Source organism: Sarcophilus harrisii, chromosome 6 (genome assembly GCF_902635505.1).
Source record: "Sarcophilus harrisii chromosome 6, mSarHar1.11, whole genome shotgun sequence".
NCBI classification, from domain to species: Eukaryota; Metazoa; Chordata; class Mammalia; order Dasyuromorphia; family Dasyuridae; genus Sarcophilus; species Sarcophilus harrisii.
In genome coordinates, this window is record NC_045431.1 from 206,715,049 (window position 1) to 206,839,178 (window position 124,130).

Here is a 124,130-nt window from a genome sequence, read left to right on the forward strand (position 1 = left end):
ATCACATGGAGAATATAAAGACTAACGTCTTTCTGCGTCCTTCCACAAGAATCATAATGATGTATAAAGCAACAGCTTTGAAGAAACAGACTGTGGAACATTTTAAAACTGGTTTTAGTCCATTAACCACATGTCTGAAGCACTTTACCTAGCTGAAGAGGTATTTAAAAGTTCCTATCAAGTTGAATTAATGTATTTTTGCCTCAGCACTAGTAGGGAAGACTGTCAATTAGGAAAAGGAATGGAGCCTGACTTGGTGAGTTCAAAAGGTCCAGAGAACTCCTGAGTATTCTGCTATTCAAGGTTTGATTTATAGCTGTTGCTACATAATTATGCCAAGATAAAAATGGAGTAGAGCCTCCTTCAGAGTCCTGGAATTCAGAGCTAGTGAAGCATTGATGTCATAAGGAACAAGGGAACAACTTTTAGAACCCCAATCCAAAGGTAGCTGAGAGGCAGACTCATTTGTCAGTCATGCCATATCTGGTTATGAAATCAGTGGGATTAATGCTTTGGTTTGATTGTTGCCCTTCATTATGGAAGAGGATCAAAATGACACCATTATATTAGAGTCGTTACAGTGTGTCCATCTCTGGTTGATCAGACCACAGCTTGTGCACAAATAGTCAACATGAGCATTTGGGGTGGATGCTCTAAATTTGTGTATCATTTCTGATGGATGTGACTCTTTCCAACAATGATATTATTGAGGCCAGTTCCGCCATCCACATCCAGGCAGAAGACTGGGGACTGAGTGTGGATCACAACATAGCATTTTCACTCTTTTTGTTGCTATTTGCTTTCATTTTGTTTTCTTTCTCATTATTTTTCCTTTTTGATCTGATTTTTCTTATAAGGCAAGATTATTATATAAATATGTATTCATATATTGGATTTAACATATATTTTAACATGTTTAACATATTTTGAATTACTTGCCATCTAGGGGAGAGAATGGAGGGAAGGGGGGAAATTTGGAACACAAGATTTTGTAAGGTTCAATGTTGAAAAATTATCCATGCATGTGTTTTGAAAATAAAAGACTTTAATAAATAAAATAAATTTGTGTATCATGTGATTCTTTTAAGCCACATCAATTCTGCTTTACTCCTAGAACACAGCGCCATCTTTGATGAAAACATGCCATGCTGGACAGTCCTGTGCCAACATCTCCCATGTCTCACAATCAGTATTAAAGTTCTCCAAAGACACCTTGACAGTGATGCTGTATCTCTTTTTCTGATTACCATGTGAGAGCTTACCCTGTGTGAGTTCTTTGTAAAACAGCCTTTTAAGAAAATATATGTTTAACATTCAAATAACATGGCCAGCCTGTTGGAATTGCTCTCTGCCTTGGTCTTTAGACTAATACTATGTAGGAACGAACTGTTGAACCTACTCCTTTAGAGATCAAGATAGCAGTAGGAAGAGAATATGCCTACAAGGTTTGGGGGCCAAACATATATATATGTCTTACTGTGTGGGACAATAGTGACCACTAAACAATTAAGAGACTCTCTAGGTAAGAAAAAGCAAAAGGGGATTTCTTAAGATCTCAAAAGAAAGCGCAACTCCCAACAGACAAGTTCTCAGTAGAGGAGTGCAAAGTACAAACTGCAAAACACAAGATGGAACAAACCCTGAATGCATAAGTCCCCACCACCCCACCCCAGCCTTTTCATCTATTGCCTGGGGAGAGTCCAGGCTTACATTCTAAATGTGGAAATCTATCCCCGAAACAAAAGAATGTTAATAAATAAAAACTCATAAATTTTCCCTTGAGAACTCTTATACAAGCAGATATTCTTGGATGAGAGAATTCTGTTACCTGAATTCCCAAAGCCATTATAGCTTTTAAAAGAAGCGCTTAAATGATAATTAAGAGGGGATGAGAAACAGGAGGGGAAATGTTCATCCAAGACAATCGAACACCTGCAGTTTTTTAGCTATAGAGCAACTTGTTATTACAAAGTTTCATGTCACAATTAGGGCATAGTTTAAAGCCACATTCCTATAAGAAGTCTTCACTCAGTTTATTTCATGCATTACTATATCTTTGAAGGAAATATCTTCTTATAAAAGCTAAATAATATTAAATGGTAAAATGGAACTGGGGTACCTGTCATTTTTTCCTAAAATGGATTCCATAGAGGGTAGAATCTTAAGCAATAGCAAAAGAGATACTCAGAGCCCTTCAGGATACCCTTAAACCCTCAGAGGATAGATGAATCTTGCCCGATTCTCATAAGAAGACACTCTAACAGGATAATAGATCTGGAAGTAGAAAGGACTTGGGGGGGGCATTTAACTAACCCTATTATTTTACAAATGATCAAATTAGGGCTTTAGGAAGGATGTATGACTTGCTTAAAGTCACATAACATGGTAATAAAAGTTGTGTCCCTCAAAAAACTAAGACATACTTTCCCACAAATGCAAGAGGGTTCCAAAGTTCTTCCTCACCTGTAGTGGGAAGAATAGGTAAGCACAGTAATTGTGCATGAGGGACACTACACATAGGGAACTTGGGTGGCCAGGTCACATATATAATGGGGCACTCCACATTTTTGATTCAGTAGGACCACTGATGTCTTCAAATGAGTCATCACTCTGGCCTAATTGAATCTGCTCCTAACAGAACATGTAATCTCCTGCTTATATTGCTCCCTTGGTTGCTTAGAGAGATCTAGGCATATAGTTTTAAATGAATGTGACTTCTTTTGTCTTATGGGGTCTCCACTAGTCACCAGTCTTTCTGCTGGTGCCTCTGATCCAAAGAAGCCTTGGCAAAAGATTGAAATCTGTGTTCCGCACACCCATCTTCTGACGCTTTGATGTTACCCACTGATCATTTCAATTTGAGTTGGCCGGAGCAGAAAGACCAGAACTTCTATTTGGTAAGGTAAGAGCAAATTGTCAGCTCTTTAGTAACAACTACAACTTCCAGCTAACAAAAGTCAGCACCCCCAGGCTAGGATTAAATCTTTTCTTTGAAAATCAAAAGTCTTCCCAACAGATAGTTATTTAATTTAGGATTAAGCACGCTCAAGATCCTCTCTAAATGATCAAAAGTAAACTAAGGAGGCTAAGTCTATACTCTCTTAGCCTACATTTCTTCTTTTAGAATGCGAATTTGTCAATAGGAAACTGTGCCAGAGCTTTGGTCCCCTTATTTTCATTGGTATAAAAATCTCTAGTCTCCATTCTATTAAAATTCAAGTCAGAAAGTGTTGAAATGCAAAGAAAAGTTCTTAATTTCTCAGAAAAGTTAAAGAAGCACTTCTAGCTAGGAAGATAACAAAAGGCTTCACAGAATAAGTGGCGCCCTAATTGAACCTTTAAAGGAAGGAAGAGATTTCAATTGGCTGTTATAAAAGGGGAGACAATTCCAAGTACTAAAGTAAGTCATTAGGGGAGAAGAAGTGGGAGAAGAGATGGGAAGACAGGAAAATAGGAAGAAATAGGTGAGAGCTATGTAGTACAACCTAGTTGAGATTTAAAGCTATAAAGGGCAAATAGTGTTAGAAAAGGTTGAAAAGGTAATATCATGAATGCTAGGGCAAGCAATTTGTAACTTATTTAACTGACAATGGGAAGCTATTGATAGAGAAATTATCGGGGCAGCAGATCATTTAAGGTGCCAGACTTTACACCTTAATCCTCACTTAACCTTCTCCCAGAATCGCCTGTTCACTTACTTAGGTCAGTTTTTGTCATTTTGACACTGGGCTCTATTTTGAGAAAGGTATCCATTAAGGGGGAAATGTTAGATTTCCTGATTATGTAAACCTCTAAAACCAGACTCCCAGTCAACTTTTTATGTTGATAGGATTTAGAGTATTATGATGGCCCAGTTAATTAACATTTCAAATCCTCTAGTTCTTCCTCTCTACCCTATCTCAACTATCCACAGAGGTGATCACATCCTAGAATGAGACATCACTCCGTAACTATATCAGGTTTGTAACTTTGAACACTAAAATCCCCTGATCACAATAGTTTAGTGGAAAGAGATCTAACTATGAAAGCAGGAAGGACTTGGAATTGCTTGACTCTACTTAACAGGAAATATTTTTGCTTTAACAAAAACACATATTTAACCTATATTGGATTGCTTGCTGTTTGGGGGAGAGGGAAAAAGAGGGAGAAAAACTTGGAACACAAGGTTTTACAAAGGTGAATGTTGAAAATTAACTTTGCATGTGTTTGGAAAAATAAGATACTATTTAAAAAACAAAAACAAAAAGAAGTGAAAACTAGAGGGCAACTTGATGGCATAGTGAATAGGGCATCTGCCTGGAGTCAGGAAGATTCATCTGGCCTTAGACACTTACTATCTATATGAATCCTGGAAAATTCACTTTACCCTGTTTGCCTCAGTTTTCTCATATATAAAATGAGCTGCAAAGGAAATGGGCAACTACTTCAGTATCTTTGCCAAGAAACCCCAAATGAGGTTACACAGAGGTGAATGTGACTGAAATGACTGAACAACAAGCAATAATTATGATTCTATGTATCTCAGCAGCCTGGTAGGTTTGATACAGTATATTTTTACAAGGGCAACCTTGACAGTGGAAGCAGCATGGCTTAATAGATAAAGGACTTGGCACTGTATCAAGAAAACTTCAGTTAAAATCTCAGTTTCCAATGTTATTCATAATGACCTTGGATGAGGCACTTCACCACTGAGTATCTCCAGTAAGTCTCTGGTACTTCTCTACTAAATCATAGACTGAAATCTATTTCAGTGGAGAGACTTGCCACAGATCCATCATCCTTTCTGTGTACCTAACCTCAAATTATGACCAACAGTCAAGTCACCTACTCTAGTTGCAGAGGGATACGACTGGTATCAAATCAGGTTGTTCTTGAGGGATTTATCAATGTATATTCTGATTCCAGGACTTTCATGAACAACTTATGTGATCTTTGACAAGTCACTTCAATACTAAATTTTCTCACCTCTAAACTAAGATAGTTGTACTAGATGTTATCTCAGGTTACCTTAAAACTGGCAAGCTCAAAGATCTTTTTTGTATTCTAAGATTCTTGCAGAGGAAGCTGAATCAGCAAAGTGCAAAGTAATTTAGCTGAGATCACAGAACAAGCCCAGAGGCACAATTCAGATCACAGTTGATGCTGTTGACACCCAATCCCTTTGGTATTCAGGTCACTAGGTGACATTGCTTCTCTGTTTTCATCTGTAACCCACCCAGCCCTTAGGACAGTGTACAATTCTATGTTAAGTCTTATACTCTAGGATGGGTGATTGGCCTCCTTGAGCCTCCTTGGGCACAGGCTGATTGATGTTTTATGATCTGTTTAGCAAATAGTTACCAGTCTTGCCTATATAGAACCAGGGGATCACTAGCTAGAAGAGACCTTACACACCAATGGGCTTATCTCTTCAATTTAGAGAACAGGAAACAAATTCAGCAAAAATCACATAGCTAGTAATTAATAGAGCTGAGGTTTCAATCCAGCTCCTTTGATTCCATAACAATTTTTTTTTTTAACATTTCACTAAATTTAGTGAATTGTTTTGCTTTGCTAAGCAGATGATGTAACCACTTGTGTTTTGGGATTTTCAGGGGAACCATAGGTTTTCTTAATCTCCAAATACATTAACTTTAGAATCAGAAGGGATCTCAGGGGGAAAAAAATGTATGAGATAATGAACTCCCCCTGAGTAGAAGTCAGTCTGAGGATAAATGAGCATCTGTGAGGGTGATGCTGTTTGAGTGGTCTAGATTAGTGGCTATAAGAGAGTTGTTAAGAATCCCCTTTAAATCAGCTGCAGGTTTTAGGAGTGAAAGAATTCACTCATTCCCAAATTATTAGTTGCAAAATGAAAGTTTATTCTTAGAAATCAGTTTACCAAGAGACTGACTTCTATAGTGACAGATCTACGGAAAATAGAGTTTTGCATTTAGAATGTAGTTCTCAGTGGACAGAAGGTCCTGGCAGCAAAGGGAGCTACCAAGATCCATCTGCAAAAGACCTTCCTTGAAGGAAGCCATTATATTAGATGGATTGATGGGGGCTGGGACAGCCCTAGCAGATCAGACCCAGTGGGGACCAGTGGGTGGAGTCCCAAGTTGGCTCATCTACAAACTGGGTTTCAGCTTGAGCAGGAATTTTAATAGAATTGAATAGAAGGAATAGGGCTGGAATTCTTTTGCTAAGGACTGAACCAACCCCACCTAGATAACAGAATGAAACTGTCTTGTTTTCTTCCAGTGGCGTTCAGTTGGACTAGATGATTTAGAAAGTCCTTTTCATTTATAAGTTTCTATGATTGACTCTAGAATCTAGAATCAATCTTGGGAGCCTGATCCAGAGAGTTCATTATTTCTCTTTTGATCATCTTCCCACGCAGATGATTTTCTCCAAAATAAAACTTAAGCCTGGCTCATGTCTATTTTTCCCCAAATGGGGGTAACAAGAGTCCAACTTCCACAAAATCAATGTACTATATGGCTATCATGTATAGTTCTATTTTACTTATAATAGAAATTGTAAATTAGTTAGGAACTTTCCTGATCCACCGTACTTCATTTTTCAAAAGAATGAAAGCAAAAACAAACAAACAAACAAAAATAGGCCCACAAAGAGTGAGTAGGAAATGAAGTATCAGGAACTCAACCTATGTCTCCTGAAACTTTAGCTTTGTAGTCTATGCTTATATAGTATCTTAAGCAGGAAGTGCTGAAGGAGCTAAAAGCATTGATAAAAAAAAAAAAAGTAATGCAGTGGAATACACAAGGAGGTTGGCCAGGATTCAAGTCTCAGCTCTGTCATTTGTTCACCTTTATGGCTTTGGCCAACTGACAATATCACATGGTTGTAATTTCTTTGTTTTTAAATTGAAGAGACAGAGAGGTCATGATTAGCAGAAAAAAATGGATTTTCATCTCCCAAAGTAGTTGCATTATTTGAATGCACATTGAATAGTCCCATGAGGCTGGGACCAATTTTCATTTTTTACATAATTAAAACTTTGAAGAGTTTTAAGTTGAATACATGTGGCCAAATCAAGACAAGCTATTTACACTAATCAGTACCTACCTGTACTCCCTATTTCATAAGATTGTATTGGGGAATGCCCTCCTTTAATCTTAAACTACCACATGGCTTGTTAACTCCTAAGATTTTCCTTTTACAATACAAATATTTTTTAACTAGTACATTATCTTTTTAGTTTGAAAACTAAACATGCCTTTCTTTTGTCTTAGATACTGTATTAAGCACATTGAAGACATACCTAGAAGACAAAAATCACAGTATCTGACCTCAAGAAGTTTATGTTCTACTGGTAGAAGCAATGTGTACTCATAAATAAAAACAAAGTTCAAAGTAAATACAAAGCCTTTCATTAGTACCTTCATTCTGTTGAGTATCCCCAATTTATCTGTATATCTCTTGTTTCTAAGTTGTCTGCATGTTTTATCCTCATTAGACCAGAAGCTTCTTGTCAAGAATTGACTTTTGTCTTTCTTTGTATCCTCAATGCTTTATTCTCAGTTTTATTTATATCTTCAGTGCCTGCCTGTTTAAAAAATACATGTTGACTAGGTGACTGGGGAAGGGAGAAGAACATTGGCAACTGGGTAGATCAGGAAAGATCTAGTTAGTTCCTAAGCTAATCTTTAAGGGAGAAAACTGGGGCAGAAACTATACTTTCTTCATTTTTTTCCTTCTTTTTACTTCAATACTAGCAAAACAAACTGGTACAAATCAACACAGAGATGTACACAAATCTCTGTAATTATTACATGTAAATATAATAGAACATCAGAACTATTAACCAAAAACGTAGGTGATACAGTGGATAGGGTGCTAGACCTGTTGACAAGACCACAGTTCAAATTTGGCCTCAGATATTTACTAAATGGGTGTAATAATAGCATTTCCAGAGTTGTTGCGAGAATAAAATGAGCTGATATTTGTAAAATGCTTTGCAAATCTTAAAATGCTATAGAAATAGAAATAATGATAATAATTAACTAATAAAAATATTATTAACTTCAGAGTACCAGATCATTTTCTTGTTCAATATATCTTAAACACAGATATACTTTGGGTTTTTCAGGCATATATGCGCATTAAAGAGAAACAAAGTGATAACCACCGTATTGCATTTGTACTCCAAAGAAAATAGTACTTGGCATTTTTTTTAAAACAACTGTATCCTTCCATGATTCAATTAAAAGAGTCCATGCTCTGGAGTAGGATGGAATAGGGACTGGAACTGTGATATAATTGGTAAGCTAATAAATGGAGAAAGTTCCTTTACCAAAGCAAGTTGGCACATTCTCTGCAATTATAGTGTTAGAGGATTGCTTAGAGCACTGAGAAATTAAGCAAATTATCCCTAATCACATAGCCAGTGCAATCAGAGAAAAGAAAACCAAAGTGTTAGAGAAGGCACATGATCTCAAGTTATTCTGGTTTGGGGGAGTAGCTCTATACTATGGATGCTTTGCTGCTCTCTCTAAGCTAAATGACCTGGATTCAAATCCCTTAATAGATGTTTATCACCTATATGATCTTGGGCAAATTAATTTCTCTAGACCTGTTTCCTCATTTTTGAAAGGTGGAAATGTGTGTAGGGGAGAAGGGTGGCAAGGATTTGAACTAGACTGCCCCTGCCTTAGGAGCCTTAAACCTCTAGACCTATGTTTTTCCTCTTTTGGTACTATGTGGTACCTATGGTGATTATGGTTATGACAGATTATGGACATCATATAATAATACCTCCCATTTATATAACATTTATGATTTGCACAGCACTTTCCTCCCAATAACTCTATGTAGTACAAGTTATTTTGCAGATGAGGACTAAGAAAACTGAGGCTTATTAAGGTTGAACCCACTTTCCCAGGATCATATAATAAATAGCCTCACTCTGGTGCTCAGACTTTCCACTATTACACACCAATTCTGAGCCAGTCAGGCAAAGCTGGAATGCAAAGGTACAGAAAAACAAGATTAAAGTAGACCCGATCCCCGGAGAGCCAGCAAATAGTTCTATGCGCCATACTTTGATATAACTAAAATAACTCCATGAACACATTAGTCCTTGGTCCACTCCTGCTAAGCCACTTCACAGAAGTTGGCTCACCTCTACAATCCTCTCATTTATCTCACAACTCCAGGCAGGGCAGGGCTACCATACAGGTTGAGACAGAGCAAGGTAGGGTGGGGATGGGAACATCTTAAGGGTTAAATCACAGTTCTTCTATATCCATTAGAATTCCAGTTGGCCCTAAGCAAGATTTTAAAGGAAGTCAAATTGTTCTTATTGTTTTCTTCCTTCCTTTTATAGATAAGAGTACTGGAAGGATCTCCCAGTACATCTAATCCAACCATCTCATTTTACTGATGAGGAAACTGAGATCTGGAGAAGTTGAATGATGTACAAGGTCACACAGAGTAAGTATCTGAACTGGGTTTTGACACAAGTCCTCTGACTCCAAATCACCATTTATTTCCCCTGTCTACAATCTTGCTTTTGTGTTCAGATTCTCTCCTACCTCATGATGGTTGTAATTCCACACCTTCTAAGTGTCCATTTCCCCAAAGCCAACTCTAGCCTTGAAGGCCAATAATTCTTCCCTAAAAATTTTCCATAGTCTATAGTCCAAAAGTACATCTCCACCAAGGGTCTCATCTCCTTGATGAGACACATTCTCAACCTCTCTTCACTCTTCATGCTTCTTAATGTATGGATTCCTATGATTGATTCTAGAATTACATAGACCAGGTTCAATCTTGGGAGCCTGATCCAGAGAGTTCATTATTTCTCTTTTGATCATCTTCCCACGCAGATGATTTTCTCCAAAATAAAACTTAAGCCTGGCTCATGTCTATTTTTCCCCAAATGGGGGTAACAAGAGTCCAACTTCCACAAAATTCATTATTTCCCTTTTGATCATCTTCCCACGCAGATGATTTTCTCCAAAATAAAACTTAAGCCTGGCTCATGTCTATTTTTCCCCAAATGGGGGTAACAAGAGTCCAACTTCCACAAAATCAATGTACTATATGGCTATCATGTATAGTTCTATTTTACTTATAATAGAAATTGTAAATTAGTTAGGAACTTTCCTGATCCATTGTACTTCATTTTTCAAAAGAATGAAAGCAAAAACAAACAAACAAAAAAAAAATAGGCCCACAAAGAGTGAGTAGGAAATGAAGTATCAGGAACTCAACCTGAAGGAAAATAACAGTTCTATAATGGTGAAGGAAGTGAGAATACTAGAATGTCTCAAAAAGAAAGTTGCCTTGTTGGAGAAGAGTAAGAAATAAAATTGGATAATGTGTACTCAGGTAGGGATAAATTTTGGAGAACCTTAATTGTATATAGAGCACTTCTCTGTGTGTGAGATGTGACCTGTTAGTCAATAAACATTTCTAAGTCCCTACTATGTGCCCAGCACTGTGCCAAACCCTGAGGTTGCAAAGAAGGGCAAAGAACAATCTCTGCTTTCAAGAAGCTGGTAGTCCAATCCGGAGGGGAGGGGGACAACAAATATGCAATTATGTACAAACAAGATATATCCAGGATAAATTGGAAGTGATGAATAGCAGGGAGGCACTGACATCAAAGGGGAATAGGATTCCCCTTCTTATAGAAGGTGCAATTTTAGCTGAAATTTGAAGGTAAATCATGGAACCCAGGAGGCAGAAATCAGAAGGGAACACCTAGTAAAATTGTCCCAAGTCTATATATGGAATTGCCACTGGATTTCAGAGTATATGGAAAGAGAAAGGTAAAGAAAAACTGGAGCTTTCAATCTAGCAGAAGGTTTGACACACACTCAAATAATTATGATATCCTGTCATACATGGTAACTACATAAGAGAAGTGGTAGATGCTAATGGAGGTCCAAGAGAAGTAAAGTCAACAGGTAGGTATCTCCACATAGAGTTCCCTGGAAAAAAAGTAGCATTTGAAGTAGCTTTTAATGAACCAGGATAAGATTTTCTAGATGTAGTCAGCACAAAAATAGGAACGTTCCCAGGCTTAAGCAAGTCAAGAGAGATTAATCCCATTTCCTTGGAATATTGAACATGGGAAAGAGATGGGGCCAAAAACATCTTAGAGACCAGGACCATTAAATGATTATGTTTATTGTCTTTGTAGCCTTGTCATGTAAAATCGTGGCCTGGCACATAGTAAAAATTCAATAGAAGTTTGCTGAATTGGACAAAGCCATGGGAGATCTTGTTTGTTCTTCAGATAAGGAACATTGTTTCCCCAATATGGATCCTGAAACACATTTAGAGGTCTGAGGTAAGAAGGACCCTTGGACGCCATCTTGTCCTACATTCTTATTTACAGAGGAGGAAACTGAGGTCTAGGGAGAATAAATGACTTGCTTTATTAGAGGCAGCAAGCATTAGACTACAGATCTGACCATTCTTCTGTCAACTCTTTCTATAGGTATTCCAAGTCTTCATTATACTAAGTGTGGTCGGGTACAATTGCCATCCTTAAAGATGCTTACTCCTCCTCGGTCTTATGCTACAGGTTAATTGTGTCAGATTTTGTAACATTACTTCACTGTAAGTCATTGTGGGTTTTACTTAGAAAGCAGAATTATTGTTAACTCATCCAGTTTCATTTGATTCTTCCTTTTTCTTTACAGTCTTTGCAATAGGAAGAGTTCCATATCGTGTACATGACCAGTGCCATAGTTAGAGAAGCAGCAGAGCCAACCTGGATCTCACCCTCCAGGGAAGGTAAAAATCAGGGGAATGCAGTTTCCCTCATTAAAATAACTAGTTTAATGTGCATGAGGGAAGCATAAATAAAAAGGAGAATTACTCATATTAAATGGATTTTTATTGAGGCCATGATAAGTAGTGTAAAGGGTTTATCTGCTTTGACATTTCTCCTGAGTCATTGGCAACATGGTTGCCACTATATTTGGTGATGGCTGCTAAGACTGTTTTCTCCAAGATCAAAATACTATTGAGCTTTTTAGAGTTTATCTAGGCCAATGCCCTTGTTTTATAGATGAAAAAAACAAAGGAGGTGAAGAATTTCAGGGACATGTCTAAGATTAGCATAACTAATAATAATAATAATAATATTTATATGGAATTTTAATGTTTACAAAGCACTTGTACATGTGTTGTCACATTTGATCTTTGCAATAGCCCTAAAAGGTACAGGGTTTTCATTATCCACAATTTATAGAAAAAATTGAATCTTTGAGAAGTTATTAACTTGTCCAGGGTCTCATTGCTAGTAAATAGCAGAAGTTGAATTTGAATCCATGTTTCCTGACTAGGAGTCCAGCATTCTTTTCACTGCACTAAATCCCTACTCTTGCTCTTGTTGTTTGTCCTTCATTCTTGAAGAGGATCACAACCTCAGAGATGGGATGCCATATCATGCAAGTGAGTTGGATTGAAGAGTGGACAGGTATTAGCTCAAATAAGCTTGTTCTTCCTCAGAAAGCAGTGAATTTTCATGGAAAGCATATGTATGGCCTGAGAATCAGGAAAATGGGCCCTCAGTCACCTTGACTCTCTTTTCAAAACTATAAAAATGGAAAGTTTATACAAGGTGCTTTTCAAGATCTCTTAAAGCTCAAATATCCTATTATTTTATTTAATCTATTACCCTAATTTCTCCAGTAGGCAGGTTTTATGGAATTGTGCAACAAAAGTTACAAAACTGTTCATACCCAGCTGTTTCACTACTAAGACTGTACCGCAGGGATATTATTAACAAGAGGGAAAGACCTGTCCATTTAAAAAATAAACAAATAGATAAATAGAGATTCTATCTGGGAGACTTTTTTTTTTTAATTTAATAGCCTTTTATTTACAGGATATATGCATGGGTAACTTTACAGCATTAACAATTGCCAAACCTCTTGTTCCAATTTTTCACCTCTTACCCCCCACCTCCTCCCCCAGATGGCAGGATGACCAGGTGATGTTAAGTACATTAAAATATAAATTAGATACACAATAAGTATACATGACCAAACCGTTATTTTGCTGTACAAAAAGAATCAGACTCTGAAATATTGTACAATTAGCTTGTGAAGGAAATCAAAAATGCAGGTGGGCATAAATATAGGGATTGGGAATTCAATGTAATGGTTTTTAGTCATCTCCCAGAGTTCTTTCTCTGGGCGTTGCTGGTTCATTTCATTACTGCTCCATTGGAAATGATTTGGTTGATCTCGTTGCTGAGGATGGCCAGGTCCATCAGAACTGGTCATCATATAGTATTGTTGTTGAAGTATATAATGATCTCCTGGTCCTGCTCATTTCACTCAGCATCAGTTCATGTAAGTCTCTGGGAGACTTGTTAAAGCAAAGAAACAGAAAATGAGCTGTGTCCAATGATTGCAGAATATCTAAAAGATTATGAATATATTCTTCAGTCTTTTATTGCTTCATATAAATTTTCTTTGTCTTTGAATTCTTCACATTCATCTTTTTTAATGCCACAATTTAACATTCATTCTTGACCTCAATAATAATTAAAAGAATAGGATTACAGGATTATATCTTTAAAACTAGAAGGAACATCAAAAGTCATATTGTCCAAACTTCTCATTTTACAGATAAGGAAACAGATCCAGAGATTGTAAATAAAATGTTAAGGGCTATATCATTGTTCTTTATGAAATGAAAACATGAAAAATTCAAAGCAAAATGGGAAGTGATAGAGAATTAAGAAAAGAGATACAAAAGGAATAGTTGATGGCATAATGTCTAGAGTCCTAATCTGGAAACAGGAACCTGCTAGTTGTGTGATAACCCTGAGCATGTCACTTTATCTGTATGCCTCAGTTTCCTCATCTGTACTATAGAAATAATAAGAGCCCCTACCTCCCAACATTGTTATGAGAATAAAATAATATCCATAAAGCATTTTGTAAACCTCAAAGCACTATTATAAATACTAAATTAAAAATATGTGCTCATGAGGCAGCTAGTTGGTACAGTGGATAGAGCACCAGCTCTGAAGTCAGGAGGACCTGAGTTCAAATTTGGCCCCAGACACTTAATACTTCCTAGCCGTGTAACCCTGGGCAAATCACTTAATCCCAATTGTCTCAGCAAAAAATCAAATCAAATAAAGTGTGCTCATTGACTATCACTATATAGTTAGAGAGCAATTGAGGGAACAGAGTTACATTCTATGCATGGGGAAAAAATATCAAAAGGGATTATAAAATCCAGTAAACTTTGGAAATAATTATTTAATAGTTTATAGACACATGTATACTTGTTTATACTTTCTTAGCTTTTTATCCTTTTTGTTCATTTTTCTGACTTCTTATATTGTTTTTGTAGTTGAATAACTTGAACTTGTTAGTAAAAGTCAAAATAAAATTTAGAGGAGGAGAGGAGCAGGAGAAGAAAAACAAGAACAAGAAGAAGAAAGAGGAAGGGAAGAAAGAGGAAAAGGAGAAAGAGGAGCAAGAGAGAAGGAGGAGGAGGAAGGCAGGCAGGTAGGAAGGAGCATGTGGTAATAAATGTTGAGCTTAAGAAATTTAAAAATAACCCAGTCCTTATCCTCAAGGAGCATACAGTTTAGTAGATGGGATACAAAGCAAAATATAATCAATTCAAAGGAGTAGCCTAAAGAGGCTTTCAGATAGGGAGTGATCTCTTCTAGTTGGACAAACTGGGAAACTTTAGAGGGGAGAGCCACGAAGAGAAAAATTTCAACAGATAGAGATATTCATAAAAAAAGAATCTTTGCTGGAAAGGATATTTACATACAGTATAGTGGTAAAGAGTATAAGCTCTGAGTTTGGAAAACTTAGGTACAAATCCTATCTCTGATGATTTAGCTGTGAATAAGTTATTTAGTCTCATCTTCCTCTTGAATAAAAAGGAGTTAGACTAGATAATATTGAAATATTTTCTACTTATTTCAAAGTAGAGTTTGGTCTTACTATCCCTAAGACAGAATGGGATCCTGTCTGGGTAAAACACAAAATACAAGAGAAAATTGTGTGTTAAAAATGAGGCTAAGAAGATAGGCTGTCTCTAGCTTGTGGTGGGCCTTGAATTCCAGCATTAGAAACTTATATTTTATTGCTCAGGGATTATGATCTACTAATATTTTTGAGTAACCCAATCAGATGTGGATATTAGGAAGATAACTTTGGCAACTATACCAAGGACTAACTGAAGAGGAGAGAGATTGATGGTTATTACAATAGGCCAGGAACAGAATAGATGATCTGAGCCTAAACAAAAGTAAAAAGATGGATTTCAAATATATTGTAGAGGGGAGATAGAGTGTGAGATTGACAACCGGTGAGAGAGAAGGAAAAGTCAGAGATAACAGGTTTAGTGATTGGATGAATAAAAAATAATGGTGCCATAAGAAGAAACAGGAAAGATAGAAAAATGGGAAGATTCAAATTAGTAGCAAAAGCAGTCTTTGGCCACATGATTCCACCAAGACCACAGCTGTTTCCAGTACGCTTCACTCATCAATTACTCTTTTGCCTCCTACCACATGTTCACACACACATGTATATAAGTAAATAAATACAATCTTTTATTCAATGAGATTTAATGGAAAGAACTTTGGATTTGGAGTCAGGGGATCTGTGTTAAAGATCAACCCTACTCCTTTCTACTTGCATGAGGCAGCAGAATTACTACCTGCCTGATGAAATCTTTCCCTTCTAGTCTGAGATCTTTCCTGACTTCCTTCTGCTTGCCAAGTCAAAAGAGATTGATTTAATTTTTCTTTAGGTAATCTATGATGTCCTTTACCTCCTTTGAGTAGCAGAATTCTCATTCCTAAAGTGGAGATATTAGACTGAATGATCCTTAAGGTCCCTTTCAGCTCTGAATTCTCTGATCCCATGATTATAATTGGAAAATTAAACTTAGGGAAAAATAGTAAAACAGTGTTTTTAGTTAAGACTTGAAAGTAGGAAAAGGTGGATGACTAAATCTTGATTATTTGAATATTGTGATTGGAACAAACATTTATCTTAATTTTCTTAACTTTAAAGAGTTCTAATATCTGAAAAATTCTAGTTTAAAGTTGCACAAGATAGACACACATGGTGAACACAAATACCATGTAGTCTATGATATATGTTCAGTGAAGACCACATCTAAGAAATAGGAGAGTCTCATTGAGGAGATGCATGATTAGATAAGGAGATGGATGGGCTGATGAGAGCAAAGGACAGCCCAATACTCCATTCTTACTCACAAAAATGTAAAAAAATACCTAGAAGAAGGTCTTTATAATTTTGGATGGATTTTTTTGTAAGTATCTAAAGAAGCACATGAATAAGGAATTATACAGAGTATCAAGGCATGAATGGGATGCAAACTACATCAAAGCAGTTTACAAATATTACCTCATTTCATTCTCTCAACAAATCTAGGAGGTAAATGCTATCATTATTCCCATTTTACAGATCGAGAAATTGAGGTATAAGAAGATCTGCAGGATCACTTAGCTGGTATGTGTCTGAGCCAAGCTTTGAATTCTGGTCCTAGCACTCTATCCACTGTACCATTAGCTATTCCAAGATCAACAAGATGGCATAGCCATTAAAATATTAGCCTGCTCAGCCCTTTTTGAAGTGGCAAGAAACTGGAAAATGAGTGGATGCCCATCAGTTGGAATATGGTTGAATAAGTTATGGTATATGAATGTTAAGGAATATTATTGTTCTGTAAGAAATGGATTTGGATGATTTCCAAGAGGTCTGGGGAGACTTACATGAACTGATGCTAAGTGAAATTAGTAGAATCAAGAGATCATTGTTCACAGCAACAGCAAGATTATATGATGATCGATTCTGATGGACGTGACTCTTCTCAGTAATGAGGTGATTCAGGCCAGTTGCAATGGCTTTGTGATGAAGAGAGCCATCTACACCCAGAGAGAGGACTGTGGGGACTGAGTGTGGATCACAACATAATATTTTCATCTTTTTTGTTGTTCTTTGCTTGCATTTTGTTTTCTTTCTCAATTTTTTCTTTTTGATATGATTTTTCTTGTGCAGCATGCTATTTGTGGAAATATGTATAGAAGAATTACACATTTAAAATCTATTGGATTACTTCCTGTCTAGGGGAAAGTGGAAGGGGAAGAAAGGGGAAAAATTTGGAACACAAGGTGTTGCAAGAGTGAATGCTGAAAATTATCTATGCATATGTTTTGAAAATAAAAATTTTTAATTATAAAGAAGATAAAAAAGAAAGAATTAACTTACTACAGTAAAGCAGTAGGCTGAAACATGCTTTGACTTCAAAGTATTGCCTCTTCCCTTAGAATGTAAGTTCCTTTAGAACAGGGAGCTCTTTCTTTTCTCATTGTATTCCACAGAATGAACACATTTTTTAATCTATTTACTAATTCATCCCAGATGGACTTAATTCTTCAGTCAAATCAAGCCAAAAAGCCTTTAAGAAATGCTTACTAAATGCAGTTCTGATGCAAAGAAAGGTAAAGGACAGTCTTCAATCTCAAGAAGTTCATAATCTAATGGGGTAGAGGATAAGCAAATAGCTGTGTATAAATAAGCTCTATCCAGGATAAATTGGAACTATTTTCAAAGGAAGGCACTAAGATAAAGGAATGATGGGAAAAGGCTTCCTGCACAAGGTAGGACTTTAGCTGAGACTTGAAAGAGGCCAGGAAAGCCATGAGGTTGAGTAAAGGGAGAATATTCTAGGAATAGGGGATAGTGGGTACAAAGACATGAAGGTGAGAAATGGAGTATCTTGTTTGAGGAACATCCAGAGGTGTCAAATATTCACCCTGTAAATCCACTGCAGCCCCCAAAACTACTTAATACAGGAAAACCAGATTAAAATACAAATGGAATATTTAACAAAATAAATACATGAAACATAAATATTACTTTTTTATGTATTTACTTAAAACTTAAATGCAAAATAAGAAAAAAAAAATAGAAAAAGAAAGACAGAAAAAAAAAAAACCACCACACAATATCTAGTAAAACATCAGGGAGGATTCAAAATTTTTAATAATAAAATTCCATTTCAAGAAAGCATATATAATCATAGAAGACATCGTATTCATGATTCTCCATCTTTGTTTCCATGTAGGCTTTCTTTTAATAACAAACATTACATTTTAAAACTAAGTCAATATGTTGCCCCTAAGGATCCTTCTATGCAGAAGGATCTATTTGAATTTCTACTTGAATTTGACTTTACTGATCAAGGCCATTGTTCTTTAAGTTCAGAAATGTAGCTTATTAGAAAGAATACTTGAATCAGGGATCCTGCAATCAAAACATTAGCTCTGAATCTTCTTAGTTTTATCACCTGAGAAAGATATATTACCTTTTTTTAAAAAATGAGTTTTTTCATTAGTAAATTGGCTGTAGGATTCTTGAACTTCATAAGAGTAGTCAAAAGAGAGAGTATTATAAACCTTATTGGGCTCTATAAATATAAACTATTTGTATTGTTATTGTTGTTCTGACAGGTCCTAGTTTTTCTAGTATGCCAGCATATAATCCAGGTGATGACTGTTCTAAATTCAACAGGAAGTAAATATTTTGGAATCACTCATCCTCTGAATGTAATTCAATAGATTCTGGATATTCCAGTAAATTCAGTTCAGGAAACACTCAATTTTCAGGTGTCACCAAAAATGAGGAAGGCAATAAGTTCAAGTCCATTCAACTCAAACAATATTTCTTATTACCAAAGGAATAGCTATGACAAATTTACTAACTGCCTACTCCCACAGCAGTTATTAGTCAACTGTGAATGAAATTTCTTTCTTTCGAAAGCAATCAGGACCCTGGTATCTGAGTCATTATCAGGGAAGGAGGCTATGAGATACATTTTAAATCCCCATAGTTCATCAGACTTCTTAGTGTAATCTTTGAAACGGAAATATTGTTGTGGGGTTTTTCCCATGAAAGTATTACAGAAATCATGTAACTCACAGATTAGGGGTGTGTGTGTGTGTGTGTGTGTGTGTGTGTGTTTCTCCTCTGACCACACATCACTATCTTATATATATATTTATTTTTTTTATATGCATTTTTTGGATGCATATGGATGGAGATGCAACTTTACTATGCATTTTATTTTATTTTATTTATTTAATAGCCTTTTATTTACAGGTTATATGCATGGGTAACTTTACAGCATTAACAATTGGCAAACCTCTTGTTCCAATTTTTCACCTCTTACCCCCCCCATCCCCTCCCCCAGATGGCAGGATGACCAGTAGATGTTAAATATATTAAAATATAATATATTTATTTTTTGATGTATAAAAAGCAAGCAACATTTCGGAAGACTGGAATTCCCCAGTTCCTCTTATCAGATCTTGGAAGCCCTTGATGAACATTAAGTGACTATCACAAAGAACATCAAATAAGTGTCGTTATGGTTCTTAAGTAGCTTATTGAGGGTTACCCAGTGAAAGAAACTAAAGAAAAGAATCAAGAAATCACTCATGTGGGGATTAGGCTACATTAACTCGTGTATTTTGCTTACTCTCTAGGGCATAAGACTTGCTGTGAATGAATTTCTAAAAAGAAAATAAAACTGAAAAGTTTATCATGCTTGGGATACTTTGGAAATGCTGTTAATTCTTAGAGAAAACTGGGAGAGATAGTTTAGTATTATTTGTAGGGCCCAGAAGTGAAGTATCTGGGGTGGGTGGATGAAAACTGCCTCCAGCTAGCCTGTGATCTCCCCTTCTTATTACTCCACCTCCACACACTTTGTCTTTGTGATGATTTTATATCCGAATCCCAGTCCCTTCAGATAAGCCCCTTTGACATACCTGCTACAAACCACACACGGAGCTTGCTGCTGGGAACACACAAAAACGAAACAATGATTCCCGTCCTCAGTCTACCGACAGGGACTCATATAGAATAAACAGAATAAACCTGTATTTTCATGGATATAGGACAGGGGTTCTTAAACTTTTTCTACTCCGAGGAGTTTTCACTCGACCCGGGGTATATAAGTATGTTAATAGGTATACACAAACATTTACTGATAATAAATCATAATTTCGTGACCCCCACATTCAGTCACGCATCCCTTCTCAACTCACTGTTTAAGAAACTTTGGTATAGGGAACTTCAGGTGAGAAACTTCCCTTATACTAATGCAACTTAATTGTCTTTGATCACAGAATCATAGATCATAAATCACAGAAATGTGCAATGATTTGCCTTGAATTATACAGCCAGTTTGTATCAAAGGCAGGATTTGAACCCAGGCTTAAGGTTCTAAGAGCTACTTGCTATCTCTAGGTTACGTTGCCTCTCTGCAACTTATTGCAAATCATTTCACTTGTCTGCCTCAGTTTCCTTCCATGCAAAATGAGAATACTGGGATCGATGCAAAGATAAAATGAGATAATATCCCTGTAAAGTGCCTTTCAAATCTTAAAGCTTTATATAAGTATCATCATCATCATCACCTGCTAGTTGTTATACGTAATCGATTTGGTCTAATCTGGAGGCTCTGCTCTTTTAAAGGCACAATGGGGTTGGCAACGGGGCCAGCTTCTCACCCGCAGATGAATTAGGGGCCGGACACTGCCACGCCAGCAGCTAGGAGACACTTAATGACAGACCAGACAGTCAATAAATACTTATTAAGCAGCTCCTACGGGCCAGGTATATAGGAGCTGGATCCAACAATCTCACTTTATAAAGCAAGGGGCAGATGATGGAGACGGCAAGCCGGGGCAGCGGATCTGGGTTCAGTCCCCAGGCGGGCCTCAGTTTCCCCCCATAGAAGGGGGAGTTGGAGCAGAGCAGACGAACGGCCAGCCCTAGAATCTGCGGCCGCAGCGCAGCGGGGAGGATGACGGCGAGGATGACACTGCGGGGCGGGGCCCGCGGGGCCCGGTGTGCTGGCTGCAAGCACCTGGCCTGCCCCGCGGGAGCGAGACCCCGCCCCTCGGAGCGGATTGGCCGGACCGCGCCGTGATTGGCGGGCGGCTGGGGGAGCAGGAAGCGGCCGCGGCGCTGACAGGGGCAGGAAGTGGGAGGCGGCGGCTCTCGGGGGCGGAGACGGCGGCGGTGGGACTGGGGCTGGGACTGAGACTGGGACTGGGACTGGGACTGAGACTGGGACTGGGACTGGGACTGGGACTGGGGCCGGGACTGGGACTGGGACTGGGGCTGGGACTGGGGCCGGGACTGGGACTGAGGCTGGGGCTGAAACCGGGGCTGGGGCTGAGACCGGGACTGGGGCTGGGACGGAGCCGGGCCGCCCTCTGAGTTTCCCGATGCTCGCGGCCCGCGTGGAGGAAGAGATGGACTGGTCCGGCCTGAACTCCCAGGTGAGAGCGGCGGCCGCGGAGCCCGGGGTCGGTGCCGCGATGCGCGGAGGTCCCTGGCGACCCCGCTTCTCCGCATCCCCCTCCCCCAGATTGCGGGCGAGGGGTCGGAGAGAACCCCGGGGCTGTCGCGGCGGGCCGGGGCTCGAATTCCGCCGTCCTCGTTACCAAGTCGCCTAACCCTTCTGGGCCTCAGTTTCCCCACCTGTAAAATGAGGGGGTCAGTTTAAGGGCCCAGCGAGGTCCCTTCCAGTTCTGCATCCGTAATCCTCTGCTCCTCTCTGTGAGTTCTTCAGAAAGCCACTTCTCTGGGTCTCCGTTTTCTCGTCTGTAAAATGAGCGAGCTGGTTTGGACCTCCAAAACCCCTCTGAGATCTAGATCTGGGGTTCTCTTTTTTTCTTTTTTTGCAAGAAAATGGGAGAGGCGGGGTGACTTGTCCTGAGTCACATAGTAGCAATGTCATATCGGGGGGGGGGGGACCGGGCGCTGCAGAAGTGAGGGGAGGTCGGAGAAGGGGATGCTGAGGAAGGGCAGTCTTGGGTCAGTAAGTGAAGAAGGGCTGCAGTGAAAGGAGAATGGGGCTGTGAGGGTGGGGAGAAAGACTAAAGGAGTTTCAGGGTAATCGGGGTGCCGATTTTAGGGCTGCATGAATAGAGGCATAACGTTCACCCTTAAGGAGGCAGATGATTGAATATAGGTTGTAAATATATAGATCTTGGACAGTGGTCATCTGATTTATTTTCCTCTTTTTACAGAAAAGTGAAATAACTTATTCAGGGTCACAGTAAAAGTGGTGCATCATGGGAGAAAAGGGGAAAGTGGAAATGGGGATATGTGGAAAAGAGAATGAAAGGGAAGTGGCTAAGTAGATGGTAGAGAAAGAAAGAGAAGGGGATATGGGGAAGAATGAAGAAGAAACAAAAAATAAAAGATAGGGCATCAGGGATGGGCTTTATTAAATATTAATTTATTAAATTAATCTTGGAAGAGTGTCTGTCCCCAGTCACAGATAAAAACCAGCAGAGCTGGTGGACTTTGACCCAAGTTGACTTGAACTGACTTCCTTCCATTGCACCTGTTTTATGCTTTGGTCAGACCACATCTGAAATATCAGGACAAGGGCTGTTTTTCACATTTGGGGGGAGGACATTGACCAAGTGGGACACTGCAGAATAATGCCCGCAGAGGATTTGTCACTATGCTGTACAATGATCGCTTCCAAAAACCAATAATGTTTCATCAGAAAACTTGAGAGGAAGGAATAGCCTTTTTTAAGTATTGAAATCGCTGTCAAATGGAAAAAGCTAGATTTCTTACTTGGACCCTGGAAGAACTAAATAAAATTAAAGTTGTAGAAAGGCAGATTCAGACTTGATAATAAAGAGGGTTTAGTTTAGTTTAGTTTAGTTTAGTTTTTGTTTTTATCACTTTGATTCTGCCCAAAAATGTAATGGGCTGTATTGGGAAATAATGAATTCCCCATTGCTGAAGACAGTCAAATAGACCCTGAATGACCCTTTTTTCTTTTTATTTTATTTTATTTTTTTTTATTTAATAGCCTTTTATTTACAGGTTATATGCATGGATAACTTTACAGCGTTAACAATTGCCAAACCTCTTGTTCCAATTTTTCACCTCTTACCCCCCACCCCCTCCCCTAGATGGCAGGATGACCAGTAGATGTTAAATACATTAAAATATAAATTAGATACACAATAAGTATACATGACCCAAAACATTATTTTGCTGTATAAAAAGAATCAGACTCTGAAATATTGTACAATTAGCTTGTGAAGGAAATCAAAAATGCAGGTGGGCATAAATATAGGGATTGGGAATTCAATGTAATGGTTTTTAGTCATCTCCCAGAGTTCTTTCTCTGGGCATAGCTGGTTCAGTTCATTACTGCTCCATTGGAAATGATTTGGTTGATCTCGTTGCTGAGGATGGCCAGGTCCATCAGAACTGTGAATGACCCTTTTTTCAAAGTTGTAAAAGGAATTTCTATTCAAGTAGAGGTGTGACTAGCGAGTCTCTGAGGTGCCTTGCAACAAGTTTCTATGATTCTGATCGATAAAATGAATGATATTAAAGAATGACTAAAAGCTAGATAATTCTGATATAAGGGGCTTGGAAAAGTCTAGAGAAGGGACAGTTAGAAAGCTTAGATAGGTAATTTAGTTAGGGAAGACAAAAAAATTTGGGGGATGGAGGCAGGTGAATGGGGAGGGAAGTAAAATGATGGGAAAGGGGAAGAATGTTGAAGCAGGGAATGATTGTGGGGAGGAGGGAGCTAAAGTGATAGGTAAGCATTGGTTGAGAAAATCTGAGGACCACAGTGTTCCTGGTTCTGCTCCCATGCACCAAGATGCCACTAAATAATACTTGTTTTTTTTTTTTTTCCTTTTCCTTTAGACCTTGTAGAAATGCTGACCCTTCCTTGGGGGTTGGGCTGAGTAGGAGGAAAAGATTAAAGGAGACAAGGCTTCCTTATAGGAGGTGTTCACGCTCTTAGTGAACCAATTCACCTTGACCTTGAATCTTTTGAAATAGCTCTAATTGATTCCACTCCCCTGGGAGAGGCTATTTTTTCCCTCTACTTTGCTTTGGTTTGTTTTTTCCCAATGCTGGTTTAGAGTCCTTTCAGCTCTGCTTGTTTATTTGTCCTGTGTCTCCTGTTTTCTTTTACCCTTTCTCAGGTAGTTATTTTGAAGATGGGTTCAGATGAGGAGAAAAAATACATGTAGGTAAATGTAAAGATGTGAATGTATCTACTATTTCAGTCAGAGGAAATCAACCAACTAGTCCAGATTTAGAGGCAGAGAAAGGGTTCTGCAAAGGAAATGTTCCACCTTCAAATGAAAGTTTGATGATAATGGTGATAACTATCTTCCTTTAGATCTCTAGGATGCTGAGGAAATGTTGTTCCTCTTTTTTTTTTTTTTCTGAAAAGGTGTGAAAAAATTATTTTCTTTTTGTAATTACTTGAGAACTGGGAAGGGAGGCATGGAAACTCAGGCATGTAACTGTAGTTGTTTTGATCAAAACAGCATTGAACCTTTTAATAGCCACTTGTTAGGGCCTTTGGGAGTTCTCTCAATCAAAGCAGATAGAAATGATGGTTCAGTGTTGAATTAATGCCCAGCATAACATAACCATTTTTATCTACCTCTTAGAAGAATGCAGTTTGTGTTTTGACCATGCCATCTTAGTGAGAGAGAAGTTGGGTAGGCTTACAACTCCAAGGTCCATTTAATTCTAAATTATTTTTGTTATTGTAGTATATTATACTTTTTTTTCTCTCCTTTGAAATATTATTCATTCAGTTTAATTTATAAGCATTAGGCATACTGTGCTAGTTTCTGGGATTACAATGACAGAAACAAAAGTTTTTATCTTCAAACTACTATATTCTATTGAGAGAAATATGTACATAGACAAGTATAGAATACCTGCTAAGTAATTTCTAGGGAAAACACTTGGGAAGAGCAAAATAGGCTTTTTGAAGGAGAGGCCATTTGAGGTGAGCTTTGTATGATATTAAGGATTCTAAGAGGCATAAGTCAGGAGGGAGTATATTCCAAACCTAGGGGACACAGCCTATCAAAAGCAGGAAGATGGCAGGAGGATAGAATGTCAGGTACAGCAAACAGTAAACAAGATAGCTTGTCCAGAATGTGGTGGGCTATCCACACAGGGACAGAGGCTCAGATCCATGAGGAAATGATCTGAGCCTGGAACAGTAGGCTAGAGTCATAGTGTAAAGAAGGGCTTTAGGAGTGTAACATTCTGGAGGCAAGAGGAAATCACGAGAGCTATTTGCTAGGGAGTGATAGGACCAGGACTGTACTTGGGGAGCATCACTTTGGCAGTTATGTGGAAGGTAATTTCTTTCTTGAGGTCCAGTACTGCATTACCAACTACCTCATGGAGATTTTTAATCTAGATGTTCCATGGACTTGGACATCCCTGCAAAATAGTCCAAAACAGAATACATAGCCTTTCTTTAAAACCTAATTATCTTTCTGTCAAGGGTGTATCCACAGCCTTGGCATTATCTTTGATGCTTCTATTTTCCTTCACCTCAAATATCCGTTCAATTAACACCTTTTTACTTGTCTATCTTCACATTTCTTGATCTGACCTCTCTTCTCTACTCACTAGTATAATAGCCTAGTTGCTCTCCCTGTTTTAAACTTCTCACTTTCTCCAATCCATCCTCCACACATTTACTCTAAAATACAGGTAAAACTATGTCTTTTCCCTGCTAAGTAAATTCCAGGAGCTATACATCATCTCTAAAATAAAATGTAAATTACAAATCTTCTGTTTGGCATTTAAAATTTTTTACAATTTGAATTGTTGAGTTGGATGGATACAACTTTCCAGTGTTATTACTAACTTTCTTACACTTTAAAAAACAGCCAAACTGTCCTTCTTTCCATTTCTCACATAGAATATTATATTATATCAGCTATCACTGTTGCTTTTTATTGGCTCACCCCCATGCTTAAAATGAATCTTTCTTTACTCTACCTCTCAGAAAATTTCTTTCCTTTGAGAATAAGCTCAGATATCCCAATCGATAAGAAGACTTCTTTGACTCCTTACTTCCTATTGTCAGACTCTGAAAATTACTTTGCATTTATTTTGTATGTATCCTGCATATGCTTATTTTTGTATATATTTATTATATATATTGTATATTTATGTATATTTTATATGTCATCTCCCCAGTAAAAATGTGTGGCCCTTGAGTTGAGGGACTGTTTTGATTTTGATTTTTGAATCTGTAGCCCCTGACACTTGGTAAGTAATTAATCGATATGCTGAAGAGAAAAAAAATTGAGTCAGACAATCCAATTAAGAGGTTATCTTTATTTATTTAAATATTTTCCAATTAGATGTAAATATTTTATTTAAATTTTTCATTTTAAAAAATAATTTTTAAAAAATTGAGTTTGAAATTCTTCCCTTCTGCCCCCCCCCTCCCTTTCTTGAGAAGGCAAGTGATTTGATATTGATTGTACATGTGAGGTCATGTAAAATATATTTCCATATTAGCCATGTTACAAAAACAAAATAAAAGAACATAAAGAAATTTTTTTAAAATTAGGTGTCAGTCATCATTGAGTGTTCATCACTTCTCTCTCTGGAGGTAGGTAGCATCTTTCATTTTGGGTCTTTTGGAATTATCTTGCATTATTGTCTTGATCAGAGTAGCCAAGGCTTTCCCAATTCATATTTGTTACAGTATTGCTATTATTATGTGCAGTCTTCTTCTGATTCTGCTCACTTCACTTTGTATTTGTTCATGTAAGTCTTCTCAGGTTTTTCTGAAACTTTCTTGCTCATCATTTCTTAAAACACAGTCGTGTGCTATTACAATCATATACTACAATTTGTTCAGCCATTTCCAAGACAGACATCCCCTCAATTTCCAATGCTTTAAAAATGTTTGTACAAATAGCTCTTTTTTTCTTTTCTTTGATCTCTTTGTGGGGTAGATACAGACCTACCTATGGTATTATTAGGTTAAAGGTAGGCATAGTTTTATAGTCCTTTGGGGATAGTTGTTCTCTAGAATGGTTAGACCAGTTTACAACTCTACCAGCAGTGTCTTTGTCCCTATTTTTCCTCATCCCTTCCAGCATTTGTTTTCCTTTTTGTCCTGTTAACCAATCTGAAGGGAGTAAGATAATATCTCAGAGTTTAAAATCATTTGAACCATGTCTAAATCATTTATCCATTTTGATCTTATCTTGGTGTACTTATGAGAAGTTGGTCTATGTCTAGTTTCTGCCAAACTGCTTTCCAATTTTCCTGGGAATTTTTGTTAAATGGTGAGTTCTAACCCCAAAGTTTGGATCTTTAGGTTTATCAAATGCTAGATTAGTGTGATCTTTACTTCTATATATTGAATGCCTAATTTATTCCACTGATTAACTACTCTATTTTTTAGGTAGTACCAGATTATTTTGATGTTTACCCCTTTGTAACATAGTTTGAAATGTGAAACTTTTAGACTCCCTTCTGTCACATTTTTTTTTCATTAAGTCCTTTGATGAATTTTGTTGCCAGTTTTTCTAGCATTATAAAATAATTCTTTGGTAGTTTGATTGGTATGGCACTGAATAAATAAATTAATGCTGGGAGAATTTTCATTATTATTGGCTCAGACTAAAGTATCCCCAAGTATTTAGATCTATCTTTACTTGTGTGAAGCATGTTTTATAATTGTGTTCATATAATCCCTGGTCTCAAATTGTTTATATGGTCTGCAGTTATTTTAAATGGAATTTCTCTATCTCCTCTTACTGTGTTTTGTTAGCATTTATATAGAAATGCTGATGCTTTATATTAGTTTATTTTGTATCCTACAACTTTGCTAAAATTGTTACTTGTTTCAATTAGTTTTTCAGTTGATTCTCTAACAATATCATCATATCTGCAGAGTGATAGTTTTGTTTACTCATTCCCTATTTTATTCCATTTCTTTTTTTTGATTGCTATAGATAGCATTTTTTAAAGAATATTGAATAATAGTGATAATGTGCATTCTTTTTTCATTCTTAATCCTTTGGGAATGCTTCACAAGTTTATCATTTTAAGAAAGCCTTCTTTGATTCCTATACTTTGTAATGTTTTTGTTTTTGTTTTGCTGAGGCAATTGGGATTAAGTGACTTGCCTAGGATCACACAGCTTTCTAGTATTTTTAAATAGGAATGGATATTGTACTTTGTCAAAAGCCTTTTCTTTATCAATTGGTATATGATTTTTGTAGTTTTTATCATTGATATGGTCAGTTATGCTAATGGTTTTCCTAATATTGAACCTGTCCTTTATTTCTGGTATAAATCTCACTTGGTCATAATGTGTGATCTTTATGACATATTGCTGTAAACTTTTTGCTAGTATTTTACTTAAAATTTATGTGTTGATATTCATTAGGGAATTTGGTCTATAGTTTTTTCTTTGTATTTGCTGTCTCTGGTTTAGGTATCAAAACTAAATTTTGTCATAAAAAGAAATTTATAAGACTTCCTTTCCTAGTTTTTCAAATAATTTGTATGATATTGGGATTGATTGTTCCTTAAATGTTTGATATAATTCACTTGAATTCATCTGGTCCTGAAGATTTTTTCTTAGAGTGTTCATTGATGAGTTGTTTAATTTCCTTTTTTTCTAAGATAGGGTTATTTAAGTATCCTAATTTCCCTTTATGCTAATCTGGACAACTTTTATTTTTGTAAATATTAATCCATTTCACCAAATTTATCAGTTTTGCTTGCATAAAATTAGCCAAATAGCTCCTAATAATTGCTTTAATTTCATTTTCATGGGTGGTATATTCACCTGCAAGACATTTGGTCTTTTTAAAAATAAACTCACTAATGGTTTATCTTTTATTGTGGGTTCCCCCCCCCCAACCAGCTCCTAGTTTCATTTATAAGTTAAGTTGTTTTTTTATTTTATTTTATTAATATCGTCTTTGATTTTTCTTTTTTTATTATTATTTATTTTTTAATAGCCTGTTATTTACAGGTTATATGTATGGGTAACTTTACTGCATTGACAATTGCCAAACCTCTTGTTCCAATTTTTCCTCTCCTTCCCCCCCAGCCCTCCCCCAGATTCGCCTTTGATTTTTCAAGAATTCCATTTTGATTTTTAATTGAAGATTTGAAATTTGTTCTTTTCTGTTTGTTTGTTTTTTTTTTTTTTTTTAGTTGCAAGATCAATTCATTGATCTTTTCTTGCTTTCTATTAATGTACTCATTTAGAGATAAACATTTTCCTCAACTACTACTTTGGTTACAATCCACAGTTTTTAGAATGTTGTCTCTTTGTTGCCATTCTCTTTAATGAAACTATTGATTATTTCTATGATTTGTTTCTTTACCCACTTATTCTTTAGGATTATATTTAGTTTCCAATTAGCTTTTAATCTGTTTTCTATAGCTCTTTATTAAATGTAATTTTTATTGCATTATCGTATAAGGAGGGTAGATATAATAGTTCTGCTTTTCTGCATTTGATTGTGTGTGAGACCTTTTACCCTAAACAAAGATGCCCTCACAGCTTTTTTTTTTTTTTTTTTTTAAGGCATACTCCTTTCCCTTCCCAGTCATTTTTCTACAGAGGTCTATCATATCTGACTTTTCTGCATTTCTATTCATCTCCTCCAACTCTTTATTTATTTTATAGTTCGATTCATATAGTTCTAAAAGGGAAAATTAAAATTCACCACTAACATAATTTTTCTCTTTCCTCTTGTAATTCATTTGTCTTTTCCTTTAAAAATTTGGATGCCTTGCCATTTGGTGCATATATGTTTAGTACTGATATTACTTTGTTGTCTATGATTCCATAGCCTTACCAACATTTGTTATTTCTCTTTTTTGCTATATTAGTCCATCCGAGAGGTATGAGGTAGTATCCCAGAATTTTAAAATTAATTTGCATTTCTTTAATCAATAGTGATTATTATATATAGCATTTTTTCATATAACTATAGTTAACTTTGATTTCTTTTTCTGAAAACTGCCTGTTTATATCCCTTGACCATTTATCAACTAGGAAATGACTCTTATTTTTTATAAATTTGGCTTAGTTCCTTATATATTTGAGAAATGAGGCATTTATCATATACCATTGGTGCAGTTCCCCTACCCCCACCCTGCCCTCAGTTTCCTGTTTTCCTTCTAAGTTTGGTTAGTTTTTTTATACAAAAACTTTAAAAATTCATGTAATCAAAATTGTCAGTTTTACTTCCTATAATCCCCTTTATCTCCTATTTAGATATAAACTCTTCCCTTGTCCATAGATCTGACAGGTATATTTTTCCATTTTCCCCTTAATTTACTTGTGATATCACCTTATATGTCTAGATCATTTTTCCATGTGACCTTATTTTTGTGAAATATTTTCATATTTCATATAGTATGAGATGTTGATCTATGTCTAGTTTCAACCAAGCTGCTTTCTAGTTTTCCCAGCAATTTTTGTCAGATAGTGATTTCCTGTCCCAAAATCTTGGATCTTTGGGTTTATTGAACACTAGTGTACCTTCCATTGATCTACCACCACTCTTTCTTAGCTAGTACATTGGTTTGCTGATTCCCACTTTGTAATACAGTTTTAGCTATGGTACTGCTAAGCCATCTTCCTTCATGTTTTCTCCCTCCTCTACTTTATCTTTTGGTTCTAGAATATTAGGGACTTTCTCTTGGTAATTTCTTGAAATTATCTTTGATCATGGTTTTCAGGTAATTGGATAATTCTTCAGATTTTTTTCAATTTGTTTTCTTCATATCTATGAGCTTATTTTCTTTATTTTTTGATAACTGTATATTAATAGAATTGGTTTCCTTTGTAATGCTTTATGTCTTATTGTAGCCATTTAAAAAACATTCTTCTGGAAAGGATGCATAGACTTCACCAGATTCTGCACAGGAGAACCATGATACAGAAAAGGTTAAGGATCCCTGTTCCAAACTCAGTCTTGCCAGCTTATTTCATAGTATTCTCTCCTCATGTTCCAGACAAATTGGTCAAATTTTTGTTCCATAAATAAGTTGTTCACTTTTCTTCCTTTTGCTTTTCTCATATTGTTTCCCAATCTTAGAATGTTCTCCTCCTTGTTTTGGCCTGTTAAATTTCTATTTTTCCTTTAAAGTTGTCTCCTTTGCAGCCTTTCTTGATTCTTCTTTGCCAATAAAAACTTTCCTACCCCTCCCCTTTGATTTGATATAAAACTTTTTATTATTAACTCTCTTAACTATATTTGTCTACAGTAAATTTTTTTCTTAGAATTCCCAAGTCATATGATCTCAGAATTGAAAAAGACTTTGAAATTTAGGGCAGTCTTTACCTGTACAATAGGTTGTCTTATACAGCATTCTGACCAGTATTCATCCACTCTCTTCTTATAGAGTTCCAGTAATGGGATCCTTACTGGCCTGTTTCATACTTGGCCTGAAACTCTGCCTAATGTTCTAGTATTATGAGAATTGACACTACCTAATCTGTGGAAATCATTCTACACTGCCTATCACTGACCATAGAATGTCCTCTTAAAGTTTTAAGCATTCTGGTGGAAAGAGTTTTGCAAATCTCTAACAGATTTTAGTTATCCTGCTACATTCAATTGTATTAAAGATACTCTTAAGAATGAAAAATGATAGAAGGTATTATGCTTATCCAGTAGCCCATCAGTTAGGAGAGGCAAGACAGGAATGTATGGAGAAACTGGAGAGTAATTGTAAAGCATTCATTAACAAGAGAGTGATTTGCAGGTAATATTCTGATATGGACTTGGGCTCATTTTTTTTCTATAGTGAGAACGAAAGATCATTTGTTTTCACCAAAGGCTTTTATATGACCATTCTTAGTCAAATGTTAACCTCATCAGAAGTTGTCTGTCTCCTTCCATACTTGCGATTAGGAATGAGGTTTTTGTGGCAAAAATATTTCTTATAAAGCCCAATAGAGACATATCTTTACCTAACAATTTTAAGTTTCATTTTCTCTGTGTTTCAGTGAGGATATGTCATGTGCAAATATAGTATAAATATTAACTAAGTCCAATAATTACAATGCATCATAAAGTGTGGTAAGGGCACGAGAAAAATGCAAAGTGTTGTTCAAGGTCCCTGGAAGGAAAAATTTATTTATGACTGAATCAGAGGATCAGAGAGGATCAGGCAAAGATTTCATCTAGACCTTGAAAGATGGAGAGAATAACTACAGGGGATATTTATGTAGTATTGTAAAGTTTGCAAAGCATTCCTCATAATATTTCATTTGATGCTCATGCCAGTCCTGTGAGGTAGGTGCTACAGTTGTTATTATCTCCATTTTACAGATGAGGTTCAGATAAGTTCAATGACTTGCCTATTGTCACAAAACTTTTGATCTTCAGGGACAAGGTATATACCCAGGTCTCTTATGACTCCCAAGTCCAGCACTCTTTCCACTGTACCACATTGCATTTGTCAAATTTCAGTGATAGAGGTCAGGGAATGCTGAAGGAGTGCTAGGTATGTTTGATCAAAGGATATCCTAGAATAAAGGATGATTAGAAGTCCAATGTAATGTATTTGGAAGGGAGTAGTATGAGATAAAGATGAAAAGGAAGGTGGGCAGCAAACTGATGGAACTTGAATACTAAACTAAGGAATTTTAATTTAATTTAGTAGTAAGGAATCATTGAAAGATTTTGAGCAGTGAAGTAATGACATCAGACTTACCCAATGAAACGGTCATTTTGACTGTGTGAAGAATGAATTGCATTAGAGATAGAAGGTGGGAAGATCATTTATGTGTTGTAATTGCCCAGATACACAGGCCTCTACCAGAATGGCAACAATGGTTTAAAAAAGGTAAAAGATTCAGATTTCCGGGGTAGAATTGATGAGATTTGGTAAATAATTGGGTATGGGAGGTAAGAAAAAGAGAAGATCCAAGGATAACATTGAAGCTTCAGTAAATAGAAGTACCATTCACTCAATCCTTGAAATTTGTTTTACCCGGATATGTCATCTTATCTCTACCTTTTAGCATTTATCTTCCAGTTCACAACTCATTCTTCCTTTCTCAAAGAGGTTGGTATCTGACTCTCAGCATTTCTTTCTACCTGAACTTGTTCACATATAATTATGGAGTATGATATACATTTTGATGTTTCCTTTCTTCTTAACTCCCATTTTCTATATCTTACCTCAAGCATACCCAGAAATGGTCACACCCTTGATCTCACCTTCATTTATAAGTTCCAGTTTCATGATAAAGAATTCTGAAATCCTGTATTTGACCACAACTTCTTATTCTTCCATCACTCTCTATTCCTCATTCTTTGTCCTTATTATAATCCCTTATCCCTCCATAACTCAATGCTCTCCCAAGTCTTCATTCCCAATTCTAACTTCGTTTAGTTCAGATGTTTCAGCTATACACTAACATTGCTCTTATATCCCTTATTCCATTTTATTATTGCTGTTCTTGCTTTGACAAATTCCTCTTGACAGTTGTCCTTACCATCTGCTTCCTCCATTTTAACTCAAGTAAATGCTCGTTACAGGGTATACCACAAATTGATTTTATCTAATCTCTTCCAGGCCCTCACTGTCATAAGGCAATCTTTTCATACTTCCTTAGTTGATTCAGTGTAGCACTAATCACAAAGATTATCCTAAACCTCTTGTTAACCCCTTTTACCTTTTCTTCTTTTCAGAAAACCCTGCTTCATATTTTACTGAGAAAATGAAGACTATCTGCCATAGCCTCACATTTCTCCTCTTTTGTACATCTCAAAGCTTTTTGACAGGATCTCACACTGTCTCTTTTACTAGAGTCTCTGGTGAAGATGTAGTTCTTATCCCCAAAACCAATCCCTAAACTTATATTTTTGATTTCATTCCCTTTCTATCTCATCCAACAATTTGCTCTAACATCCTTTTCACCAATCTACAAGATCTCATCTTATCTACTGACTTTTTCCTTGTTGTTTACAAACCTGCCTAGATCTTCCCCAGCCTTAAAATAACTTAACTTGACTAACCCTTTTATAGCCCAAATCCTATAAAAAGCCATTTTACTTATTGCTTCTGTCTCCTCTCCTTTCACTGCTTAACCTCTTGAAATTTTGCTTTTAGCCTCATCACTGATTTCAAACTGCTTTCATCAAAATTACTGATAAACTCTTAATTATCAAGTTCTATGTCTTTTTCTTACTTCTCATTTTCTTAACATATTCAGCTTTGACATAATTTATCACCCTATACTTCTGGATGTTCTTTCCCAGCTTTTTATGACATTTCTGTCTTTTGCTTTTCCAAGCACCTTTCTAGCTACTCTGCAAGTCTTTGCTGAAGCATGGTGCAAGAGAGAGTAATAGATTCAAAAAAGAGAACTCAGCAAAATGATCAGGGCAGGGTGAGGATGGAAGGCCAAATAGAAGTGACATCAGATATATGCATGGAAAAAATCTGGCAGACAGAGATGAAGGGGGGGAGAATATGCTAGGGATGGGAAACAGCTTGCATAAATGCATATATGTAGGAAGAGATATAATTTAAAATAATAGCTCTGAGATTCTCAAGGTCTTCATTAGAATGGTGCCCAAATCTTAAAGTCAGAGATTCAACATTAAAGACTTACAGATTCAATAAAAAGTAATGCCAGTTGTATGTTATCAAACTTGAGAACCTAAGTCTAGTAACCACTAGACTTTAAATTCATACCCAGTGGAACTATCTCTGAATATTTTATTGGTTATACTATTGAGAATTTCTTTGATATAGCTGAAAGGTTCAGATAATCAAAATAGAGTAGCATTTTAAAATCCTATGTAACCCTTTCTTTTCCTTTCTTCCCCCATCTTCTAGCACCACAGACTTTCCCTTTAGGATCTTAGGATGGTATCTGTTTGTAAGATATTATCTAGGTTTTATTTATATATACAGATTTGGATGCCCTATTTGAAAGAAGGAAACACTAAAGCATCCTAAACCTTCTTTACCTAACCTATAAAGGAAGACTCATTTTTCACATAATGTTCATCTTCTCCAGAGAATTGATCAACTCTAGTTTGAGATAATTGCATATTTCAACAATGGGGATTAAAAAGCGACATTTAAGTCCATAGTCCCAACTTTCTCTCCACCAGCTATTCTAATGGAATTATTGATGAGTAGCAAAAATTAACTGGCTTGATTATTCATCTTCTTTCCCTTATGCTATTGTATCAATGAACCTAAATGTCATACAGCAGAAAAGAAAAAGGACAACAAGGGACATAGATAATCTGTAAACTGGTTTAGAAAAAATTGGCTTCAATTGCCTTTTTCTTAATGAACAAACTAACCATTGTATATCATTAGAAGTCTCTGTAGTGTTGCTACCAAAGGCATTTAGGTCAGAAACTTTTTTTAGGTTAAATTCAACAAATCTAAGATAAGACTAGTCTACAGATTTTTTTAATTCAGAGCTGTTAGCATCATTTTGTAATGATTTACCAAATTATGGTTTTATAGTAATGAATGAAAAAGTATTTAGTTAACACTTATTGTGTGTCAGTCACTGGAGACTGTTGGCAGAATTAAGAAATATGAAGGGTACATTCCCCAGGACACATCTAATACTTCAAAATGCTAACTAGTTGAGTAACATAGTTGTGATGATCATGCTAACATCCAGGACATCTTAGAATCAGCCGGAGTCAGGATAAGCAAAAGTCCTTAGTCTTTATTCTTGGTATTTAGGGGTAGAAGTGAAGGGGATGGAAGTAGGATCTCCTCAACTGCCTTCTTCCTCGTCCACTGCCAAAAGTGACTCTGGCTAGTCTTACTCCATCCCCTAGTCCCTCCTACAATCATCTATATACACCAGTCATCGAGCCAGCCCAGGATAGTGGGAAGGACCATTTTCCAAGCATATGCCCATAGAGAATTGTCCAATCGGTAGTTAGCCTCAAGTGCTTGGCTGTCCTGACCTCAGCCCTCTACACATAGTTATCATGTTTGTTTGCTCAATTGATTATTGTTATTATTTGTGATTATATCACAAGGAAAATGATGATTTTATAACTTTTTGCATTGTAAATCTTCAGTGCAGGAATCACAGTCATGGCTCCCATTGGCCTTCAGGATTTGGCCATCGAAATATCTCTGTACAGGAAAACAGAGTACCAGCAAAGGAAAAAGAAGCTTTGCCTCTTATAGAGGACTCAAGTAACTGTGACATTGTGAAAGCTACTCAGTAAGTCCTCTATGATCATATGTTTTGGGGATAAATTTCATTGATATCCTACTATATATACTATGCTGTCTAGTACAATTCAAAACATTGTTTTGCTGCTTCCCCTTTATGAAGGATAACAATAACATTCAAGAAAATATAAAAGAAAGTTGCATTTAAAATAACAAAGAACATTTAGTATTTGGGAATACATTTATTTGGATATTCACCCAACCTTTAAAAAGTTGACCCTAATCTTAATAACAACGATACTAATTATACCAACAAATAGCTTTGCATGTTGTAAGTATTCAATCAATACTTGTTGATTGATCTAAAAAGTTTAAAGTATATTTAATGTTCATTTATAGGACAAATCAACGAATTGGAAATGATAGTACTAAATAAGTTAATTTGCATATTGAATGTGCTATCAAAGAAAGTACTAATGCATTTCTTTATATGAATGAATTAAAATGCTAATGGAAATTTATAAGGAAAAAAGATAAATTGGTGGAAGTGGTTATCAAAATTTTTTTTCTGGTATTGACCACAAATTAAAAATGAGTGAAATTAATATAGATTTTAGATGTGGAACCAAATAGGTCTGTGAAAATTGGAGAATAGTCTCAACCATAGAAGCCTGTCAGAGTCTCTCTGCAACATTATCCAATTGGTCTCTGTCAATCCTTGAGGGTTATAAATTTAATTCAATGCCAGGTGTCTCAGATAACAGTCAATAGGGCCTTTGAGCTTTCAGGAGGAAAGAATAGGCAGTAAAAAAGCACACTTAAAGTAAGAACACATAGAAGACTTGGCAAAATAATGTCAGGTAAAGGTTGACTGAGAAAAATTAATAAACAATTAAGGAAGAGAACTCCTTCAGTGAACTTGACTACAATGGAAATGGTGTAAAAATCTTCTGAAAATGGTGTTGGATAAAGATTTGGAAAAGCCACTAAGATGATAATATTATAACTCCAGAGTGGTTCAGAAGAACAGTCAAAGACTTAAGGAAAAATATCACAGAATCATAAAATTTGAGAATTATGAGGAATCTCAATGGTCATGTCCAATCCATATGTGAAAAGAAACTCTATTATTACATAATCAAAATCAGTTTTCTGGTCTCGACTGGAAGACTTCCAAGTTGGAAGAACCTATTACTTCTTTAGGCAATGCATAACATTTTTAGACAGCTTTAATTGTTGAAAAATTTTTTCTTGGTAGTGACTCTGAAATTGTTTCTTAACAGATTTGTGATAGGTAGTCTTCATGTATTGTTGTGGCCAAAAAATTGATTGCTTGATGACTAGCCTTTTGGTAATTGTCTTCCAGGCCTTGCATTCCACTAGCACAGCCTTTGATCACAGAATCACAATACTGGAAGAGACCTCAATTCCATCCAATTTAACTAGTACCTGATTAAGAATGTCTTCCACTATATTCCTGACAAGTGATCATCCAGCCGCTTTCCAAGCAGATCCCTCCCTCACTGCCTAAGGCATTCTATTCCACCCAGGAAAGCTTTAGTTGTTAGGCAATTTCTCCTTTCTGCAAGATGAAATTTGCAAGTCCCACCTGCTTCTTCTAACTGCTCTCTATGATTTAGCTAATACATTTTTTCCCTCTTCCACTTCACAATCTCCCAGGCACTCCAATAGGTATCTAGAGGTATTAAAGTAAAACTTTAATAAAATATTTAAAACTAACTAATTATAGGAAAAAGCATAAGTATTTCTTTTTTAGCAAAATTCATAGAGTTGTTTAAATGATGGAGAATGGAGTCTTCTTGTATACCACTATCCATTTTCTATTCTTCATTCTTATCCCCTAAAATCATAGACAATTTCTGGTTAACTCTGACCTAGAAGATTTGCTAACGTATTATTTGTTCTGAATCAGAATATGGAGTAAATCAACATAAACTTCATAATAGAACTCATCATCTTGTGCTGTTCAAAATTGTTATCTTACCTTGATTTATAATTGACAGATTATTCAGCTATAATATAGACTAATAAGAATACAAACCTTTTAAAAGGAGACATTTTAGTATTTGAATGTTTTAAAATAATGTTCAGTGGCATAGATTTGAATATTTCCTTATTTTAGATATGGGATTTTTGAGCGCTGCAAGGAATTGATAGAAGCTGGATATGATGTCAGACAACCAGACAAAGAAAATGTGTCTCTTTTACACTGGGCTGCTATAAACAACAGACTGGATCTTGTAAAGTAAGACTGGCCAACTGTGTTTCATAAATGACTCTGTTTCTTTATTGATGATTATTTTCCTTTTCCGTTTTCTGTTTTCCTTATGTGAATTTTTTCCTTTTTTTTGAAGCATAAATTTGAATGATAAGCCATTTTTAATTCTCTTTAAATGACTTTGTGTCTTAGAAATTCTCATGTCTTTACTATCATTTCTTTGAAAATGTGAATTCTAACAGATTGTTAAATCAATATGAGTATAAAGACAAAATTTGAGTACAAAAAATATTAAATCTTTAAAGAAGGGGGGAGGGATGCCTTTCATGATAAATTGAAAACTTTAATCTCATTTAGTTGTGATCTCACAATGTTTTACATTTGGGAGGTGTGATTAGAAGGTGATTGGAAGAATTTTGAGCTGCCCTTTAAATAAAATTTTTAAAATATACATACCCACAATCCTTTTTACTTCTTTAATGTACATATTTTCTATTCTGACATTCACCAATATAAGTTTAGGATAGGTTCTCATTAGAATAGGTACTCAATTAAAAGGATTAAGTAATTTTTTTTAAAAAAAATTATTTCTATCACATACACATCCTACTCTTCAGTAAGTATCTGAAAATGACTGTGCTTTTATTGTTTTTTAAAATTGATATTATTTATTATTACCCTCATCTTTTATATCCAAATAGTTGACAAGTCTTTTCTACCAGTATAATAACTTTTATAACCTTTTTTTCTACATTCACACCACATTTATCTATGTCAATTTTTTATCACCTTTCATCAAATTATTGCAATAGTAGCTTATTACTCTCTATGTTTCCATTCTTTTACTTTTCCAACCCATTCTTCACATGGTTTGTATTCTAAAATATAGTTCTGATTATCCTCCCATACTGAAAAAAGTCCAGTGCATCTTAAGGACTCTTTTGTTCCCCTGGGAACTGGCAATGACATTTAAAGCTCTTTACAATCTGATTCCAGCCAGATTCCAGGTTTACTGTACAGTACTCTCCTTTACCCATTTCTAATCACCACCAAACCTATTTCCTATTCTACACATCATATTCTGTCCATCTTCTATAACTGTGAGGTGTTATAACAAAGTAATATAAGTTGTTTCCTTGTGTTACATTAAAAATAAATCAATCTTACTTTAATAAACTATCATGTAAAGCATCAAATTTATTTCAGAAAGATTTATTTGATCTAATTTTAAGAAAAAAAATTTTTATAATTTGCTTCCAAATGAAAGCACTCAAAACTTCTCTGAAAGACTTTCCAGCTTTGTCCAACTTTAAAAGCAGAATAGCTGAGAAATTAAATTCACTATTAAAACTGATATGATCCTTTTTATTCTGTTACGATGTTAAATTGCATCATGTATGACCTCATACATATAATGAAATGTTTTAGGACGAAGGTCGATGTGGCTAGTGAGAATGTGCAGAAAACAGTATTCAAATATATAGGAGAAAAGTTATATCTGAAGATTACTTGTAACCAAGGTCATTAGTTTTTAGCCAAGAACATTTGATTAAGAGTAGGCATAAGATTCTAGGAAAAATCTTTTTCATACTTCCATAGAACTGAAAATGTGTTTTCTGGTTCATCATCTGTGAAGGCCACAGTATCTTCTCAACTCTTATATTTGCAGATCTTCTCCTGAATAAATAGTATCTATGTTTGCTAGTTTTTATTATAAATCTAACTAGTGTAATATTTCTTCTTATGAATTTTGGGTTTTAATAGTTTGTGTTTTCCTGCACAGGTTTTATATTTCAAAAGGTGCTGTTGTAGATCAGTTGGGTGGGGACTTAAATTCAACACCGCTTCACTGGGCCATCAGGTAAGAGTTTTCTAATGATGAGCTCAGACTTACATTGTTTTTTAAGCTTTGCAAGCTCTTTGCTCACAACAAATTTGTGAGTTGAGAATTGCAAATATTATCTTTATCTTATAGTTTAAGACCTTTAGTCTCAGAAAGGTGAAGCCCATCCCCAGGGTTACCCACTGAGATGTAATTGCTGAGATTTGAATCCAGGTTCCATGAAACCATGCTGCCTCAGTTACAAAGCTCTATCCAAGCATCTATTGATGATTTTTGTTCACATTATCCTTAAGTCTTTTGGAAGTACTGGTTCCTCTCTTATAATGTAGTGTTCAGTTATGATTCTGACTCAAATGCATATCATTAAACTTTATTTCCACAATTAAGATCAAAGTTTTGAAAAATTAATCATGAGAGATTGAATGAAATAGTGCACAGAAAGCCTGTGAGACCCAGGGTCAGTTCTTGCCTCAGATACATACTTTCTATGTCAGCCTGAGTTTGCCATTATCTTAAATGTCTTAATATGTTAAGCAATTATCTTAGACAGTCTTGCACTGGGGAAGCAAGTTTTCTCTTCAGAGTTTCCTATACCAGTGAAAGCCTTGACTAGCTCCTATCCTTATAATGAATCATATAGATGAACTGCTATGGACCTCAGTCAGAGTAGTCACAGAATGTATGTCCATTTGAAAACTTTAATCAGTGGATTCAAAAACACAGTTTGGTCTATAAGACTGAATTTGTCCCAAATGGTTCAACTGTGTTGATACTTATCAAAGAAAAAATAGGCCAATATAAAATGCCAGCAGTTAAAGTAGAGCCCACTGGGACCCACCCAGTACTATTTTATCATTTAAAAGTCACTCTTCTGCCCTTTTTGGTTTCCTTTTACTATTTCATTACCCATGAAAGATAACCTTTAAATGCAAATTCATTTGAAGCCAAAATAGTAGGAGGAATGTATTTTTTCCCATTTCAAAGAATTTGAAAACATTGGGTCAGATATATGTAGTATCTGCATATATGTTCAAGGAGCGGGCCAGTATTGGCAAATCTCAGCTCGTTTCTTTCTGCTGGGCTATTAAGCATCTGGTTCATCAAGTGTGAGGGCCACAATTCAGTAGTGTTACTTCTCAACTCTGTTATGTTAATAGATCTTCTGAAGTCCTTGTGTTTGCTTCATTGTGTCATGCAGATGATCCCAGATTCTCAAAGGCCACATGGGCAGAGCATAAGTTCTGACAGTTCTCTTTCTGTGTTTAAGAGTTTTTGAAGTATGAATGTGAGAAGGAGAAACTGTGTGTCTGCCACTTGTGAATTTGTTGCTGTTGTTATTCACTAGTTTTTGAGTCCCATCTAAATCTTTGTGCTCCTATTTGGGATTTTCTTGGCAAAGATACTGGAATGGTTTACCATTTCCCTTTCTAGCTCATTTTTACAGGTGAAGAAATAGAGACAGGATTAAGTGACTTGATTAGGGTCACAGCTAATAAGTGTCTGAGGCTAGATTTGAATTTAGGAAGATGTGTTGGGCCCAGCACTCTATCCACCGATTCCCCCCTCATGGGCTAAGTTTAGAGACCTTATCACCAGATTGGTTACAGGGTAATAAAGTTTTTGTCAATGACAACTCTTGAAGAAAATCTACTGAATCAAAGAGGAGTTGCAATTTATATGATTTGAAGGTATACTGACATAGGTCATTGAACGTAATGGCCATTGAGCCAATGAAGTACATCAACATTTACAACTACTTTCTTTTTAAGCTTTTCTTTTTTCTTACAAAATAGGATCATTTTAATCTAAAGAAACTCCAAGCTTAAAATAGAAAGAAGTTGGCAAAAAGACCGAGTCAGAAAAAAATCCTCATTCAGATACTTAATCTACACTGATAAAATGTGTACATATTCTTGAAAAAAATATGCCTTACAATATTGCTGTCTATTAAATTAAAACATCTATTCAACCAGTACTTAAATAATATTTTTCATTTGAAATAGGTATAATGAAGTATAAGAAATAATTTCAGTTATAGTTGTTGACATAAATCATTTTTCTGTGGAACTGGGGCTCCATGCTCCTTTAGGATGTAGAGGCCAGCATGTTAACTATATTAAATCATTGAATCACAGATTCTCAGAGTTAAAAGAGAATTCATAACATTTAGTATACTCTGTCCAAAATGGGATCTCTTCCCCTTCATCCTCCACTTAAAGATCTTTACTAATGGGGAGCTCACTGTCTTCTAAGGTGTAGTCCCTTATGTTCTCAGACAGCTCCAAAATTTTTCTGAATATCAAACCAAATTGTCTCTGGATCTTCTACCTGTTGGTGTTGCTTCTGCCCTCATGGGTCAGAAAAGGCAAGTTTTAATTAAACAGTGCTATTAAGCCATCTGGTTCATCAAGTGACAGCCATTTAAATACAAGTATGAAAACAATTTTTCATATGTGTCTAATATACCAGTTTATCTGTTATTCTGTTGATTTGTAAATCAAATTCATCATGGCTTAGATAAGGTGATTCAAATTAACTTCTGCTTTTTTTCTCCATATTATTAAATTTAACAGTATTTTTCTTGCTTTCTTTTTTAGACAAGGACATTTACCTATGGTAATATTGTTACTACAATGTGGTGCAGATCCCACTCTCATTGATGGAGAAGGATTTAGTGGTATCCACCTGGCAGTGTTATTTCAGCATATGTCTGTCATAGCATATCTTATCTCAAAGGGTCAGGTATGTTTTTGAAATCTTCCTTATGTTTCATCTGTTATAAATTGGAAAGATTCTAGTTTATTAATCAATAGAATTTAAGGCTCTACCAAAAAAGACCTAATCTCATGCCTCACCTGCATGTTGAGGTGACCCAGAGTTCTTAAAGTCATGAGAACAATCAAAATCCTGGCAGTTTCTAGAAAGGCAGGAAAGCCTTTGAAAAATGGTCTCTGTGACAGACTATATGTGTTCCCAGATGAGCAGTTTAGTCAAATATAAAAAGACTCCTTACTAGAAAGGTGGTTATTAATGTTTTGAACTTTATGGTCATGGTGATACATAAAACATAAAAATTCCAAATGGCCCAAATTCTGATTTCACAAAAATGAAGCAAAATAGAAATTAAGCATTACACAATTCTTACAAAGGATTTTTGTCTACTGCATAATATATGGGTAGAATGCTAGAGAAATAAACCATATCTGTTTTAATATTCTCGCTATAAATGTAGTTGTTTAAATATAAAGTAGTTATAGCAGATGAAAGGACAGTTCACAGTTTCTCATCAGAGAAGTAAGTAATAGAGATGTTAGAACTGATTTTATCATATCCTTAGAGGCAATAGGAACCATTTTATAAGCACTTTGGTTATACTTCCAAGGAGGATAAGCAAATGGACTACTATGGAAATATATAGAGTTTATGGGCGCATACCTATTGCATAAGATAAAACAGAAAAATTCTATGAAGACTTTTTTGAAATCCTTCAAATCAAGTCCAATACTATCCAATGATTTTTGATAATATCAGAGTGAAGGTGGGCACAAGAGAGGAAAAATGAAAGGCCTGTAGTAAAAATGAAAAAGACAAAAGGTTTGTTATTTTACAGAGAGGTCCTTTGCCTGTTTAACATGAATATTTTTTTCAAGATAAGTGTTGGAAGGTGTTGGCTATAGTGAGCAGCGAACAATATCACAAAAATTGAAAAATATATCTTAATGTATAGAAAGTAACTAGTTAACATCATGAGAGTATCACTCTTGTGAGCATTCAGATCATTGGCAAGGAGCAAAAGTTGAAATCAAGACAAAAGTTAAAATAAAGGATGATAATGAGAAAATAATCATTCATACAATTGTAGCACTAATCTGACCTTTTAAATGAGTTTCTGACTGAAAAATGAAAGGTGAAAAGACGATTTAAAAGTCTGTGAGATTTCTTAGATGAGTTTAAGTGATATAAAATAATTGTCATCCCAAGAAGACTGAAAGACTTTTTAAAGACATTTTTTAAAAATGTGAACACTTAGCTAAGATCAACTCTAGATTAATGTAAAGGCTTATTTGTCCCAATGGAGAAAGATGATAAGTTGAGGAATAGTATCAACTCACAAAATAGAAAAGAGCAATTGAGAGGAAAATGGCCAACAGGAAACCTTGGTCTGGGACTGCAAGGCCACACTGTCTTGAGATTTTTGATAAATGAAACTAGGAGGACAATAAATAGACATGACATGACAGAAGTACCACATTTGGACTATACTATCTCAACAGCTGATTGAAAAAGTGGTAATGACACAAGATAAAGTTAGAAAAAATGAATGAACTTGACCTTGGTATGGAGAAGAGCTCTCTGTTGAATGTGGCACAAGTTCAAAGACATCTGGAATTTGATTTTTAGAATATCTCAAAGTTGATAATATTCCAAAAGAAAGGAATACCATGCCATATTGTAGTATTGATGATAGTGCTACTTTGTTTCATTGGTTTCTCTATGGATGGTGAAGTTCTCCAGATGTTCTTGTTTTCAGTGTGCTGATTTCATCAAACTTTAGAACATCGCAGGACCTCAGAAAGTTTTGTAATGAACAGTGTTTATTGTTCAGGCTTGAACGTACATGTGAATGGACATTATTTAGAGCTCTTCTATCAACGTGTCTATTTAGGACAGGCAATCCTGATAGACAATGAGTTTGGCCTAGTTGAATAGAAGGAAGAGAATGCATTAGATTGCTTTTTGGTAAACTGCAAAGCTCCTTTCCTCACCCCAAGCTTCCAATGAAAGTAGACATCCATATTTTTATACTAATATTTTCCCACTATTGCATTATTATGACAAGACATGGAATACAGCTACTTCTGAAGAATTAAAAATGGAAAGTAATGGAGAGATGCGTGGTAGTTATGCAAAAGAGAAAATATAACTAATGAGGAACTCTAAAGAAGCAGAAGACATTATCAAGAAAAAGAGAAGATGGATTGATTGATGGATTAGTCTTGTAGCAAGAACAAAGGATGATGGGTCTCTAGCACATAGAGTGATACCCTTGTTGTAAACTGATGGGATAACTTGGACAAAAATCATATAAATTGTAGCAGGCATGGATAGGTTGTAATCTGCTTCACTGAAAGGAGGTAAGGAGACCAATTGAGGATTATTATTAAAAACATATGACCAAATAGGACATCTGCATTTGTACTTATGGACTTACTTTCTAATTTTTATAAAATCCTTTTGAGAACAGTCAGTTTATACATCAAGTTTACACTTGATGAAAACATGAGAAGGCAGATTTTTTTCTGTAGCAGCCCTCATCTTTATAATCACATTACTTCCTGGGAGATTTAGGAGATAATAAGATCCTGCTATGCCTATTTGTTTGCTGATTACCAAAAAAAAAAAAAAAAAAGGCATTTAACTTGATGGAATACAATGCAACTTAAAAGGCTTTCTTTATAAAATATGCTTAAACATGGATGTTAAAATCATATATGTCTCTACAATGGATATAATCTCAGTGATTATTTTGTTCTATAATCTATTGAATACCATCATCAAGCAAGGCATAAAACTAGAATTTAGTATAGAATATATACTCACCAAGATGATCTAAATAGAAGAAAGATTTCCTTTCAATGGTGATGTTTTCCAAATATTCCTGTTTGCAGAACATAGTACTCTGGCTGCATCAAGTCCTTCAAGGCCATCTTAATGAGCTCCACTATCTTTCTAAAGATGTTGGTCATTCATACTGGAAAACTAAAGGGTATGAAAAACACAATGAAGAAATTGTCACATGCAGTTTAATTATCAATGGAGCTCATTTAATTAATTCATTATCATCATCATCATTATTAGATATAAAATCTTAGACTAGTGCTGCTAATGAACAATGAGCTGGTTTCACAGTTAAATAAGAGGTCAGGGTATATCATGTTTTTAGAAATTTTACAGCCTTTCCAAGATTACTTCCTCTTATGAAAGCCTTTCTTTTTTTTTTTTTTTTTTTAAAGACACCAATATTTTCTTACTGATACCTCTTGGCTGTGAATTATAGAGCACCAAACTCAGGAGAAACAGAAATTTTGGTCACCAAAATGGAGCAGGGCTTCTTAAACTTTCCATTCATGATCCCTTTTCTCCTGAAAAAATTTTATTCTCGGGTATATAGTTACATAAAATAGATTTATACCTCAAATTTAACTGATAATAAATAATTTTGTAGCTCCCACATTCAATTATGAGACCCTTTATGGCATCACAAACCACTCTTTAAGAATCTGGGAAATAGAGAAGGTATGAGATTGTGGATCTCTTGTGTAAGGAAGAAGGGATAACCTGTGAAAGGTCTGTGTACCTCAGTAGTATCCATGAAATGTTTAAACACCCACATGTGCATAACATAAGTACTCTTGTATGTAATATGTTGGGTAGCCACCTCAGAGAAGATTTACCAGGAATCATGAATGAGAACCTCTTATTGATGGATTGTGATCTAAATGATAGAAAAAGTATATGCTTCAATGAGGCATAAGAATCCATTGAAGTATGGAAGTTTTTGTTGAACCTTAAAATATCTATACTTAGCATAGATGTTGAGCACCCTATTTCTGTCTACTCTATTCAGGCATAAAGACAAGACTATTTGGCTCTGCAGCACTTAACTAGATGTAAGTTTATGATAGTTTCCCATGTGAACCCAATAATTTCTGTCATATCTTTAAAATATATCTTCAAAACCTGGGTTTTTCTTTCAATGACATTTAAAAAAAAATTTAGAATAGCTCATGAATTAACACATCACCTGTGTAGTAGATAAAAGACTTATTTGAATTCACATTTCTCACATATATTCAAAAATACTTCTGTAAAAACTGACTTGCCCAATGGGGCATCCATTTGTAGCTCAATATAATAGTTTAAATTATAGAGTACTGGAAGTAGCAGTTTCACTGTCAGCTATATATGCTCAAGATAGGCTTTTCTGGTGGGAAAACAATTTGCATACCAGTAGACCTAGACTGAAAGCATGTTTGCACAAATGCTATCAAAATGATTGCAGTTGATTTAAACATGTACTTTCCATCAGTCTGAGCTAATTGCAGTAGAATAATTATAACCTCTTGAGTCATAAATTAGAAAGAAGTAGGAGTAATAAATTCTTCCATATCCTTCCCTTTGGTTATCTTCATATAAGATGTCTTAGAAGGCTTAGTGCAATTTTAAGCTATTGAAGCTCAGAATTCTGGGGAGACCCTGTAGATCACAATACTTCAAAATACACACAGCCTTTATTAATTTAAGGCAGTATTTACTGACTGTTGCAAATAATTGAACATAGCATTTTTCAGAGTCACAGAATATCAGATTTGGAAGGAGTCCTCAAGAGGCCATCATATATAGCTTTGAAATATTGAAGTTTATTTGAAAAATTCCCTTCCTGAACAGGGACTTCATCTTTAACCACCTCATAATTAGTCCTTCTGCCTCTATCTGAAGATCTCACAAGAGGGGGAACCCAATGCATCTCCTATTAATAGATTTGGGCCATAGATGATGCTACCATTTGTAAAACTATAATCCAGTGTATGGAAAAAGAATTTTGTTGATTGCTATTTCTAGTTCTTATCTATTATAAACATAAAAATATATAAAAGTGCTGATTACCAAGAATGATCTCATTTCTCTCTTTTCCAGCCTTTTCTTATCTCATTTTCACAAAGGAGTGAATCAAAACACAATTTTCTTTCAGAATGTAGTATAAAAGCTATTTCTAGCCTATGGAATATAAAGCATAAGATTAATTGAAATGCTCTTTGAACTATCTTCACAACCATGGTGTTGATAGTGTAATACAAAATGTTTGTACTGACAGAAAGATATCAACATATTTGCATGTCATATTTGAAAAGTTTCACCACTAAAGTCTTCCTCTGATGCCTCATCATGACAAATAAGAGATCCTGGGTTCTTGAATATTAGACCCACAGAGGGTAAGCTTTGTCAGTTTATCAAACCAAGACTTTGTGATTAACTCTAGTGCTAGACTAGCAATAGTAAACAAACTATCCAGGGATGTCTCAGGAATCCCAAGAATGATTTTCTACCTTGAGACTCCCAAAAATGATTTTCTACCTTGAGACAGGGAAACAAAGGAATAAATAAAAGAATGCATTTTTATGTACCAGCCACTATGCTAAGAACTGAAGTTACAAATACAAAAACAAGGACCATTCCTGTCTCAAGGAGCATACATTCTAATACAGTAAGATGACATCTATAAGATAAGAGTAAGATGACACATATAAAGGAGGCTAGTCAGGGAGAGGTATTTGGTTTGAAAAATTACAGGACAAGTAATTATAGATATCCATAGGTGAAGGAAGTGAAGTGTAGATGTAGAAGAAGCCTAGAGATAGTAGGTGATTGAGGCAACCACCAGTCAGGACGCTGGAGCCCCAGGATGGGAGTTTCAGGCATTAAAGGGTTAAGTCTTCTAGGACTTGGTTTCTGGTACAAGCAACTTAGAGTCTAGTGGAGAGGTGACCTGTGTATGAAGTTGTCCACAGGATAATGGCTTAGTAATTTACAGAAATTCTTTGCTAAGACTTAAGGAGCTAGCCTCTGTATTCACGGTTGATGAGACCTGTGCAACCTTGAAATATTGGAGTATATTTAAAGAGTAATATTGAGCATCTCTTCTCTTCTTTTTGAAATAGAGCATAGACACAACAGACTTAAATGGGCAAACACCACTCATGCTATCAGTTCACAAAGTACTTGGGTAAGTTAAGAGCTTTACTGTGTTGTGCTCATTCTAATTCTCGATTCTTTCACATACACGCATTTTATTTGATCCGTGTAGCTTTAAAATTTGAAGATGAACTTCTAATAAAAGGATAACAGTAAAACTATGACTAGACTTTTTGATGTAGTTGCATTTTGGAATATCACTACAATGTTTTCTGAAAACATTAACTTGTTATGATGAAGAGTCTAATTTAATGATGATTAAAACATTCAAATAGGTTACATATTCAGTAGTGCAGGCTCATTAACTTGACTTGTGTTTCTTAATTTAGGGATGTGGGGGTGTTTTGTGTGTGTGTTTTTAATGGCTGCAGCCTGAAATCTAAATGATAAAATTCAGCTTTGCAAATAAAAGGTACAAAATCTATAAATATTTTCTTTGAGACCCTTCTGAATGTATTGTGCATACTGCATTAATATTAAGTATAATTTGATTTGGAGAAAATCCCTTTTCATATATACAATTTCACAAGCCACTTAAAATTTAAATTCTTCTATAAATTTGTCAACACAAATATGTAGGATTAAAAACCATGTGATGACTGATGAGAAAGCTCTGTGCAAAAGCTCCATTTCTTAATTGGTAATAGAGTTAGTGTTTCCACCAGTCTGTCCTTCCATGGATCATCTGTCAACTGTGACTGATGTTCTGGAAACCAAATTTGAGACAAAATGCCCAATTTTTCATATAATGCTAATCATTTTATTTTTTAAAAAATTATTGATGCCTTTTTAAAAATACCATCATGATATTGAGACTTCATCCTTTATTTGAGCTCTCTTTCATATCAAAGATAATCAAGCAAAGCTAAAGACCTGGTCTGACAATCATATTCCACATGTATCGTGCCTCCATTGGCTCCCAAGATAGGAGGAGTGTTTTATCATCTGTTCTTCAAGGCCAAAATTTTGTCATCATAATAATGCTATCCATTTCACTTTTTATATTTTAATTGATTTTTACATTACCTTTTATTTCCCCAAATATTCTTCCCCTTATTTTAAAGAGATATTTTTTGTGAAAAAGGATACAAATGAAAAAAAAATTGCCTATGTTAGCAATATACAGTGTAGCATATAGTACTCCACAATCAGTCTCTAAGCTTTATAAATAAAGGGAGTTATTTTTAATTAATTTTAAATATCAAACATTTGTTGTTCTTGTCTTCTCTTTGTTTTGTCAGGGTCCATGATGCATAGTTTAAAATGTCGTCATTTCCCTAAAAACTTTCTAGTTTTTTTTTCTAGTCTTTTCTAAGACTCAGTTATTCAGAACTGGGCTTTCTGGACCTTCCATAATAGAAAGGAACAAATTGATAATGATTGTATAAAAATATTTGGTTTTCTAATCTATTGAATTAGATGACTTATATGGTTCTCTCCAGTTTTGTACTTAATCCGTTGAATTCTGGCTCATTACTTTAATATATATTAGGATTAAGAGCTTTCAATAAAGATCTCTTCATTTGTTCTATTTTAAAGTAGGTTAAATGCAAGCTATTATATATACATCAACTTTAAGGGAAGTCATAGAAATTGCACTTTATTTACCACAAAGATAATTTTTTTTAACATTTGGTACAGGCTATAATTTCTGAAAAAGATACAATATTTGCCCTTCAGAGTTATAGTGTTTGAGTTCTGCCAAGTGACCTACAAAGATGAAATTTGGAAACATAGGATATATAACTCTATTTTCCTATAATCTTCAGAAAAATTCCTTGCCAATAATAAGTGTCTAAGAAATATTTCTGGATTTGAGTTTCACAAATTTCATTAGGTGAATTCATGAATTTGCACTAATGCACAGCTAGTCCATTTTATTCTTTCTTGTATTGTTCAGTCTTGATATCTTTTTTACCATTTTTTCTTTCCTCATTTCCCCAGCTAAACAGTCAACTCCTTAAAGACGCTGTCACATTTATGAATCAATTAAACAACTAATTAATTTACTAATTAGTATATTTTATTTTAAATAATATAAACTATATTTATAAGTAATTATAAGTATTGATCAATGTACAAGCAATAGGGCATAAAAGATACAGGAGACCGCTAGGTGGCACCATAGTGCAGAGAGCCTGAAGAGCCTGGGAAGACCTGAATTCAAATGCAGATTTAGACATTTACTGGCTTTGTGACCTCAGACAAGTCATTAAACTATGGTCTGCCTGAGTTCCCTCAACTGTAAAACGGGAATAATAATAGTTGCTACCTTTCAGGGGGGTCATAAGCATCAACTGAGATGATAACAATAAAGGGCTAAGCACAGTATCCAGGTATATCTGGTGCTCTATAGATGGTAGCAAGGATAATGGTGATGTTTTAGCGTTAGGAAGATCTGCTTTCACATCTCAGCACCTTAGGCAGCTCCCTAGGACCTTATGAATAAATTTAGATTGGTAGAGAGAGTTCCCTATATAGATGAAATCCTATCTCCTTCGTATATGTGTGTGTTTATTAAACAGATACCATTGGGGTATGTGTTCCACATCACTTTGCACAAGATGTTTTCGATGTCTGATAAATACTTCCCTGTGCATTGGTAGAAAAGATGTAAGTAATTCCCCAGTATAAATTATCTCCTGCTAAGGACATTGTTTTATTTTATTTTTTTTTTCATATGCAGACCAGAACCCACTGGATTTCTTTTGAAGTTTAATCCTTCCATCAATGTAGTAGATAAAGTTCACCAAAACACTCCACTCCATTGGGCAATTGCAGCAGGAAATGTTAGTGCCGTTGACAAACTTTTACAAGCTGGTTCAAGTCTGGATATTAGAAATATCAAGGTATGAATAAGTATTTGTTCTCCATTAATTGTATCTTTAGTTAGAAAAGTGATAAATCGGTAGGGATATGTAATGAGAGACTTCTGTCTCTCAGAATAAATAAGAATGGTGGACATTTCCTTTTGGGGAAAAAAAAAAGATTTTTTGATTGTGATGATTCAGAGAAATGCACAATATGCATGATGTTTAAAAATATAACTAGTTTTCCTGTTCTTTATTTTTTTTTCCCAGGGAGAAACACCACTTGATTTGGCTCAAAAAAACAGACATCGGCTGATTATCCACATGCTCACAGTAGAAGCTAAAATAAGAGCAAACAAAAACTTAAGACTTTGCAGGTGGCTACAGAAATGCGAGGTATTTCAGAGTCCATTTGTTGAATATAGTAATTGAAGTTTAAAGTTATTAGGGTAAAAAATCCAAGGAGAAATAGTGTCAAGTCATATTTGTCTTGGTAATTACAAGATGTTATAGTTTTCCTTGGGAAAATTACTGAGGACTAGCAATTGACATAAAAAACTCAAAGATTACCTGTCATTCAACTTCTGTTTTTTGTTTTGTTATAAATTTAAAATGAACTGTTGAGCCCTGAAAAAACTAAGATTTGACTCATTGATTTAAGAGCTACAGTTTCCCATTATCCTAACTGACTGACAAAAATCTAAATTATAGCAATCAAATTCAAATTATGCTTTCTGTTAAGAAAAGGTAAAGCAGAGAATAACAAATATCTCTTTTAAGCTAATATTTTCAAACAAAAGATTTCATCTTCAAAATATAGCTATCTAGTGTACAGATAATAATAATAATTGTCACTTTACATTTTCTAAGTGGTTTATAACTAGCAGATATGGAATTCTGCAAGAGGGCTTTAAAAATACTATTGTCTTACATTTAAATTAAACAGAGTCAAAGAAAATAAGAAGGCTCATCTTAGCCTTTGCTGTGTGAATAGTAGATTAGAATTAGAATTTAGAAACCTAGATTTTACCATTGTTCTCATGTTCAGACTATACTAATTATGAATTTTTAAGTACCCCCAAAGAACCTTTTTTTTCAGCCAGAGCTCATTTAATTTATATCATAACACTTATTACAATTGAAAGAGAAGAATCATGGTGGAGTGGTGCTGGTCTCCAAGTCAGGAGGGTCAGGATTTAAGGTCTAAGAACCAGAGTTTATATCTCTATATATCCTGCCAGTAACAGGACCTTGGTATAGTCACTTTACCTGTCAGACAATGCTCAAGGAGCTAAGCTACTCTTCAGGCACAGAGTAGGTGTTCTACTTTAGAAGGTGTTTCTTGAATTATTCTTAATACCAATGAAATCACAGGTTTGGGCTAAACAAAAAACTTATAGCCTTGGAAGGGACTTTAAAGATATAATCAGTGTGGCTGAGATTTCCCAATTCCAGGGCCCTGACTAGGCTGTTAGCCAAGGTGGGACAAAATGAGTCTCTCTCTTTTGGAGTTACAGAGGTTCCCTCTGCTTTATGGATTAGGGTCCAAAGTGGATTCTCAACATACAGGTGATATGCAGATTTGCTCAGCTCTGTTCCAGTCTGCCTCAGAATCCACAAAAATGATATTTCTCTGGCTTTGACTGAACTCAATGGACCTAGTTCCTAAGAAACATCAAGCAGGACCTAGGATTATCAGTCCATGGGAGTGATCAATTTAATTTTTATTGGAGTATTTTCTTAGACTGACCTTAATTTCTTGGAGAATCTGAACTAGAATGATTTTCCCATCTAATTTTATGTTTTGGGAAGTGTATTTTCTCTATTTATAATTGTGTGTATTATATATTTTTGTATATATCCGCTTGCATATATAAGTGAGAGTGTGTGTATGTGTATATTTATATGTGTGTGTACATATACACACCTATGTTTATTATCCTTATTGGTGTGTTTATGGAAAACTATACTTGCATAAAATGTTAGGTTGACTTTATATTTAGGTTTACAAGTTTTATACTTGAAGTTATTACCACTTGTCTTCAGTTAGACTATATTGCTGCCAGAAGAACAATGATAGCCCTACATGTCTGAAAAATCAGACTTAAATGTAGATGTAGCTAATGTAGGAAGGTAAGCATGCTTTTCTAGACAACCCTTTTAAAAATTAGTTTTATATTAAAACATCTGAATATAGGCATATTGCTAAATATTTAAATATTTTAAAAAGATGTTAGTTTTGCAAAGCGTGTTTCAAAGAAAGCAATGTTTAATAAGAACATAACTTACTAATCCTTAAATGTTGGGAAATTATTCCATTTTGTTTGATCCACTCATTCTTTAGGATTAGGTCATTTAGTTTTTTTGGTCTGTTTTTTAATGGCCCTTTATTACACATAATTTTTATTGTATCATGATCTGAAAAGAATGCATTTACTATTTCTATCTTTCTGCATTTGATTGTAAGGTTTTTACCCTGATCAGCTCATATTTTACAAACATTTTTTTGGGTTTAAAAAAAAGTCCCATTGTAACTCAACCTCTTTTATAATTACAAGTCCTTCCAGGGGAAAATCCATGCTACTCGGGGTTTCAGATTACTTTAACATTAGAAGTCTTATTGCTCTTCCCAGTTATGACTACAGATACATCCAAATTGACCTGCTTGTTCTTCAGTACCCTTAACAGTGCCTTTGTATGGGAGATTCTTTCTGGAATGCATTCCCTCCTCAAATCTGCCTCTTAGAACCGTTCTTCTAGGCTCTGCTCATGTTTAGTTTATGAGAAGTCTCTCTTTTTTTTTAATTTCCCTATTTAGTGAGGCTTTTTTTTTTCTTCAGATAACTATGTATGTGCTTTTCTGTTCACAAGTTTGTTTATGCCTAGGAGAAACAAGTTCCTTGAGGACAGGCACTGTTATTTTAAGTCTCCAGAACTGAATACAATATCCTGTACCTTTCTTGTTTTTCTGGATATGTGATTTCATAAATGTAGGAACTCCCTGCATGTAAACCTCTTTCAGTGATGTAGAAAGCAGCTCTTCTGTAACTTCTATCTTAAAGACTTCTCCCCCAGGCTCTGTGAAATTGAGTGACCTGCTCACAATCACATAACTCATCTCTTTCAGAGCCAGGGCCAAGCCCACATCTTCCTCACTCTTAGTTCACCACACTATAGGGCTCATTTGTCTTTCATGAAGTAAGTGCTTAATAAATGCTTACCCGATTGGATTTGACTTGTTCCTACTACTGCTGTCTCTAATAACTAATGCCTAAGTAATTCCCAGATTTCACATCCCTTATCCTTTTACTTTTTCCCCTTCATGTATATTGAAACAGAGAGATTAGAGCTGTATGATAGATCTCTGTATGAAATACTTAAATGAAAAATGAGTATTATATACACCATGACAGATCCCAAAACTTTTTTTCTCCCTACAAATAAAGGTTTTATTACTTAGTTATGTATCTGGTGAGAATTGTGAAAATGCTTTCCTTCATCTAACTTTTGATTTCCTTAGCTAGGTCTGGAGTAAATTGTGTTCCTCTTAGCAATCATCACTTTTATCTTACACTTTCTATCATAAACAATTATTTGAAAGAGTTTATAGTCACACAAAACTAACTTATCTTGAAGTGGTTTTCTAAAACATCTAATATTGCTTCCAGAAAAAAATACATTTTAAGCAGCATCTAAACAAACAAACAAAAAAATCCCCATCAGGATTTGACATAGTTACAGTGGTTGTACCATAACTCAGAAATTTCTCAGATATGTTTCTCTAAGTTCATGACTTAGCAATCAATCTACAGGAAATTTCTTGTATTACTGCTGTTGTAAAAGTAATTATTATTGACATGGGTCCTATAATAAGTATAATAATTAGAACATGTTTTACCTATAGTATTTTAATTATGCATGTTTTAATAGCTTTTCCTGCTGTTGGCACTTTCCACAATTACGATGTGGGCAATAGGATACATAATGGACCTTAATTCAGATTCATGGCTTTTAAAAGGAAGTCTTCTTGTTGCAGTATTTTTTGTTACATCTTTATTTCCAAGGTATGTCTACTTTTTCTTGAATTGCAATCAAAATGGCTGTGCATTCATTGCTTAGTTTGGATACAGACCAGCAGAGCTAGGGTGGGGCAGTAACAGCTTTGCTCCCCAGTGCTGATTGTTAGAGGACTCTGGCAACACTTGTATTCCTTTGGCAGACAGAAACAGCTAATTATACTTAGTTAGCAAAAATGCCATGCTTCTTCCCCCAGTGACCACATTGTGACTACCTTCCTCACTTTGCCCCTTCCCTCAGTATTTGCCTCCCCAGTGGTGTCCTGGAGTCTCTTGTCTCCTGGGGACCTTGTGTCCTGATGTCTTTCCTCACCTCCTTCAACTGAACTTATCTTAACAAAAAATGTTTTTTTTTTTAATTTTTAATTAATAGTTTATTTTTTCTTCATATCTGTCTATAGTCCTTCCTAGATCCCTTTCCCTTCTTCCCTACTTAAGAATTCCTGCACTGGCCATGATAGACAGACAGACAGAAAGAAAGAAAGAAAGAAAGAAAGAAAGAAAGAAAGAAAGAAAGAAAGAAAGAAAGAAAAAAAGTTTCATTCTTCATTCTGAATTTAAGGGATCACTTTGACGTGTATATGTGTATGTGTGTCGCTTGCTCCAGGTTCCAGAATCAGTAGTTATGGTTCTGCTGCTTGTCTGGCTTTTCCTATCTATATGAATGTTGATAATCAAGATAATTAAATCCTGGGGGCCAATGGAATGAGTGAACTTGTGTTGTATTTGTCATTGGGGAAGCAAGAGTGGCAAAATCAACTGACCTAGAACCTGCTGTTTTTCCAGGCAGTAAGCTACCCTTATTATTATTTAAAGAAAATGATGTGTTGCATGCACCTTTCTCTGCCTTCTTCTCCTCCCCTTTGCCAAAGCATGGTTGCTTTGTTGTTTTAAAGAAATCAAAGACTGTGTACAAAAGGCTTAAAGCTTTTTCTTTCAACGTGTGTGACTTACCCATTTGACAAAAATGAGTAAGAATCTTCATGTCACTTGGGAAATTTTCAACATATTAGGTTCATTCATAATTACTTATAGAGGCAACTGCAACATGAAAATGCTTAAAGTCTATTCCATGTATGGTCAGGGAAGTGAGAGAAATAGAAATAAAGAATGTTTGTTATGTACTTAAATATATATTTATGTAAGTATACTATTTTTATATAATATACATACTATGGAATTTAAATAGAGTAATTTTGTAAAAAAAAATTGACATTGTAAATAAAATACATGAAAATATTTAGACATTTGGATACATAAGAAATCACAGAACTGGAACAGACCCCGAAGATCATCAAGGCTAATTCCCTTATTTTATAGATTTAAAGAAATTAAGGCACAAAAAATTGAATTGTCATATATCTATATATACATATATAAGTCAGTGGACTTGTAACAGTGACAGAGACTCAAATGATTTGTTTTGTCAGTGAAATAGCAAGACAAGCCACTGGTTATGTCCTTTCATAGAAATTTAGAAATAGATGATTATACCTAAAACATTCCATATATTTTAGCTTTATAGTTCTTTAAAACAAAACAAATCTAGCCAACTTAGTAAAAATGTGTGAGAGTTTTAGGGTATGAGCTAAAAAATGATTTCTCTAAGAATTAAAAATATATTCCTTTGTGGAATGAGAGGCAGAAAATAGAAGTAAATATTGACACTTTATGGCATTTTCCATAACCAATTTTGCCTTTGTACTCACCACCTAAAACAATGTCTGGCATGTAGGGGGCATTTAATAAATATTTGTTGATTGGTTGATCATGCTCTCTAGAAATAGCTTTTCCTTTTTTTTTTTTCCCCAGGTTCCTGGTGGGGCACAAGAACCTCAAATATTTGCCAGGCATTATTTTGCTGAGCTCCATTTTTTGGATATCCCTAACGTGGTTCATCTTATTTTTACCTGATATCCTTTGTGTGAATTAAGTTACATTTCTTATTTTCATCCAGTGCCAGGTATTATAATGTCTTTGCCTTCAAAAAGAAGTAGTCTTTTTCTGAATTGAGTGTCAAATAAAACTCAGGGAAGGAAGTTGAAATTCATATCCCTTTAAAGCAGAAGTCCTTATCTGAATGCTTTGAAAAAAATATTTTGATAAGTGTATTTCCACAGAATTAGTTTCCTTTGTAATCCAAGGGATTTAATTTTATTCATTTAAAAATAGTATTATAATAAGGGATTTGTAGGCATCACCAGGCCACCAAAGTGACCCACAATACAAAAAAAATTAAGGATATCTGCTTTAAAGATTCTAACTGAAAGGGTTTTATGCATGAAAAATATGTTTTTACCTTTCAAAGAAGACTCACCAAATGCTATGAGAGCAGAAGGTACTCAATTACTATTATTTAGAAGCTGCATGAGATGTTACTTTAAGTTGCACATAAATATGGTTGATTTCTTTAATACATCCCTTGAGTAATTTGATCACTTCACTTGACCAGGAATTTTATAGAACAGGGATTCTTGAAAGAACAAATCCTCTGGGAGTAACAAAATCAATGTGGGGGTGGAAGGGTTTGGGAGATGTTCTTATCTTTTCATTTTTTTTAGCAGTGGCAAAAACAGCTAAAAAAAACCCAATAAGTCTTTCTTAGAAATAGAATTCTTGTGCAACTGAAAGACCAGACAGACCTGACTGAATACAGATGTCAGTTATGGAGGGAGAAGAAATGAAAAGGAAAAAGCATTTATTAGGTGACTGCTATGTGCTAGGTTCTATGCTGTGATTTACAGTTATTATCTCATTTGATCTTCACAACAACTTTAGATGGTAGATAGATAGGTAATTAGATACTGCAACTGCCATTTTTGCAGTTGAGGAAACTGAGGCAAACGAGTCTAGAATCACACAACTAGTAAGTGCCTGAAGCCAGATTTGAATTCAGTCCTTCCTGACAACTAGCTGTCTCTGTAGTTTGAAAGACCTAGTCATATAGGAAAGGGAAGGGCACCACTCAAGTGACAGCCAGATGCTACAACCACATGACAGGCAACTATCAGAAGAGAAATGAGAGTTTATCTCCATTTAAGCTGCAAAGACTTGAGGAATTGTACCTTCCAATGCTAGAGTGGAAGGGACAAAAACCGGATCTTGCTGGAACTCAGGGGAAGAGATTAGGGTCTTGAAATATATCCCTATGTTATTTCTAATTATAGTCATGAAATTTCTGACAATGGAGTATGTCCCTGGAGTGCATCCTCTTTGTTAACAAATAAAGGCATAACATTGCGTCTGCAAATGAGTTGAGTTTACTTAGACCAAAGATACTTAAACATTGTTAACTCTAAATATAATGCAAAATTGAGAAAATCTATCAGTGTATAGGCAGCCCTGGTAGGCGATCATAGCTGAAAAGATGGAACATTTCATTCTCTTGTCTAGAGTCCAACTTGGTCCACAGTTGTTCCTAAACATTAAAATGAAAAGCTTGCTATTTGTGAGAGGCTCTGGGTAAATCACTAGGTGGCACACTTCTTCTTCAAATAAATGGGATTTTTTTTTTTTTAAACAATGAAGCTGACCTGCATATTCCCTTTGGAAGTTTTCTTGGGTTGTGTATTCCATAATTGTATTATCCTGTTAGAGATGTCCAATATCTGTTCAAATTCCAATTCCTCATGTGGGTGTTATTTGTTTGAATTTTTACATATTTTTTCACTTACATATGAAACAATTTTTAACATTGTTTTAAATTTTGAGTTCCAAATTCTCTCTCTCCCCTTCACTATCCTCCCTTGAAAGGGCAGGCAATTTGATATAGAAATAAGTTTTACATGGTTGCACTTGTATAATCTATATTAGTCTTGTTGCAAAAGAAAACACTGGAATTCCTCCAAGAAGAACAAAAAACAAGAAGAAATTTTTAAAAATATATTTTGATCTGCATTTAGACTTCATCATTTCTTTCTCTAGAGTTAGATAGCATTTTTCATCATAAGTCCTTTGGAATTGTTTAAGATTATTATACTGCTGAGAATAGCTAATCCAATCATAGTTGATCATTATACAATATTGCTGTTGTTGTATATATTGTTTTAGTTCTGTTTACTTCACTTTGTATCAGTTCATATAAGTTTTTCCCAGGTTCTTATGAATACAGGGGATGTTCTTTTTAATGCATATTCAGACTCTGTGTGGAAAGTCACTTGTCAGAACAGTATTTTGTGGTGTATATCTGGGTAGTATCTTTTTTCATTAATTCAACAAACATTCATTAAGCTTTTAGTACATCAGAGTATGGTGACATTAATATTATGCTACCTGAAGTATGGCACAAAGGTGGTTCAGACATTTTTGCCCTTAAGCAGTTCATAATCTAGGCAATAAAATAGGGAACAATTAGGTGAAAGATGGAGGGTATTAAGATAAGTTCAATAGAGATAACAGTATAGAAACCTTCATGAAAGATATTAGACTTAAGCTGGCCTTGAAGAGTGATGCAGAATCCAGTTTGACAGTAACAGAGGATAAAAAGAAAGGTTCAGTCATCAGATGTTTCATCTCCCAAGCTATGCTACTTCAGTTTACCTTCAGTGATTCTTTTGTTAGGCTTTTGTGACTGACAGGAAAATTCAATTAATCTTGTTCTCACAGGATCATCTTAAAGTTACCCAAGTAGTAGAACGGGTATGTCCCAGGAAGTCACATATAGATGTATCTTATTTTAAGTTATACTTCGAAGTAAATCTGGTTTTACAGGGAAAAAATTGAGAGGTGACTCTGCTCTTCACAGTGACTCACCCTAGAGTTTCTTTAAATAGTGAGTGGTCTTATTTAAAATATGATTTAATTTGCAAAAAAAATCAGTTTATGCATAGTGTTTATCTTTTCCCCCTCCTCCGCTCCCCACACACCCATTTCAGCCAGGTAGATTAGATCTTATGTAAAGAATAGAACAAGATGAGTGAGTATTTGAAGGTCAGAAGCTGCAGCTCCTAATACCAATTTTTGCCAAGTCTAACTGTAGCGAGTTTATAAAAATTGAAGTATTTAAGCCTCCTGGGCATTGTTTTTAAATTGGCTTTTATTTTACAGCAGCAACTGAGCCCAGAAGCCAGCGACCTCCCCTTGCCCTTCCTTCTAATACCCTCATCTCTCTGGGAAGAGTGTGAAGATGCTGTACTCTATGAGGGCCTGAAAGAGCTCACATGTGGGTTACACGAAGACCTACACACATCATGGGGAGTGGTTAGTTGGTTCTGGGGACATTAGGAGCTGCTCCACTTAGACCTCTGGCCCAATGACTTTGATGCTGCCCTAGCCTGTCACAATTTCCACACCCATGTACTAGGGGCAGTGGGAGTAAACACACTTTGTAAGTCAGAATGAGTTAGTATTTAAAACACACCCCAAATTGCACATCTTTGGCCTGTATCAGATTGCCTATTGTCTTAGGGAGGGCAGGAGAGGAGACAGTAATTCCAGATGGCAGTGGATCTGTGATCTTGTCAGGGCACCTGTTCCTTCATTGGTGCCGCTCATGGCCCATCCATGTTTCATTTTGTATACATCTGGGTCCTGTCGATTTTTTTTAGAGGATCTGCCCAATGCGGGAGGCCTTCCCCTAAGTTTTCATTTAATTCTTTTCTTGAAACTGTATTTGTTTTGTTGCATTTTGTCAGCACAACACTTGCATCCAGGATTAAACAGGGCGTGGAGATGAGACTAAATGGCCTTTAGGGAACTGAGAAGTTATTTTAGTGACTTCAGAATTCTCCCTGAAATATAGCCCATCATTTTAATACCAATATACTTCTGTGCTTGTGTGGCTATGAGTCATGGAATGATTTATTTCTGAAGACATCAAAGGAATGTCACTCAGAGGGCAGTGGAGAAGCACTTTATGGGTGTATGTCGGCCAAAATGAGCTGGAGAGTATAACTCGTATAATCCTTAAAGACAACTACAGGCAAGCTACAGTGAAGGGTGCTAAACATTTCCTGTACCTATTGAGTTCAGCCGCAATTGTGGCTTCTGGGTTTTATGATGTGTTTTTCATAATTCAATTTCTAACCCTAGCCCCCTAGAATGACATTTCCAGTGCTTTGTCCGAAGATTAGAAACTCTAGAAAGACTGTGACAGTCATTTTTTATCAGAAAACTGACTTGTTAATCATATTCAAAATTAGTATTACAGTCACTGTCATTTTGTTATAATGATATAGAGCTTTGACCTAAAGAATGTGTGTCCTATTCCTAACAATCCCCATCATACCCCATTCAGACTTTACCTTACCCTTTGTGCTATTTGCCCATGCCCTTTAAATCCTCCCTACTTGGGTTCTCCAGCTAGTTGAGGGCCTTCCTCTTTATCTCTTAGCATTAAGAGGATACCAATGTAGTGTGGTAAAGCCTTCCTAGCTGTTATCCCTCCCTCAGCTCCCAAGGCAATTTATTCTCGTTAATGTACTATAGCCTATTTACACTCAGCTACTTAACTCTCCATTGTAATAGTATTACAAGGATTAGTAAATATGAATTGTACCATCATCTAACAAAAAATATATTTTTAAAGCTTGTCTAACATACATAGAAACTGATTGTATTTGAAATTTTTTGCAAACAATATGCTTCTTTAGATTAATTACAGAAGTTGTTTTTAAATAGTTTTAGTATAATTATCAATACAAATAGATTTTCCTTGCTTACTTCCTCTCCCATCTCTCTAACTTCTTCCCCTGTAGTGTCTAAATTAGAAATTTATTTCTTTTTTTTCCCTGAGGCAATTGGGATTAAGTGACTTGCCCAGGGTCACACAGCTAGAAAGTGCTAAGTGTCTGAGATCACATTTGAACTCAGGTCCTCCTGATTTTAGGACTGGTGCTCTATCCACTGTGCCATCTAGCTGCCCCATGTGTCTTCTTTTCTTTAGAGATTTTATAGTCTCTTGAAGGTTCCATGATAAAAATGCAGATATTTCTACATGAAATAATACCTTAAGCTATTCTTAGCTACACTTCCAATGTATATGTTGGGGAGGGGACTGTTAACTACTGGTTGTTTAGCTACTGAATCTGAATAGCTAGGTGATGGGATAGACCCTGGAGGTAGGAATATGATGTGGAAATGAGAAATGGGAGGGTGTTAACACCAAGCTCATCCCCATCACTTCCATTTGGCTGGATAAAATGTGGAATATTGTGTTCCTTGACCTGACTTTTACATTTAACTGGCATTCCTCTTCAGGTTTCTTTCTTTCTCAGTGTGACTGGTCTCCTCTATTTTTTCTACAAAACCTGGGTCACCGATCCTGGCTACTCCAAAATTTCAGAAGAAGAAAGGAAAATGGTAAAGTCTTTAAGTAGTTCCATTGATCTCTACTTTGGTTTGCAATTTAGCTGTAGAATTTCTCCACTTTGTTTCATTCTCTTTTTATTATCAATATCCAGACTTTTATTAATAGATTGTACCTGAGTTTTCCATTTATCTTCATAATATATTTGGTTTTTAAATTTTTCTTTCACTTTTGATCTGTTTCTAATTAGGTACACATCCAGTTCCACTAGGAAACAATTGTTCCCATAACTGAAGCAGCTAGATAGCATAGTTAATAGAAGTGCTTCATGGTTAATAGAGTATAGCACTTCAAGTCAGGGAGATCTGAGTTTGAATCCTTCCTCAGACATTTATTAACTATAGGACCTTAGGCAAGTCACTTAATTCTACTGGGCCTCAGTTTACTTGACTGTAAAAGGAGGGGATTGGATTTGATAAAGTTCTCTTCCAGCTCAAAATCAGTGATCAATGATTTTTTAATATTTTAAGACTTTTACTATGGTAGTATTTTCCTCTTCACTTAGGCAGGACTGCAAAGTAAATATACATAATTCCATAGAATCTTTCTTATTGGCTCTGAGAGAATAACAAATGTGAAATTGCCAGTGAAGTGCCCTTTTTATAATCTTACAAAAAGTATTCTTTTAGCAAGTTGGTGAAATTACTTCTGACTTTTGTTGGGAAGTCTAAACAAAGTCAAGAGCAGTTATGACTTATGGTACCACCTTCTCTCTTAAAATCTGACTTGTTCAATAGTCAGAGGGAATAAACTGTCATAGTATTGGTATTGCAAATCTATATGCTTTCAGATTTATGAAATACAATAGAAAATGTCTCAAAAAGTTATAAAATTTCCAATGTGTAATGATTTGGTAGCAACTCTTTCAAATTGTTTTCTGTCTACCTGTGGCCTGTGCAGAGGTTCTTAGCCATACATAATTAGATAAAAAAACCAAAGTAATAATGTCTTTTCTTCCTTTCTTCTTTCTTTCCTTCCTTCCTTCTTTTCTTTCTTTTTTTCTTTTTTCTTTTCTTTCTTTCTTTCTTTTTTTCTGCTTCTCAGAATATCATTGCCCTTGCAGAAGCTGGTTGCCTGGATTTCAGAACATTTTGCACAACCTGTCTTGTAAGTGAACCTCTTCTGTACCTTCTTTTTCTCAATAAAAGTAAATTACTGAGAAAGCATTACCAGGGTATAATGTCTGTCTTCCATTTGGAACATTTGTAATATTCCTATGTTTCTTTATTTTTACTGAATTCTGATTTTTAAGTAATGTCAAAAAGGATCATCTGCCATGGGAAAGTTTTATGAATAATGTGTAATCTATATACAGCCTACCTGTCCTAGGAAAAACACTAGGTTTGAAACCAAAAGGCCTGTCTTTCAGTCTTAATTCAGCTGTTTTAATACCTGGCTGACTGCGGTCATTTAACCTCTCTGGACCTTAGTTTCTTCATCTTCCAAATAAGTGGATTTGACTTAGTTGGTCTTTGAAATCTTTTCCAATGCTAAGTCCTATGAACTCTCAATTATCCACTTCAAAAATTATCAGTGATTTTGTTTGTCCCTGGTAAGTTTCCCTCTGCCATGTATCCTACTGTTCACTATGACTTGCTCAAGAAATAAAAGCTATTCTTAATATAACTTAATCGAAACAGAATCATGATAGTAAATCTACTGACCCAAATTCTAGGGGATTTTCTAGAGTCAAATTGAAATGATTTATTGATTATCTCCTCTTATATTATCCATACCAGTATATCTCTTCATTAAAAAATAATTGAATGAATATTCAGTGTCTTAATTTGAAAAGCATACTACTTCTTTTGAAGTCACTCAGGATGATAGAATATTAGATCTGGAAGACAACATTGAACCTCCTAGAGGAAAAGGAACTTGTCTCATGACAAGCAGAAAGACTGTGACAAATATTTACCAAACCTACAGAAGCTTTATCTAGGGCTTTTTCCACCACAAGAAGTTAACTATCCTTCAGTTAATGCACAGCATGAGTGCTTAAATTTCAGTTTTTCACTGAGGTCTCTTGCCCTCCCAATTAGGTGAAGAAACCGTTAAGGTCCCTCCATTGTCATCTCTGTAATTCCTGTGTGGCTCGGTATGACCAGCACTGTCTATGGACTGGACGCTGTATAGGTGAGATTGCATGTCCACATCTGTCCGGACACATGGGCACACATGTATATACATTTAATTAAAAACAGCAAACTAATCCTCTGTGATTGGCATGTGGAAGTTAAAGAGATCTGTTTTGTTAGTCCTTTCTTGTTAAAGGGGATTATCTCTTGGAAAGTAGGAATGGGGAGTCCACACAGCTTATAAAAGGGTCCAGCAGACTCAGCCAGCTTCTCTATTTGTTCTCTTCTTGTCCTGGAGATAGGAGAACCAGAGGCAGCTGGTAGACCAAGACTACTTTCCTTGAATGCCTGCTTGTGTATTTTAGTCCATCTATTGTTTCCCTGTGCGCAAAATTTTGCCACTAAGGGAAATGTCTCAGGAGAAGTACCTAGTTATTGCAGTCTGACAATTGACTCTTTTTTCCCCTCTTTTTTTATTATACATCTATCAACCCCTTTTCCTAAAGTTTATATTCTCCATTCTATTGGTCAGGGTTACTTTTGTTGTTCATTTTAAACATATTTAACGTGTATAAAAAGGTTATTAGAAGGAGGGGCAGAGGCAGCTAGGTGGTGAGAGAATCAGCCCTGAAGTCAGGAGGCCTATGAGTTCAAATTCAGCTTCAGAAACTTATGTGATCCTAAGCAAGTCACTTAACCCCAATTGCCTCACCACCCCAAAAAAGGGAGAGGGACAGAATAAGATTCCATACTTCCCTAGGAATAGCTAAGAGCAAGATGACATGATTGTGTTTTTGTTTTAATTATTGTTTAATGGGATGACCTTATTTGTATTTCACTTCATGAAAAGCTTTTGATAGTAAATTGTTAATTATCTTAAAATTGAAAAAAAATGAAGAATTATTCAGTATTTCTTTTTGTTTTTGAATTCAGGTTTTGGAAATCATCACTATTATATATTCTTCTTACTTTTCCTTGCCATAGTCTGTGACTGGATGCTATATGCAACTTTTCTCTGTAAGTATGCTTGGTTGGCTGGTTAGATTTTTACCCACACACATTGATTCATCCACCCATACCCATGATGCCATAGCCTCTCTGACTAGTTTTGTACCATTCAATTGCTGGCAAAGCATATAACTTCCCTCCAAAGCTAAAGTGAATATATAGTGCTTTGAATCAAATTTAAGGTACTATATAAATGTGAACTATATGTTATATAAATATGAGCTGTTACTATTGTTATTGTCATTCAAAAATGGTTGTCTGTGGAACTTCCTAAATTACAAAAGCCATATGAAATAAAGGTATTGTTTATCAGTTTTCATTCATAATCTAATGATTAAATGATGAATGTGCTTTTTGAATTGACTAAAGGCACCACGCTAAGAGATATTTGCCAGTAAACTTAGAAGAGATAAGAATATTAAATGTTCTTAATCAAATTGGAAAAATAATTTGAAATACAAGTTCAGGGCAGGCAAGCCAACTGAGAAAAGGAATTCCAGATGAGAAATAATCTTCTTGGTGCAAGTATATTGGTAAAAAGTGACAAAAAATCAGCTAAACCTAAACTAGCTGATAGTTTTTTTGGGGAAAAAAAATCTGATCCACACATAGAAATATAGATGTGGGAACTTAGGATAGGAAAAATCAGAAAATAGGAGCCTATGAAGAAAAAAAAAAAAGTGAACCATATAACCTGGAAGAAAGCTTTGAGAATTTAATGACATTTTGAAAGAACAGTGGCCTTTTACAAGTATTCTAAGCAGTTCTCTATTTCTCCTGGAGACTGATCAAAAGAAATTAGTTTAAATTAAATCAGGATGAATTTAGTTTATAGGTTTTCAAACAATTTCTTGACTATTTCTCATGGGTAAAAATTTCTGGGTTTTGTGTGAGTTATTTGCAGTCTTATAAGAAATTTGGTGATGAACACAGCTCTTAGTTCCTTATGACACTTCTAGTCCTAAAACTAATTCTTTGAATTAATTCTTCTTGTGACAACCCTGTAACTAAAAACAGTTGCCAACATAGTTAGCTGCCAAGCTTCCAAACACTTGTTCTTTTAAAACCTAGTGGGTTATACCTTGTCATTCAAGAAAGCAAATGCTTTTTCTAGTGTTCTAGCTCATTTAGAGAGTTTTCCTTTTTTAGACCTGATTGCAAAGAATATGACTGGAAAGACCTTTCTGTATTGGCCCTCAGAGAAGTGATTTCTACTTGTCACTTGGGCTTCAGTTTGATAGAGAGGAACCATATCACACTCATGTCTTTCCTCTTTATTCTCTTCACTAAAAATAATCATTATCTGATGACTGTGTCCAGCATAAGGATGTATTAATAGGAATTAGTAGGATTGTAAGCAACTTCCAGTTACTGTCACTTATTATTTTGCCAAGAGTACTGGATCTGCAACGAGAGGTCCTGGATTTGACTGCTATTTGACTACCCAGATGACTTTGGAGAAGTCATTTCTCTTGTCTGGAGATACAAAATAAGCAGATTGTAATGGGTCATCTCAAAGATTCCCTTGTAGCTCTAAATTCATTGAGCCAATAGTTTTTATACTCACTGGTTTTTTACTTTTTTCTTTATTCTTCTACTAGAAATTTTTTTTCTTGACTTTTTTTTTGTACTTTTGTACTCTGCTTTATTGTACTTCGTATTTTACATTGGACACATTTAAAAAGGCTACTACATAATAGCTATCTTCTGTTTCTTTTCTTAATACACTTGCACAATAAACAAGAGGATTTTTTTTAATTGTTTGATAGCTTGGAAAATAAAAATTCACGTTATTCAATTTTTGTAAGATAGATCCTGTTGCTTATTTCTTATGTTTAATATTCATTTTTTATTCAGCATTTACTTATTGCAACTGCTGTATATGCAGAAGGGTAGTATTGTAAATAGACTTTAAGATAAGAGAATAAGTAAACTGGGAGAATAAGAAGGTGATGAAATACTAGAGACCACCGTGAGGACCTCCAGAACAGGTATGAGAGAAATGAGAATATAATAGAAGTTTGGGGTGAAAGAAGACAATTGTAGAGTTCCAGATCTTAAAGATATAGCAATATCAGGTCATGGCAAGGTCTGGGTAGTCTCCATTGTGTTTGCTAGAGATGGAGGAGAAGTTTTTGAACTTGCATAAGCTCTCGGACATCAGGATTTAGAATAGTTATTGATATGGATGATAAAGTTGCTAAAGGTGAAAAAGAAAAAGCGTAAAGGAAGACCAAGCTATATGCAGAAAACACTGGAGAAGGAGGAAGGGTGTTGTGGAAGCTGGCAATTGACTTTAGAGATGTTACTTGTTCTGTTTTGTTTATATGAACCTCAAAAGAGAAGAAATTATTGAAAAAGTGAAAATGTTCTGGAAATGACAATACAAAAAAGAGTGATGCAAATTCCTTTGTCTGAACTAAGATTTGGGTAAGTGGAGGAACAAGGCAGGGATAATGAAGTTTCACTTGGTGCTCTGAGGTCAGGGGACCAGAGAATGAGAGTGGGAAGGGACCTCAGATGCCTGCTAATCCAACTCCCTCATTTTAGGAAGGAACAAATTGAGACCCAGAAAGAGTAAGGTCACACATGGAATAAACATAAGAGACAAGATTTGAACACAGGTTCTCTTAAGTCCAGAATGAGTGCTTTACTGCTATATCGTAGTACCAAAAGAAACAATTGATGAAATGTCAGCGATGTAGAGAATTCCCCCCCCCTCATAAAAAGCACAATGTAAGGGTTTGGGATGGGGGCAGAACTGAGCGTGATGAAGATGAAAATCTGATAGGAAGTAGCTGGTAGAGTTTTGAAAAGATGGTAGGTCCCCTCCCATGAGACTGTAAAACTCTGAGGGTAGGAGCTATGTTTCATTTTGCTGTTTTTTTCTTTTGTGCCAAGTACAGTTTCTTGGAAAGGGAATGTTTTCCATAGGAGGGAGAGGAAGTGACCCATCCCAGTGCTCCAGGTGTGTTCCCAGATGTTCGTGAAGCCCAGTTGATGAAAGGGGTCTGCCTGCACATAGGGGTCTGGCCCCTCAGGTGACCACAAATCTCTATTAATGGGGGAGGATGGGATAGACCCAGGATCAATATAGGATTGTGATGTTATGGGAAGAGCATTGATTTAGAGTCAGAACATTGGCAGCCTCTGTGATTTTAAGCAAATCACTGAGCTTCTCTGGGCTTCAGTTTACTCCTATTTAGAATGGGAGTTTGGACTGAATGACCTCTGGGTTCCCTTTCAACTCTAAATCCACTGCCCTGTGATCCTGCAGTTGAACTGATGATCTGCTCTCAGCCACAAGGCCTGACCAGCCCAAGGAAAAGCAGAAGGAAGGAGCCATTTGGGTCCAAAGGACCCTGAAAAGGCCTCTCAGCTCCCTCCATCTGTGATAGTTAAAGCTAAACTTATTCAGGCCCAGTGTAACTGGGAAGTTGGGAAGTAACAGTGTAAGTTGGGAAGCCAACTACTTGGGCTGAATATTACAGCAAAGGCCCAACATTAAGACCTAACGAGGGGCCAGTGACACACCACCTCCTTTCTTCCCCCCCCCCCCCCCCCTGGCATAAGGGCATAAGCATCTAACACACTTCAGGGGAGGAGAGCAGGCCAAAGCCCCTTAACGATTTACCTGCTATATCCCTGCCCCCCATCCCTGTGCTCTCTTCTCTAGTCCATCAGCTGGCTAGCCAGTGACTCACACTTCCTGTGGGTTAAATGGTCTTTGCTTAGATCATCGCTACTCCCAGAACTCACCTGTTGGAAATTATGTGATTTTATTTAAAAGACCTTCTAAAGGGAGCAGCCAGGTTTCAAAATAAGTGGATGCCCATTCTTGCTTGCTCAATGTCAGCTGTTCTCTCCACCTGCTGTTGGAAATTGTAGTAATTACTTGGTGACATCAGGTGCGTACCAAGTATCTTCCTTCACCATCCTAATGAGGAGCTTTATAGAGAGTATAAATTACTTTAACTTGTTACCTTGGTTGTCACTCTGTGATGATTACTCACAGAATGTTGCTGGCATGTATTCAAGAGAGGTGGATGGGAGTCTAAGAGTTTTAAAAGAAAAAAAAAAGCCTGGATTCAGGAAATTTACCTCAGGACTAAATTGAACAGATGGTTGATAGTAAAGACAGCACAGATTTGCTCAGCATCTTGGGAATTTATAAATGCTCCTTTGAGGAAAAAAATATCTAAAACTATCAAACTGTCAGAGACATTTATGAAACCCCATTGTGCAGCTCTGCAGAAGTCTAATTTTAAAAACCATTCACCCTTTCTCCGTGGTCGTGGTGATTGTAATAGTTATTTAATTTCTCTTCCCTTCTTCTTTTTCATCATCAATGGCCACTTCATTTCTCTCTCCATCTCCAGGTGATTCCCTTAGGTTTGGAGTCTCAGGAGTCAGGAGAGGCTATAGAAAGAGTCCCATTGACTTGCTATAAGAGTTCCAGAGAGAGTTTTCCTGATTTGGTGTTTCTGAGCCTTTCTGATAAGCATGGGAAGGATGAAGAGGCTCTGTTTTCATTGATTATCTGTCCTAAGGAGACAGGACACAGCTGGCAGATGAGTAATAGCATAGTCTCATTTGTGTTCACCACTTTGATGCTGCAGCTACTTTATACAGGGCAATACAGTATGATGGAAAGGATGGCCTATTTGCATTCAGAGAATCCTGGTTCTTCAGCTTAAATTTTCTGTAACTCAGACAAGTTCCTTTAACTCCATCCCCTTAGGTCCTTACCTGTGAAATAAGGGTAGGATTAGACCAGGCCTTCTAAACCTGGGATATACACAGCCTGGGGGGGGGGGAAGAGGGGGGCGGAGAAATCTCATTGAGGTGTCATTTTCTTTGTAAAAAACTAATGTCTTTTTTTCATGTAATCCACATAGTAAACTCTAGAATTGATTTCATATTTTATGTTGGTAAGTGCAAGAGGCTTATCGAAAACCAAAGTGCTGGGAGCTTTAGATCAGATGATCTCTAAGATCTCTTCCAGCTCTAAATGGATGCTCCTGAGTTGAGCCCTGCACAAGAAACCTCTTCATTTGTCTGTTGAAAGAATATACAATGTGCAACTTTTGGATTAACTGGAGCTTTTTGAAAAAAAAAGAATGGTTCTCCACCACAGACATTGTGTGTATATTTGTGTATGTGTGTGCACGTGACTGTGTGTTTGTGTGTGCATGCTTTATCAACAACAATACAGACTAAATGTTTTTTAGTATAATCATTTTCAGCTGGCAAGTCCTCAAGTGAATAACTTTCTCTCAGTGTATTTTATTCTAGCTGAATCTGCTAGAGTTTTGAATTTAACAGTACATTTTTTCTGCCATTTCTCTTCTGTCTTTTTGTTGTTGTTGTTGTTGTTGTTGTTGTTGTTGTTGTTGTTGTTGTTGTCAATCCACAGCCCATGGTAACCCTGAGAAAACATCTCATCTTTATGCCAGGTCTACTATTCATAACCACATATTTCTGTAGTTCTCTGACATGTACACATATGCTGCATCTTCTTCCAGAAGATCTGTAATGGTTTTATCCTTTTAGAGAGGAAACACTCATCCTCTTTGTTTGTTTCTTTTCTAATTAGTTCCTTTTTGTGAATCCACAGATTGGTCCAATCATTGCACAACAACGTACAGTCAAGATGGAGCATGGACCTACCTCAGTCAGATTGTGTCCTGTTCTCCTTGGGTTCTATACATCTTCATGCTGGTGTCTTTCCATGTATCATGGTCTACTTTTTTGTTATTAAATCAGTTCTATCAGGTATTTTTTTAACATCTTATAATGTTTGGGGATACCATTTTCTACCCAAGTTTTTATTCCCTCATTTCTCTTATTTATTTTCATAAAACATTGCTGCATTTCACATTCTCTAACTATGAAAAGTGTGTTGCTGTGTGATGGTTGGGGAAGAGGTGAAAGAGTGAAATAATAGCTAATGGACATAATGGAAATACCTCCAAAGATAATGGTGGCCATTGCAGACCTCAGGTGGCTAGGTACCCACTTTAATCCCAACCATGCTTCCCCCTGTTTCCTGTGAATCTGACGTCTGCCTATCACTTCTGGGAGCCCCTTGTTGAATGAGTATATGAGAGCTAAATGGGCCAGCTCAAAACCTTGATTATGTTCACTGGAACCTTCTTTAACTCACTGGGACTTTGTTCTTGTCTTCTGCTTTTAAAATAAGGGAGCAGATAAGAAGGAAAACTGATAAGAGATATTTAGTTGACAGGATCACTTCTGGGGACAGCGTGTGGTGGTTGTAGATCAGTCCAGTCTTTATACATTGCCTAGAGTAGGCAGTGAGAAGGTCCCTGCAGGAGCTGCAGGGGTTCTGAGCTCAGTTCTGTGTTTTTCTAGAACTTATACATAAGACATCATGTATATCATAAGAGATTGAGACTTCTCACTGCAGTTATGGTAGCAGAAAAGTTGGCTCATCTGCAGGAATTACACTGGTGATCCCCTTGTTTCTAATGTCCTCTGCTTGGTGCTAAGGATGGCCATGAAACAAGATACTTCTTGCCATCCAGGAGGTCTAGAGATTTTCAAGGACATAAGATTTGTTTTTTAAGGGTTTTCTATTTAATGTTTAACTAACTAGGAAATCATATTATCTTCTCTTCCTGGATTATTCAGGGTCTTAGACCTGACTTGGTAACATTTTTAACTATATGACTTTGAGCAACTCACACCCTTTCTGTGAACCTTGATATCTCTCAAACAAGGGTGCTAGATCATCTCAAAAAGACCTTCTACTTCTAATATTGTAGAATTCTATGCAATTCATCCTAGTAAATTGAGGTTTGACTATAATAAATCCAATGCCATAAGGTTAATTCAAGTTATACCATTTTATTTGTTGGTGTGATAATTATAAGTCTTTAAAATATAAACACTTTCCAGAAATTTAGTTTATAAATACCACCAAAAAAATAACTGACTTTGTTCATAAAGGCAGATCCTAAGATTTAAAATAATATATTTTAACATAGACCTTAAATAATTTTCTTAATATTCAAATGAAATGCTGATTTTATTGGTATTTCTTATTCATTTTATTTAGATTTTATTCATAATTAGAATTATTAATTTTATATTTGAACAAATGACTATTAAGGTCTTTTCCAACACTAAATTTATTTCTACCTTATAAGATAATAGAGCAGTTTAAAAGAGGCAAGTATGTCTTTTCATATTTGACTTTAAATTAAGTTTTAAATTTTTACTCCTATCTTTTGTTTTTAACCTTCACTTCAGAATATATTCCTCCTCTTTCCAGTTGGCCATTCTTCCTATTAAAGAATTTAAATAGAGAAGGAAAAGCTGAAGTTCAACAAGGTTAACCTATAGGTCAGCCAAGTGTGACAGTCCATGCCAGGTTGTACACCCATAACCCTCCACCTCTTCAAAGAATGGAGAAATGGGTTCCCTTGCCCTCCTCTTCCTGTGCTCCCTTCCCAGGTCTGGAGAGCCCAATAGGACTGGGTGCCTAAGGTGCATGCCCAGAGGGGAGATGGGAGCAGCTGCAGGCAGGATGTCAATGAGGAGTTCAACAAACAGCTGAGGCTCCAGCAGCTCCAAGAGGAGGCCAAGCTCGGGTCAGCAGCTGGCCAGAGGGCACTGCCCAGCAGATGGCACTGCCTCCCAGCAGGACCTGGACCAGAAAGCTTGGTTCCCTAAGAATATGGAGGACTTCCTTGCCTGTTATCAGGCTATTGATGGCTTCCCTGCTGATAGCTCCTCTTCTTCCTCTGAGCAAAAAGAGAAACAGGCTAATGTGGATGCAAAAGCTTCCCCCAAACCTATGGATTAAAAAGCCACACAGAACAAGGAAGAGAAACACAAAAGCGAAAAAAGGAAGCCTGAGTCGAGATGGTTTCCTGTCGGGGAAGGCAGAAATGCAAGTGTGCATGTGACTGACTTATAGCTCATGCCCACACATGGCATCATTGTGAGAGACTCACAGACAGGAGAATATAAAGTCAAGCTTTATAAAGATAAGCAAGGAGCTCTTAAAGGAGATGGACTCTGCTGTTATTTGAAGAGGGAATCTGTGGATCTCGCGTTAAGACTTCTGGATGATGATGAAATCAGAGGCTACAAATTGAATGTGGAAATGTCAACCTTTCAGCTAAAGGGAGGATACGATGCTAGCAAAAAGAAGAAATTCAAAGACTACAGAAAAAATCTGTCTCAGCAACAAAAACATCAGAAACACCTATGCAGAAAGCCAACACTCCTGGAAGGCAACATGAGCCGGTGGTTATCATCAAGAGCATGTTCCACCCGAAGGATTTCAAGACTGACCCACTGGTACCAAATGAGATCCAGGAAGACCTGCAAGCAGAGTGTGAAAATTTTGTGCAAGTCAAAAAGGCCCTTCTCTTTGACCGACCCAGATGGAGTAGCCTCCATGTCGTCCAAGGAACCCGAAGAAGATGATCTGTGTATACAAGCCCTCCTTGGGCATGGTTTAGTGGTTGTCAGTGAAACATGGCAATATTGGGTGGTATGACTGATTTTCAGGTGGAGGAGAAATAAAGAGAGAGGGAAGAAAAACTGAAAGGTTGGGAGTCTTTTTAGAGCATCATAACAAAGAAAGAAATGGATTCCTTTGATCCAAATTCTGCTTCCAGAACTGTAGGCCTGGGAAAAGGGAAACTATCCCTGGCATATATGACCTCACCTGGAGCAAAGGAGGAAGCTGACAATGGGGAAAGTAGTAGAGGAGGGATCCAGTCTAAGGACAGTAGCTTGGGCCATGGTGATAATCAAGACCAGGCATGCCATTAAACCCTTAAGCATGTTTTTGCAGGGCAATGTTTATAGATTTCTTTCTTTGTGCTTCAGGCTGATTATTGGTAGTATTTCTATGAATATATGCATATTAATCAGATGCCACCCATTTAGGGCTTTAAATGTTTCATTAAAAGCTGTATTTAGTGAGGAACTAAAATTACTGGGCTGACCTGGTGAAAAATCTCAAGTCCCTGGTGCCAGTAAACTGAATTTATTTATGTCAGATCCTGGCTTGTAGTCTCTAAAGTCTGTCTATGTGTGAAGTATGTTGTATTCTAACTTCAAAATTTGTGATCATAAAACTAAAGATATTTTGATAATATTTAAATTGAATTTAAGGTGTAGGTTGAATTTTAAATACAACTGTTAAATGTTTTTCTGTTTTTAAACAAAGAAATGATGAAATTGATGATTTTGGAGCAAGCTAGGAAGACTTGTATGAACCGATACAGAATGAAGTGAGCATAACCAGTAGAATAATTTATATGGGAAAAACAATATTGTAAAGACAAATGGCTGAAAGACTTATAAGAACTCTGATCTTCATAATTCCAACCATGATTCCAGAGAATCCACTATGAATCTACTCATCTCTTGAATAAGAGGTTGCAGAATGAGACGTATATTTTTTGGACATGACTTTTACAGGAATTTATTTTGCTTGACTGTGCATATTTTTTTTTATTTACAAGTTATATGCATGGGTAATTTTACAGCATTGACAATTGCCAAACCTTTTGTTCCAATTTTTCTCCTCCTTCCCCCCACCCCCTCCCCTAGATGGTAGGATGACCAGTACATGTTAAATATATTAAAGTATATATTGAATACAAAATAAGTTTACATGTCAAAACCATTATTTTGCTGCACAAAAAGAATCAGACTCTGATATTATACAATTAGCCTGTGAAGGAAATTTAAAAAATATATATGCAGGCAGTCAAAAATATAGGGATTGGGAATTCAATGTAATGCTTCTAAGTCATCTTCCAGAGTTCTTTCGCTGGGTGTATCTGGTTCAGTTCATTACTGCTCCCTTGGAACTGATTTGGTTCATCTCATTGCTGAAGATGGCCACGTCCATCAGAATTGATCATCATATAGTATTATTGTTGAAGTATATAATGATCTCCTGGTCCTGCTCATTTCACTCAGCATGAGTTCATGTAAGTCTCTCCAGGCCTTTCTGAAATCATCCTGTTGGTCATTTCTTACAGAACAGTAATATTCCATAATATTCATATACCACAATTTATTCCACCATTCTCCAATTGATGGGCAATTACTCAGTTTCCAGTTTCTGATCACTACAAAGAGGTCTGCCACAAACATTCTTGCATATACAGGTCCCTTTCCCTCCTTTAAGATCTCTTTGGGATATAAGCCCAGTAGTAACACTGCTGGATCAAAGGGTATGCAACTCTGCATATTTGTTATAAGGGTTTTGCTTTGTTTTGTTTTTAGTGGGAAAGGGGAAGTGGGAGGGAGAGAATAGATTTTTGTTAATTGGAAAAAAAAAAAAGAAAAATAGGCAGATCAGACAAATTATATACACAAGAAATCTGTACTGGATTTAATATATATTTTTCAAAATATTGAGGGTTTGAATTTTCAATATATTTTGAAGAAGTAAATTAAATGATTGGAAGAAATCATGGATGGTATTTCTTCAGCATTTCATCTTTTAATAGACTTTGAGCTTATCAGTGTGGGGATTCTCTTCAGTTTTGAAGATTACAACCTGACTTAATTTTCTTTCATATCCTCCCATAATCCCTCATCAAGGAACCCAGTGATAACACTGGGGTCTTTCTTATATATCTCTTGACACTAATTACCGTTCACTTTCTCTTTTGATAGGCCCCCTCTTTCTGGTAATATACCTCTCTGATAAGAGTCTTCATGCTTCTTCTGCAGAATTCTTCGTTGATAATGTGTAAAAGGGTATCATCACACAAAAATGGTGACTGAGAGGGCATTAGCAACAACTGATCTATATAGTTATGTGTTCATCTGTGTAAAATTATTGAGATTAACTTATGCACATACATAGAGTGTCCTTGATGAAAATATAAAAAGGAAAGACATAGGCTCTTGGAGACAGTTTTCTACAACAGACCACATCTCTGCAGTCACATAAGTGATTGAAAGTTATGGGGAATACATGACCCTACTGTATTTATTATTATTACCAAAAAAAAAAAAAAAAAGAGCAAAGAACAATAAAAAAAACCTTCAAAGAAAGTTTTATGGAAAGATGGTTTCTTAAAGTAGTATTAGTACTAGTTTAATAGATAATAGATCAAAAAAGAGAGGCTGCAATGTGTATAGGTTGTAGGCTTCATTTTCTGGTAGAACAGCTAAATTCCATCTCATTTGGGAAGTCTCTTGAAAAACTCTGGATATCCTTTAACATGTTGTCAGGAATAAATCATTTTCCATTAATTTTGCTACACTTTCAGATTGTGGTTTTGGGCTTGACGTCACATGAGAGAATCACCCTAGTGAAGCAGAGCAAGCACATGAAACAGAATTTTTCACTCAGGAAGACGCCATACAAGTAAGCAGGATCTTCTGTCTCAGGATTGACCCTGGCCAGCTGCCCCACTTGGAAGTGCTCCAGTCAGCTGCCCTGACTCCCACCTCCCCATATTGCCCCTCTCGAAGGGGCCCCATCTCCAAGCTCATTTAACTGCTTGTCAGAACACTGTAGTCAGAGATAGTCCTCAAATGGCTACTGTGGCCAGAGCTGCTCTCTACAGCCTTTGGATTGCCCTGCTTGACATAAGCCGTAAACTGCTTTTGAGATGATGCTCAAGCAGGCAGGGTTTCCCTACAGACCTCACAGTCACAAGGTTGTTTGCTGCTTGTGTGAGACATCAGGAGGTAGATTAGTATCCTGTGAGGAAGCCAGGCCATGAGGCCCTCTGTGGAAAAAGAGCAGTCACCGGCTTGCCAAGACTCTTAATCTGGCCACTCACCTCCATGTTCCTTTCTCTAGCTGCTTAATTACCCATCTGTGTCCAAAGGAAAATTGCACTTCGATTTTATGCTGCTTTTTTGTTTTGAAATCCAGAGCCATAAGCATACAAAAAATTCTGCAGTTTATTCCCAGATGGAGACAGGGGTATTTACAGAAAAGCCTTAAATCTTTGGTATGTGAAGCTCGGCCTCTGAAGCTTATCTGGGCCCCAGCTCCACACGTCAGCTCGAGGAATGCTGCTGAGCTGACCCGGAGCCCCTTCAGGCGAATGTTCCCAGCGTATCTCCACGAGAAGTCTATTTTAAAGCCCATCACAGTACAAGATAAAAGTATTAGGCCTTCTCCCAAGAAAGTCAAGAGCTAGGACTTTGACAGAGCATGCCCAGAGAGGAGGGAAAGATCGGCTTCTTGGGAGAAAGAGGGCTTTGAGAGGTGGTGGGGAAAATAACAAAGGGCAGTTTCAACAATGCCTCAGTTATTTGATGAGGAAAATAGCAAATACAATGTCACATTTTGGTAGCCAGAAGTAGGTAGCAGGGTAGGGCAAGAAGAGGCTCCTGCCTTCCTGCCAAGAATGACTCAGCCAGGGGTCACTTAAAATCAGCCACTCGTGTCTAACAGGGCTGCATGGGACACAGGTGGCCTGGCAGTAGTTTAGTGTCTGACTCTAAAGTCTTTACATTTTCTCTTATCAGTATTAGAAATAATAATCATAACAAGTACTAACATTTATATGGATCTTAAAGATCTGTAAAGGGCTTAACATATTTTGCTGTTCTTGGTTCTCACAACATCCCTGAGAAGTGGTGCCTTTAGTGTGTCTAGGATTGTGCTCTTCTATCCATTATATAGGGGGTGAAACTGAGGCAGGCTGATTAAAGGACTTGTCCATGGTTACCTAACTAATAATATTCTTCCCATTTTACATATAAGGAAACTGAGGCAGAGAGAAGTTAAGTGTTTTGCCAAGGGCCATATAGTAAGTTTCAAAGGCAGGATTTGAACTCAGGGCTTCCTTACTCTAGGTTCAGCACTCTAGGTCCAGAGCTGCCAAATACTCTGGAAGGAAAAGACTCTTAATGATAACAGTGCCAGATAGTTACTGAACAATTACTGTGTACAGGGGACTAGGCTGGAGACTTGGGATACAGAGAGAGCACACAATCCCCTCCTCACAGCCGGTTTATAAAACAGTGGTAGGACAGGACAATGTGGTTTTCTTAAAGAACAAGGCAGCTTATGCCAAGTGTGATGGAAGTATTGCATCCAATGGGGGCTAGAGATGAACAGGACTGCATGCCGTGATTAAATGCCTGCTCTGTGCCGAGCATCATGCGAGGTACCAGGGATTCAGAGATAAAGACTGCTGTCCTTTCTCCCCCCTCAAGGAGTTCTACTCTGGGGGACACCACAGATGCCCAAGTTGGCGCATACAAGAGTAGATGGGAGCTAGGGAAAGTACCAGCAGCGTATTTTCTCTAGGGGAAAGACTGAGGTAGGAGGCAGAGCTTTCCAGGCATAGGGCACAGCCATGAGGGCATGGGCCAGTGTGCAAGCTGCAGCCAACAGGATACAGAAGAGCTAATCACCGATGGCAGGAGTGCTTTGTAGAGATGGACTTGAACAGAGCCTTGAAGGAAAGGGAGGTTTTAGAAGGCTTTTCCAAGATGGAGTGAATAAATGGACAGGTGGGATAATGCTTAGAAAAGAATGAGTGGTACTGTCTTTCTGGGTGAGATATCTTTCAGTGGGGAAATGGTAGAAAAGTCAGGACCCAGTTATAGAGGACTATAAATAAAACCCATAGAAGGAGGTTAGACTTTTGGGCAATGAGGAGCCATGTTGACTGGAACAGTGATATATATAATCCAGTGGCTCATTTTATGGTAGAATGAATTAGAGAGAAGAGAGGAGCAAGGACTTCAGAAAGAATACTACAATTATAATAGTCCAAATGTGAGGTGGTTACTTGGACCAGCATAGTAGCATTTTAAATGGAAAAGAAGTGACATTTTGATGGTAGTGATAAACCCTTAGAGCAAGTGGAACTTAGAAACAATAAAAAGCCAGGGTAGCATAACTGGAGAAAACCAAGGAAAAGAATCAGACCAAAGATGGACCTGAGCCATCTATTAAGTAAGAGCTAGAACTGATCCAAGGCACTCACTAAATCCTGTTTCTCTCTTTTCTTGAGCAGCCATGGATTCACTCAGAACCTTGCCGACTTCTTTCAGTGTGGATGCTTTGGCCTGTTCAAGCCTAGTGCTGTGGATTGGACTTCTCAATACACTGTGGTATTTCATCCAGCCAAAGAGAAAGTTTTGCGCTCTGTATGAAGAAAAGCAACACTAAAGTCTGAATTATATATCTGACTTTTTGTTTGTTGGGCTGGGGCACAGAAACAAGTGAAATTCAGAAGTTTATCAAAGCTGAAGCTAACCCTCAAATGAAAACATTTTTTCCTAGGTCTTCACATATTAGACAAAATGGGGGCCTTTCAGACAGCTAACTTCATTGCACTTTGTAGTTTCAACAAGATAAACTTTTCCTGAATTATCTCAGCAAGTTACTTAAACTCTTTTGATACTTTTTTCACCAGAGAAATGCCACTGTTAATTTTTTTTTTATTTTGAAGATTATATTCATTGATTGTGGATAAAATAGATTATATTTTCACATTGTATTGGCTATTTTGAAATAGTTTTATTCTTAAAACTAGTCATTTTTGGTAAATTATTTTTCTTTATATTGCATCTATAAATCTGTATAAAAATATTTGAATGGATATATCTGTTTTGCTTTCACACTTAATAAATTGGGTCTTTTATACAGATAGGTTCATTCAGTGATTCTCCCAGCACCTCTAGAATTTATTTGAAAAAGGCATACATATTTTAAAGAAACAAGTTAGATTCACAATCCTAGAGGTAAACCAAAAGATTTCATGCTAGGCAGATTCACAGGATTCATTTCAGTTGCCTGTTAGAAAATACAAATAGAAACATGAGACAACCATGGAATATAGTTAACATGGAAATGTAGATTTGAAGCTAAAAGGAACCTTTGAGATCAACTCATTTTCCCTTTCATTTTACACATGATCAGCCACAGGCTCAAGGTAAATAGTTACTTGACCAAAATCTCACAAATAATAAGGAGCTGGAAGTTGAATCCAGGACTTTTGACCTCATGTGCATTCTTTTCTTTCTGCCTTGCTGTAAAATCAGTCAGATTCTAAGTCTCAGTTTCCCTTTTTGTGTAAGAAAACATTTCAGGTTAGGCAAAATGCATCTTCCTTTTTAAAAAAAATCTTTGTGGCTCCATAGAAGTATGACTGAATATTAGGTCTGGTCGTTCACTTTACAAAGGGATTTTTCATGACAAGATGTATCAGAGGGTACCTTTCAATACCACAGTTCTAAGAACATTTACCCAAAACTTCAGGAATACATCTGTTGCAAAAAAGTAAGTCTTGCTTGTAAACTGAATTGAAAAATTAACATGATTTCTGGGCTTGTTATTGGTCTGTATTGAAAGTGTTTATTGAAAGAAAAAGGCTCTTATGAATCCTTGCTAATTCCACCCTTGGAAGGAACTTTGGAGGTCATGTAGTATGTAGTTCCCGCTGCTCATTTTACAGTTGAGAAAACTGAGACACAGCCCACAGGAGTGACTTGCCCAACACCCCCCAGGTTGTAAGCGGCCATGCAAGAGTCAAGCTCCACACCCTAGATGCCAAATTCAGCACTCCATACTCTGCATTCTTTTGGCTGGGTAAGAACCAGCTCATAGCATCAGGCAGTTAATCCAGGCAAGAGTGGAGAGATGCAATTTCCATAATCCTTTCTCTTTGGGCTTGGGGAATCTAAGGCAATAACAAATGGGATAGAACCAGCCATCATTTCAAAATAAGGTGTTGCTGTTTTGTTTCAGAATTCCCAGCAGTATTTTAACTGCCTTTAAGAAAAACTTTAAAATGTTAAACTTAATTAAAGAAGGAGAAAGCATATGTACAACACTAAATTAATTTGGTTGATTTATTTTTATGGAAACCATGTTTCTGCCACATCTGTACTCGCCTTCATACAAATGTGTGGTTACAAGGGCAGCTGAATTTATGAAACCCCTCGAGCTCTTTTTGCATTTCTTTTCCAAAACATAATCAAAAAACAACCATGTTTCTAGTTTAGGATCAATGTGTTGTGCTCTCTTGTCCATGTCTGGATTAAAGAGAGACTTAGATTCAAATTTCTCTTCTGAATTAATCACCTGACCACTTCAAGCCTCAGTTTTCTCATCTGTAAAACTGAAATGTTGATACAGAAATACTAATTTGACAACCTTGTGAGGGTTAAATGAGGTAATAAATATTTATTGAGCTGAATTGGAATAATTATAACTAACATAGAGCTATAAAGTTTACAGAGTGCTTTACATATATTGTAATGTTTATAAAACTCTTGGTCCACTTTAAATGCCCTATATAAATGTCAGTTGTTAATATTACTATTTACTTTACACTTTGAAAACCACATTTCCAAGTCAAATTGTTTAAATCATAATAATAAAATAGCTAGCATTTATGTAGTGATTTAAGGTTAGCAAAGTACTTTAAAGTATGTGATTTTACCTTACAATATTCTTGGGTGGTAAATGCCATTGTTTTTTTCTGCTTTATAAGTGGGGAAACTGAGGCATTGAGCAGTTAACTGACTTGCCCAGGGTCACATAGCTAATAAATATCTGAAGCTAGTCAAGACTTCCAGACTTCATGTCCAGCAGCCTGTCTGCTGTGCCACCTTACCACTTTTCCACATATCTGTATGAGATTGTATACTGCCTAACATGAATTAGCCTACATGCATTGGAAGAGTTCTTTTAATCTTTTGTGGGTCCTCTCATAATGCCCTGTACACAGTACAATGCCCATTAAATGTTTGTCAGGTCAATAGGATACAGGAAAAAGGAAAAGTCATGGAGAGATGAATTCTTTTTCTTAAATCCATCAGGTTTTATGTGGTCATTGACAAAGATATGGTTTTTCAAAGTGGCTACAAGCTGTTCAGGATGGAAAGGTTGAGGAAGTTGAGATTATTATGGAACATATCATGATGAATATGGAGTCTGAGCTCTAAGTTTAGAGTCTTAAATCAATCTCTCTGGGTCTCAGTTTCCTCAGAAGTGATTTCCACCTCTAAATCCGATATTAGATGTATGATAGTGATCCAAGATTATACACTAACCAGGTTATGGTAAAGACAATCTATCATCAATCTATCATCGGAAAATGCTGGGGGAGCCAGGCCTGGATATTGCTAACCTATCTCCAGGTGAGGTTAGGCTACTCAGGCTACTGACCTGTGAACAATAGCATTTGCTATCCCAAAGGCCAGAGCAGCCCAGTATCTGATGTTGATGTTGGGGGGTGATATCCCAAACCTCAAACTTACACATGAATATCAAAGAGATCTATCTAGTCTAAGCCCTTTGTGTTCCAAATGAGAAAACAGGCCCAGAGAGGCCAAGTAATCACACAGGTAAGAAAGTAGCAGAGCTGGGACTGAAGCCAGGTTCTCTGACCCTATGAATATCACTCTATCCACTCTCTCCTGCTGCTTTGCTGACTAAACTTTCTATCCTGAACAGAAAGCTTGTTGCCACCAGCTAGAAACTGTAATATCCTTAATGTTCATGATACCAAATTTGAATCTCTTTATTGCACTCCTGCTTATCAGAATCCCTGGGGTAAAGGTTGGGATGAGATATTTACCTTGTGCCTTATTAGTATTCAGGTTTGGTTTTGCTGAAAGCCTACTGTATGCTGAGGGGGTTATAGTGAGTAGTAATAATAGATCCTAGTCCTCAAGCTTACTCTATAAAGAAGAAATAAGATGATTAATTCCAGTAGCTCATTATTGACTCTAACATCAAATAGTTTATCAGTTTTATGTCATAATTTTTAAATTTCTGTTTTTGTGTAATTTTTGTATATAAATAAATCTGTAGAAAGACTCAAAAATTTTTTGCTAAGTGGGATCAAAGGTGTCTACTAGAGTTGGAAGTGACCTTAAAGATCATAGAGTTCAACCCCTTCATTATACAAATAAACTGAGTCTGAGAAAGACTATGTGAATTACCTGAGGTTATATAACTAGTAAGTATTGGAGGACTTGAATACTTGGGTCTTCCTTACTCTATCTACTATACCTGAATGGTGCAACTTTCTTGCAGAGGTATTCAATCAAAAAAGTTTGGAGACTACTGGCCCATGCCATTACTCCCAAAGGCTCTTTTTACTTCCCCTTAAAAGTCCAGCCCTCTATATGTAGGTGGAGCCGGGCAGTTGCCTATATGATTATATATTATATATAATATATATATATATATATATATATATATATATATATAATTGAAATATATGCTCTTCCCACTGAAAATCTCCTCAGTGATCTCTGGAAGCTAGTATATTTTACAATTCTTGTTGAAACAAGAATTATCTAGCAGTGTAGCAATGTTATTAGCCATTACCACTTCGGCAAGAAAAGAGTTTAGCAGATAGTTATTAGCAGAGAGAAGGACTTAAAGTATGACATAGGATAGGGAAGTTATGATTTGAGAGGTAGGGAGACTTAGAATCTGGGGTACTTCTCAAGTGGACTAGATTGGTCAAGTAAGGCTTAGTGAATATAGGAGCTGAGATAAATCTAAAAGAGTGGGTGGGATTCAGATAAATGGAAAGAAGCAAGGAAGACCTTAGGTAAATGGAACAACATCAAACAGCTTCAATGACTGTTCCCCAAAGCAGACCCTTCCCTTCAAAATATTCAAGTCAGATTCAGGGTTGGAAGTGCAACCTGCTAAGGATGTTATGGCATATTTTATCACATAATTTCTACTATAGTATATCCAAAGTCTGTATAGAAACAAGATGTTGGGCAGTTAGATGGTGCAGGGGAGAGAGCACCAAGCTTGGAGTCAGGAGAATCTGGATTCAAATCCAGCCTCAAATTCTTAATACTTATTATCTGTGTGATCCTGGGCAAGTCATTTAACCCCAATTGCTTCTCAAAAGAAAAAGAAAGAAAGAAACAAGATGTTAGCCAATTTTTGTAAAGGTAGCACCTGGCTTCTTTTATAGAGATTTAACTGTAAATCCTGTAGACTTGGTCCACAGCATTGTGCCTTCCTGCTCTACAACTTGACTCTGTCCATTAATCATCTTCATATTCATCTTTTAGTCAATCAATATTTATTATCTACTCCATTGGTCACTCCCCACAATGGCTGCATCAGTGCTATTCTCCTTAGATCCTTAAATCTCTCCCTCTATCCATTTTTCACCTCCTATTTCACTTGAAAACTAAAAATAACAATGGTAGTTCTATCTGCAACCTTACCTCAACAAATCCCTTCCCCTATATTCTTCAAGGCCTAGGATAAGAAATGCCCCACTCCCTTCTACTTGTGCCCTATATCCCATTCCTTCCTAACTCAAGGAGGGTTTGATTCCATGTTCATCCTCCTTCTCCAGCATGTTTACTGTTTCCTTCTACACTAGATCCCTCTACTTTTAAACAAAATCTATTCTCTCCTATCTCGAAAAAATAAAAATAAAAGACCTTTTGCCTTGATCCAACTCCTATCCTACAGAAACATAAATCAACTCCTGGTTTCTATTCAGGATTCTGTCACTCACTCTATATATGTGGACTTGGCTGTTATTTCACTTCTCTGTCTACTTCCTCATTTGTAAAATGAGGAAAATGAGTAGGTTGGACAAATGACTTCTCTAATATCCCTACCAGTTCCAACATTTCATGATTTATTATCCATTTCTCTCCTTTTCCCTGCCAAACTCCAATTAAGCTACTCTCAACAGTCACCAGTATTCCTGACTCCTGGCAAAATCTAATAGCCTTTTCACCAATTCCTATTCTCTTGGAGAATTGATTCTTTTCCTTAATTTCTCCTACTTGCTCTCTGTGACACTACTTTCCTGGCCTTTTTCTTACTTTTCTAATCACCCTTCCATTGCCTCTTTAAATGTGAACGTATCCTGAAATTTAGTCATTAATCTTCTATTCCTCTGTGCTCTCATTTTAAACAACTTACATAAACTATGAGTTCTCAAGTGTATAGCTTCAGTCCTTTACTAGCTCCCTGGATTATATCCAGCTGTCCACAGAACAATATTCAGGATTTTAAATCTTTATTTTATTTTAATTTTTTATTTTCACTGTCACCACGTCTATTTTAAATCACTCAAATGGCTCCTCTTTTAGATCAGTGTAATACTAGCATTTCCCATCTCCCCCATCCTGGACTGAAAATTTGGGATTCTTATCTTTGATGTTTATTTTTTACTCCCACATCTAGTTTACTGTAACAACCTCTTAAGTGGCTAATATTATTCCACTCCATCTGTACACAAATGTTAAATTACTTTCCTTAAAACATCATTTTGTTCTGCCTAAGAATTTATAATCACCACTTATTGCTCAATAGATCATTTTGTAGCTCCTGAGCTTTATTCAGTAGGCCAGCTGGCTTCATCTTAGTACTGCTTCACTATGTAGCATCTCCATTCCAGAAAGGTCAGTCTTTATTCACAACACACTTTTACTTTTGCCTTTTCTATTCTTCCCATATGTAACCAATGGGGGAAAAAAAGTGAAGAACAGCCCAGCAGTACCAAATTTTAAGCTATGTTACAAAGCAAAAATCATCAAAACGATCTGTACTAAGAAATAATGGTGCATCAGTGTAGATTAGGTATACCCAGTAATAAATTACCATAGTAAGTCAGTATTTGATAAACCCCAAGAGTCAAGCTTTTGGGGCAAAAATTCACCATTTAACAAGAATTGATGAGAAAACCAGAAAGCAGTTTGGCTGCATTCCTTCACTTTTTTCCCATTGATTCTCTTGATATTCTTGATCTTTTGTTCTTCTTAATGAGTTTCATTATTATTTGTTATAGCTCTATAAAGTAATTCTTTGGTAAATTTGATTGGTATGACATCTTTCTGGCATTTAAAATCCCTCACAGCCTGGTCCTGACCTACTTTTCAGCCTTACTTATCAAATTCTTTTTTGCTGTTCCTCACACACAACAATAAATATCCATTCTCTGTATTTACACTGACTACAACCTATGCCTAGAATGTATTTCTTCCTTATCTCTACTTCTTAGAATCCCTTGTCTTCAAGATTCAGCTCAAATGCCACTTTCTACATGAACCCTTCCTTGATCACCCCACTTCCACCTTCCATGTATCCTATTTATATATTGTTTACTTCAAGAGAATGTACTCTTGAGAGCAGGAAGTTTTTCATTTGTCTTGGTGTCTCTAGCTCAGAGCATAATGCCTGATGTACAATGGCACTTGTTGTTCATTATTGTTGTTCATAGATTCCAATAGAATTTACATGTAAGAAGAATTATGAGATTTTATAGTGACCAAAACATGGCAAAAAACTGAGGAGTTTTGTTGCTGGCAGGTATATAAAATAGAAACAGAAATAGAGCTTGTTCCTGTTTTATGTAGTTTCATTTGCAGATCAATCTAGGAAAAACTTGGGAGTGAGGCTTCCATGAAGTAGAATTTTGAGAATAGAACCCACCAAATGTGTTTTGGAGACATAGGAAAACAATCAATAATTTAAAAAGAATTTTTAAGCCTAAGTCAAATTGTTGTCTGGGACCTAGGGTTGCAGGTTTGCCTAGGAGATTGGATGGATGCTCATCAGAAGAATAGTCTGGAGTATTCTGCTTATTTTTTTCCCTACTCATTATGGTTTTAACTACACACTAAAAGTCAGCCTGCCCTTATCAAGTAGATGCTTTCTAGCCTTCTCATCTTAATAGAAGTAACAGAACAGAATGGCCCTGAAGACCTCAAACCAGGTAAATAACATAAACTAGCTTGAAGACCATGAGACTTGTGGGAATATTCAGGGAAGACAAATCAACAATCGAATACTAAATGCCCAGCAGAGAACAGAGCAACATCACTGGAGGACTTTGGGAGCTCTATAGCATTAAAGGTGTGAGTTGTTCTGGCCACATTGGTTCCTAATGTGTGTGTATGTGTATGTATGTGTGTCCTCCATGTGTATACCCTAACTAAATGGGTTTCTACCATATGTCCTTTTATGTATGTTTCCTTGACACACACACATTCTTTCTGTATGTACATTTGCATGTGTGTGTGCCCTCTTATTGATGGTAACTTATGGAAGATTCCTGTCACTTGATTTGCTACTATCTCATAGATTTTCTTTTACTCTAATTAACTCAGAAACATAAACTGAAAATCAGAAAACAGTGGTAATCACTTTGATCTTTTCATTAAGAACATCATAATTTGGTTCAAATGAGGAATGCGTGAAGAAAAATGAAGTTTAATGAAAATGTAGAACCAAAAACTGTAGAATGAAAATGTAGGGTGTAAATAATTGGTGTTTAGCTCCAATTTATATTGTACTTTATAAAGCATTTTCCGTAGAACGTCACATGCAGCAGGTAGTTAAATATTATTGGCTCCATCAGTGAGGAAAATGAGTTTCAGGATAGTTAAATTATTTGCCCAGGTTTACTGAGTAAAGTACTCCAAAGACTTTAAGTGATGTTTAAATGCTAGTTATTATTCTTGTTCTCACAAAACTATGAAGTATGAGAACTTGGACTCACGTACAGATCTTTGGATCCTAAGTACTCTTTCCATTATAACATGCTGCCAATGGTATTAAAGCTAGAAAGAGCCTTAAAGATAACTTGGTCCAAAGCCTTCACTTTATAGACGAGTAAACTAAGAAGGGATATGGTCAAGGTCATATAATTACATGGTAATTGGGCCAGAACTATAATTCACATTTTTTTCTATTTTTTATCATTCCTCTCTCTCCCTTTTCCTCTCTTCTCCCTTTAACCTTCCCCCTTTCTGACTCTCTCTCTCCCTTCCTTTCCCTCATTTTCTCCTTCTCTCCCTTACTCTTCCTCCCTTCTTCTCCTTCCCTCTTCCCCCTTCTTTCTGTCTCTCTTTCTCTGTCTTCTCTTTCCTCTTTCTCTGTCTATCTTGCACTCTTTTTCTCTCTATTTCTTCACTTTTTTCATTGATTTTATTGATATTATTGAAATTTTGTTTTTCTGAATGAATTTTGTTATTTTTTCTAGCTCTATAATGTAGTTTTTATAAGTTTGATTAGTATAATTTCTCTCTCATACACATACATATCTTTGGGTAGTAGAAAAGAAGAAAGAATTTCACAATTCTATGGACATCAATTTGATTTCAGCTCCAATAATTTGAAATAAAAGAATTTAAATGAGAGAATAAGTTAAGGAATAAAGAGACAGCCTTTTAAAATAGTTTGTGAAGTAAACAGTATCTACAATTTATTATTATTTCACTTTTCAAGAAACATGCAGCATTAAAAAGCTAATAGATGAGATTAATATTTCCTTTCCACCAACAGCATGCCTTTAACTTTCTGCTTAAAAACGGAATCTGTATTTTCTTTCTTCCCTCTTCCCCTGATCTTCTCTTCATCCTTTTGTGAATTTTTCTCCAAGCTGGCAGGCTAGGAAAATGATCTGAATCTTCTACTGTTTTCCTTAGTTATCTGTTTTCTTCACTTACTCCATCTGTTTTTCTTTAATTTAATTCAGCAAGCATTTATTAAATGCCTACCACGTGCAAGGAAATCATTTTGTTAGCCCTGTAACTTCTAAACACCCCATTCACTTCCCATGGTTGTGATTGCCAGACAGCCGAGACTAACTATAAGGGAGATGTGGTACTACATTCTCTTGAAAAATAATTCCCCATTAAAAAGTCAATGCAAAAAATGTACCAGGACATCCTCTGGCACCAGTTAAACATTTATTTATCACTCCAAAGAACTGCTCAAGAATTAAGTTATTTGTAACATAATAGGCTGAAATCAATTTTCTTCCAAAGACTTTCCTAGCATCACTTAGTGCAACAGCTGCTTCTGAAAAGAAATCTTGTCCAGTTTCAAAAACTATTACTGGGAAAAGGTGTCATCTCTGTGTGATTGCTCATCAAAACTTTGTGCTAGGAAAAGTCGTCCCCAAATGCTCAGAATTCATCATCCTTCACTCTTTTCTCTCCACTTGTTTTGTGTGACCTCCAAACCCAATGCCTGTGGGGCCAAAGTTTTTGGCATAGCAAACTGAAAGAAAGGAGACGAAAATGTGGGGAAAAGAGAAAACATCCAAGTCAGTGAAATTATATTATTTCATTCTAATTCAATAAGCTCATTTTATCTGTTAGTTATAATACACTTTACATGATAAACATTTTTCTGAAAAAACTTTGTGAATACTGGTTAGTACTGTATAGTTTTATTCCCAGTAAATGCTAAGATTCCCAGATTCTATTCCTCATGAATGCTGATAGTCTTGGAATCTATAACTAAAAATTCCACAAATTCTGAGAACCCTGCTTACTTCTTTACACCTACTCGGGCAAGATAAAACCTCTAGGGGCTACAATAATGTGAATTGTCTCCCCCAATTAACTGGGTTTTTGGTCTTATTTGTTTCTTTTATGGGGGTTGGAGTACATTTTCTTAAAATTAACCCTACTTAATATATCTTTAAAATAAATGTTTTCTTGGAATTGGATCTATCTGTATATCCACTTAAAAGTTTAAGCTGAATGTGTAACTGGCAAGCTCTTGTCTACTTTGCAGCAAGAAAACTCAGTTTAGGTAGCTTGCCAAGAGCAAATCATGGTACCCAACCCCACCAGTAGCTATAACTTATTCAGTTGTGTGGACAAGCGTGGACAAGTGTGGACATTCAAAAAGCGAAACTACTGGCCTAAAGGCCTAAATTCTATGGGGTATTTCACTTTTGGAGTGAAACAAATTGGACCAGATCCAGCCCTGAGAGCAGTATTTTCTGAAAAAAACTATCAGTATCCCATGCTTTCAACTTGGAATTAGGTGTAGGTGGTACCCAAAGGGCAATGTAAATGGGCAGTACAGCCCATGTTGTCTGTAACTAGAAGACAACATTATCATGAATGATTTGTGCTGGGAAAATGATATAGGAAACATAAAAGACCATCTGTGAGCAAAAAGGAGATGGCCTGGCTAGGTAGTGAGAATTATACATAACAGTTAGCCCTAGTGATTCACTGATATTTATTAAATAATCAAAGAACCAGAGGAAGACTTCTCTGAAGAAAGTAACTTGGGTCGGTGTCTCTGAAAGCAGAGGATCTGGATTCAAATCCCGCCTTTAATGATTTCTAACTTGTATAGCCTATGGGATTACTTCACCTCTATAAGTCTCAGGTTCTTCTATAAAATGAGAGGAGCAGTAGATTAAGTGGTTTCTAAGATCCCTTTTGTCTCAAACGCTATGACTCTGTGAGGGTTTAGGGAAATATATGGATACTGATTGGGAAGAAATAGATGTACTGGAATCAAGGAAGGAGATGAGAAGGAGATTTCATTATAAACTGACCAAATTATATGTGAGCATTTCAGAGCATTTTTAATGCTAATTACTAGAATCTAAAAGCATATAATCTACTCTTCACTTGTGCTTTGACCTACTTAAGTCATGTCATCTCCATAACAATTAATCTCCCTCCTACCAACACTCATAAAGCATGGGCTTGGGACTTCACCCTAGGCTGAATTCTGGGTAAGGGATTAAATAGACTAAAACTATATTGAATTTGGCATGTCCTCGCCCCTTAACCTTCATCAAAGAACCCAAATTTTATGCTTGTTCAGAAGGTTTCCCTGATAGAATGGCAGAAAAAGTCCCTTAGTACAAAAATGGCCATGATACAATTTGGCATTCCTTTCCCTTCACTCACCTTTGCAATAAAGTTCTCCATCTTTGTCAGTGACATTCGTAGATTCTAAGCTTTTCCCACAGATGGCACAGCGGAAGCAAGTCTTGTGCCATGGCTGAGGGGTAGAAGGAAAATGCTTAGGTAAGTAATGCTTTCCAAACTGCAAGACAAGTGATCAAAGCCATATGAAAAGCTACAACTAATCCTTTGAATGTATAGATGACTATTGACTAGATAGGCTCAGAAGAAAAATCCAGTTGGATCCAGTTAAATTTAGAAATGAATGATGAATAAAAGTATTGCTTGGTTTTATCCAGGTGGATAACTTGGATTGGGTTTTAGAAAATCCAAGGAACAACTTAACAGTATATTGCAAGAATATGACACTGAGTTGGAATTTCAAATTAAGATTATATTGAAGATGAAAGAAAAAGAGCCAGTAATCCAAGTAATTCATTCCAATGAAGTATTTCTGCTTTAATTATTTGGATTTTTTCAGACAAAAATGATTTTGTTGATTTATCCAAAGTCTTCACAGCAATTTAAACAACACTTCATAGAGTCTCCCAGTTTCATTCTTGACTCTCTAGATTTTTTCATTTCAAACCAATAGCAGATTTCTTACTCTGAAGATGCCTTTTTTCAGCCCTCTCCTCTGATTGGTGACTCTCTGACTTGGACCATTATTTTATAAGGTACCAAAGACATGCTCATTTCACTCTCAGATCCATTCCTCCCTCACATATATTTCCTCTCCATCACCCTTAGCAGAAAGTCTCTAGCTTCATCTACCCACCCCTCTCTCCAGCTCCCTTTTATGTATTATTTTCCTCCAATTGGGAAATGACTAAACAAGCTATTGTATAAGATGATGTGGAATATTATTGGGCTAGAAGTAATGACCAGCAGAATAAGTTCAGAAAAACCTGGAAAGACATACATGAGCCTATGCAAAGTAAAGTGAATAGAACCAGGAGAACACTGGACATATTGACGGCAACATTGTATGATGAAGAACTATGTGTGACTTAGCCATTCTCAACAATTCAATGATCCAAGACAAAACCAAAGACTAATGTTGAAACATACTCTCCACCTCCAGAGAAAGAGCTAATATTAATTGAATACAGACTGAGGTATACTATTTTTTACTTTTTTTTAAATTTGACTTTTCTTGTACAAAATGACTACAATGAAAAGTTTTACATGATTGCATATGGATATGCTCTATCTGATTGTAGCTTTCCCAACAATAGCCTCTCCTAGGTCTCCACTAAGGGTAAAATATCAGGGGTTAAGGGAGAAGAGTCCCAGAATCTCAGTCTTCCACATCATATGGTACTGTACTCAAATCTGTCCCACCCTGCAAGATTTTATCTTGTGAGATCTGTTGCCCGGGCTGACAGACTTTGCTTGCCCCAAACACCAGAATTATTTGTTATAACTATTCTCCTGGGTATTTCTTTTCTCTTTTTGATGACTAACTCTAAAATTATATTAGAGGTAAGAATTACTATGTTATAAAAGCTTTTCTTCCCCTGCCACCAAATACAAAAACATGCTAACTCAATTTCATACTCCAGGGAATATCTCAGAATGGTAGTCACTGGCAATTGGTAATATGAATTTCTTTCATTGTCTCATGCTTTCTTCAATTCGATATGCAAACAAAAAATGGTTGCCACCAAAAAAAGAGAGAGAAAGTATTCCTTACTTTGCCACCACCCATTATTCTTTCAGCAGCATAGACTGATTTACCACAGCGAGGGCACTTCTCCACCTCACCAAACTTTGGGGTAAATTTGGAAGGGTTGCTGGTAGTTGACCGAGCTGTCTTGGGGGACCTAATGGAAAAAAAACTGGTTAGTGGTTTACATGACTTCATTTTACCAAGAACAGTTAATTTCCCGAGACAGATCTTATAGTAGAAAGAGTAGTGGCCTAGATCTTAGGGTTGGTTTGGTCACTTTCTCTCTTTCCCTATCTGGGCCTTAGGTACGTCTTGTAAAAAAAATGATGGAGATGAATGAAATGATTTTTAAGGTCCTTTCCAGCTCTAATATTCTTGGGACCCTAATGCTGTATATATAGTGATTTGAAGCATTCTCTCTTCCTTTCTAAAAAGATATTTGAAAACTTTATTATAGGGTGAGGATGGACTGATGACACATGTTCAGAAACAACAGTGTGGAACTTCTCTTTACAATTCAATCTACCATATTTTACACAAAAGATGGACCTTCGTGGGAGACCAGAAACAAAGCAAAGAAGTAATAAAACAATAACATTGTAAGATCAATCAACAAGCATTTGTTATTAAACTCATTTGATGTAGAGTTGGAAAGAACCTTCCCAACATTTGTGTACAGTTCTTTACAGCTAAGCAGGATATTTACAAATATTAACTTATTCCATCTTCACTACAACCTTATCAAGCAGGTAGAAGAAGGATTATAATTCCCATTTCACAGATAAAAAAAAACTGACATTCAAAGATTTCAAGTACCTAAGGACAAATCCCAGAACTAAGATTAGAGAGTAGGTATTCTGACTCATTCTATGACATCATCACAATAACAAAACTAAGAATACAATAGGAACCTTCTTAATGCAATCCTTTCCCCTCTAAGTAGATATCCCATTGGGAATTGAGTAATGAGATCAGTTAATAAAAAAAGACTTCTCTTAAATTTCAGGATTTCATATTTTTTTGTTATCATTACTGCTTTCCCTTCTTAAATTTTAGACCAGACTGTTGAAGGGCTATAGATTTTGACAGCTAGGTAGAAGAATGGTTAAAGCCTTAGAGACAAATAGACTTGAGTTTAAATTCTTCCTGGTATTCATTTAAACTCTGTTTGCCTTAATTTCCTAATTTATAAAATGGGGTCAAAGACTTGCTGTAAGAATCAAAATGGAGACACACACATTTTAAAAATATATATGTATATTTAAAATAAATATAAATATAAATATGTGTATGTATGTATACAGACATGTATGTGCATAGATATGTAAGTCTGTATATATGTGTGCGTATAATGCTTTGAAAACCTTAAAATACTATATAAACATTAGCTATTATTGTCATTGTTGTGGTTAATATATACAATATGTACAACATACAGTACACAATACAATATGTACAATATACAATAATATATAATATCTTCAAGTGATTTAAATATCAAATCACTTGTTTCATTTGTTCAAGTGCCATACACAGTGTCAAATTTTGAAGACAGTGCAAAGATAAATAATTTGGATTCCTACGAATCCAGAGCTTATGGCTTAGATATTATATGCCAATACATGACATTAACTATATTAATGTCATTGATGTTTAATATCTCAAAGATTAAAAAAGGGAGATGCTGTGAAGGTCTCTAAGCCTCCAAAACCCATGAAGTCCATGCATTTCATGTTCTTCATCAATATGCAAATCAGGAGTCCTTGTATAAGAATAATTGCCTGTTAGAATGGCAGATAATTTAAAGAGTCTTTAGAAAAATGGAACATTGTTAAGAAGAAAAAAAACTTGGTCATATTGACTATTTTCATTATAGGCCCGTCAACACTAGTCCATTCTTCCACTTCCAGAAAATGTCACTATGGAAACTAAATGAGGTCCTCTAATAATAATTGGCTATTAGAACATCAACAAACTAGAGAAAGAGGTGACAGGATTTCAACATACTGTTGGAATTGCAATCCAAGATGTTCACCCGTATCAGTACTAAGGCAGCCGGCACCTTGTCCAAATCCAATTCCTTTGGGGCCATATTTCCTCCCATAGCATGATTTACAATAGATCTCAGATTCATGAGCTGCTACTGTTGTACTGTCCAGAGATTTCCTGCAAGCCACTGAAAGAGGAAATTTGGTATTAGGAGTCTTACTCTTCTCAGAATAACATAATCCTCCTAAGCAGTCTCTTTCAAAATAAGTTCATCATCAAATTTGCATCAGTAATTGAGAGGTGGTACAATGTGAATGCTGGTTCTGAGGTTAGGAACATCTGAGTTCAAATATAGTTTCAAACATTTATTAGCTATGTGACCCTAAGCAAGTCACTGAATGTCTGTCTGCCTCAGTTTCCTCATCTATAAAATGGGGGAAATAATAGCACCTCTCTGGCAAGGTGATTATAAGGACCAAGTAACATATTTATAAAGTTCTTTGCTTAAAGCACTATATAAATGTTACCTATTATTTGTTTTCACAGATGAATAAAAAGCAGCATATTTTCCATTTGAAAATCATTTTAATTTGTATTTTTTACATTGTCATCATTTCCAGGTAGTTCCTTTTGTCCCCTAAAATTGAATCCTTCTTTGTAACAAAGGAAAACAGTTCAGCAAAACTACTGTATTGGGCAGTATTTGTTCCCTCCCTACTTCTCTGCAGAAAGAAGGGGATATGTTTCATTAACTATTCTCCAAGACTAAGATTTGTGATCCCATTTGACTTCCTTTTAGTGTCCTTTCTGTTTACATTATTATAATCATTGCACAGAGTATGCTACTGGTTGTGTCTCTTTTTAGGTAAATTCATTTAAGTCCTGTCATGTCTCTCATTTCTCCAAAGTTATTATTTCTTACAGCACAAACACATTCCATTGCATTTACATAACACGCATTTGGCCAAGTGACAGGTTGGCATTTTGGTTTTAGGTCTTTGCTACCACATAAGTGCAATTATGGATATTTCATTATATGTGGAATCTTTTATTCTGTCTTCTTTGAGGAAGGTGCTAGCATTGTGATTGCTTCATAAGAATTAAAGATTTAGTCATTTTTTCTTTCATGGTTACAGTTCGTCAGTCAGAACAGTTAGACCAATTTGCAACTCTAACTAAAGTGTGCCTGTTTTGCCATAACCCGTCCAACTGGGATTGCTTGTATTTTTGTCAGACTGAATTGAATCTTTCCCAATTTGTGTGGTTGAAAGTAAAATTTCAGAGTTACTTTAGTTTACATTTTTCTTATTAGTAGTCATTTAAAACCTTTTAATCATATCTTCATGGATAATTCACAGTTATTTTAAAAACTATATCTTTTAGCAGTTTAACTACTGGGGAATGGTTCTTGGTAATCAATGATAATGATGATGATCTTTGCCTGAGGCTTTAAGATTTGCAAGTGTTGTGCAAATATCTATACCCCCCCCCATATATATATATATCTCCTTACAACAACTAAGGGAAGTTGATACTATTATTATTATATCCATTTTATATGCCAGAGAAAATTGAGACAAATACAGATTTTGATTTGCCCATGGTCATACACTTACAAGTTAATTCTAGGCATTTTCTTTGACTGTATCCTGTGATTGGAATGCTCTTCCTCTTCCATTCCAGTCACTGACCATTCTCACTTCCTTTGAGTCCCAATTTAAATACCACTTTCTGTAGGAATTTTTCCCTAACCTTCTTAATTTTAGTGCTTTGTGTATATTTGTTTGCACTCTGTCCCTGCCATTAGATTGTAAATTTCTTGAGGGCAGAGTATATTTTGCCTCTTTTTTGTGTTCCCCTGTGCCTCAGCACAAGGCTTGATATATAATAGGCACTTAATAAATGTCTGTTGACTGATTGTCCAGATCTAAACTCATGTTTTCCTGTTCCTAGTCCATACATCTTTGACAACAGACTGATAGTGAAATCTGATACTAAAACTTTATTTTCATTATCTTTCAGATGTTCAATGAGTGATCTAAATTTTAATTCAAAATTCCTTTATTCTGCCAGTATTCATCTCTTGGACAACTCATACAGATGGACAATGACCTCAGTCTAAATTCGATTAGGAAGAGAAGGGTAGGCACGCTCGTGTTGGAGAAATTTCTCGAATTTTAAGGGATGCCAAGTGGCTTGCTTTGCTAAACAACTGCTAAAACCTTATCTTCAGCTCCAATCTCTGCAGGAGATACTTAGCTACCAAGGATTCTGTATCATTAATTAATAATAAACATTTATTAAGCGATTACTATGTGGCAAAGACATACTGCTTCTTAAAAGCCTTTTTTAAAAATCAGACTAAAAATAAATTTATGCCATTTTATACTGTTTTTGTAGAAAGATTTCTTGCATCAAGTGTTTTTTCCCACTTCTAAACTCAGGTTTTCCTGCCTCCTAGTCCATACACCTTTGATTTTTTGAGTGTGAATTTGCAAAATCTATCATCGTCTCATTAGAATTGTTGAAAGCTGGATTATCATCATACAACTGTTTCTGTGTAACATGAGATGATTTTTCACAATCTCATCACAAAACTAAAAGCATTGGTAATCTGCCATCACCTGGGAATGAACATTTATTCCCTAGTTTTATAATGGTAATTATATTTACTGAGAAAGGTAAAGGATAAGAGAAGCTATGGGAGGGGGAATACAATGCTCCTATTTCTGGCACCAAGCATCTTTCTTGCTAAAACAAATGGAACTAAAGCCCTTGAAGTGTTATTAAAATAGCTCCCAGATATGGCATAACTTAACAGCCCACGAGGAGCACAAAAATTTACTAGGAGCTGGCCTTCTAAATTTGAAATAAGGACTACCAAGGTGGGGAGACTCTGTAGCTAAGGAGCAATTTGGAAAACAGGGCTTCCTTCATCCCATTAGGGCTGGTTTATGACCAGCTTACACCGATGGGGCGAGTAAATGATAATATTTGCACAGGAAATATTCTGGCTTTCTCATTACTCTAAATTGGTTCCTGTGAGAATAACCTGATCAGCTAATAATACCAACAGAATCCTAGGGACCAGTGTCCAAAGTGGAATCATTTGCTGGATTAACAGATTACCCCAGCACTTGCTAACACCAGAGTAATTTAAATTAAAGATGAAAATCCTCATATAGGCAGAACTAATGAATGAGAATTTAAAACAGAACAAAATAAATTTTAAAAGACCTATTTTTAGTGGGTAGTGTAGATTTGCTAATGGCTTAAGTTTTAGGATAGTTAAGGATTTCCTAAAGTTATGTTATATGTCCCTTAGATCTATTACTTTCACAGAAATCCACATTTCAACAGCTCTTCAGAGATTGTGAGGAAATAGAGAGTGGGAAAGGACCTTAGAGAGTGTCTTGAAGGGCTTGGAAGCAGAAAGCCAATTGTCTACCAAATAAAGTTTACAAGACAGAGTGGTAGTTGGAAGCTATCTGTAAAATAACCTTCAGTATCTTCTCCATCTTACACTCTTAAAGTGTTGCCTAAAACACGGAAAAGTTAAGGGAATTATATCCAGGGTCATACATTCAGAAGAGGAACTTGAACCCAAGTGTTCCAGTCTCAAATGCCAACTCTCTTTTCACTGTAACAGGCTCATAAAGGTCTCAAGAGATGAAAAGACATTTGAGATTAGCTCCTTTAAATGCCTCATTTTTCAGATAAGAAAAATGAGGCCTGGGGAAAGAGGTAGGGGACTTGGTCCAAAATCGTAGAATTATTATGTACATAGGACATCCAGAATTTGAATTCAAGTTTTCTGACTTTAAAGACTGTGTTCATTCTTGGTCAGCTAGATGAGAGTGACTAGAACAACCTGATCTCAAGATACTTATTGGCGGTGTGACCTTAGACAAGCTACTTAATCACTATTTGCCTGTTTCCTCAACTGTAAAATGGGGATAGTAGCAACCCCCACCTTGCAGGGTTGTTGCAAAGATAAAATTGAGATCATATTTGTAAAGCACTTAGGACAGTACCTATCACATAGTAGGAGCTATATAAATGCTTAGTCCATTTTTCCCCTTCTTCTTTGCTACATTGGGCTATAGGGTTTAAATTGTTGAGCCTGCTGTCCAAGACCCTCTATAATCTAGCTAGGCAAAAAGAACTCTAAGCACCTTCCCCCCATTTAATATGTCAATGATAAAGACATATATAGTAAGCAGTTAATAAATGCTTTTTCAATGACTCCAATTCACTCATTCATTCACTCATTTATTCATTGTATCCAATGTGGATTTGGAAGCACCAGCTGAACCCAGAGGTCTACTACCCGACTTACTGCATTGGAAACAAGGCTTGTGGAAACTTCTCCCATTGCATTGGATTTCCTCTGCATGGTAGACTGTTTTTCCACAGGCCCCACAACTTGCTCCTCCACCCCAGTTTGGCATCTTCAAGGTTCTTAGTAGAGTCTAAAAGCAACCTACAAGAACACACCAAAAATTATTTTCAGGCAACATTAGGAGTGAAACAACACTTCTGTAAGATCACTTTTATCCATATGAGTCTATCTCACCAAATAAATCTCAACTCTTAACAAAAGATTGAATTCATAGTATCATAAATTTAAAGAAAGACAGTACTTCAGTAATAATTTATCTTTTTTTTTAGTAAGGCAACTAAGGCTCAGAGAATTTAGTTGATTTTCCTGCGGTCACATAGATAAAAAAAAATATCAGAAAAGGGGTTTGACCCCAGGTTCTGTTACTACAAAATCCAATGGTTTTTTCCCACCAACCCATTCAAGTCAAAAGTGTCATTATATGAAATGAGGCTATATCACTTCTGTTAATCTCAGAAGATGAGATTAAATAGACTGAGACCAAAGGGTTAACATTATTAGAGAAACCTATTTCAATTCAGCACATTGAAGAATTTTCTAACTAGAACTGTCCAACAATTCAGTTGTTGCAGTAGATATAGCATTGGGTCTGGATAAGACTTATTTCCTAAATTCTAATCTGGCTCTAGACACTTACTAGCAGCTATATGACTCTGTGAAAGTCACTTAATTCTGTTTGACTCAAGTTTCCTCACCTAAAAAACGAACTACAAAAGGAAATAGAAAACCATTCCATCATCTTCACTAAGAAAACTTTAAATGCAGTCACAAAAAGTTGGACACAACTGAACAACAACAATTTAATGAGCCCCTTTTAAAGATTTTCAAGCAAAGGCTAAAAGGTTCCTTGTCACTAACAGTCTTCAGGCTTCAGGTACAAGTTTAGCTAGATGACCTCAGACATTTCTTTCAAACTCAAGATTCTATGATTCAAAATAAACTACATCATAGTTATCTTTCCCCTCTAATTTATCTGGCTAAAATAATAATTTGAAGACAGGTAGATGGTACAGCAGATTGAGCACCAGCTCTTGAGTCAGGAGGTCCTGACTTCAAATCCAGCCTCAGACACTTATTTGGGGAAGGAAATTAAGCTTAAGTTCTCTTGCCAAAAAAAAAATTATTTTAAAAATTTCTAATGTAGTAAATCTGACATAGAAAAATGCCTTCCTTACTTCACAGTGATGGGGCTAGAGTGACATAGTGAATCCCCGCTCACCTGAGGCAAGTTTTTTCAATCTCCTCACCTGTTAAAGAGAAATGATCATCTCTGTCTTGCTTAACTCACAGGGTTGCTGTGAGAATGAAAGGAGACAGTGAAATGAAAGGGATAAAATGCTATTCAGCCGGGAAGGTTTTTGAAATATGACATGCGGGATCTGCTTATCTGGAGAGATTACCAAAGTGTTGTTGGAATACATACTGGAGTATTAGGTTTAGCAGATGACATTAGTTGAGGAGAGTGTTATTTAAAAAGTATTTTCTCTCTCTTAAACAATATATTACATCTTCCATTCTTTTAGACTAGAATGAAAAAAAAATAGATTCTTGATACAGACTCTGAAATAGTCCTTGTGAGGGAAAGATATTCTGGGCTCCTTTGCTTTGCCCAATATTGATTCTTGCTAGTTAGCATATAACATGATAGTATTCATAATAATATCCTTGAAATGAGAATTGGATCTGTGATTTCATTTATAAAGGCAGCACTCTAGTGAGGAAACTATCACCAAGGCTTCTCTTTAACTTGCATTCTTTTTTTTATTTTTGCTGAGGCAATTGGGGTTAAGTGACTTGCCCAGGATCACACAGCTAGGAAATGTCTGAGGTCAAATTTGAACTCAGGTCCTCCTGACTTCAGGGCTGGTGCTCTACCCACCGTGCTACCTAGATGCCCCTCTAAGTTGCATTCTTAGAGAACTGCTTAGAGCCATGAAAGGTTAAACACTAGTTCCTAGTGTTAAGGAACTAGTCAATATCAGAAAGGAGCCAGGAGATAGGTTTGCCTGGTTTTGACGCCAACTTTCTCTGCTGGCAATGGTGTCAAACTTAAAGAAAAGCAGATCCTCCTCAGCCATGTATTAACTTTAAAAACATCAAATAGACACTATCTGTGTTGCACTGTGGCTTTATTTAATCTGCTTAACTTTTCCCAATTCATTTTCATTTGGTTTCCTTGCACTTGGGGGTTTTGCCAGCACATTTTTGCACCACACTGTGCTGCTTTTTGATAATAATTCCATGGGTTCTATTTTTAATATTATGGTATTTTATATGCAAAATTTTATTCGGCACATATTAGGATTCTTTAAGGGAGCAAATATCAAAGTATATATCAAAGTGTATATGTAGGTAGGTAGATAGGTATATGTAAATTATATATGTATATGTACAAAATCTTTGATTTATGCAAATATTAAAGTCTTTCTATATATTTCTATATAGTATATAATTGACATTTGTACTGTCTGTGTGTGTGTGTGTGTGTGTGTGTGTGTCCCAGACAAAGAGAGACAGACAGACAGGCAGGCAGGCAGGAAGGCAGGTAGAGCCTGTGCCAGAGAGACAGAGACAGAGGTAGAGACAAAGATAAAGAGCCAGAGCCAGAGCCAGAGCCAGAGGGGAGAAGAGACAGAGAGATGGAAAAAGACAGAACCAAAGCCAGACAGAGCCAGAGCCAGAGAGAGAGAGAGAAATTAGAGACAGAGTCAAAGAGGAGAGAGAGAGAGAGAGAGAGAGAGAGAGAGAGAGAGAGAGAGAGAGAGAGAGAGAGAGAGAGAGAGAGAGAGAAACAGAGAGAGAGCCAGCTGGAGATGCAAAGTAACTTGCCTCAAGGTCATCCAGCTAATAAGCCACATTGCCAGAAGTCAATCCCAAGTCTTTTGATCCCTGAACTAGAGGGCTCTTTGCACTACACCAGGTTCCTGGAATGTCGGCTTGTCATTTGTATGGCATATTATCAAACCACTCTGAGCCTTTGGCTCTGAACTTTCCCTTCTTGGAAGGAAATCACTTGCCTAGAATAGTTAATGAGCATCATCGAACACTCCTAGGTCAACTTGTCCAGATCATATTGCACAAAGTCAGGGCATTGCCACAGCAGATGCTTAATAAATATTTCTTAAATTCAATTCAAAGCTGAAGTTGCTGTAGGTAAGAAAGAAATACAAGTCCCACCTAACCCTTCCTCACTGACCCAAACATAAGAAGGAAGTGATCTTCTAAAAATAATTCCAAAGACAGATGGATGACTTGGACACTTACAAAGTGTGAGGATCTCTATCTGTCTCAACCTTTTCAACAGGCAGAGGTAGTTTCGTTTCATAAAAACGTTTTTAAAATAATCTAAATGTCATCCTCAAAAGGGGAATAATACTGTTTCTACTGAAAATTGTCTATCCATGGCCAACTATTTCCCTCTTCCATGTATATTATTTATATGCATATTGCCACTTATTTATTTTGGATTCAGAGGAAATGATAAATTTAGAGATGGAAAGGGATTTAGGGCTTATCTGGTCCAATCTTCTCATATGAGAGATGAGAAACTGAGGCTCAGAGGGGATGAATTGATTTGCCCAAAGTCATATAAATAGCTAGAAACAGAGTCAATCTCTAAACGACCCGGCTTTCCCAAATCCCTTTAAAATGCCTGTTTTGCTATAACACCTTGCTTTCTAATTCATTTTGAGGATACATCTGTCAGCTTTCACCTTTATACCAAAGATTCAACCTTCTATCATGAAAGATGACAAACTACTCAGGAGAATAGAAAAAACAATATATTCTTGTTCATGCTTATTTTACCCGTAACTTTCGGCATAAGGTAAAATGAAGGAGAAATGAAATTGATTTCATCCGGGAATGACAGTGGAATTGATGAGATTAATGATGTGGAAATTTACAAACTGACCCTAGATAGGATTTCTTATTTCAGATCTACAGTATGAATTTCACTTCCACATCCTAGAAGATAATAGACTATGGATCTGCCTCTTGGGGACTATGATTGGCAACGTGCTTTTCAAAATAAGCAGGACGTTCCCCATCATGTAATGTATAATATCCAAAATTATTCCAAAAGGATGCCAATTTCTGATATCTATGCATGAGGAGTAGCAAAAATTGGGAGTCTTCAAACATTCTCCTGAACAGGTGTTAGCGTCCGTGTGGGCAGATGGGAATGTATCCACAGGGACTAAAAAGAGTCAGTAGCGATCATTTCTTATTCTGAAGCCAGAAAGTCTGAAGCACGTTAGTGTAGGGGGCAGAATACTCTGTTGGGAGTCAGGGAACTTGAGTTCTAGTTGTGTCTCTACCCCTGAGCCAGTATGTGACTTTAGGCAAGACTTTTAACCAGTTTGGATCCTTTTCTTCATATGTATACTCCCAAATAAAACCGTAATAAACTGCTCTGCCTACCTCATCCAGGATTATCATAAGGCTTCAAAGGGAAAATATTTCCAAGCAACTTGAAAGATATAATTGCTATATTAATGCAAGGAATTCATATGAGTATCATTTCAGGGATGAATTAAATAACTGTGATTTATTTAGAAGAGCATTTAGGGTCCTGGAATGCACACATGGACCTTTAGCCTGTTGCATTTTTAAAAAATTCCTGCATCTCAACATTCCCCCCACCTAGGCTCTGAATGTTAGAGTTTCCAGGCCAAGTTGACGGAAACGCCATTTGTTTATCAGTGAGGCACGGCTAACGTAGATCACCAAATATAGGTCAGTTTGCTGTTGAGTTCCATTTGTCACCCTTATCACCAACACCCTCACACCCTGAGGCCCCTCTGTGTTTGTTTTAGAGATGTCTGCATTGTCATTAACAGAGTCTTGGGTCATGATGAAAATAGGAATCTGAACAGGAGTATGGAGAACTGGAAAAAAAAAAAAAGTGAGATCTACTACATAGGGAAGGGACAGAATGTCCCCAAGATTCCTAGTTGAATTTGCTTTGGTGTCCTTGTTCAATTCTGGTCCAAATGAGATCAAACCTTTTCACAGGACCAATTTCTTAACCCATAGTTAGGCCATCAAGCATGTCATAGGTGGGGATTTTTTAGCTTTGGAATAATGCTGCATTGAATAATTTAGATTAGAATTTAAATGAGTGGGAAGTATTTAAATCTTAAATATTAAGATTCTTTGTTTCAGAAAATCAGAAAGAGTAAGTAAATCAGAAAGAGAAAGTAAAATATTCAGAGGCTTCCACTTGAAAACATTTAAAGAAAGCAAGTAAAACAGCTATTTAGTGATTATGTTTCTCCTGGATCAGGATTTAATAGGCAATCATTTATGTAATAGGTATAGCAGACTAAGGTAAAGCATAGTAGCCAGAGTTGTCCATGACAGTCAATGTTTATTCTCCCCTTGATCACCTTTGATCCAGTGTCATCTCTTCTACATGAACTCAGAGGAAGATTTTAAGCAATAGAAAAAATATTGACATCCCAAGAACATGCATCAGATTTAAGAAACACTGTGTTCAATCAACAGACAAGTAGGAAAGTCAAGGAGACTCATTTTACATGGATCCTTGAGTCAGTGGAAGAGGTAATGGAATGGAAAAGATCACTGGATTGTGAGTCAGAGTACCGAGTTTGAATACTGGCTCAGATTTCAGAGGATCAGAAAGTTCTGTTCCTCACTACCTCTGTCATTGTGGACAAGCCATTTCCCTTGATTTCCTCTTTTATAGAATTAGGTTTAGAAAATTTCAAAGCACTTGAAAAAAATATCATCCTTTGACCTCAGATTCAAGGGACTGAACTTTACTGCTCATTTCTCTGACTAACTTGCTATATGTAAAATACTAACCAAGTCATTTTTCTTCTCCAAGTCTGGAAAATGAGGGTGTCACTAGACATTTGTCTAAAGTCCACAAATTACTGAAACTATGGAATAGGAGATATTCCCATTAATGAAATTTCCCAAACTGTTGATTCATGGACTAGAAGGATAAATAAGTACAAGAGCCTCAAAAATGTCACACTCCTAACACTTTTACCTTGAAGCCTCATGTCAATTCTCTAAGAACAAACAAATGTTGCCTTTCTGCCAAGTATGGATATTCTAGTTTGGGACACCAGAACTGGTCCGATGTCACACACATATATTCCCTGATTCCTGTAAAGGTGGGCCTGATATCACCCTCTATAGAAGACAGAGAATCAAGTAGACATAGACTTGCTCCTACTTCTGTCAAACCCTGCTGGGATTGGACAAAGGATGCTGCTATGTAGCACCTCCTAAATTACCTTATATTTATGTGTAAATGGTGCAATGGAATCAGAAAGGCTCATATTCATGAGTTCAAATCTAACCTCAGACACTTAATAGTTATGTAATATCCCTGTTTGCCTTAATTGGACAACTAGTTTAGAGCACTAGACACAGAATCAGAAAGACTATCATCCTGAGTTCAAAACAGCCTCAGAGATTTATTCACTATGTGACCCTGGGCAAATCACTTAACTCTGTTTGCCTCAGTTTCCACATCTGTAAAATGATCTGCAGAAGGAAATGGCAAACTACTCCAGTATCTTTTCCAAGAAAACCACAAATGGGGTCATGAAGAGTTGGACACAACTCTATCAACAAAATATATTTTATATATAAATAAGGAATGTTGAATAGTAAACATAGGAACAGCCTTAAAGTCAAGAACACCTGAGTTTAAGTTCTATTATTTACACAACTAGCTGTGATCCTAAAAACAGCCATTTTATTTCTCAATACTCCAGACAACCTTTTAAAATCTGGAAGTTGCATAGAAGGTGTTGAAACGTACTGGTATTATTATATTATATTATATATATATATATTATATATATATTATATTATATTATATTGATGAAATCATAGAATTAGCCCAAATTGGTATGTGTGCATAAAATGAATTTATCTGGGAACTTGTTGCTTTGCTGAGAAGCACTCCCACTCTTTGAGGTCAAGAATTCAAATTTATCTGTATTTGTTTTCATCTTTCTATTCTTAGTATCTATTATATGGATGGTTCTTAATAAAGGTTTGTTGATTAGTTGGCTGGAAAAAATTTCTCTTTTTCACGAAAAGAAGCTCTAATTTCTAGCAACATTATTACTGAAACACTTTCCCTCTTTAGTAATATTTAATGTTTCAGTAAATTATCCCATATCTTCTGCTTTATCATTCCTTCCACATTTACTCCCGACTCCATAGATATGCCCTAAGGATTTACTTGAGCACAACAGGATTAAGTGACATGCCCAAAGTCAATCACCTAAAAATATACAAAGGTGATAATTGATTCTAAGGCTTCTTGATTCGGAGTGAAGCACTCACTCTATCCACTAAACCATTTTGATGCCTTCTCTCTCAGCTTATCAGATAAATTGAGAACTGTGATGTAGACCAGAGCAAGTATCATCTCCCTTTTACAGAGCTCTCTCTTCGTCTCTGTCTCTGTCTGTCTCTGTCTCTTTGTCTCTGTCTCTCTGTCTGTCTGTCTGTCTCTCTCTCTGTCTCTGTCTCTCTTTCTCTCTCTCTCTCTCTCTCTCTCTCTCTCTCTCTCTCTCTCTGTCTGTCTGTCTGTCTCTCTCTCTCCTCTCTCTCTTTGATAAAGTTGATAAAGGACTGGACCTGGAGTGAGGAAGAACTGAAGTCATTTTCAGTCTCAGACACTTACTAGCTATGTATTCTTGAATAAGTCATTTAACTTTTATTTTCCTAAAGTTTCTCAACTATAAATAGGGATAACAGCAGCACCCACCTCACAAAAATTTTGTGAGGATCGAATGAAATAATTGTTAAATGCTTAGCATAATGCATGACTCAAAGTAGGTGCTTTACAAATACTTATTCCCTTTCTCCTAGATATCTATGGACCATATGCTGAGATCCATGGACCACCTCTTCTTAGAATAATGTTTTTAAATGCACAATTTTTAAAAAGATTACAAAGGAACTCAATTAGGTTAAAATATTGCTATCAAATTAATTTTTAAAAAACCAAGTTTATGGTTCCAGGTTAAAAAATCCCTGGAAAGAATACTGTATTAAAGCTTGGATCATGTTCAAATTCTGACCCTGCTACTGAGCAGCTGTGAGGTCTTGGACAAATAAATCACTTAATGCCTGAAGAATTTCTTCTCTCTCTCTCTCAGAAATCTTTTTTTGTTTCTCCAAACCCAAAAGAGGAAGTTGAGTGGCACAGTTGATAGAAAGCTGGATCTGGAATTGAATCCCAAATCCTGGACTATTTATTTGCATGTACCTTATTGGCAGCATCCCCTTTGAAGGGCCACCTGAGAAAGTTAGTGACTTGACAAACTGGAGCAAAAAATAAAGTGACTGTATTCACTCAAGGTCAACAGCTAATAAGCAGTAGGGGTAAAATTTGTGACTTCTCCTTCCCTACTATTTGGGACATTTCACTCTATGGGGGTGCCTGTAGTAATTAGGAATTAGTTCCATTATGAAAACAAGTGGCAGAAACCAATCAGAGACCTTCTTCCATCCATGCATCTCTCTCTCTCTCTCTCTCTCTCTCTCTCTCTCTCTCTCTCTGTCTCTCATTAGCTGCTATGGAGGCCCCAAAGTCACTAGTTTTTAAGGGACTTTTGGAAAGCCCCACTGAAGTTCACAAGGCTTCTAAACCCCATTCCAAGACCTCTAACCACCACCACAACCCTCCCCCCAGACTGCTCTAAGCCTTGACTGTTTTGGAACTTGTGATTTGAAACAGCCCCATATTTCAAGAGCAGAACCATTTCCGTATACCCCCTGCTGATCACCTAATCACAATCCAATAGCCAAAACTTTTCGCCACACCCCCATGCTCCTCATTCATTACAAAAGAATGTAAATTCTGCTGTATGTCTACTCACCTCCCTGGGTGGTCTCTGTGTGTTCAACTAAGGCAGAGAATCCCAGGATCCTCTTTAAATACTCAAGGCACTCAATCACCAGCCTTGGCCCCCCATGCTGGGGAGTGGTGAGAGGGGAGGGAAGCACAGGAGTGAGGGGATGAACAAGCGATGAGTAACCCAACTGCTATCAGCTTGCTGAAAATAACTTGTGAGCAAAGCCCTGAATTTTGCTCCCCCCACCCCTACACCAGCTGTGGATCTAGGAAAGAACAATGTCATCCCTGAAGTTTTATACCACTTCTTGCTTTAGTACTCCAAATCCAGGTGATGAACATGGCAGTATCAGGGGTTTGTGAGGAGGGTGTTGAAGTAAGAATGATAACACAATATAATTTAATGATTCAATCCATATTTTTAAAAGTTTCCTCCCTTCTTCCCACCCCTCTGACCTTTCCAGAAAATCTACACAAACTACCTACAAATAAATCATGACCCATATCCAAGAGCACTCTGGAAATCTCAGACCCTGTCCTCATGTTAGGATTAAGAAGTGAGAGCTAAAAATAAGCACTATCGACGTCGACAGAGGTACTTTGATAATTTCAATGAAGTTCCCAAAATGTGGGTCAGCTAATCAGAGTCCTACAAGTCAGTGACTATATAGTTGTAGAATGTTACGCTTGAAAGGACCTTAAAGGTCACGTAGTCTAACTACCTCATTATATGCACATGGAGAAATCAGTCAAGAGAGGAAAAATGATTTATTCTTTGATTAGTGACAGAGAAAAGACTAGAACTCAGACCTTATTAATTCTTCTACTGCTCTTTCAACTTTATTCTATATGACCTTTCCAATGTATATATGCTATGTGTGCACATGCCCACATATATTTAATATATGTATAGTTATATATGTATATACACTTATATTCTAATATATGCACAAAAGCTTGGTGCACACTTTGATATTAATTTCCCCCTTAAAATTAACATGACAATATTGAAAATTCATAATGAATACATAATGATGTATAACATATGTTTAACACAAGATACATGCACCCATTCCAGAAGAATATAAATTCTTTGAGGGCAAGGAATGTTTTATTTTAATCTTTCTATCACCAGAACCTAGGTGAGTGCCTAGTATATAGTAGGTGATAGATAGATAGATAGATAGATTAATTGATAGATGATAGAAATATATATACACACATGTTTCATTGAATTGATATAGGGTTAGAGGCTAGAGGCTAATCCTAGATCTCCTTTAGGAAAAAAAAAACTAAAATGATAAATTTCTCTCTGGCCTTTGGCAATATGAAAGGATTTAAGCTTTATTTAAATATTTTACTTTTGTTCACCCTTTTTAAGATACTCCCAATTGTATCACCTGAGGTATATACCCTTAAGGTCCACAGGATAGTATAGTGCTTAGGTGACTTGGTTTAGAACCAAGAAATTCTTGGTCCAAATCCCACCTTTCACACTTCCTAGATCTGTGACCATGAGCAGACCACTTAAGCTGAGACTCAGTTATAAAATGGAAATGATATCAATGTTATATGACAATTAATTCTGATGAACATGACTCTTTCCAACAATGTCTCCCAATGCCCGGGAAGATAAGACTCTTTCATTGATCTAGTCTTAACTACAACAATCATGAGGTAAATTCCTTTCTTTCTAAAGCAAAAATCAATCTTTGTTTATATCTATGAGCCAATCCCCTTCCTATTTTCTGGGAGCTTATGCCATCTCTCCTCCCCTCCCCTTTCTTTGCATCTTCTCTTCTTTACTCTCTTCTTCTCTCCTCGTCTCTTCTCTGTAAAAGGTATTGTCACTGCAATTAAATATATTCTTCAACATTATGGAAGAGCTTTTGTTAAATTTTAGAATAGATGGAGATTTTAAATAGATTCATAGAAACAATTTATTCATTCATATTATTAAAAACAACTAAGGCGGTAAGTTTCCCTCTAGTCTTTGGCAATATGAAAGGATTTAAACTTTTATCTATTAGACTAATCAGAGTTGTTAAAGATAAGCAGGATTCTAGCTTTTTAAGAATAAGCAGGTAGGATAGCTAGTTGGTATAGTGGATAGAGCACCAGCTCTGAAGTCAGGAGGACCTGAATTCAAATCCAGCCTCAGATACTTAATACTTCCTAGTTGTGCGACCCTTAACCCCAATTGCTTCAGGGGAAAAAAAAAGAATAAATGGAAGAAAAATTATGTTAAATGCCAACTACATCCAAGTTTTTTTATTATTATTTTTTGTATCATGGATTTTTAACAGTCTAATTAAATTCCTTTTAATTATGTTTTTAAATAATTGAAGAAAATGCTGAATTTCAATCAATAAAAATAAAATTAGTAAAAATAATTTTTTTAAAAAGATCTAATTTGTTCCTATTCATATTCATAGACACCCTAAGATATATCTATGAACATAAGGCTTAAAATCCCTATTCTAAAGCTACCTCAAGAACAAAAAGGAATTAAGCCATATGAAACAAAAAAAATATATAAAATGGATGAATGAAAAGAATCTACAATAGAAGGAGAGGAAGAGATGAAGAAGAAGAGGAGGAGGAAAGGAAGAGAATTATACTGATTGTCGACATCCTTACTGGTCTCACTTTGAGCCAAGACTGGATGAGAAGTGAGATAACATCTGTCTCTTGGCTATGTTGGTCTACTCTTAGCCACTTGGTGGAATGTAAACAGTAGACAGTCACCAGCTCATAAACAATGAATGTCTTTGCTCTGAGCCATGGCTAAATAAGAAATATGGCAGATGTAACCACCCATCTTGGTACTTCTCCCCATATTCAAGCCTTTTGAGTCCATGATTAACAGGTTGTACATGATTGTTAAATTTTAGAATAGATGGAGATTTTAAATAGATTCGTAGAAACAATTTACTCATTCATATTATTAAGGGCAACTCAATACTTGCCCTAAGACTGCAGAGAGGTGGAAGGACTCAGAAGTTACTATCACCCAGACTTGATATCATACTCCAGGCTGAGGACTGAAAGCAATGCACAATTTGCTAAGCTCTTTCTATTCCCACCTACATCAAGAAGAAATAACCACAAGAGAATCTCATATTCTCTTCATCTTTCAGTGAATAATATAAAGAAGTGGTCTCTTCATAAAATATTTTCAAAAAAATATCTATTCTCTTCCAGGCCTTTTATAGAAAATATCTTAATGCATTTGTAGATTTTTTTTCATAAAATTACATATATAAATATATATCTTGTGTATATATATATGAATGTATATATATATATACATATATATGAGAAACTAGCCCATCTATTGGCACTTATTGATATTTTCTCAATTGTCTCTTTTTTGTCAACACTTTAATTTTCTTTTAACCTCACATACCTTAAAAACTAGTCCCTGAACTCCATCAGAACTGTTATCTCTAGTATACAATTTTTGTTTTTACTTAGTTTAGTCCAACAGCTTTTCCCATATATATTAAAAAATTTCTACTTCTTCCAGAAGCCCATCAAGCTTTGAGACGTTCAAGTTAAATGTGGCATATAAACTTTGACATAGACATATATTTGTAGATCTTTCCCACTTGTTTGTCTGTCAATTATTCTTTTTCCAATTTCTTCCTTATATATGTTCAGGATGACTTTGCTTACTCAGTTACCATCAAGTTTTATTTAAATTTGTTTTTTTCCAGAATGACTTCTTGCTCTTTATGAGATTATTCTACTTGTAATCTTCCATTATGCATTTCTCTCTTATTTTACAAATGAGCTTATATTCTATATTTGTTTCATCTATGGCTCTCATATGATAAGTTGAAAAGTTTGCAATTTATCCTAAAGTAAATAAAGAGCCATTGGAGATTTACAAGCAGGGAAAAAGTGTGGAGTGATGTGCTTTAAAAAAAATTTTTTTTGAAAAGGGAAAGGGGATCCACATTTGCAAAAATGTTTGCAGCAGTTCTATTTGTGATGGCAAAGAAACAGAAAAATAAGTAGATGCCCATCAATTGGGGAAAGGATGAATAAGTTGTGGTAAATGAAAATAATGGAATATTATTGTTCTACAAGAAATGATGAACAGGCTGATTTCAGAAAAGCCTGGAAAGAATTATATGAACTGATGCTGAGTGAAGCGAGTAGAACTAGGAAAACATCATACACAACACAGCAAGATTGTGTCATGTTCAACTATGATAGATTTAGCTCTTCTCAGCAATTGCATGATTGGATGGAAAATGCTATACTCATCTAGAAAGAGAAGTTCCATATTAATGCTAACTATTTATAGTTAGCTTATTTATTTATTTATTTGCTGGGACAATTGGAGTTAAGTGACTTGCCCAGGGTCACATAGTCAGGAAGTGTTAAGCGTCTGAAGTCACATTTGAACTCAGGTCCTCCTGATTTCAGGGTTGGTGCTCTATCCACTATGCCATCTAGCTGCCTCAGCTTAACTATTTATAAATGCTATTTATACATTTTTATAAACATAAGTATTAATGTAATCATTATTATCTTACTAGTCATTGCATAGAGATCTAATATTTAGGTTGCCAACCATGAAATTAATCCCTGTCACCATCACTACATAGGAAAAAAGGTTATTGCATAGGACCTCAGGAAGTTTTTAAAAAGTGAAAATTTCATGAATCACCACAGCTACAAGATCAGTAATCTAGAGTTAGAAAGGACCTTAAAAGCCATCATGGAACCTAAGATTTAGAAAAATGTCATGATTTGCCAAATTTTCTGCAGGTTGTCATTAGTAGAGCCAGACCTGGAAGTCAGATCCTGTGAATAAGAGTGGAACACTTTCTTGTGAATTGGTTCCCAATACTTACCTAGGCTTATGTTTTAATAAGTCATTGAATTTTGTCACTGGACCATAACTGAAGCCTTTCCTGCTTGGAAAAATTTTCCGATCTTGTGCTCTCAAGAACAGCCTCCAAGATCCAAATTCACTTTCAAAATCCACTGAGGCATCAGGGTAGGACTTTTGCCAAGGATTACTATGTTATAATAATGTCCCCAAACACCTTTTCCTTTGCTTAAATATCTTCCGTTCCTCCAGATAAATAATTGATAGTTAAAATACCAAACATTTCAAAATTGTATCCCTTCCATCCCAGACCCCTTTCTATATTACAGCTGTTTCCTTTTTTTTACTCCTATCAAAGAAAATAAATTGAATTACTCAGTACTATTTAGTGATCAGATTTATGACAATATTTTTATTAGTTATATCAAACAGCTATTTGATAAATAGTTGCTCAATACAAAGAACCTTATCTATCAACTATCCTCATTTTACACAAAAAGCCTGAGTCTTATATACTCTTGAAGAGATTCCACCAAAAAGTTCTGGGCATGACCTCATACTACACGATTTGCATTAAAGATACAAAGTAAAAAACAGAATGTTTTGTGAATGAAAAGGGAAAACAAGTCAACTATCCAATTTGTGATGTTTAATCATAGCAGCTTCAGGAACTTCTAAGTTGAGATAAGAAAATGCTCCAAATGACAAAAGTTCAAACAATTTTAAGTTTACGTGAACAGACTTAATTATGTTCAAGCACTGAAAAGTCAGCATTTTTTTGATAAACAATTGATACACGAGACTATTTTGTTTTGAACATTAAACAGTAGTTTTTAAATGCAGAGGTCTCATGAATTTTAGTTATGTCTTATGTATGGTTCAGCTAAATTATCTATGAGATACCAATATTTTCTTTCAACAGTGTTATTTCCACGTGCTACAGAAGCTCATTTGATACTGTGATGCTGGTATTTGAATGTGGTGGCTCCTTGATGGTGAAACAAATCTGTTATAACCATCTTTGTAGCTAGATGGCAAAATGGATTGAGCACAGAACACTGTATCAATAAGAGCTGAGTTGAAATCCAGCCTCAGATTCTAGCTATGTGACACTGGCTCATCTTATCAGCCTCAGTTTCTTTATCTGTAAAATGAAAATAATAATAGCACTTCTCTGCCAGTGTTGTTGTGAGGATAAAATGAGATGATGTTTGTAAAACATTTTGCAAACTTTAAAGCACAATATAAGTACTAGTTGTATTGTTATTGTTGTTATAGTTATTATTGTTACCTCACAGTTTTTTGTTTTTTGTTTTTTTGCCTTTGGTATCTTTACAATTTTTTCTTTAAATATTTTCCAAATGTCTATGTGTGTGTGAATCTCTTGTCAAATTTTTAAAAGTCATTTTCCCCCTTCCACTGCTTTTCTTAGAGAGAATAGTCCACATGCCATAGTGATATCCTCATTTGTGAAGAGACTATTGCAAAGAGAACCTCCACCAGGTATGGATAAATTGTGATCTGAATCATCAGATGGAACAGCCTCACTGGCGAGAGCAAAGATCCACTCACATTTTGAAGAATCAAAACGCCTTAAGATTATCTGGTTCTGATTATGTCATTTTGGGAATGGTTGTGAGGGGACAAGGATGATAGAAAAATATACTTTCTTGCCAGTTTCTGTGCTAATAAGAAAGGCTTGGCTTACAAAGCCAAGAAAGAAAATGTTCTGATTCCTGACAACTAAAGAGAAACACAGATTGATAGAAGCAAAGGAAAGGACTTCTAAAAAAGGGAAAGCCAATGTCTCCATAATGATGAGATCAATCTGATAAATGAGTTTAGTCAAAAGATTAGATCAAACAGGAAGCAGACTAGCAATCTTTAGATACAAAGTTTTAAACTCCCATCTCCATGAACCAAATGCAGGGTATGAAACAGGCTACAAAATAACATACACAAAGAAGATTTGAAATTCAAAGGTTTGTTCAACTTAACTGGTGTATGTTAAAATGTTATGAATTCAGAGGAAACAACAACCACTTTCTTAAATTGAAGCTATAAATATTCACACACCATGAAATAATTGTTTAGTTAGATTCATAAGCATAGTTTCTATTTATAAAATGCTTTGGCAGATATTTGATTTATCCACAAATGTTTCACCAAATTCTAAAGAAGGTCCATTTCCATTTCCTTAGCTTCGAAATTTGAGAAATCAGAGCAATCTCAATAATGTCACTGAAAATCAGTCTTTGAGTTTGAGTGGGACTCCTTTGTCCATTTCTCTCCAGCCTCCAAAGACCTACTGGAAATGAAAATGCTTTTAGAATACTAAGCATTGGAGATCTATCTTCAAGGAGCCTTAAAAATGTAAATTTATCCAACTTCCCTACCTTCTCCAAGTTCTTTTTCCCCATGAGTCAGTGTAGCTTTCTGGGCAGGGTATATCTAGGAGGATTTAAGTTAACTTCTTCTAAAAAATACTTTGTAATTTCCCTGTAGTAGAGATTATCTTGTATACTGTATATAAGCAGCCTGGTCTCTTCAGGCCAACACTTTACAGCTTCTATTGATGGGCAGCAAACTTCTTTGTAAGCTGCAACTTAAGCAGCTGCTAATAAGCAGAGATCATTAGCTCTTTAGCAACTGCTCTGGTCCATTAAGCAGCAGATGGATGAGGGGTAAACTGCACAGAGTGACCGTATTTTTTAATCCAAAACCAAGAATATGTGCTGTAACAAAAGATAGATTTCTTTTTAAGTCTTGTTAAAAGCACATTTTCTTTTTGTTGAAATCAGTACATCTCCCAGAAAATTTAGTATGCTTTGCATCATGCAGAACAGAATTCTGGGGTGCAATTTTCATTGTTATGAATTTTGAAAATGAATTTTACTCACCCTTTGATTTCATAATATGAGAGTTGGAGGAAACTTTAGAATCCGTGTAGTCCCATTTTATAGTTAAAAAAAATATATCCAGAGCTCAGGAGGTAAGCAATTTCTGCTAACTATTAGAGCTTCTATCTATCTCTATCCCCTTCTAACTACCAGAGGTAAGATTTGAATCAAGATCTGCCTCTTGAGTCTAATATCATGCCATTTATTCATACGTAAAAGTAACAAGAACAAAAACACTAACAACAATTAATATCCTACTTCCAAGATTTCATAAAATTTCAAGTGTTATAAATCAAGTTATTATGATTTCTTCTTGGATATCACTGGATGGCTCCCTAAGAATTCATAAGAACTTTCTTGATTCTTAGCTTAGAAAAACAGATACAGATTCATGAGGAATGAGTTTGGGGTTAGTTAGGGAAGTTAGGGAAGACAGAAAAATCTTTGATTTGAAGTTGTTGTGGTCTGTGAGTGACTGCAGGGAAGTAGCAGGCCATCAAGAGTTTCAACAGAACTGAATCTTGGGACTGGATTTATTGCAATCATTATTTATAGAACACTGGTTAAAAATTGTTGTGATGCATAATGTAGGTTCATTGATTATATAAATTTATGAAAAATTATTTCTATAAAAACAAAATATGCATGCCAACATTCCTTCTCCAAGATTCTGTAATCTCACCAATGTAGGTATTATTCCCCCAAATCGAGAATGCCAGAAAATTATATTAAGGTAAAATGTTGGAAAAGTGACAGCTAGATTTCTAAAAGACATCAATAAAATATTAATATTAAAATGATATTAAAATTTGGGTTTCAGAGAGAAAATTAGAGTCACTAAAAAAAACTATGTGATTTCCTAACACACCCTCTGCTCCTTCTGTTTAATTCTAGGTCCATCTCATCTGTCCAAAATATATTCATAAACTGATGGGCATTATGGCTTAGCCATTCCATATACTTTTGGAAGTTCCTTTAGTACTCTAGACATGGGGCCATCTTAACTTGGAATATCCTTTCATCCATGTAGCCTCCTTTCATTGACAAACTCCTCCATTTTGGGGAGGGACACAGGCCAGGCATGCTTCATTTCCCTTCTGGTTCAGCATCTGACTCTCAGAACTTTGCCACCAAACTTTAGCTGCCCTCTCACCTTGATATGTTCCCCCCCTTTCCCCAAGGCTTTTCAGGTTCCTTTTGAGTTACCCAACAAATATGCTTTCTACCCCTACATATAATGTAAGCTCCTTGAGAGTAGGAACTGTCTTTTTCCTTGCATTCAGTTCTTAGTTCTTAGCATAGCATGTGACACATAGTAAGTGCTTAATAAATGTTTCTTTCCTTGCCTCCAATTTCATGTCATAAACTGGACAAGAAGCTTTCTTCATTCACTTGATTTTTTCCGTTTATTTCCAGTTTATAAATATATATTTATACACATGGGACATTCTTATGTGTCTACACAGTCATGCATGCATGTGTGTATATTTTGCCAACCTTAAAGTGCCATGTAAATATATCATCAATTATTATCATCACCATCACATCAGCCACCAGGTGATAATGGGTTTTGGTCTCAGTGTTCACCATAACTATACTGAAGAGTTATTAGAATATTTATCAGTAATGTTAGTACCCAAAATGAAAAAAATAATTGATCCTTTAATTTTTTAGTAATAAATAGATATACAGATTGAAATAAAATCCATGGTTTCATCAATGTGATACTCTCTCTGTGAATATAGGCTGCAATGCTCTTTCTTAGTCTTTTTTTTTTGCTGAGGCAATTGGAGTTAAGTGACTTGCTCAGGGTCACACAGTGTTAAGTATCTGAGACCAGAGTTGAACTCAGGTCCTCCTGACTTCAGGGCTGGTGCTCTATCCACTGCATCACCTAGCTGTCCCTCTTTCTTAGGGGCAACTTTAAGAGTTGCCATGACTGAAAGTTCATCCAAACTTCAGTTACAACCTCATAATGTGATCTCTAAATTTAACCAGGCAGTAGTCAGACAAAAGACATGCAGTATACTGGAACTCTATAGATAACACTCACAACATGTGTGTATATATATATATATATATATATATATATGTATATTAGTACATACTAATTGGTTTGTTGATTATTATTTCAATGTTTTTTTCAACAAAATATTTATTAAGCATTTAAACAACTTACAAGAATTTATACTAAGTACTGGAGATACAAAGATTAAGAAATGACTAAGTCACTGCTTTCAAGGAGCATGAATGCTCTTAGAGAGAGGGTGAGGAGGAGAAGGAATGAAATATGATATTTGTACAGATAATAGAATGCAAAAGAGAATGAAAATGGGACAAGTGAGAGATCCAGATAAAGTACTGCAGAAAAATTGACAGAGAATTAGTTGTTGTCCTTTATTCTTGAAGGGAACCAAAATGACACCAATATGTTAGAGTCTAGGTAGAGTATGTCCAGACCAATATAAATTTAGAAGGCTCTACCACAGGGGGGACAAAATAATACTTTGAGTTGGGAAGGATAAAGGAAGGCTTAATGGAAGAAATGGCATTTAAGTTCAATTTTGAAGAAAAATAAAGGTTCCAAAAGGCATATGGAAGGAAGAAGTACATTCCAGGTCTATATGAATGTATTGGAGGTAAAAGAGCACATTTGAAATTTGTGTAATACAATGGGAAATGTGTGAAGTTTGGAATAAAGCTGGAAAAACAGACTGATGACAGATTATATAGGGCTCTGAATGCCAGGCTAAGTAAGAAATTTGCCTTTCAGTCTGCAAGTGCTGGATAGCACCTAGTTATGTTGGTGGTTATGTCAAGAATGGACTGAAATAGGAGTGAATATTCACATATTGCATTTCTGATATGTAAGTGCACATATACAATTGTGTAGTATGAGAGGGAAAAAATGTATAATCTCCTAGCAAAGATGGCAATATGGAATGTTTCATCCTAAAGCAGTTTCCTCTCTAAAATGATGTCATCAGTTTTAAAAAAAATGTGCCAAATGAAGCAAAAGATCAACAAACAAAATAGAATCAAAACAAACTAAATAAACAAACAAAATGAATTAAAAGAAACAAAAATAAACTAATCCCCATGGGCTGGTAGTGGAATGATTCAAGGACCATACTTACCTTAATCAGCCCTGATTTGAGCCAGTACTAGGGGGAAGAAATGTCTAGGACTAAATCCCTCAGCAACCACAATTACTCAATTTAGTTCATTTTGAAATTGTGACCATTGAAGGCTGCAATCAATCCAAGAACAGGAAATTTAAAAAAAGATGCTTATTAGTCAAGAACAGCTAAACAAATTATAATAAAATGGTGAAACAATATTCTCATGATATAATAAATGAAAAATATGAAAAACTCAGAAAAGTATGGGAAGATTGAGTAAAGAAAAGAGAATCAAAAGAACACTTTAGATGATGTCCTCATTATCATTCAAACAAGCAATCAACAATCATCTGTTAGACACTTACTATGGGTCAGATCAATATAATAAATATGCTTGGTGCTAAAATTACGGGGACGAAAATGAAAATGACCCTGTTCTTAAGGAGCTCACAGTCTAACAGGAATGATAAATCAAGACATAACTAAGTATTATATACTAAAGAAATATAAAATAACATCAAAATACACCAAAACCCTGAATAATGAAATGGTTAATCTTGATTTGAGAAGTCAAAGTGAAATTGATATATTCTTCTACTCAATAGAAAGGTGATGGATTGTAGATGGTATGTGGTCCATAGGTCAGACACAAATAGTCTTTTGAATATTTGGGATGGAGATATCCCTAGATTTGCACATCTCATGTTTCCTTTATGCTACTTCAATTCTGTTTTGCTCATAGAAAACAGCACCTTCTTTAATAAGAGTTAATCAGTGCTTGGTGATCTTGTGCCAGCATTTTCATATTTCACAATTGCTACAAAAGTTCTTTAGAGAGATTTTGAGAGCATCCTTCTACTGCTTTTTCTGACCTCTGAATATTTGCCTTGTGTGAGTTTCCAATAAAATAGTTTTTTTTTTTTAAGATAAAGGTACCGTATTCATAACAATGAAGATGAAGATGATACTTTAGCTTGGAGAGAACAGACATGAGAGAGGATACTTCTCTGTCTACTTCTACTGGGTTTAATGAATTCTGAGATTCCTGCAGACATTTTGCAGATGAGAAAGCTGAAGCAAATAGGGTTAAATGACTTGCTCAGGATCATACAGCTAAAAAATGTCTGAGGTCAAATGTCTCAGGTCTTCCTGACTCTGGACCTAGTGTTCTAGTTATTGTACCACCTAGCTGCCCGGTTCTCATGCTCCTATGAATCTATTGTGCCAATGAGTTGTCAATTCTAATCCTCTGACTACAAAAAGATTATAAAATTCAATATAAAATCCATCTCATAGTGGTTGACATAAAATTCCCTAAATTCTCAATAATTTAAAGTTAATTACTATTCAGGAAGAAAATTAATTTGATCACACAAGATTTAGCTTCAAAATAAGTGCTGTCCCAAAATTTTATCTCTTTTTAAAATAAGGCAACACCGCACTTTCAATAATAAATGGAAACAATTTCATTGACCTTTATCCTGAACTCCACTTTTCCCATCCTGCCTCTCCCCTAGTTCCTCCATATGTCTTTGCCGTTACAAAGACCATGATGTATATGCCCCTTAATTAAAGACGTTTTAAAGAATTTCAGAGATACTAAGGAGAGGGATTTCTTTGAATTGCCTTTAAACAAAAAATCCAGAAAGCCATTTGTCAGTCTGTTAATATTTTAAGTCAAGTTTGCTGCCAGAATTTTGAAAGTCTGGGATACACACACAGCAGCTGAACTCAGCCCTAACTGCTTGTCCCTTTTCAAATGTACTGTGTGGAATTCAATCACTAGCAGCTGTAAACATTTGACCCAACCTTCATAGGTTTCTATGAACAAAACCCGTCTAAAAATCTTTCTTGATAATGTTGTATACTACACGAATCTTAGTACCTAAACCCTGCTACACTAAGAAGATGGGGAGTCCCCGTTCTTAGAGCTCCTAAAGCTAGAAGATTATTGTTAAATACCTAGGGACTGGGGCATGGGTGGATCCATAGCAAAGACTGACTCTCCAATTTCTGGACTGCTTCTCTAATCTGCTTGAGCACACATGGTGCTTCTCTTGGCTAACACCCTAGGAAAAGGATTTAGAGTTTATTGATGCTATTATTGTAAGAGGCTGTAATCTAAATGGAGTTAAAGGTTGGGATTCCAGTCTCTGTCTTTTGAACTTTTTATATCTTGACTTTTCCTTGTAAGATCTCTATTCCTTTTTGGCCTCGTGGATGGAAAGTATGACATGAGATCAAGAAAAGATTCAACTAAAGTCATAGGGTCAAGAAAACATAAAACCTAGATTGATTGGAGTTTACATAATGGAGAGTTGTATATATTTAATTTTCTGAGGAACAGAAGGTTTAGTAGGGAAAAATCCTTTTGTTTCCACCCTTGTAGATAATATTTCCCAAATATCCAATCTGCTTCCATTAATTACTGGGGACTTTTGAGTAACTTGATATCTAAATATCAATTCTATTAGAATTGTAATCAGAATAATCAAGTCCTCTTATGAGGCACTAAAAATAAGAGGATACTGAATCTGAGAATTATGTATATCAAATAGAGTACTGGAATTAAAATTGTGGATTCAAATCTTGCCTCAGATTCTAGCTATGGCCTGGGTAAATCATTGAACCTCTACAGAAAAGTTCCTCCTTGTCTTCTTCTGTAAAGTGATGGGCTTAACGCTCTGATGACTCTTCTAACTGTACAATTCTATGTTTGTATCGGCAAAACAATTTGCAAGAATAATTAAAATAGGAAGCCACCAATGAAAGCTTGATCTCAAGTGCATCAAGTGGAAACAGTGGGCCAGTTCCAGTCTGCTACAATTCCCACTGCCTGAGGGCAATAGAAGCCTTGCTTCTGAATACAAACATTATGGCATCCTAAGATTTTTTCTGCTATGGGTCCCCATGTCTTTAATTACATTTTTCTAAAAAGTAGATTTATGGGAGTATTTTATATAACTTTTTATTTGTTTTAAAATCACTAATTATTGCTCACCATTCCTTACTATTAATGTAGCTATAAATGTTATAGATCAAATTGAATATATATAGAAACTTGATGTTACTTGGAAGCTGTCTCTATAACCTTAGCTTAAATAGTGCCTTTCCAATTTGGAACTATGCTCAGAAAGTTATCAAACTGTGCATATCCTCTGATCCAGCAGTGTTACTACGGGACTTATATCCCAAAGAGATTTTAAAGAAGGGAAAGGGACCTGTATGTGCAAGAATAAGTGGATGCCCATCAATTGGAGAATGGCTGAATAAATTGTGGTATATGAATATTATGGAATATAATTGTTCTGTAAGAAATGACCAACAGGATGATTTCAGAAAGGCCTGGAGAGACTTACATGAACTGATACTGAGTGAAATGAGCAGAACCAGGAGATCACTATATATTTCAACAACAATACTATATGATGAGCAATTCTGATGGACGTGGCCATCTTCAGCAATGAGATGAACCAAATCAGTTCCAATAGAGCAGTAATGAATTGAATCAGCTACACCCAGCAAAAGAACTCTGGGTGATGACTATGAATCACTATATAGAATTCCCAATCCCTCTATTTTTGTCCGCCTGCATTTTTGATTTCCTTCATAGGCTAATTGTACACTATTTCAAAATCTGATTCTTTTTGTACAGCAAAATAATTGTTTGGATATGTATGCATATATTGTATTTAACTTATACTTTAAGATATTTAACATGTATTGGTCAACCTGCCATCTGGGGGAAGGAGTGGGGGGAAGAAGGGGAAAAGTTGGAACAAAAGGTTTTGCAATTGTCAGTGTTGAAAAATTACCCATGCATATATATTGTAAATAAAAAGCTATAATAAAAAAAATAGTGCCTCTCACTGGAACTTTGGATTCTGTTGCTGAATCAGAAAATATGGAGACTGATAGTTAACCAACGTTTTTGAAGGAGCCTATAGATTCACTGAGAAACAATTGTTATTCCTAAGAAGACTGACAGGACTTTGAATAGAAGTCTGCCAGAGTTTTGGGCCATCATCTTTGAGAGATATTGTAAAAGCATTCAACATGAAGACATGTTGAGAAGTCCTGAAGGGAACTGAGAGACTTTAATCCTGAGGTAAACTTAACTGCCTTATCTTTCTGAAGAGAGATGAATTGTTGGATCATTATTTCAGTGTTTTGGAGAAGTCAGCTGTTGCAGCTGTTTGTGAGAGACTTTAATTGAAAATTGTCTTTTCCCCTCCCTTCCAGAGCCAGACGTGATTCTGGCTATAACCTTTCTCACATCCTCTAAATTAAGTAAATATTTACCTACGTCTTTGTATTATTTGTCCATGTCAAGACTTAAATGAATCTTGGGCATATTTCCCAAAAGGCAGAATTACAAGCCCCATTTGTACAAACATTTACAGCAGCACCTTGGTTATAGCAAAGAATTGAAAACAATGCAAGTTGTCTATCTACTGAAAAAAATGCTAAAGGAATTATGGTATATGAATGCAATAGAATTTTACTGGGCCATAAAAATAATAAAAGGAAT

General features: G+C 36.0%; 2 protein-coding genes and 1 pseudogene across 2 annotated transcripts; 2 read left to right on the top strand and 1 right to left on the bottom strand.

The window, feature by feature from the left end:
- The first annotated feature begins 21,104 nt into the window (after positions 1–21,104).
- Positions 21,105–80,786, top strand: ZDHHC13 (zinc finger DHHC-type palmitoyltransferase 13). Its single transcript, XM_031944012.1, has 17 exons — positions 21,105–21,331; positions 35,942–36,090; positions 38,185–38,307; positions 40,064–40,141; positions 42,721–42,865; positions 48,844–48,908; positions 51,564–51,726; positions 51,958–52,083; positions 55,618–55,751; positions 57,576–57,676; positions 62,938–63,062; positions 64,114–64,176; positions 65,112–65,205; positions 66,081–66,164; positions 71,773–71,930; positions 77,435–77,532; positions 80,153–80,786. Exons 1-17 carry the CDS (start codon positions 21,278–21,280, stop codon positions 80,289–80,291), a joined length of 1,899 nt encoding a protein of 632 aa, XP_031799872.1. The 5' UTR covers positions 21,105–21,277; the 3' UTR covers positions 80,292–80,786.
- Positions 73,269–75,658, top strand: LOC111721439 (annotated as a pseudogene).
- An 8,537-nt stretch (positions 80,787–89,323) lies between the features above and the next one.
- Positions 89,324–108,917, bottom strand: CSRP3 (cysteine and glycine rich protein 3). Its single transcript, XM_003773609.3, has 6 exons — positions 108,757–108,917; positions 99,815–99,958; positions 95,494–95,662; positions 93,511–93,640; positions 91,818–91,911; positions 89,324–90,153 (listed from the first exon to the last, which is right to left on the bottom strand). Exons 2-6 carry the CDS (start codon positions 99,924–99,926, stop codon positions 90,077–90,079), a joined length of 582 nt encoding a protein of 193 aa, XP_003773657.1. The 5' UTR covers positions 99,927–99,958; positions 108,757–108,917; the 3' UTR covers positions 89,324–90,076.
- Between the last annotated feature and the right edge of the window lie 15,213 nt (positions 108,918–124,130).

What these genes read in the sequence shown, in the direction of transcription:
- ZDHHC13 (XM_031944012.1), top strand. Translation starts at nt 21,278, where the DNA reads ATGCTCGCGGCCCGCGTGGAGGAAGAGATGGACTGGTCCGGCCTGAAC. An exon ending in GGTCCGGCCTGAACTCCCAG is followed by an intron (nt 21,332 to 35,941) that starts GTGAGAGCGGCG and finishes GTAAATCTTCAG; the next exon opens with TGCAGGAATCACAGTCATGG. An exon ending in CCGCTTCACTGGGCCATCAG is followed by an intron (nt 40,142 to 42,720) that starts GTAAGAGTTTTC and finishes TTTCTTTTTTAG; the next exon opens with ACAAGGACATTTACCTATGG.
- CSRP3 (XM_003773609.3), bottom strand. Translation starts at nt 99,926, where the DNA reads ATGCCAAACTGGGGTGGAGGAGCAAGTTGTGGGGCCTGTGGAAAAACA. An exon ending in CAAGCCTTGTTTCCAATGCA is followed by an intron (nt 95,663 to 99,814) that starts GTAAGTCGGGTA and finishes TTCCTCTTTCAG; the next exon opens with TGGCTTGCAGGAAATCTCTG. An exon ending in GAATAATGGGTGGTGGCAAA is followed by an intron (nt 91,912 to 93,510) that starts GTAAGGAATACT and finishes TCTACCCCTCAG; the next exon opens with CCATGGCACAAGACTTGCTT.